This window comes from Nicotiana tabacum, chromosome 2 (genome assembly GCF_000715075.1).
Source record: "Nicotiana tabacum cultivar K326 chromosome 2, ASM71507v2, whole genome shotgun sequence".
Classification (NCBI taxonomy): Eukaryota; Viridiplantae; Streptophyta; class Magnoliopsida; order Solanales; family Solanaceae; genus Nicotiana; species Nicotiana tabacum.
The window spans coordinates 113777368-113921546 of NC_134081.1; the positions used below are offsets into that span (position 1 = coordinate 113777368).

The following is a 144179-nucleotide window of genomic DNA, read 5'->3' on the forward strand; positions in this document are numbered from 1 at the left end:
TGAACCTAGAGCTGAGATACCAACTTGTCACGACCCAAAAATCTCACCACAGGCATCGTGATGGCACCTAGTCTCTAAGACTAGGTAAGCCGATTTCAATTACATTTTTGGAGCCTTTTTTAAAATTAAATAAGTAACAAAACTAATAGCGGAACAAATATGAATGTACAACCTCCCAAGACTGGCAGTACTGAGTCACGAACTCTAACGGAATACATGGAATGATCACGAGGACCGAATATACAATATTGTTTGATTAAAATAAATAGTACAATGAAATAAAAAGACTCCAAGGGACTGCGACGACCAAGCAGCGCTACCTTGAATCCTTACGATCCCGCTTTAACTTTTCTCAAGTCCAATAACTCCAATACCTGGCTCTGCACAAAAATGTACAGAAGTGTAGTATGAGTACACCACGGTCAGTAACCAGTAAGTATCAAGACTAACCACAGTGGAGTAGAGACGAGGTACAGTCAATACACTCACTAGTCTAATAGCCTATGCAATATAATATACAAAATAATAGGAAGCAGATAACAATAAGAGCAACATAAAACAACCAGTAATATGCACAACAGACAACAAGAATACGATTAATATCGCTCAACAATTAATAAATACAATTACACACAATAAATCAAATCCTTCAAATAAATGTCTTTCACACATCATTCTTTCAAATAACTCTCATTCAAATATAATTTTCTCAAATAATTACCTTTCAAATATAATTCTTTCATATGATACCTTCTACATAAAATTCCTTTCAAATAAATATTTTGTATATAATTCTTTCAATTAAAAAGTCACCATGTGACACCTCGTTTCATAATCATAAAAATACGGGTCTTAGCCCATTTTCATATTTTTCGTAAACACGGGTCTCAACCCATTTTTCATATTTCCACGACACCTCGTGCCCATAATTAAATCATCATATTTTCCCGGCACCTCGTGCCCTCATTTCATATCATAACTGCACGGACAATTCACGTGTCAAATATCATTATCATTTAATCACAGCACCTCGTGCCTATAATTCATATCACAACTGCACGGACAATTCACGTGCCAATATCCTCATTATTTATTCACGGCACCTCGTGCACACGTTTTATTTTATAATTCGCCTGGCAATAGCCACAGGCTCTCAATTTCAACATAAATCAGATTGTCATCAATTTACCAACAACAAGAAAAATTGCACAAGGTATAAAAATAAACACAAGAATATCGCAACATCACATGAAAATCATCAACCCCACAACCCCACATTATCACATATCGTCCCTGACAATAGCCACCCTTATCGCTCCTATTGCCACCCTTATCACTCCTATAGCCACCATTATCGCTCTGCCCAGACAATGTCAATAGCCACCCTTATCGCTCCTATTGCCACCCTTATCGCTCCGCCCAAACAATATTCCAACAAACACAACCACAGTGAAATTCCACCCTTATACCCATATAATATCAACGGTGAAATGCCACCCTTATATCTTCAAAATAATAATTAACACAACACAATAATTTACACGGAAAATTATCACGGTAACATAACAAAATCAATTCATATCACAATTTGACCAATGGCTACAACCAAAATTTCAAAGATACAACCAAGTCAATTAATTTCTGTCACGACCCAAAATCCCACTAGTCGTGATGGCATCTAACCCAACCCGTTAGGTAAGCCAATTTCCATCTATCCCATTGTAATGAAATTAATTAAAAGAAAATATCTAAAACCAATACATCTCCTCCAGAAGCTGGTAGTACAAATCATGAGTTTCTAAGAATAGAGTGTACGAAGCGAAAATGAAATAAATATATAGTCTGTTTGAATAATACATAAACAGAGCTTTTATAAATCTAAGGCTACCCCGAACAAGAGGCAGCTACAACAGGAACACAGGTACATCTTTAGATCCCGCAACCATCGAGCACAGCAACAACGTCAGCCAATATCTGCACGCAATATGCAGAAGTGTAGTATCAGTACAACCGACCCCATGTACTGAGTAAGTAACAAACCTAGCCGTAGGTTGAAAGCAGTGACGAGCTTCTACCAAGGTCGGGTCCAAAACCACTAGTCCACAACAGTCCATAATAACATAAAGAAAATAGTACCAGAAGAAACACAGAGATAAAAATGCTCAGCCGAAACATGATTTCAAAAATAATAGTTCTTCCTTTCAAATACATCAGTGAAAACCCAAATCGTTTGCCGAAGTTGCCAAAAATATGAATAATTTGAGAACAATAATTCTTTCAAAAATCATTTCAATAGTAAATAAAATATCTCATTTTCTTTCCCAGATAACCAGTGTAAAACAAATGCATCACTATGCCCATCTATCAATATGTGTGAGAAATCATGAATAATGTGATACCGTACAGCATGAGAAAAACACATCTCTATGCATATATGTCATGTGTGCATGTCAATGCAATGTATCTCAGAGATTGCACTCATGTACTCACACTCTCAGAGTACTCAATCTCATTGTCTCGCATTCTCTCTCACTGTGCTCAGCACACTCAATCGCTCAGTGCTATACAATACCTGCTGCGGCATGTAGCACGATCCCTATTTATAGTCGACTGCGCTCACTGGGGTGTGTACAGACTCATGAGGGGCTCCTACAGCCCAAGCGCTATAAGCACGGACAACTCACGTGCTATAATATCATATCTAGATCCGCACGGACAACTCACGTGCTATAATAATATCTGGATCCGCACGGCCAACTCACGTGCCATAATAATATCTGGATCCGTACGGCCAACTCACGCGCCATAATAATATCTGGATCCGCACTGCCAACTCATGCGCCATAATAATATCTGGATCCGCATGACCAACTCACGTGCCATAGTATAATATATAGATCCGCACGGCCAACTCACGTGCAATAGTATAATATATATAAAGCCAACATGGCCTGCTGCGGCGTGCAGCCCGATCCCAAAAATATCCTCACAAGCAGGCCCTCGGCCTCGCTTAGTCATCAATCTCTAGTCTTTCTTTCATGGGCTCACAATGTCATGAGAATAGCCAAAAAATGATAATATGATGTATCAATAAATAACAACAGAGACTGAGATATGATATGCAATGAAATGAATATGACTGAGTATAAATTTTCATTTTAAAATAAATATTTCACAACAATATGACCTCTGTGGGTCCCAATAATACTGGCACATAGCCTCAACATGATTTTTAATATGCTTTTCAGCTCAATTTCCTTAACTCATAAAATCGCATGGAAAATGCCAAGATCATTTAACTACAATTCACGAAATACATATATTCAGGGTTCATACACTCAACTCCAAGATTAGAAGAGTTACTTACCTCGAACAAGCCAAATCCAATGCCGAGCAAGCTAAACAATGCTCCAGAAATCCCATTATGCGCGTATCAACTTCCAAACGGCTCGAATCTAGTCAAAATAATTTGATTCAGCCCAAAAAAATTATAGAAATTAATTCCATATCAAAATACTAATATTTTTCAAAAATCCGAAATTGCACCCCAAAAATCACCCGTGGGGCCCACGACTCGGAATCTGGTAAAAATCACAAAATCCAAACTCCCATTCAACCACGAGTCCAACCATACCAAAATTACTCAAATCCGACCACAACTCGGCCTTCAAATCCTCAATTTAAACTAAGAGGGTTTTCAAACTTTTCCAACTTAATTCACCAATTAAATGATAAAAACAACCATGGATTCGGGTAATTTAACCAATATTGAGTTAAGAACACTTACCCCGTTGTTTCCTCTGAAAATCTCCCAACAAATGCCTCAATCCGAGCTCCAAATCATTAAAAATGGAAAATTCGAGCTCCCATTTTCTGAATTTAAACCTTTTGTCCGGGCCTCTCTTCTTCGCGAACGCAACAGGTCCCTCGCGTTCGCGAAGCACAACTCGACTGCCCAAAAATTTACCTCTTCGCGAACGCGACTGTGGCTTCGCGAACACGAAGCTTTGCAAATCTTACCCTTCGCGAACGCGACTACAGCTTCGCGAACGTGAAGCTTTACCAGCTCAAACCTTCGCGAACGCGAATGCCACCTCGCGAACGCGTAGAACAAGAACCCGGGGTCCCCAATCGCCTCACTCCTCTTCGCGAATGCGACACCTCTCACGCGTTCGCGATGCACACGCAGACCATACCTTCACGTTCGTGTCCTCCCCTTCGCGAACGCGAAGAACAAAACCTCACACTCAGAAAACACTCTTCGCGAACGCAAGGTCCCACTCGCGAACACGAAAGAGAAAATTAGAAAAATGCAGCAACAGATATCAGTAATCTCACCAAGGCCAAAAAATGATCTGTTAACCCCACGAAACTCACCCGAGCCCCTCTGGACCTCAACCAAATATATCGATAAGTCCTAAAACATCATACGGACTTAGTCGAACCCTCAAATCACCTCAAACAACGCTAAAACCATGAATTACGCCCCAATTCAAGTTTGATGAACTTTGAAATTTCTAGTTTCTACAAACGACTCCGGAACCTATCAATTCACGTCCGATTGACCTCAAATTTTACACACAAGTCATAAATGACATAACGGAGGTATTCAAATTTTCAGAATCAGATTTCGACCCCGATATCCAAAAGTCAATCCCCCGGTCAAACTTCCCAAAAATTTAACTATCGGCATTTCAAGCCTAATTCCACTATGGACCTCTAAATAATTTTTCGGACACGCTCCTAAGTCCAAAATCACCATACGGAGCTATTGGAATCATCAGAATTAAATTTTGAGGTCGTTTACACATAAGTCGACATCCTATCACTATTTTAACTTAAGTTTTAAACCTTAGAACTAAGTGTTCCAATTCATTCCAAAAACTTACCGGACCCGAACCAATTGCCCCGGCAAGTCACACAATAACTGTAAAGCCCAATTTGAGCAGTAAATGGGGAAACGGGGTTGTAGTACTCAAAAAGACCGGTCGGGTCGTTACATTCTCTCTCACTTAAACATACGTTCGTCCTTGAACGTGCCAATAGTTGTTTCCAAGCCATCAATTCACTGTTTTATCTTACCACACACATACTCGGGGGTGAACCTACGTCACCCTATTCCATATAGGCTTGACTACACAATACAACTGAAAATCATTAATTTAGCCTTAGCCCATAAACCTTAGAGTTTAATTTTCGACCTTTAGAATTTCTTTTAAGATACAAATCTTACATTTACATACTGTATAAATCCGAACAAGTTGCATCGAGCTATAACTATAACCCCGGATATAATCAACCAACATATTACACAACTCGCATGCTCGTAGCACCATTCCTGATCGCAGTGACTACTCTAAAATCACCCACATACTAGTATTAAACCCATATCGAACCAAACCTTATCCCAAAACCTTCGTACACTGTTGATAATAAAAGAAACACACAGAATCTCGTAACCCCTTATCAGACCAACAAGTCATAGAGATCTCTCGCCCTAACCGGAACCATAATCACTTTTTGAGCCGACTTTCAATATTATACTCCCGAATATACCGAAACTAAACATGATAGTACCCATTCCAGGTCCAATGACCTTATATTACTAAACACAATTGTTCCACAGACATACCGCACCAATATAACTCGGAGCCACAACTCGTGCCATTCGTGCACTAATACGCAATAATTCAAATGTACCCAGTCATGGAAAATAACTCAAATGAGAGAAATGCCCCGCTAGATTAACAAGTACCTCTGCCACGAAACGCTGAAAATTCATCATACACCGTAGAACCATCACCCGATTCTAACACGAGGTTCATATTATATACCCCGAGCCACCCTGCTCCAAATTAATAACGACGGAGAGGCAATTGACAAAAATGCCACACAAAACCTAAAAGGACATAACCATTACGCTATCGATCATGTAATACCCAAATACTCATCACACTCAAAATTCGCTATAAAGCTCAAATAAAACCGCACCATCTGTGCACATAACCAATGAATCACAACTCCTCGTAGAATAAAAGAGTAACTCACAGATTATTTGAGAACACGAATAAGTTCAACATCAACCGAATGACACATCCCTCAATAATAGCAGTATGAAACCAACCATTCCGGCTCAGTGTAGAATACACATCTTAATTGGGCCTATCAATGGACCCCCAAATCAACTATGGTCACCCACAGTAGATAAATAGCCCTCCGAAAATTCACCGCGACTAATTCATAATACATCCTATCATCTGACTAGCTTCGGCCACGACTTCACAGTCCGCAACCATGTACAATCTGCTCCTGAAACTCCCAAATTCCAAATTCATAGAACACGTAAATCACCATATTTGATTCTATCTCCACCGACCAAATGCCTAACACCTCTCTCATACACGATCATCCCATGAGAAATACTTTAAAAGTTCTTCCGTGCCACTTGACAAAATTTGAATATCACAGTCTATCATACTAATTTATACATCTGTAAGTCAAAATACAATGCGCCTTATGAAGTCCGCTCCTTTCTCATACAGCACTAATAATTTACATACCATTTTAGTTAGAAACCTTTCTCTTGCTTCTTTCCAGGAGAAAATCACAATACACAACACATTCTCCACACCGGTAGAAACCATCAAGAATACTTTGGAATCCATTTGCACATAATCAAGCCCTTAAAACTAAATTCCTCTAACTCGACCAAGCCACGCAGGTCGCCAAGTCCAGGTGTATTGCCACAAAGCACCTGTAGAAAACCTCCACATCATAAGCACCCAAAGAACCGATCATATCCATTACCACACTGATCCAACCTACTACCCAGTTGTCCTATTATTTCCGAGTCCCTTCCGAATTTGTCTTCAGATAGATACTTCTTCTTGCTAAAATACCATGATCTTTAACCACAACTTATCCTACAAACCTTAGCATAGAACCACAACGCCCTACGACCCATAAGCAATTGTACTCTTCTTAAGCACCTTCAAAACTACTACAACTATAACTATTACTCTGAGAATACCTTATGTGAATTTGAAATTGTTCTTATTACCTTCCTTATATAAAAGTGTAGAATCCATAGTCATATAGAATTCCCGCAAGTCCAGGCACCATCAAACAAAAATCTCAGATTTTAACCATATGCAAGTCCGAAAACTTTCTCAATTGCTATATATAATTCTCATACCAACTAGAATTTTCTCGGGAGTCACCCACTTTGCTCAAATTTAATTGCACCGCCCAAATGGGCCAAAAGACACATGCCCCATTAGCACAATAACACTCAAAGAAGTAACTCTAATTTAACACCACCTATCAAATTCATACTCCGTGCACACTACATCATTCACCCATAACAACTCACTCATCCCACGATTTTCATATACTCATAAAGTACAATATAACCCGTATCCAAGAATTCGTTTACTCAAGTCATTCTCGAACTCTATCTCTGCAGGTCATAACTAATCCACAAGTATGCCTCAGACCAAAACTAAAATTAAATATATAACCATGAATTTAAGCCGTCTGCAACAAGCTCCCCCACTTGGCTCAAAGCCATAAATTTAAACACTCCATAACTCACAATATTCATACTCTACTACTACCCTAATACTTCCATCAGTTCAACGAAAAATTCTTCTCAAGCTCATACAACGCCAACCATAAAAATATCCCAAATAATCTGTTAAGCTCACAATCATTCTCTTGACACTCAATTCAACTTTCTCAGCCAGATTCAAATTCAAATCTCCACACATACGCCCTGCTGGCGGAAAAGTAACTCTCCACTCACATATAAGGAACACACATACGTAGATTACTCTCCAGGAGATAACCCACCTCCCTAGCCTCAAATTGGCATCTTCTTATATCTTTTCGTAGTCACAATTACTATGCAATCACTTAGTCAATCTGAGTCCAAAATCATTACCCAAACATGAGAATTTAATATACCCCAAAATTTAACAATATGAAATATCCTTCAAAACATTCATACTCGAGAATGTACGTCACATTAAAACGAAAATCAAGCACCCAATGGCCATTTCTTTACATTTCAATGAAACACTTCTCATCATATTCAAATCGTCTTAACACATCCCGCGATCATATCATACCCATCATACTGCCATTCCACCGCTCATCGAGCCATAAATTCCACTGTAGGGTCATTACCGGACATATGAGTCCAATTATACAAGTTATAACTGAAGCTGCCGAGCTTAAACTGCGGTCTAACCATGGCCTCAAGTCCTCCAGACTAGCACATCACCAAAACATAGAATTCACATCTCGCACATCATCCCTGAAATCACAAACCGGCGATACACAACTGATACCAAGCGCTCATGTGCGCATACGAATACATGGAAGGAATTCAAAGAATTATGTCCCAAGCTAAATCAATCCCGCACGATAAAGAAAGAAAGATGGGAAGTATATATCCTAAATGCCCTGTAGCCTCTCGAAGATAAGTATGGACGTCATCATATTGATCCGCAAGACTCTACTAGACACTTGCTCATGACTTGTAGAACCTATGAACCTAGAGCTCTCATACCACCTTGTCACGAGCCAAAATCCCACTAGTCGTGATGACATCTAACCCAACCCGTTAGGTAAGCCAATTTTCATATATCCAATTCCAATGAAATTAATTAAAAGAAAATATCTAAAACCAATACATCTCCCCCAGGAACTGGTAGTACAAATCATGAGTTTCTAAGAATATAATGTACAAAGTAGAAATGAAATAAATACATAGTCTGTTTGAATAATACATAAATAGAGCTTTTATAAATCTAAGGCTACCCTGAACAAGAGGTAGCTACAACAGGAACGCAGGTACATCTTCAAATCCCGCAACCATCGAGCACAGCAACAACGACAGACAATATCTGCACGCAGTGTGCAGAAATATAGTTTCAGTACAACCGACCCCATGTACTGAGTAAGTAACAAACCTAACCGTAGGTTGAAAGCAGTGACGAGCTTCTACCAAGGTCGAGTCCAAAACCACTAGTCCACAACAGTCCATAACAACATAAAGTAAATAGTACCTGAAGAAACAGAGAGATAAAAATGCTCAGCCGAAACATGATTTCAAAAATAATAGTTCTTCCTTTCAAATTCATTAGTGAAAATCCAAATCGTTTGCCGAAGTTGCCAAAAATATGAATAATTTAAAAACAATAATTCTTCCAAAAATCATTTCAATAATAAATAAAATATCTTATTTTCTTTCCTAGATAACCAGTGTAAAACAAATGCATCACTATGCCTATCTGTCAACATGTGTGAAAAATCATGAATAATGTGATACCATACAGCATGAGAAAAACACATCTCTATGCATATATGTCATGTGTGCATGTCAATGCAATATATCTCAGAGATTGCACTCATGTACTCACAGTCTCAGAGTACTCAATCTCATTGTCTCGCATTCTCTCTCACTGTGCTCAGCACACTCAATCACTCAGCGCTATACAATACTTGCTGCGACGTGCAGCCCGATCCCTGTTTATAGTCGACTGCGTTCACTAAGGGTGTACAGACTCATGAGGGGCTCCTACAGCCCAAGCGCTATAAGCACGGACAACTCACGTGCTGCACGGACAACTCACGTGCTATAATATAATATCTGGATCCTCACGGACAACTCACGTGCTGCACGGACAACTCATGTGCTATAATAATATCTGGATCCGCACGGCCAACTCACGTGCAATAATAATATCTGGATCCGCACGGCCAACTCACGTGCTATGATAATATATGGATCCGCACGGCCAACTCACGTGCCATAGTATAATATATAGATCCGCACGGCCAACTCACGTGCAATAGTATAATATATATAAAGCCAACATGGCCTGTTGCGGCGTGCAGCCTGATCCCAAAAATATCTTCACAATCAGGCCCTCGGCCTCCTCAGTCATCAATATCTCCAGTCTCTCTTTCATAGGCTCACAATATCATGAGAATAGCCCAAAAATAATGATATGATGTATCAATAAATAACAACAGAGACTGAGATATGATATGCAATGAAATGAATATGACTGAGTATAAATTTTCATTTTAAAATAAATATTTCACAATAATATGACCTCTGTGGGTCCCAATAATACTGGCACATAGCCTCAAAATAATTTTTAATATGCTTTTCAGCTCAATTTCCTTAACTAATAAAATCGCATGGAAAATGCCAAGATTATTTAACTACAAACTTCCACAGAAATAATTATGTCATAATTTCTATAGTGCACGCCCACACGCCTGTCATCTAGCATGTCCGTCACCTCCCAACAATTTACGAAATACATATATTCAGGGTTCATACCCACAACTCCAAGATTAGAAGAGTTACTTACCTCGAACAAGCCAACTCCAATGCCGAGCAAGCTAAACAATGCTCCAGAAATCCCATTATGCGCGTATCAACTTCCAAACGGCTCAAATCTAGCCAAATAATTTGATTCAGCCCACAAAAATTATAGGAATTAATTCCATATCAAAATATTAATATTTTTCAAAAATCCGAAATTGTGCCCCAAAAATCACCGGTGGAGCCCACGTCTCGGAATCCGGTAAAAATCACAAAATCTGAACTCCCATTCAACCACGAGTCCAACCATACCAAAATTACTCAAATACGACTACAACTCGGCCTTCAAATCCTCAATTTAAACTAAGAGGGTTTTCAAACTTTTCCAACTTAATTCACGGTAAAAACAACCATGGATTCGGGTAATTTAACCAATATTGAGTTAAGAACACTTACCTCGTTGTTTCCTCTGAAAATTGCCCAAAAATCGCCCCAATCCGAGCTCCAAATCGTTAAAAATTGAAAATGGGACAGAACTTAAACTTTCTGTCCAGGCCTCTCTTCTTCGCAAACGCGATAGGTCCCAGCGTTCGCGAAGCACAACTCGACTGCCCAAAAATTTAACTCTTCGCGAACGCGACCGTGGCTTCGCGAACGCGAAGCTTTGCAAATCTTACCCTTCACGAATGCGACCACGGCTTCGCGAACGCGAAGCTTTACCAGCTCAGACCTACGCGAATGCCACCTCGCGAACGCGTAGAACAAGAACCCGGGGTCCCCAATCGCCTCACTCCTCTTCGCGAACGCGACACCTCTCACGCGTTCGCGATGCACACGCAGACCATACCTTCGCGTTCGCGTCCTCCCCTTCGCGAACGCGAAGAACAAAACCTTGCACTCAAAATACACTCTTCGCGAATGCGAGGGCCCACTCGCGAACGCGAAAGAGAAAATTAGAAAAATGGAGCGACAGCTATGAGCAGTCTCACCAAGGCCAAAAAATGATCCGTTAACCCCCCGGAACTCACCCGAGCCCCTCGGGACCTCAATCAAATATATTGACAAGTCCTAAAACATCATACGGACTTAGTCAAACCCTCAAATCCCCTCAAACAATGCTAAAATCATGAATTACTCCCCAATTCAAGTCTAATAAACTTTGAAATTTTTAGTTTCTACAAACGACTCCGGAACCTATCAATTCACATCTGATTGACCTCAAATTTTGCACACAAGTCATAAATGACATAACGGAGGTATTTAAATTTTTAGAATCGGATTCCGACCCCGATATCCAAAAGTCAACCCCCGGTCAAACTTCCTAAAAATTCAACTTTCGACCTTTTAAGCTTAATTCCACTACGGACCTCCAAATAATTTTTCGGACACGCTCCTAAGTCCAAAATTACCATACGGAGCTATTGGAATCATAGGAATTAAATTCCGAGGTCGTTTACACATAAGTTGATATCCGGTCACTAAGTCGACAATGCCGAAATTACGAATCGCACATCGAATCGAACTATAAGTTTTCAAATCTTTCAGCTTCCATATTTTGCGTCGAACGTATCAAATCAATCCGGAATGACTTCAAATTTTGCACACAAGTCATAATTGATGTAAGGGAGCTATTCCCATTTTCGAAAACGAAATCCGATTTCGTTATCAAAAATTCACCCTTCGGTCGAACTTTTCCAAAATCTTATATTTTTTCAACTTTCGCCAAAATGTGTCGAATTGTCCTACGGACTTCCAAATCCAAATCCGAACATAGTCCTAAGTCCGAAATTATTATACGAAGCTATTGACATCATCAAAATTCCATTTCCGGGGTCGTTTGCTCAAAAATCAACTCTCCGGTCAACTCTTTCCATTTAAACTTCTAAATAAGAATTGTTCTGTTAATTAAATTCCGAATCTTCCAAAAATCAAACTCAACCACACTCGCGGGTCATAATACATATTGCAAAGCTACTTGAGACCTTAAGTCACTGAACGGGGTATAAATTCTTAAAATGACAAGTCGGGTTGTTACAGACGTATGTCCGTATTCGTATTTGGAAGTCCGTAGGATAATTCGACGCATTTTGGCGAAAGTTGAAAAAATAAAAAAAATTGGAAAATCCTACCGAATGATGAATTTTTGATAACAAGGTCGGATTTCGATTCCGGAAATGAGAATAGCTCCATTACGTCAATTATGACTTGTGTGCAAAATTTGAAGTCATTCCGGATTGATTTGACACGTTTCGGCGCAAAATATAAAAGTTGGAAGATTTAAAAACTTATAATTCGATTCAATGCGCGATTCGTAATTTTGGTATTGTGTGATATAATTTGAAACCCCGAGTAGGTCCGTGTTGTGTTATGAGACTTATTGGTAAATTCGGATGAGGTCCCGAGTAGCTCAGATGAGTTTCGGATGAGGTTCGGATCGAATTTGGACTTGTTGAAAATGCTAGGATTTCTGCTGTTTCTGGGCAGACCTGTTGGGATCGCACGTGCGGAAATTTGGGATCAAATGCGACCTCGCAGAAGCTAGGATTCCGTTGCAGAAGCGAGCTGGGCAGATCTGGAGGAAGGTCACAGATGCGGACAGCCTTCCGCACCTGCACCATCGCAGGCGCGATGTTTGCTACGCAAAAGCGACGAGGCAGCGCAGAAGCGGAAATATTGCGCACATGCGATCATCGCAGAAGCAGAAATGGCTCCGCTGGTGCGAGCTTTGTGGCTAGGCAGTGACCTCGTAGAAGCGTGCATTCGCTCGCAAAAGCGAGCACGCAGGTGCGAAAAATCAGTCCGCAGGTGCGAAACTTGGCAGAATCATAAGGACCAAAAGTGGTCATTGTTGGCATTTCGTTTTGGAACTTTTGGAGCTCAGATTTCGGCGATTCTAGAGGGATTCTTCACAAGCTTGGTTGGGGTAAGTGTTCTATATCCTAAAGTAATTATATTTCATGAATCTATGATTATATTCATCGTTTAATTCGGATTTAAATGGAGGAAATCAAGATTTTAGTAAAATCTTCCAAAAATCAAAATTTAAGATTTGGAGGTCGAGTTGTTATTGGAATTCGATAAAATTGGTATGGTTGAACTCGTATCAGAATGGGTGTTCGTATTTCATGAAAATTATGTCGGATTCCGAGGGGCGAGCCCCGCGTTGACTTTTGTTGACTTTTTGGAATAAATTTTTAAGTCGACGTATTATTATCCGGAATTATTTCTGATGAATTTGAATGAAGTTATCCAATTAATTTGGATAGATTTGAGCTGTCCGGAGGTCAATTCAAGCATGAAGGCTATTTTGGAATATCGGCCTAACTTCAAAAAGGTAAGTGTCTTGCTTAACCTCGAGTGGGGGAATTGCCCCTTAGGCATCAAGTCTTATGTGCCATTTGTGAAATGTAAAAATCTGAGTACGTGAGTTGACGAGTATGTACTCGGGTTTATATGTACAAATTTATTGAGTTAAAGTCTTGGGAATATTGTGTAGTAAATTGGATAATTGTTGGCATATATTTAGTTATCTATTTGCCATGCCTCAAATCACATTTATTGAATTTATTTTTATATGACAATTTGATGTAATTATTACTTTTATATTTATGTGAATTCCGTGAGTTTGATGGTTGATATTCTTGGAATTTAATTTTCATTATGAATTTTCTCTATGCAAATAATTAATTAAGCAAGCTTAAGAAGATGTGCTAATATAATTACCTAAATTTGGATTAATGAAGGCTTTACTTTATGCTGAATAATTTCTTTCTCTGTTAATTCTTTTTGTGGTGTTATACACATTGTTTGGAGTCTTCGGCTATTTGTTGTGAAATTAATTGGCTTGGTTATATCTTTGGAATTTTCGTTGTGACCATTGGGCAAATTGTGATATGAATTGATTTTGTTATGTTGTCGTGATAATTTTCCGTGTAAATTGTTGTGTTGTGTGAGTTATTATTTTGAGAAGATAAGGGTGGCATTTCATCGTTGATATTATATGGGTATAAGGGTGGCATTTCACTGTTGTTGTGTTTGTTAGAATATTATCTGGGCGGAGCGATAAGGGCGGCAATAGGAGCAATAAGGGTGGCAATATGAGCGATAAGGGTGGCTATTGGTACTGTCAGGGCGGAGGGATAAGGGTGGCTATAGAAGAGATAAGGGTGGCTATTGTCAGGGATGGTATATGATGATAAAAAGTGGTTGCATTGATAATTTTTATGTGATGTTGTGATTTTTCATGTGTTTGTTTTTATATCTTGCATAATTTGTCTTGTTGTTGGTAAATTAATAATAATATGATTTATGTTGAAATTTGGAGCATGTGGCTATTGCCAGGCGGATTATAAAATAAAATGTGAGCACGAAGTGCTGTGAGTAAATAATGAGGATATTGGCACGTGAATTGTCCGTGCAGTTGTGATATGAAATGTGAGCACGAGGTACTGTGATTAATTAATAATGATATTTGGCACGTGAATTGTCCGTGCAGTGGTGATATAAAATGAGGGCACGAGGTGCCGGGGAAATAATATGATTTAATGATGGGCACGAAATGCCGTAAAAATATGAAAAATGGCTTGAGACCCGTGTTTACGAAAAATATGAAATTGGGCTGAGACCCGTATATTTTATGATTATGAAATGAGGTGTCACATGGTGACTTTTTAATTTGAAAGAATTATATTCAAAATATTTATTTTGAAGAATTTTTATTTAGAAAGTATTATATGAAAGAATTGTACTTGAAAGATATTTATTTGAGAAAATTATATTTGAAGAGATTTATTGAAAAAATTATATTTGAAAGATAATTATTGGATAAAACTATATTTGAAAGAGAGTTATTTGGAAGAATTATATGTGAAAGATATTTATTTGAAAAACTTGAATTAATTGGGCGTACATGTATTTATTAATTGTTGAGTGACATTTATGGTATTCTTGTTGTCTTGCTGTGCATATCACTGGTTGTTTTATCATGCTCTTATTGTTATCTGTTTTCTATTATTTTGTATATTATATTGCACAGGTTATTAGACTAGAGAGTGTCTTGACTGTACCTTGTCTCTACTCCACTAAGTTTAGTCTTGATACTTACTGGGTACCGACCGTGGTGTACTCATACTACACTTTTGCACATTTTTGTGCAGAGTTAGGTATTGGAGATATCGGACTTGAGCAGAGTTAAAGCGGGATCATAAGGATTCAAGGTAGAGTTGTTTGGTCGTCACAGTCCCTTGGAATCTTTTTATTTCATTGTAATGTTATTTTGAAATCAAACAATATTGTATATTCGGTTCTTGTGATCATTCCATGTATTCAGTTGGAGTTCGTGACTTAGTATTACCAGTTTTGGGAGGTGATATATTCATATTTGTTCCGCTGTTAGTTTTGATTACTTATTTAATTAAAAAAATATGGCTTCAAAATGTAATTGAAATCTGCTTACCTAGTCTTAGAGACTATGTGCCATCACGACACCTGTGGTGGGATTTTGGGTCTTGACAATCTGGCCTTTTTCCCTTGAATTAATCAGCAGGTATTGAAAACAATACTAGGTTTGCTGGCAATAAACTTGGGTGATTGTCAGAAATCGCCCCATAAGAAGTTGTTATTATGCGAATGTCCTTAAAATTAGAGATATTTAAAAAATAACCATGGCATGTTCTTCATATTTCTACCCGACCGACATAGTTTATGCTATATTTACTCTATTGATATGTTAAGTTGTTCATCAAAGTCTACCAAAATAACATGCTTTTGCTCTTTAGGGATTTTTATCGGATTAGTGGAGTTTATGTTGTATTTACTCTAACTATCAATTAGGTTGTTCATCAAAGTCTACCGTATTAGCATAATTTTTTAGGATTATTTTACCAAAGCGTTATTCGAAGTTACAACTTCAATTTGATCAAACCATCCCAAAATTGCTCAAAATGATCTCAAATTTGAAACAAAGCTTCCAAATACCAACACAAATAATTCATAGTCACCAATTTATTCAAATAACACCAAATACAAAAGACCTACTTTGTCTTTTTCAATATTTTAAAGGTCCAACATATGGCTGGCATGTGGGCCCGGCCCGGGCCTAAGTGGGCTTCGTGGGCCGATCCTAAGTAGGCTCGGTCCCAACTTAAACGGGTTTTGCGGGCTTTTTATAGGAATCGGCCCAGGACCGAACCCACGAACAAATGATCCCGGTCTAAGTGGGCCGGTCCCGGGCCTAAGTGGGCCCAAGTGGGCCCAACAGATACTTTTTATTTTTTAATTTTTTTTATAGAAGGAAGAGAAAAAAATGGTAATAAAAATATCTAAGGCAATTCCTTGTAAATTATATTATAGAATTGTGACCTAAAATTTTTAATTCAAATTTAAAGATAAAAATATTGTAAAGAGATATTCAAAGCAATGTGTTGTAATTTTATTATAGCATTAAAAGAACATGGCAATATCTTTCTTAGTATTCCTTCCCCCCCATGGAATGAGCACAACAAGGTGCTAATACCACCATTGAGAAGAAAAAGAAACTAATCAAGATGTGCCAAAATACAAGTTACATATTAATTTTTGTTCATACAAGTTACATGGTATCTCTTACAAATTTCATAAATCCTTCAAGGTCCGGAGGAATTTCCATTGGTGGTGGAGGAAAAGAAGCTTGGTCATCACCTCTTCCGGGCGAAGCAGCATCCTCCGCAAGTTCGGCTAGCATTTCTTCATAAATTTTGTCTACCTCTGGTTGTGATTCAGCAAGTCCAAAATTTCTTCTTTCCGAACGGATCCAATCTCTGAAAAGTACTGATTTTTCCAAGCTCTCCCTCATAGACGCTCTATAATCACCGAGTTGAAGTCTTGCTTGACTGAAAGCGCTCTCCGGTGCCACTGTTGAAGCTTAAATAGTTAAAATATCTCGGGCCATCCTTGAAAGAATCGGAAAGTATTTTTCTTTATCCTTCCACCATTCCAAAATATTAAAGGATCTGTCGGGATTCACTTTCTCAATTCCCTGTGACAAATAAACTTCAAGCTCATTTAGTTGTAAAAAATCACTAGTACTAGAAACTTGAGAACCCCTGAAACCCGCCCAAGCACTAAGTGCTCTTACTCCCACAGTTCTTTTAGATGATTTAGAACTAGAAGAAGGAGTTGGAACATTTGGTCTAGCATGATCTAATGCAACTTGATAAGCATTATAAATAGTTTGAACATTTATTTTAATTGAGGCTATTGTGTCCGGAAGTTTAGACAACTCCTCATCTTCAAGTGTTAAACCATTATAAACAGTTTCATACCAAAATTGAGGTCCTCCTAATCTCATAGTAGGGTTTAACAAGGCAACAATACCATAAATAGGGGGAATAGGGAAAAAATATTTTTAAAACTTTTTTCTTATAGAATCAATAGCAAGTTGATAAATTTTCCACCCTCTGAAAAATGATCAAACAAATTTGCAAGTTTTGCAATATAAACTAAACAGTTAGAAATAGTAGGATAATATTGCCCAGAAAATTCATTTGTAGCAATATAAAATTTTTCTAAAAAATCTACAAGTATTTTAACATTATCCCAATCCGTATTTGTAAGGTGCTCATCATCATCACTTACATGAGCATTAAACGTTGAGTTTATTGGGGTTTCTATATTCATATGCAACAACTAAATTTTCATACATATAATTCCATCTAGTTGGACAAGGTTTAAGAACCTTTCTTTCTCTTAGGCCAAATTCATCGCATCTTTTAAAATATTCTCTAAGTCAACTTCTACGGTTTGAATAAAAAAGCCAGTTAAGAGCCATTTTAACCTTTTCAATTTCAACATTTAAAATTCTCATACCATCACCCATAATTAAATGATAAATATGACAAATACATCTAACATGAAAAATGTTACTAAATGCAGGACTTAATGTAGTGGTAAGCAAGGCTACAACATTTGTGTTACTAGTGGCATTTATCAATAGAAACTGTCATTATTTTATCACTAATACAAAAATATCTACAAATATCTGTAACTGTGCTAGAAATAAACTGTCATGTGTGACGTGAAATATTTATTCTATAAGCAATAATGTGCTTTTGCATTATCCAATCCCCACCAATCCAATGACTGGTAAGAGTAAGGTAATCACAGTTATTACCACTTCTACCAATATCAGTTATAATAGCAACACGACAATTTATATGAGTAAATAAATAGCGTAAAAATTGTTCATATTCATGTTTATATTTATAAATATCGTTATTTACGGTTGTGCGAGAAAAACCTTTATAAGTAGGATTAAAAACTTTTCTAATATAATGCACAAAGTGAGGGTTAGAAGGAAAACTATAGGGTAAGCACACATAACAATAACCATTTTTGCCAATTCTTCACGATCTTTTTTTGGATCATAATATAAAATACTACCGGTAACAGTGTTAATTCCCGGTTGAGATTGATTTGACCCGGTACTAAGATCAGCATGACTAGGTACACTTGTCCCCTAATTTTAGAAAGAAAAAACAAATAGGAAATTGACGCAATTTAATCTATATCTATACTCTATTAAAAGTACGAAGACCCTTAGCGAAATGTATTCACTTTTTTTATCCTTTTAAAATAGAAGTTACACTGGATAGTATCGTTATTTAATTATTCATCTAATATTTAACACTTTTAAGTCAACTAAAATTTTGCATATTAAAGTTTTTCTTATTTAAACTACAGTCAAACCTCTCTATAACAGCGTCGTTTGTTCCAAATATTTTTGGATGTTATAATAACAAAGTGCTGTTATAGAGAATATATATTATAACATAACATAAAAATTGGTTCCGAAAAAGTTTGGCTTGTATAGTTAAGTGTTGTTATATAATGATACTGTTATAAAGATGTCTGTACTACATAAGAAATCATAATATCTAGGACATCAAAATAAATCAAATTGAACAAATTGTTTATAGATTTTTCTTTCTCTTATACGTGCTTACAAACTAATTTGAAACGTACATATCAAATTTCATTAAGCATTTATGGTTCCATTAAATGCATATTTTTCTCCCAAATTAAATGATTAAACTATCGTATATACATCAAAATTTATATAATTATTTTCTTGAAAAATATACCTATGTCATTAAAGGGTAGTCTATTTTGACTAGCTATAATCTTTAACCCATTCTGACCATCTAAAATTATGAATACCATTAAAAACTTAAAACCAAATTTGAAATAATGTGGGCAAATTATATGAAAAAAGTAATAAGAAACTTAAATATATAGCTCACTATAGTATAGAAACAAGATAAACATAATCATTGGAAACAATTGCTGGAATTTTAAAATATGTAGAATTTTAAATCAGTTAAAATTTTGATTATTAAATTTTTTTATTTGAATTATGTAGAAAAATCTAATAACTAAAAGTTAAGATCAATAAAGATTTCACCTTAAATATATTCTTTCCTTATTTGGACTATGCAGCATAACTATAACACATTGCATGTTAATATTAATATTCAGAACTTCAAAATCAACTTAAATTTTATTCATTGAATTTTTTGTATAATATTTAAAAATTACGCCCAGTAATTATTTCAACTTGCAAAATTATAAAAAAATATATATTCTAAATGAGCAGAATTTACTCAATAATGGCAGAATATCATACACTCAATAATTATTTTTCTATTAATATTACATACTTGAAGCAATAAGAATGAAATGGTAAAAGATAAAAATATATTCTAAATGTGATGTCATTAATTATTTCTTTTTTGTTTCTCATAAATGTTCCAACAAATGACATCTCCATATATTATTATTATATATTATGTTATTGTTTTTATAAATTATTAATTAAATATTAGTCATCTTTAAAGTTTATAATGCCACTTATCAATTTGTATTATTTGAAAAATTATCGTAATAAAAGTATTTTTTACTCGTTTGTTTCTATATTAGGAAAACAACTAACAATAATTTTTATAAGTTATCCTTATTATTCTTTGAAGACTTCCATTTACATGATTTCATCCTTTATTTTGCTACTAAGTGGGATCAACATTTCTAATTTTAGAAAGTTATCTAATTTAATCATATTATTTAATAATATTTAATTTATGTAATTTTAAAAAAATATTTATTTTTTTGACATGAAAAACTAGTTATCGTAATAGAGTTATTAAATATTAATCCTTTCCCACCTTCTCTCTAAAAAAACAAATTATTCCTGGCCCACAGCCACTCCGTAACAACAAAAATAAAAAGTAAAAAAGAGGTAAAAAAGACGTACTAGCAATTAACTTCACGTTTCACTGAGTGCGTCGGCAGATCTGCGCGAGACCGTGGATTCCAAACGCGTCACGGCTGTTGAAAGAGCAGAAGAGAGAGAGAAATAGCTGATCTCCATTCCACACTCTCATTCATCTCTTGCTATTGGTCTCTACTACTACTAACAATCTATACACCCAAATTAAAAAAAAAAAACACTCATAAGGGAAAGACAGAGGAGGATCAATGGCGTTGAATCAAGCAGGATGTAATCCGAAGGTGTTGAAAGCAGTATTGGGTTTAATGGCAATAAGCTTAGCAGCCTATATTTTAGGTCCACCTTTGTATTGGCACTTAATGGAAGGCATAGCTGCTGCTTCTTCTTCAGTTACCACTTGCCCTCCTTGTAATTGTGATTGCAATTCTGAACCCTTCTTTTTCATTCCTGCAGGTACTCACATTTCCCCCTGATCTGCTCTTATATCTTTCCCTCAAGTAAAAAGATTTTTTACATTTTGTGAATATGGTTATTTAAAGACCTGTTTTGTGAATCTTATCACTTACTTAAAGACCCATTTTGTGAATCTGACCACTTTGTTAAAGACCCACTTGTGAATCTGGTCATTTGATTGAAAGATCTCAATAGTTTGTTTTGAGCTGCTTTCTAAATGAAAGAGAACTCAATTCATTGTCATTGTCTTGCTTTCTGTATTCTGAATAGCTGCAGATATGGAATCAAAATCCTGCTAAAATACCTCCACTGATTTAAAATTATAGTTCTGAACTTCTAATTTCAGGCCAAATTAGGGAATTTCATATTGTTTGAAGTTCATTAATTATCAAGCCTTTTATAGTCTTAGCAATATTTATATGCCTTGATTCATGAATGTGTTAACCTAATTTAAAATATTCCCCAAATCGTTGTGCTTGTTGTTATATGTAGTTTGGGATTTTCGGAGAAAGGGCATTTTGATATTAACATTGAAGAATGAATAAACATACTACAGTCAGACCTCACTATAGCAATATCTATATATAACAACTAATCACTGTAAAACCCAAATTCTTTCCGGAACTGATTTTTATTTTATGTTATCATATATATCCTCTATAACAACACTTCACTATAGCAACCATATAGTTAACTAGTCATGTACTGTGGAATTGTCATTTTCTATGATCTGGACACCATATCTTTTTGTGAGGCTTGTTAAGAGTATCTGGTTACATGAGGACATTTGTTTGTCAATAATTGCTTGAATTGACATCTTACTTTGTTTGTCTTGCAGGTTTGAGCAATGCTTCTTTGACAGGTTAGTATCATGAGATATGCAGTTATTTGATTTTCTGTGATTAAGATATCATTTATTCTGTAATCTGCTGCAAGATTAGTGTTTTCATCAGAGTCATTATTTTCTTCTTCTAGCTTTTCTCTGATGGGACTTACCTTTCTTTAACATTGAGATCATCAATACTTGTTCATGATTTTACCATTCTAGGAATTAAGGTGTAGTATTTCAGCTTTGAACCTAAAGGTAATCAAACCGTTCTAGGTTGGTGTAATCAAATGCTTTCTCCCTCTAAAGTTGGTACACTCCATAAGTACCTTGATGTAATGGGACGATATATTAGAGATGTTTTCTAATCAGGTTTTTGCTGTATGTCGTTAGTAGCCAGTGTTCGACTAATTAAGTAAACCCTTATGTTCTCTTTGCCTGCATCTGTTGAGATGTTAAACGATTCCTTGATTGGAATGTTTTATGTCACACATGCAGATGTTAGCTTTGACCTTAAAAACCTATGTGCTGATATAACCCTTGGTTTTTTCTTGAGTGACCTGACACTGTTTTCGACCGTTAAAGGATCCGTTGACTGGCACAACTACATTTAACATGAAATGGCAGTAGACTGATATAAAATTACAAGAACTCAACAAATCCAAAAATTGAATACAAATTTTCCTCCTAGAAATTCCATGACCATTCCCATCACTAGCCTGATAACAACTTCAAAGAGTTTTTCGGACATGCCTTCTTCACTCTCTATCTTTTCTCCTCATTTTCTCTGTTCTTTCCCTCAATCTGAAATTTACTTTGGCTACTAAGACAAGAGCACACATAATTTGGGACAGTAAATGAGCCATCTCTTTTTTGTTGAAGTCTAAATGAATAAAACATGAATTGCGATTAATTTAAATTGTGAAACCATTTGAGTAGATTTATTGCGGTTATCTTCTTTCTAAATGTGAGATTTTTGTTTAATTTTCTTTAAATGGACAAGAAAGAGAAAGAGTTTATATGAGTTTATATTCAGATTCATCTCATCTGTGTAACATTATTTTTGCCTTTTCAAATAGATGACAACTTGTACATTTGAAGCATAGTATCTTAGTCTTAGTTTGCTTTTGGTGCACACATGAAGTTCATGTCTGAAAGAAGCTTGAGTGACATTTGTATAGAACTATTTATTTAATATGGTGGTGTCTGAGCCATGGCTTGACTATTCCACCGGGTACCTGCTCCTTCCCTTCAATATAGATAGCGAGTAACTCATCCACAAGGCTTAGGCCGATGGAAAGAAATTACCAGTGCCTTTTGTCTCTGTTGGGACTTGAATTTGGGTCTACAAAGTTTGCACCTATTTCATTGACCACTAGGGCACACTCTTGGGTGCCATTTTTGTAGAGAACCATATTATTGCGTAGGTTATATGGTATGCAGCTTGTATATCGGACTTTTGCTCACATTAATAAAATTATTTACCTTGTAAAGAAAAACTTGGAAGATATCTTATGACTGGGGACATGAGACTTTCTAGTACTTGGTAGGCGAAAATTTGCCATTAAAAAGGACATTTTGAGCATCGTTGTTGTAAACACATTTATTTTGTTGCATGTGATAAACAAACATCTCAAATGTGATGGTTGAGTTTAAGGACTTATGCCATGATTTATCCGATTCTGTAATGCATTGAGATTATGCAAATCTCTTGCTGATCTGCAAGACTGAAACTCTGCAAGTGATTAACATCTTAATAAGCTGAATATGTTCAAAATATCCTAGATTAAAAAAATGTGAATTTTCTTTCCAACCTATCTACACGATATGTGAATTTTCTTCGCTTTAACAGCAAACCTCCTTATATTTGCTCTTTCATTGTAGTAACCATTAACTCTTCTTTTGAGGATTGAAATCTATATGTTGTGACTTGAAATCTAAAATCTTGGATTTCCGTTCTCATTTAAATGTTTTGCAGATTGTGCCAAGCGTGATCCAGATGTTGGTGAAGACACAGAAAAGAACTTTGCTGACTTGTTGTCTGAAGAACTTAAATTGCGAGAAGCTGAGGCCTTGGAAAATCAGCGGAAGGCTGACATGGCACTTCTTGAAGCAAAAAAGTTGACATCCCAATATATGAAAGAGGCAGACAAGTGCAATTCTGGAATGGAGACATGTGAAGAGGCAAGGGAAAAAGCTGAGGTAGCTTTACTGGCACAAAAGAAACTGACTGCTACATGGGAGATGAGAGCACGTCAAAAGGGATGGAAAGAAGGGGCAGCCAAGTCTCACACTCAGTCTCAGGGAAATGTACAGACAATGTAACATCGCCATGGCCTCAAGTAGCATATCTCCACTTGATCTGGTGCCAGGTTCTGGCGGCAACAAAGTTGTCTATAGTTAAGTCTCAACTCAATGTATTTTCATACTAATGGATTCCATCTGTTTTGAATCATACACCCTTAGTTTAGAGGCCACTATTATTTCTATCTCTATTTCTATATATCTAGTCATCTGAAACAGATTGCCATTGCACTGCAAGGCAAAAGCCTTTCTATTTATCCTGCTGAGTTAAAACTCCACTAGTAAATTTTTGAGTGTAGATTGACATCAACTGCCATACAAAATTTTCATATGTAAGAGTGTCATTTATCATTCTTCTATATCCACGGAGATGAAGGTAAACCATGAAGTATCACAATTTATACATGTTTTTTAGGCTGGTGAAGCAATTCTGACATGCTAGCTGATTTCCCTGCTGAAAGAGACAAAGTCGAGATGATTCTCAGTTTCTCTCCCTCGGTCACTTGAACCTTGTCCGTATATTCTGGCAACAAGTTTGGAAACAGATTACGAATAAAGCAATAGCAATGTAGCACAGGGAGTGGGAACATAACTCTCAATTCTCAAGTTAGACGAGTTACTAATATTTTATAATCATCCAAATTATATATCGTCGCAGAGGCTTTAATGATAGTCCTTGAATTTGTGTTTCACAAATCATAACACATATGCATCATGCATTACAAGGACCGGAAATCAGTGTATACAACCATGTCTATGAATTTGCAACAAGTTCTTATTTCTTGATAGCTATTATGAATAGAACTTCAATTCCAATTTCAAACTTTCCATTCCGATATTCGTGGATCAGAAACAAAAAAGCAGAAAGATTGGTGAGTTCTAGATCCACCTGATGGATTATTATAAGCAGCGGAAGCAATCCCAGTATCAAAATCACATGTAATCTAGACAACTAGTATAAACGAGATTTCACGGGTTACCTCTTGAAGCGTGAACGAAGTTCCTCTATCACGTGAGCCTCCAATTCCACAGCAACTCAATGAAATCTCCATCATCAGCATGATAAAGATTCGCGAACGTTCCACGGTCTTCTACTGTGTTACCCAAATAATATCCGAAAAATAGTAATTTCGTGTCGGCGAAATTTTCTAGGAAAAAGGCTAAAAATTTCGGCCACCTTCTTCTTGTCCCTCTAGGTGAAAAATCTTATGTATTTATAATACAAGTTTTAAGGGTTAAAACCCTTTTCCAAAACCTGTTAGGTTTTCCTTTCCATTAGAAAAAAGATTCATTTATTTCCTATCATTTAGGCACACCAGGGACCACATAATTTAACTAACAAGGCTTCCAATTGTGGAATTAATTTTTAATTTTTAAAATTAATATCCACCATAATTAATTATGAATTATTCCACTAAAAACTCGTAATTGCACTCCTTATTCAATTTCGAAATTCATCCATTAAATCTTATTTAACTCCCCATGTTAAGATTCATATACTAATCAATTAAACTAAATTACTGACGATTTAATTTATTGATTATTTCCTTTAGACTTTCGCTTAACTTATTTCATGTTTCGGATACAAAATCTACCAGTCGGGTTTACACATGAAAATTTATAAGCTTTCATAAAGGTGTATCATCAATCTCTAAACCGAGACATGGATTTCATCAACTAACTATTACTTCGCCAATGTACATTATTATTATCCAATTTACCAGGCATATTGACCTACGAAAGAATCTCGCTTTTTAATAAATCAAAACAATAATAATATACACATCTAATAATAATTATATCAAGATTAAGAGTATAAGTACATTTAATGGCTAGAGAGTTTATTTTATTAAGTCAGTATAAAATACTTATCTCTACTTGGTCCGTTCAATACATACAAAATGTACTAGCACAAGAAGTTGGAATTAAACCATTCCTATAATCAAGATAAATTATATTTAATTTTGTGCTACAATCATCCATGATGATTTGTTCAATTCCATCATTAGATTGTGAATTCAAACTTTATACTTATAAGAACCGATGATTTAATCTTCCGCGTATAAGCTAAACTCTATATCCTAAATCATCTACTATATAAGCAAATGACACAGACTAATATATGATCTATTTAAAATTTTATTAAAACTGAATATACAATTATTTCATAATAAATACTATATCTAAACCAAACTCATGGTTAATAGTATATATCCCAACAATCTCCCACTTAGACTTTTAACCATGATAATTATTAGAATATACTATATCCAAATGCATGATTAATAGTATATGCCCCAACAATCTCCCACTTAGACTCATAACCATGCATCTACAACTTTCTCGGGCATTCTTTTACATGACTATTAAAAGTCTTCACCAAATAAGGTTTTGTTAAAGAATCTTGCCAAGTTATATCTGATGCAATATTTGTCCAGTAGTACTTTGTCGTAATTATCTAGTTTGGTATTAAACTCTTCAGAGATCCTGTTACCGAAACTATCCCAAGAATGAACACCGAACTATAATTTTCTTTAGCTTTCTCCCACTAAGACGAAGTACCACTAATATTACCTTCGTTACCTCACGACATTGAAATATTAGTGACTTCTTACTATAGTGTTCAATGTTCAAACATCACTCCCACTCGATAAAGGCATATTATGTCTATTAACGTTCTCCCACTACTTAAATGCAATGGAACGTCAATTCTGACGTGTGGGTTTTGATGTTCTTGAACATATAGTTATTTCTTTGCCTAGTTCTTGTAAACATAGTTTACTTCTAGGAACATGGTTTATTGAACAGTCCTTATCTAAAAAAATGCATTCGTTTTAACAATTGCCTTATTTTCTTTAGGACAATAAAATAAATCTCTATTCATTTTCTTGGATATTCAATAAACATGCACCTATCCATTCTTAGTTCCAAATTACATATTCGCTTTCCCTTTCAGCACATATGCGGGACAATTCTATATCTGAACATGCCACAAACTGAACTTACATTCAGTCCACAGTTTTATAGATGTCACGGGTACTAACTTAGAAGGAACTAAATTCAAAATGTAATTTGCAGTTTCTAGGAAATATTCCAAAAACGAATAAGGCACATCTGAATAACACTTTATTAATCTATCCGTGTCCAAAAAAGACTTATTTCTTCTTTCTATCACACCACTCTATTATGGAGTTTACAGTGTAGACAATTGAGATGTAATCCCTTATTCTGATAAGTAACAAAAGAACTCTTTAGAGAGGTGCTTGCCACTACAATCAAATTGCAGTAACTTAATATATTTCCTTGGTGCTTCTCCGTTTCAAGTCTTAAAAATCTTGTATTGCTTAAATCATTAAGACTTACGGTGCATCAAATTAATATATTAATATTTTGAGTAATCATTTATGAACGTCACAAAATACTCAAAACTATCTCTTACGAGTATGTTCATTTAACCAATCAAATCATAAGGGATTAATTCTAGCTTATCACTAGCTTTATTTTCTTTTGAAGGGAAATATCTTTTAGTCAAATTTCCTTCCAAACAAGATCCACAAGTTGGTAGTGCCTCTACTTTCAATGAACATTAAGGTTCATCTTTGACCAACTTGAAATCCTATTCAGATTAATATGACTTAGATAAAAGTGCACAGAAAGTTTTACTCAATTTTGAAGAACATATTCTCTTATGAGGTAGACTAATATTGTTCTGTTAAGGAGAGACATTAATATACAATAACAAGGTCATGCATTCATGTACCAGAAAAGATAAAATATTTATCAAGCTCAATAACTCAAGAGTTATTCGAAAAATAAGACAAATATCCATCTCTTATTTTACCTAGAAACCGGAATTAAATTCCTTCTAACAAAAGGTACATATATTGCATCCTTTAAATTAATGTCTTATCACTAAAAAAAAAAATTAACAAGTAATACGACAAATTGCATAAAGTCATTGTGGAGTTGAGATAAAAATATTAAATAGATCATAATAAGTCAAAACACTGAATAATAAAATTCAGATTGCATTCAATATTTATATACATACATGCATCTCGAATAATAAAATTCCGATGGGAAAAGAATCATTCATGCAAAGTATATTATATAATGCAAGCAATCCAAGAATAAATATAACCAGCTCGGATAGAGAGTATACTATTATTTCCAGTCAATTGTATATAACCTTTTAATACGAAAATTTTAAATACACTATACATATATGTATTCATCAGTGGCGGATCTTGGATTTTGTGCAAGCGGGTTCAGTCAAAGACGAACATGTCTAGTCAGTGGTGTTGGGTATGACAAGTAGGGTTTGATTATTTTATTATCCTTTTTTGTTCTTAATACAGTCTCAAAATAAAGTTATTTTAAAGTTGGCACTCTATAATTTTAACAAACCTAAAAATATTTTATGAAGGTTAAAAAGGATTATCTATCTCTATTTTAAGAAATTTGTCTATTTAGTTTAACAAATTTTACATCAAAAATTATTCTTTAACAAATATCTACTAACTAAGATATTTAAAAAATTTTAGAGTTTTCCTTGTTATTTGTCTATAAAAGAGAACAGTCAAAGATTGAAGGGCAAGATGGTGTTTAATTTGAGACAAAGATTGTTTTAGCCTTACGTTGCACACACACCAGTCCAAGTACGGATTAAGAAAATTAATTGGAAAACGCCCCCAAATGGGATTCGATCTCAGCATCCTTCACAAACGTTGAACCCGCTCGACCACCTACACAATGAGCAGTTAGTGTTAAAGCGGGTTCAAACTATATTTTATAATGTAATTTTTCTCTTTTAAATATATTATTTATCAATATATACTGTAACGACCCAACCGGTCGTTTTAACTTTTAGAATCTCGTTCCCCTAAATAAAACTTCTCGTATGTGCTTTAAATGATTTATGACTTGTGGGGATGGTTGGTTCAGGATTTGGAAGTGTTTGGGTTGAAATCGGAATACTTGGTTTCTTAAGTTGGCTTTAAAAGGCCAAGTTTGACTTTGGTCAATATTTTGAGCAAACAGACTCGGATCAGTATTTTGACAGACAATAAAGATCAGTACTAAGTTAGAAGGAAACTAAGCATCGAATGGAATCTTAGCCCGCCTCACTTGCTTTCTTTACTGCATAAATAAGGGCATAAGCGAAGTCAAGGGATTCCAAGGCGTCAAGGCAGTTCGACAAAGGCAGAAAGAGTCTCCGTCCTGAACACAGAAGGTTCCTATTTTTTTTTTTTTGTAAAAACGAAGAATTTAATTCGATTTTCTCTCCTATGACTGCGGGAGATTAGAAAAAAGCCACTGCCTCGAGAGCTGCCTACGAAAGAGTTCCGGCTATGCCTGGCCATCATAACATTCATAAACGAGATTGATAGATGAATAGAGGAGTCCAGCCACAATCATTATTGATTCGCCTTTCGGTAAGTCCGTATTGTGATTTGGGACTTGGACATATGCCCGAAATTAAATTATGAGGTCCCTAGCCCGAGATATGGAATTTTGATTTAAAAAATAAATTAAGTTCAAATAGTGACCGGATGTCGAATTATGTGCAAACGACCCTCGGAATATAATTTTGATGACTCCAACAGCTCTGTATAGTGATTTTGGACTTAGAAGCGTGATCGAAATTTTATTTGGAAGTTCGAAGTGAAATTAGGCTTGAAATGGCTAAAACAAGAATTTAAGTTTAGAAGTTTGACCGGGGAGTTGACTTTTTGATACCGGAGTCGTAATACAGTTACGAAAATTTTTATAGCTCCGTTATGTCATTTATGACTTGTGTGCAAAATTTGAGGTCAATCGGAGTTGATTTGATAGGTTTCGACATCGAATGTAAAAGTTAAAAATTCTTAGTTTCATTAAGCTTGAATTGGGGTATGATTCGTGGTTTTAGTGTTGTTTAATGTGATTTAGAGATTCGACTAAGTTCATATGATATTTTAGGACTTCTTGGTATATTTGGTTGAGGTCCCGAGGGCCTCGGGTGAGTTTCGGATGGTTAACGGATTAAAAAATTGAACTTAAACAGCTGGTGCAATTTTTCTTTTCTGCTGGAAATTCTGGGCTGTGATCGAGGCCAAGATCGAGGCCCAAAATTGAGGCCCAAAATCGAGCTCCCGAGATCGAACTGGGCAGATCTGTAATTTATAAAAACAGAGGCATTCGACCCATTTGCCATTTTTGACAAACTTGAGCTTGAGCAGATGCGACGTTTGGCAGATTTTCATGGAAAGACATTTGGGGTAAGTGATTCCAACTCGGATTTGGTCTATATACACAAATATATTATTATTTTCACCATTTAATTAGTGTTTTGAGATTGAAATTTGAATTTTTTTAGAAATCTCATAGAAACGAATTTTTGAGATTTCGGTATCGGTTTGAAGTCGGATTTGAGTGAAACTTGTATGGTTGGACTCATAATTGAATGGGTTGTCGGATTTCATAACTTTCGCCGAATTCCGAGATGTGGACCCCACATACGAAATTTTAATTAATTTCGGGATTTTTATTAAAAATGTAGTATTTTCTTATAGAATTGATTCTTATAAATTTTAGTGATTGTATCGAATTATTTTTGGTTAGATTCGAGCCAATCGAAATTGGATAATCGAAGAAAAAGCCTACTAGTGGATTAAATTGGATCAAAATGAGGTAAATCTCTTGTCTAATCTTGTGAGGGGGAAATTACCTCATAGGTGATTAAAATTAAATAATTATTGTAAATTGTGGGGACTACGTACGCACGAGGTGACGAGAGTCCGTGTGTAGTTACTATTAATGCTAAAGTCCGGGTAGTTTAGGACTCAAAGTATGAATTAATTATGTAAATTATATTCTTTCTTTAATTAATATTATTTGACATATATGTACATATATATTGTGAATTGTAAGATAAAAATATTAGGGAATAAAAATCCCATATACTTGTTTTTTTTGTTCTGTTTAAATTTATTTAATTGTTAAGGGAAATTGTTCTTCCTCCTGAATTTACCTTATAACAAATAGAAGAATTAACTCAAATAGTCACTCACCCTACCACTTAAACTAAAATTAGCCGGTGAGTGTACAATATATGCATAATTTATGTATTACATGTGTATAATCTATGTATATGGTTAGAAAAAGTATACAATTAATATGACCGATTATTTGTGTAAAGATCCCGAACAAATATACTCTAATTCCGGAGGTACATAAGAAAATGTCCTCATTTCTTGTGGAGCGGCCCGAATGCCTCGGCAGGATAGATGCATTTATGGATCGTGTCGCACGTCCCTCGGCAATGTACACGAAACTCTGGATCGGGCCGTACTACCTCGGCAGAAATCGTGCTTAATAATAATAATAATTACACGATACTTGGACAGTTTATTATAGCTTGTAAAGCTATTTGATAAATTAGAAATTTATTGAAATTGAATTGCACCTTGTAAAACTATTTGATAAATTGGAATTTTTATTGAATTTGAAATATTTAATTAATTGATTAGAAGTTATTTGAATTGAAGGAATTTAATTAATATATTGAGAATTATTGGAATTTAATTAATTATGCTAGTTCAATAAAATTATTGTTAACTCTGTGAATCACGTTGATATAAATATTTCTATTTTCATGATTTTTTTAATATTATTGACCCATAGTGAGTCTCAAAGTCAGCCATCTCGTCTCTACCACTTCGAGATTAGGCTTGATACTTATTGGGTACACGTTGTTTACGTACTCATACTACACTTGCTGCACTTTTGTGCAGGATCTGAGACAGGTACTAGTGGAGGACCTATCATCACATATCCACGCCATCCCGAGGCATAGTGGAGGACCTATCATCACATATCCACTTTTAAATTATTTTTATACAAATTAGAGGGAAAAAATGGCAATAAAAATATCTAAGGCAATTCCTAGTAAATTATATTATAGAATTGTCGCACTTATGACACCGGGTCTTGGCACACGCATTGGTATAATTTGGTATTTTATTATTTTCTTGGATTAAAATTTTAATCAATGTACGTTTGATTTATCAATTGGCTTGCCTAGCTGTAGTGTTGGGTGTCATCACGACTTATATGAGAAATTGGGTCATGACATATATAGTATAATTTTTTGATGAAGCGGGTTCAACTGACCCCCCTTGACACCAGGTGAGTCCGCCCCTGGTATTCATGCATATCGAATAGCAATTTCGATGGGGAAAGAACTACTCATGCAACATACATATATAATGCCAGATTATTCACTCCAATAATTAAAACAGATCCAACTTAGATGGAGAGTATACTGTTAATTCAAGTCAAGTGAACATCATAATTAATATCTCTAGTTCCATTGATCCTACATGTATAATAAGATGGAGAGTAAGCACACGATATCAATTACTAGTATTTCACCTAGTGAGCTTGCAATAAATTTATCCGATATGGAGAAAGACCTAAAGTCAACGCGTAATTTTATTACTCACTTGAAATTAATAGTGGAAGACCATAGAAATATATTTATATCACCACTTCATCATGATTGTATTTTAGTTACAAAATTGATTCAACCCTTAATCTAAGATAGAGAGTTAATACAGGTTATTAATAACTAGTAACTATACCCAGTGAGTTCATAATAAATTTATCCGATATAGAAGAAGACCTAATGTCAACGAGTAAATTTATTATCTCACTATAAATAAATAATGGAGATTTTAGTGGGTAATTCCTATCACCACTTTATCACAACAATGACCTTTTCTCTAAGGATTAAGTTTCAGAATTAAAATAAAAAAAAATCCTCAAAACCCCAATTAACAGTCTTAAAATGCTAAAATTAATTTTTTTGGTCACTGGGTTATTTCTGATAAACCTACCAAATTTCAGATCAATCGGAGATCGTTAAAATCATAATCTCCAAAAATTGCGACCAAATTTGGAAAATTACCATTTTAAGTATTTTTTAAGAATTTAAAATATGACCTACATTCTTATCATATACCAATTTATATAAAATCAACATGTGTTATCATGTTCCAGATTAGACATAAATAAAATGATAGAAAGAATGACTTTTCGTATGTAAATCACATTTTAATCCGCCAAACCTCCAAAAAAACTCATCTAAATGATCCCGAATCGTCAAAATACGATGTGATTCACTGTATAATAGTGAGTTATTCTTAACTGATCGTTTCCGATGATCCTACCGAATTTCAGGTCATTTGGAGATCGTGAAATTCACGATCGCCAAAAACTAGACCAAATTCGAATAAATTATTTTTGGCGTATTTAGGATTAAATCAATACGATTTGCATTCTTGTTGTGTATCATATCAAGTTAAATCATTATGTCTCATATTTAACACAAATATAGCCGATATATAAAGAATAATTGTTCATATTTATAATAAATTCATTTTAATAAACTGCTTGAAAACTCATCTAAACGATCTCAAAATGCCGAAAAATAGCATGATTCACTGCATAGCAATGAGTTTTTCTCACTAGATCGTTTTCGATAAACCTATCAAGTTTCAGGTCAATTGGAGTTCGTCAAATTCATGACCACCACACTGTAACCAAACTCGGAGAATAACCGTTTTAAGCAGTTTAATGAATTAAAATAAATATGATATTGATTTCCATTATCCTTATAATTATACTATGAGCTCAAGGCATATATTACGTTCTTCCTATATGTATGATACATAATATCTTCTTTTGCAATAAATTATCCTTTTATTAAATACACAAGAACTTAAGATATTATATTTTCTCCCGTTCGGCAAAACCCCCAATATCTCTTCTTATGGATGGAGTTGGTCTCACTAGTATCCAAAGATAAAACTCTTTTTTTAGTTAAGAACCTCCACCACTAATGTAGATTTATCAAGGATATTTTTCACATGGTACATCAAGCAGATTTTAATGACTCAAATAAATAGATAATTTTGTGGATCCTACTTATTAATCATAATGCTCAATCCATGAATAGACATAATTTTACATGTACAAATTTATTAAGAATTTTTCATGAGTTCAAATAAACAAACCACTTTAGTGGTAACTATTTATTACTTACAAAATTCTCAATTTACGAGTGAAGATACATGTAGCTCATAAAATTATTTTATCGCAGATTATGGAACACAGCTTAAAAAGCATGCCAATAATATAAAACTCATACAAAATACCGTCATATTTTACTTATTACAACCTCCAACCATAGAACAAAATTTTCATCGAAAATCCAAGACTAATAATCACGCAGGGCATAAAAACATAAACTAAAATTTGAGAAATTTTTTATGCACAAATATGCCAAACACACCAATCATTAGTCATCCAGGATATCAAACAGAGGATTTTACTTTCTTACAAAATAATTATATCATCACACAATATCAAGTATACCTTGTAAGACCTAGTCAATCAAATTCTACACTTCTATTATTGAATTTAATACAACAACACGTTTATTTACTAATAGCCAATGTGTAAACCCATTATATCACCAGTATTTAATCATAAAGACCATGGGGAGTCACCCCCACCACCATAAATTAAAAACGAATTAAAATTATTAAGAAATAATTTCCAGAAAATAGAAAAACGTCCAAAATACAGTCCAAATGACCTCAAAACGCCGAAAATACCATGATTAACTGCTAAAGTAGTGAGTTTTTGTCACCATGTCATTTCCGATGGACCCACCAAATTTCGGCTCAATCATAGTCCGTCAAGTTCGTTGACCTCCAAAAATACCGGCAATTCGGTCAAAATCGGGTTTTGCGTTTTTCTAGGGTTTACCCCAAAAAATCAGATACTCCCAATCATATATCAATAAAAAAAAGATATATCATGATTACAAGAATAATCCAAATTTTTTTTGCACGGTTAATTCACAAACAACAGTGCAATTTTTCAGAAAACAACATATACATGTAATTCAAAAACGCACATAAACACGATATTCTTGTTTCATGAAAAACCTAGTTATCTAATTAGATGTGAGTGGGCTCTGATACCAATTGATGAATTATTATAAGCAGCGGAAGCAATACCAGTATCAAACTCACATGTAATCTAGACAACTAGTATAAACGGGATTTCACGGGTTATTTTTTGAATCGTGAACGAAATTCCTCTATCACGTGAGCCTCCAATTCCACAACAACTCAATGAAATCTCCATCATCAGCATGATAAAGATTCGCGAACGTTCCACGGTCTTCTACTTTGTTACCCAAATAATATCCGAAAAATAGTAAGTGGGCAAAATTTTCTAGGAAAAAGGATGAAAATTTCGGCCACCTTCTTCTTCTCCCTTTATATGGAAAACCTTATGTATTTATAACACAAGTTTTAAGGGTTAAAACCCTTTTCCAAAACCTGTTAGGTTTTCCTTTCCACTAGAAAAAAGATTCCTTTATTTCCTATTATTTAGGCACAACAGAGACCACAAAATATAATTAACAGGGCTTCCATATGGAATTAATTTCTAATTTTTGAAATTAATATCCTCCATAATTAATTACGAATTATTCAATTAAAAATTCGTAATTGCACTTCTTATTCAATGTCGAAATTCATCCATTAAATCTTATTTAACTCCCCATGTTAAGATTCATATACTAATCAATTAAATTAAATTACTGACGATTTAATTTATTGATTGTTTTCTTTAGACTTTCGCTTAACTTATTTCATGTGTCGGATACAAAATCCACCGGCCGAGTTTACACATGAAAACTTATAAGCTTTCATAAAGGTGTATCATCAATCTCTAAACCGAGATATGAATTCCATCAACTAACTATTACTTCGCCAATGTACATTATTATTATCCAATTTATCAGGCATATTGACCTACGAAAGAATCTCGCCTTTTAATAAACCAAAACAATAATAATTATATCAAGATTAAGAGTATAAGTACATTTAATGGCTATAGAGTTTATTTTATTAAGTCAATATAAAATACTTATCTCTACTTGGTTTGTTCAATACATACAAAATGTACTAGCACAAGAAGTTGGAATCAAATCATTCCCATAATGAAGATAAATTATATTTAATCTTGTGCTACAATCATCCATGGTGGTTTGTCCAATTCCATCATTAGATTGTGAACTCAAACTTTATACTTATAAGAACCGATGATTTAATCTTACGCGTATAAGCTAAACTCTATATACTAAATCATCTACTATATAAGCAAATGACAAAGATTAATATATGATCTATTTAAAACTTCATTAAAACTGAATATACAATTATTTCATAATAAATACTATATCTAAACCAAACCCAAGGTTAATAGTATATATCCCAACAATCTCCCACTTAGACTTTTAACCATAACAATTGTTAGAATATACTATATCTAAACGCATGGTTAATAGTATATGCCTCATCACCACCAACATTGGCTCACTTACCAAGCTATACTACTTTGAAAGACCGAGTTCCTTAGTCGAGCACAAACTTCAGAGTAGGGATATGGCATACCATACATAAAGCAAGTTAGAGATGAAAACAAAATCCAAAAATCATAACATATGAAAAATATAAGCAAATATCACCATAATACACGTTGTGTACAACCTTTGCTCCACACTCACAAGCACATACACTCTCGTATATGCAAGAAAAGGGAATCCCCCTTTCATTCGAGGGGATATTCAAGTAGAATTATCGGCTCATACTTATATTTATTTTTACTTTGCATGATACATTCAACAAGGTGGGTTGCTCTGATGGTAAGTACACTGAGTTTCATTTGGAAACACCCTCTCTACCCCAGGGTAGGGGTAAGGTCTGCATACATACTACCCTCCTCAAACCCCACTAGTGGGATTATATTGGGTTGTTGTTGTTGTTGTTGTTGTACTTTGCATGATACATTCAAGTGAGTGTTACAAACTTTTGCAAAAGTAAAAGCACTCATACTAATAGGCATCTTAGCTCAATGAGCAACTCAAAACCAATTCAGTGGCAACGTATTGTCATGCCATGCAATATTTTCGTCGAGATTGGGTTGCTGTTCAGTGTACCGCTTGTCTAGCCTATGCTTTGCAATCCTTCATAAGGTAGAAGATCGAAAAGAATGCATGGGATGGATGCCCGAGCATTGTGGAGAGCAATGCTCTACTTGTACATAAGATTGAAAAAGAAACTCTACTTTCATCCGGAACATTCTAGGTACGATTGTTAGCGCCTCACAACTATTTTAGGCGACTAACATACCCATCTAAGTTGAATGAAAACTAGTTATCGCATGAAAAGAAAAGTTTTTCGGTTTTGCAGAAATTGAAAAACATTTTGAAAACTTAAAAGATAATACTTTCTTCGTTTTTTGGTCGAAAATTTGTTTTGCAAAAATTAAAATTTGCAAAAAAATATTTTTGTGAATAAACAAAAAATGATGGGCCATTTAAACGAAAGGAGTGAGACCCACATGACTCCAAAGCCCAATATCATTCTAGGTTAGACAAGCCCAAATCCAACCTAGCCGTTTGGTGGACGTGCAATGGAGAATGGCGGTCGAATTTCGGACCCAAAATTCCGATTGGCCTGCTAAGATGAATTGAAATTGAGTCGTCGATTTCTTCGGCCAAATTCCATTGAATGACCACCACTCTTCCTCTTCCTCACCTCCATCTCCTCCTTTGTCCTCCTCGCGATCTCTTTCTCCGGCTAAATTCGTCTCTGTACGTTACAACTCCCCTTTCTCTCTCCTCCTATATGTCTTAAATTTTTTATCTTTAGTGAAACAAAAACCCTAATCCCCTTTTTCCTTATAATTGATGTTAAAATGAGAAATAAGAGTTGTGAATTGGTTGTAATGATTTATCGTTTAGCTCCTCACTGCTTAATGAAAGCTAAAGTTCCGATTTGTAATATACCTCTTTTATATTCTTCACTAGTTAATTTATAAAACTTAATTTATTTACCCTATGGTACTGCTTCTTGAGCTGCGATGGTTGCCCGAATATGGCTCTGAGTATTGCTTATCAGTTGCTGTTACATTTTCATTGGATAAAGGAGATTTTTTTTTTCTAAATGAAAGCTACAAAAGATAAAATGTATGGGTATTTGTATTTTTCGAGCTGACAGTTACCAGGATGCTACTTGCTAAGATGCATACATTATGGGTTCTACTAATGTTTAATTTGCTTCTGGAAGGTTAAAAACACTAGGTGATTTCTTCATCCGCCTTGATGGGCAAAGTTACCCTGTAATTGTGGTGTTAGGAGGTAACAGTTACCCAGTAGAATAACCGAGGTGCATGCAAGCTGGCCTGGACATCACAATCATAAAAAATATTTGCTTCTAGATCTGGGGGTTTATAGTATGTGTTGGAGTAGAAGGAAGCAGACTGAAAATTTGGTTTATGTTCCACATGAAACATTTTCATTTTGCTTGCTGCGTGAATTTTATGTTTGAATCAGTATAATATTGAACGAAGAGGGGAACAGACCCCCCTCCGTTTTTTCTGTTTGTGTGATAGCCTGATAGGGAGAGACAGACCCTTTAGAGACAAAATAAGAGCAGTGAGTCTTTGTGGATAAGTACCAAGATATTGAGAAATAGACTTACTCTTTCGAAAGAGACAACATAGAAAAACTAAATTTACAAGAATAGACTGGAATTGCATTGCATTGTCAAAAAAGATCATAATATTCCTTTAGTACAACTGTTCTAAACTGTGAGGGATAGAAACTAGATATATGTTTTTTGCACCCAATGGTGTGGCCTAGTAGTAGACTAGTTGTCAATGAAGTAGACAGAGAATTATGGGGTGTTAGGTTCAAATCCCGTCAGAGACAAAAAAACACAAGGTGATCTCTTCCCATTTGCAGTTACCTTGTATCTGTGCTAGTGAGACATTAAAGGTGCTGGTGGAATAGTCAGGTGCCCGCAAGCAGGCTAGGACTCTGCCATCATCCAAAAAAGAACTAGATTTATGTTTTCTTGCCATGTTTTTTCCCTTTTGGCTTTATGAATCAACTTTGTTTTGCTGATGTACCTCAATATTTGTTCTCTGGAAGTCCTTTGCTCTTCTTCTTTTTATTGCATTTAAACCTATTTTTCCTTGTAATCATGAAAACTCGTTTACAGATAAGGAGAACGTTATATGACAGTATAGCATAGAGTACGATCATGGCTGTTGAGGCTTTTTCCAAGACAAAGTTGATGGCTGAAGTTGATGATGATGATGATGATATGCCCTTAGTTTTCAAACGAAGTAGTACCACATCAAAGCAGAATCAGTCAAATTCATCATCTCAGAAGCAGGATGGACGATCGGGGCGGCAAGCTTCTGATGTACGTTCTCCTAATGGCCAGAGCTCTAGTGCTCAGAAAGTTAAGGCAGGCACCTCTTCTAAGGCTTCTCGGGCAGTTTCACCTTTCACTAGTCCAAAAGCATCACCTTCATCAGGCAGGACATCTCCTGCACCAAACTCAAGGCCATCTGCCTCTGCGGGTAATCAGGCAAAAGATGTTAATCAACAATCCAAGATTGTTCCTAATGAGCCAAAACAAGCTGTTGAACCAAAATCTGAACCTAATGATGAAGCTGAGGATTCTGAAGATGATAAACCATTGAGTGCTAGGCTTTCTTCTGGGTTATCTAAGAGCAATTCTAGTCATGCCAACAAAGTGCTTGGTACTTCAGCATCAGTTCAAAAGTCTAGACCTCCCAAAAAAGAGGATTCAGATGATGAAATTCCCTTAGCGTCAAGGTTTCAATTGAAGTCCAATGCAGGGGCTTCCACAAGCAAGTCTTCTAATTCTGAAGAAGTTAAGCCTAAAATTCGGCAAAATGGTTTGCCATCTACAACAGTTTTAAGTAAGAGACCCCCTGGTGATGTAAAGTCTGCTGCTCAGGCTTCAGTTAAAAAGCCTAGGCTTTCTGATGCATCTACACCTGTTTCGAGTAAGCAAGCGTCTGTTAAACCTGAAAAAAAGACAGAGGACGACGACGATGACGATGACGTTCCTATATCTCAGAGAATTAAAAAGTCAGTAGCTTCAGCTAGTAAATTGTCGTCTGCAAAGAAAGCAACCAAAGTTGTTTCGTCGTCGATGAAAACAAAGAAGAAATTGAAGAAATCCAAGTACTCTAAGTCGTCGAAACTGCAGCCAAGCTCTGGTGAAGGGCAAAAATGGACTACATTGGTTCACAACGGTGTGATTTTTCCGCCTCCATACAAGCCTCATGGGGTTAAGATGCTCTACAAGGGAAAGCCCGTAGATCTGACTCCAGAGCAGGAGGAGGTCTCAATCTGTCTCTGGCTGTTTGTGTCTCATTCATGTCTTTGTGAATTTATTCTCAGTACAGCAATTTCTTTCTGCCTGCAGGTTGCAACAATGTATGCCGTGATGTTAGACACTGATTACATGAGTAAGCTGCAGTTCAAAGAGAATTTCATGAATGACTGGAGAAAAATACTAGGAAAAAACCATGTCATTCAAAATTTAGATGACTGTGATTTTACCCCAATATATGAGTGGCATCAAAGTGAGAAGGAGAAGAAGAAGCAAATGAGTACCGAAGTAAGTAAATGAATAAAACTATAAAGTTATGAAATATGAGAAGTTGTAGTTATTTTGTGACCTATACCGTGGTTTGTTCATTTTTCTTATACTTTTCTACCTTCTAATTGCTGGTTAGCTTTCTGTATGAGTGCCGGATAACTATTTTTTAAAACATTTCTCGTCTTGTTAATTGTCACAAAGTGCTGAATTTGTTTAGCAGTTGTATGTTCTCATCCGATATAGCACAACTTATCCCAGCCAACTTTGGTCTGAAAAGACATGGCTGCTTCATAGTGTCCAAATGCATAGATTACTTTGTGTGGTGGATGTGTTACTTGCTAATCTCTTATGGTAGTATGTTATTTGTGTGGTAGGCATTTGATGCCTACATTTGTCTGACCAGCATGAACATGGTGTTTCTGTCAACCTTCTAAAATAATTTTAGCTGCATTTGCTTAACCGAGAAGATTCGCGGCAGCTGTGCTTCATAGTTTATATTCTAAGCCATCCTTGCAAATGCAAGAGATCCGATCACATTATTCTTTTATCTTACCAACCTCTACCCATATGCGCCATTGAGACTCTAAGTTCCAAATTGAGCATTATTTTGTTTTACTACATAAAATGTATAACTTCTATTAACATTTTTTAATAGCTAATTGAAGATGACACTTACCTCTCTTCCTCTTTATTGACGTTAAAGCTGGATGATTTTGGAATTTCATTTTCTATAGCAAGTGGAAGTCACTTAAGCACTACCCTTATTAGAGATCTAGGCAGAAATTCTATGATGGACCAAGTTCTTTGGGTTTGATGAAGTGGTGGTAACTTTGATTGTGGTTAACCTAGTAGCCAAGTACATAAAGCTTGTAGATGTTTTAAATATTTTTCGTCCAAAAATTGCCTATTTTGCAGGAGAAAAAGGCATTGAGAGAAGAGAAACTCAAGCAAGAAGAGAAGTACATGTGGGCTATTGTTGATGGTGTTAAGGAGAAGGTTGGTTCTGTTTATCGTTAGCTTTTAGCATTATCTTGCTTTTATACATGATACTTTAAGCAAAATGACATGTGTTATCTTTTGTAAATTATGCAATGGGATTATAAGATGGTCTTATGTCTTATTTTCTGAAAAAGAAAAGGTCTCATGTCTTCCTTTTTTTTGGGGATGTTTCTTCTCTTATGTCTTTCTTTTCTGGTGATGTTTCTTCTTTCTTTTTCAACATCATCTGCTTCTGTTCTGAGAATTTTAGCTTACGTTAGCAATGCGTTTATCCAGCTTACAAAGTTTCTTGCTTGGAAGTCTGAAGCAGCCAATTATCTCTTATATGTTTTCATTTTTCTGTTCTGATGCTATTCCATGACATCCCCTTGACTGATCTTCAACAACTTTGAAGAGCTTTATTTCCTTTATGTTTTGTGTATAGTTAGAAGAACATCTTGTCTAGTTGATTCTTTGGTTCCATTCTTATGCTATAACCTGTGCCATGAGTACACGCTTTTTTGACGTTATTTTTGTTTTCTAGCCATATGATATTGAGCCTCTTAGTTATTCCCAAATCTCAATCTTGAGCTTCCTTTCCTTTCAGTATGATATTCCAATATGGTGTTCTCTTTTCGTTCTTCACCATGGTAGGTGTCCACCCCTAAAATCAGAAAAGCCCATGGTATAGTGAGCATAGATAACTTCCAAACCAACTGCGAATGGTCTGACCGTTTAGTTATGCGCAGGTTGGAAACTTTCGGGTTGAACCACCTGGACTGTTTCGTGGCCGTGGAGAACATCCAAAGGTAATTTTGACCTTATAACTGGCAAAAACAATCTACTATGTGCAGAGTGGTGTGCAGTGTAATGTTTTAGATACTTCAAGTTTCACTGTGGTATTGATGGATGCTGCTTAATGGTACAGATGGGAAAGCTAAAGAGACGGATCCGGCCAAATGATATTACAATAAATATTGGAAAGGGTGCTCCGATACCGGAGTGCCCCATCCCTGGCGAAAGGTTTATTCATTCTCTCTCCTGTTATCCTTTTGAAAATAGCCTATCTTTTGGAGGAGGTAAAGCTAGAATTTCACTTTCATTTATTTAACTTCCCCTCGTTGGCTTGGCAGATGGAAGGAAGTAAGGCACGACAACACTGTAACATGGTTAGCATTCTGGAATGACCCTATCAATCCAAGAGAATTCAAATACGTTTTCCTGGCAGCCAGTAGTTCCTTGAAAGGGCAAAGCGATAAAGAAAAGTATGAGAAAGCAAGGCGTTTAAAGGTACAATGAAAGCAATTGGCAAACTTCTGATCGATGAGTGTTTCTTTTTTAAATTGTATGAGTGTTTCTTTTTTAAATTGTGACTGGTTGCGCATGGATGATTGGTAGCTGTAACCGTCTCTTGGTTGCAGGATTACATTGAAGGCATTAGATCTGCATATACAAAGGATTTTACAAGTAAAGATCCTGTGAAGCGTCAGATCGCAGTTGCAACTTATCTTATTGATAAATTAGCTTTGAGGGCAGGGAATGAGAAGGTAACAGGAAGAAGGCAGGAGCACTAGCTTTTTATTTTTTCCCAGATATTTAACTAGGAGCAGCATAGATTTCAAAAAGAGTCTAAAAATTCCAAAGTAGTTGCTGATGCTGGTCATGTCTCTTTTAGAAGCATTTCAAGCTGCATCGAAGCAGGAAATTTTAGCAAAATATGTTACTTTTCTCTTTCCAATTGAATTAAGTTTACCAAGGGATACTAGCAAACCACATCACTAATAAAGAAAACACAAAGCAAATGTTTTTTATCAAAGATCAATTTATCCAAAAGAACAGAACACGAGAGATCAGTATTCCAGTTTTTAATATTATTTCTATGAAGCACCCATGCTTTGCCTGCAGAGGCATGGGACAGTGCAAAGGCTTTTTAGTATTCTTAGTCATACTTCGATGTGGTGCAGGATGACGACGAAGCTGATACAGTTGGTTGTTGTACTTTAAAAGTAGAGAATGTAGAGCCAGTACCTCCAAATATTTTGAAGGTATTGTGGTTTTATCCAACAAAAGCTAAATTTGAAGAGCTCTAGGAAACTCGTTTACAGGTTCTTAGTCTCGTGCAATTAATTATTATGCATAGAATTGACTTTGCTTCGTTCAGTTCGATTTTCTTGGTAAAGATTCTATCAGGTATCAAAATGAGGTGGCTGTGTATGAGCCTGTTTTCAAAGCTATTCAACTGTTCCGAAGTGGTTAGTAAATGCTGCTTCTGCGCTAGATTTTTATTTTATTTTATTCCTTCATGAAATACATGGATACACTTAATTGTTGATTTCAGGAAAAAAGGGCGGTGATGATCTTTTTGACAAGCTTGACACGAGTAAGCTTAATGCCCATCTAAAGGAACTCATGCCAGGCCTGACAGCAAAAGTATTTCGTACTTATAATGCATCTGTTACACTGGAGCAGCAAGTAAGTTGCTTTCTTGTACTAGAAGTTCTGTTTGACTACTGAGTTACCTGTGACTAGATGGTGGTTTTCAGATAATCTGACCTGTATATATAAAATTTTAAAAAAAACCCCCCCCCCCCCCCCCCCAAAAAAAAAAAAAAAAACCAAAAAAAAGGGTTACTGTTTGTCAGCCGGAGTTAGTTGACTGTCAACTTACTGCAACTCTTCTCCCTAATTCGGGTGTGAACCAGCAATCAGAGGCAGAGTTACCCCTCTTCCCTAAAAAGAGGGAAGGTTGCAGTACTGTCTTGGTACTGCCTTACAGCGTTTTAGATAAGAACTTACCTTTTACTGATGAAAAGAAGGTGGAAGGCTGCTTTTTTATCCAGCTTGTTCAGGTTGCGCAAAAATTGTAATAGGAGGAGGAATATGCTTGGGTTGACTAATAAGTTCGGCCAGAGTTGGATAACTCAAAGAAGGGATCCACTTATCCATTTATGTTTCCGTATGAGTTTGTTTGCTTCGGGTTAAAGTTGGATAACGCGCTGAGCTAAAGTTGTTTGTGCTTGGATTATTACTAACGACCAGTGTTATTAAAGGTGCAAGTAGCACGCATAAATGATAAAATGGATGATAGATGAACATGTTACTTAAAGAATTAAAATAGGATGGTTGAAAGGTGCAAGTAGCGCACATACATGATAAGTTAGGAAACTTGATGAGCTATACTATGTGATACTCTTTCTCTGTCTGCTTTCGATATCTAGGCTCAATTTTTCCAGGAGAATGGATGATAGATGAACATGTGACTTAAGGAATTAAAATAGGATGGTCGAAATAGACCTACAATCTCTTGGAATCCATGTAAACCTGGTGAATAATAAGGCATAATGGAAGGAAAATACCCGTATAGACGATACCAGTTGGTTGCTAAATTTTAGTCATCTTGGTAAGTATCTTGGTAAGTTTTTTAGGTCTAATGTTTGCTAAGAATCTTCTAGTCTTGTTAGAAATGTATATGCCATTAGAAAATGTAGAGAATTTCTAGTGCTAGAGAACTACATGTTTTAATTTTGGATTGAGACTTATTGCATGCAGTGACATGAATAGTGAGGATTCACATAGCCAACCCCAACTAGCTTGGGATTTAGGTGTTGTTTTCTTGATGTGGCATACTATTGAATAGTATAGCAGAAATGGATGTTAAGATAGATGTGCGGTTATACAAAGATTAGATAAGTTAGAAATGATCCATTCAACAACAGTATAATTAGCTTATATAGAGTAATAGAGGATAAAATGAGAAAAGGTTGTCATAACAAGATGTGTATTACTTGAGATCAGCAACACAAACATATTGGAGCATGTCCTGATCTGCTGCAAAACATCGGTCTATGCTAATGGCTAACAAGACAATGTGCGAAGTCTTCGATGAATACAGGGAATTGGCCAACAATATCGTCATCACCATACATTGAACCATCTAAATTCCAAAGGCAGCCTGCATGGTGATGAGTACTAGTGTATTTCTTTCAAAAAGGAAGCAAGGAGAAGAAGTGAACGAGACTCAGAGTTTGTTATTTTTTCTTAGAAATGAGGGTGGCTCCATATAATTGATTCAAACGTGTTTGGATCGAGTCTTAGTTGTTGTATGCTTTTGAATAGTTTTTATCTTGATAAATGGATGCTTACTTTGTCTAAATCTAATGATAGATAATTTCAACTAGAAGTTGAAGTTTTCTGGAGTCGTCATTTTATTGTCAATGCAAGGTCCTGCTAAATTCACAAATGGGCCCACTTTTGTTTCGTATGCATATGCAGTTTCTTTTTAACACTGTCAGAGCCCTGAAGATCGGGAAATTTGTTGATATTCTCGTCTTTTTATAAAATGTACAAATACTGTTCTTGGTTGTCACAAATTAATGGATGTTACTATTGGTTTTATGCAAAATTACTGATTACGTTCAAGTCCATTTACGAATGGAGCAGTCGTTCACTCTCAACTTGTGAGTTTAATTGGGGAAAAAATGCTTGTCTTCTGATTGTAGTTGAAGTATGCGGTTATCCATGCTTGTGTAACTGGTAATGGAGATCCATTAAAGCCTTTCTCATTACCAGTGCAGAATTTTTTGTTTTTCTGGTGCTGATTTGCATTGCTACTGATGGCAGTTGACCAAGCTGACACAAGGTGGAGAGCTCGCTGAGAAAGTTGCGGTATATAATTTGGCAAATAAAGAGGTGAGACTTCCATGAAAAATAGTGCTAGTTCTGATTTGGACACTGGTGATAAATATTTCAGTTACTATATCTATGTTTCTTGTTGCAGGTTGCAATAATTTGTAATCACCAGCGTAGTGTTTCAAAGTCGCATAGTGTACAAATTTCAAAGTTGAATGAGAAGATAGATGAATTGAAGGTGATTACTTTTTGTTATCAGTGTTCATTGTCTGTAGTCCATTTCTCTCTGATAAGTTACCTAATATAATGTGAGTGGCTATTTTCCCCTCTCCCAATAGAAGAGGATTGAATGTTAATTGATGATATTTTACCTGCAGTTCACCTGTAGCCAAGTAAAATTTGCATTTACTTTAGATTGTAATTGTCTTTTAGGCTCTTTTGGAAGAATTCAAAGTAGATTTGGCTCGGGCCAAAAAAGGGAAGCCTCCATTGAAGGGCGCTGATGGCAAGGCAAAGAGGAACTTGGCCCCTGAAGCGTACTATCCCTATCCTAAACTGTAGATTTTCTTCCATTCTTTGTTTTAGTTGCTGACTGTAATGTTTGCAGATTACAGAAAAAGATAGATCAAACGAATGTGAAGATTGAGAACATAGAGAGGCAAATAGAAACGAAAGAAGAGTTGAAAACTGTGGCTTTGGGCACATCAAAAATCAACTATCTGGATCCTAGGATCACAGTTGCATGGTGTAAGCGCCATGAGGTTCCCATAGAAAAGGTAATGCCTCTTTTACAATGTCTTATGGATTTCGTGTACTTCCATGAATTTCATCTCTTACTGATAATTGACCCCGCCCGCACATTGTGATTTTCTTTTGATCCTTGTTTCTCCTGCAGATGTTCAACAAGTCTCTTCTAGCAAAGTTTGCCTGGGCGATGGATGTTGAACCAAGCTTCACATTCTAAAGTTTTGGCGGCTGTTGTAGTAAAACCAGTCTCCCTCCTCCTAATACCAATTGTTCTATCCCCCTCCCTCCCTTCTGAAAAGAGAATAGGAAAAAATTCTATTATTTTTAAACTTAAAAAGAAGAAAAAAAAAAGAAAAGAAGAGAAGAGATCTTATCGTTGTCTGACAATTTTTTAATTTGTTGACCCCCTGACAAATTCCTGTTGTATTTAAGCAACTTCTGAATTAATGGGGTGAGTTTTCCCTTATTGCCTCTCTTTCCGATTTAGTTCCCATTTGTGAACTCTTACAAGACTCAGCTTTTGATGTTCTAACTTGTTTCAAAATGATCAAAGTGCCATGTTATTCTTCATTAAGGAATACTTCAAGTTTCTGGGTAAGGTGGTTCATACATTATACATAATTAATGTCAGCTGCTAAACATCAACGAATAATTTCGCCATATAAATTTGATTGAACCAATTCTACGAGCTGAATGCATTAATTTTATTAGCATTCCGAATAATTCCCTTAGCTTAAGCTCTTCCGACGTACTCTTCACTTGAGTAATTGAGTTCAACTCTTAAAGATTCTGAAATTGTTTTTTTAGTAACCAAGTGTAAGCATGAAAGCTTGCAATGATATTTGCAGTCGCTTGAAATGTTATTTTTTTTCCCTTCTTATTATTGTATCTGCTGTCAAGTTAGGTATAAAGGCATGCAGTATGATAGCAATAATTTTGTGTATCAAAGATTGGGAATAACGCTCGCATTTATGTAGGAGTGGTGATATATTTAAGGAAAATCTTAAAGTTTCAAGCAAAAAATAAAAAAGAAAGAACGCTTACATTCATAGAAGAAATTTTTTGTTTCTGTTATTTTAGGTTATTGAGTTTTAAATTAATTTCTTAAAAAATATATAAGGTCTTGACCAAGTTACTGCGTTAGACTGAATGCTTAACATGTATACACCCCAACACACACGTTAACTTTTCAAACAACATTTGGTGGGTGCAAAATAGGACTTCTTGATAGTAGTCATGCACAAATAATAATAAATATAAAAGAAAAAAGGTCAAAATATATACGGAACCATGTTCAATGATCTAAATACCTTTTTCGTTAATAATTTAGGTTGATGTTCTTCACCGTAACAAAATTGACCAAACTACTAACGATTGATCATAGTTTAGACCATTTCACTTTCTGGCATAGTTAATGGATAAATATAGGACAATGTAAAAAACTCATAATCCTTTATCAACATAAAATGAGAACAAAATACACATCCACTTCTTTAAGGGAGTATTTAGGATTTCTGAAAATAAATAGGGTCTTTCTACACTACTTAGGAACTTTCCGGAGTCAAGTGAAATTTCTCTTTTATATCCCAACCGAAATGACTGGTTTACCCCGCTGAAAAACTAAAATTTGTGAATACTACCCCAATAATTTGGTCACAGATTCATCCACCACAATTCTACTTGGGATCCAGCTTCTTCAACTTCTCTCTGTTTCTCTCATTAACTGTACGTATTTTCTGTATATTTTCCCTATTTCTCAATCAATTTCTGCAGTATACATCAAATTCATATTATGTGCCTGTTTCCAAATTGATTCTTAATTTTGAATTTTTGAATTATGTGAATATTGATTAGTGTGCATTGTGCCCTTTGATATACAAATAAATAACTTCCAATTTACCAATAAAAATGGGTTCTTTTTTTTGTGGGTTTGCTTATTTAACTATAAAAATCCGATCTTTTTGTTGTTGTTGTGATAATGCAGAGAATAAGAGGCATCTGAGAGATTGTTTGGTTTAGATCCAAAGCAAAAATGGGATTTCTGGTAACAACTCTAATATTTGTCGCTATTGGGGTTATTGCATCTCTGTGCACCAGAATTTGCTGCAATAGAGGCCCTTCTACTAATCTGTATGTTCTTTTTGTTTCATTTATGTCTTTCCAGTTAGATTTCTGCATTACTTTACTGTTGATTGATTGTATTTTGTGATGCAGGTTGCACCTAACATTGATTATCACGGCGACTGTCTGCTGTTGGATGATGTAAGTGTGGTTTATAGTTGGAAATTTCTGTTTCAGCTGTAAAACGATATAAGGAGTAGATTACTATTGTTCCATGAAATTTTTATACTTGAAGATATTTGGAAGCCTTTAGGTAGTGTATGAAAATTTGAACATAACACCAAAAAAGTAGAGTATTGAATTCTTGCATTTCGTCCTTCAAGACTTTGGGTGGACAAAATAGACTGTTTAGTCGAGCCACAACACGGGCAGAAAGAAAGGGTCTATCTGAACCATTGATTTTTCATTACTGCTAAAATCTTCCCAAATTTAGCAATCATATCAAAGATGCTGTGGAAAGGTTAAAAAATTGAAGACTAGAAAGTAAGACTGCATGAAGCAGCGAAAAAGGAGCAATAAAACCTTTTTCAAGTTAAAAACATGATTTCCTTAATCACAAGAATTTCCGTATAAAAAAAAGTTAAAAAAATGATTTCTCTTAGCAATTTGCTGTAATATTTTAAGGAGTAGAGTTGGTAGACTAGCGGAGATCATCTGCTTGTTACCTAATAGACCACAAGGTTTTGAAGTACAAGCCTGCACCAATCTGAATTAACAATTTAAATTTATGAAATAACCCATTTCTCAACTTCTATGGCATGAAAGATTCCACATAATTTGGTAGACTCACAAAGAAAATTACTTGAAATTCTTACATTCAAATAGGAAAAGACTGAATCAGGTCAAACTGCAAAACATAAAAAAAATCCCTCTGCCCTTATTTATTTGACGTAATATGACTTTTATGGTCAAATTTCTGATATGATCAGGATGTTTTAACACATTGTGAAATATGATAATGACTTAAGATAGAGTTTTTGATGTACTTTCTAAATATTCACAAACTCAAATTTTAAATTCGTTATCTCTAACTTATTAATAATTTTGACATAATCATATCCGAAGCAAGTGACATAAGTTTTGATTGGCAGTAAGTCTATCTTTCTTAGCCTTGGTGACAGGGTTACCCAACATCTGAGCTTGTAGTCTGTAGTATGCTGCTCGATGAATTAGTTGTGCGCAAATTGGCCGGACCATTGTCATAAAGAAAAGAAGTTTGATTAGAAACGTAAAGAAATGAAAATAAAGTAAAAGTTTTTATGTGATCCTAAAACTTTAAAACACAATTTGAAGCTTCAGATGATAGGCTGAAGAATTTTATGTGATTAGACACTTGAGTTTTAATGTGATGGAATATCAGGAGCTGAAAACATTGAGTTTGCAATCTTATTTTAAACTTTATTTGCATCGAATCTCAGAACACTTTCCCCTTGATAGTTGCCTCAGGAAGGAAGAACGGAATGCAAATTCTGTGTTTAGAATAGCAAATTCATCTAATGAGAGGCTTTTGAACCAGATATATTAGTTGATTGCTAAATATGTGGTTTTGACTTTTGTCTCACTTTTCCCACCTCTACTTTTAAGTTGTTCAATCTCTTTTAGGTTTGAATCTTCTGAATACCTTCAATCAAACTTCTTTTTTGTCTTGCTTTTCTAATTGCTTCATCGATCATTAAGTTTGTGCGGTAGTAATTTCTTTTCACGAATCCCGTAGCTTCATCTTGTGAATGCTTGCCAAAATTATCTGAAGGTTGTTGGCAAATATTAAGCTCTTCACTCTGATTGATTCATCTGTGTTGGAAAAGAAAACTGTCCATCTATCAATATACTCTGTTAATTCTTCCAAAGGAAACCCTCTTGAATGGTTTGGTAATCTTCTAATTTAGGGCTTTCAATGTTAGCAGCCGTGTACATAATATGACGGTTCATGAATCCTGAAGATAACTAGGAGTCGTTAATCTTTAGGAACCACTTTTTCGTGTCATTCCACGTAGTCATTGGTGGATCTTGAACTGCTTTGGTGTTGCTCTTTGAGTGAGTTGTATCTTGGTACTCATAGCCTGAGGGGATCATACAACTCATGTTGACAAGAAAAAAAAGTCCAGGAGATTTGATATCCAATTTAGAATCTATCAGCCCCTCATTTTTTTCCCTCAAAAATAATGATTGTGTTATGAAACTTCTAGACAAGGTTAGACTTACGAAAAATGGATAAATAACTGAGATTCCGATTCTATTCAGGCGCTGTGATTACTGTCTGAACAGTTTGAAAAGAGTGAAAGGTGAAGTAGTCTAGAAATCCAAATTATAACTTTTCAAATTCCTACTGCAGCATCCAGTCGGGGCTTTACCAGTGCTAAATTGTCTTACCTCCAAATTTGGCCAACTCCTCAATGTGGAACTATAATGATATATGATATCTCTTTGTTGTATCTTGACGGCCAACTCTCCCATGCTAAGCTCTGACAATTCCTGAAGTCTTTTCTTTTATTTGTGTGCTTCTTTTAACTGCATAGTCCTGATCTTTTGCAATTATTTAGGTTTATCTACACAAGCACATATTAGTGCTTTAAGTGACATTCATATTTTGTTTTATCAAAGCTTATGAACATTTATTTTCCTTTCTTCTTTCTTGAATAGGTGGGCGATTGTATATCTTGCACAGCTGAATCCGCTCATTGTTCCAGTTTTGAGCGAAGGAGAGTAAATACAGCGTGTATGGAATTGTGGAGGGTGTTGATAGTTACTTGAGATTGCTGCACCCCTAAGTATTCTTCTCTCAGGCTCTCTGTAAACTTTTCATTTGGTGCAAACAATTTATAAGATTTATTTTTGTATATTATTCACCTCTTATAAAGTGGTTCTTTAAGAACCATTATTATATCCTCAGCCAATTCTGGTCTGAGGTTGAGGAATATGTATTTTTGGATTGGACTGAGTGTTGGATCGAGGGTTATAAATAAACAAATGGTTGTATGCTTCTGCATTACCTTTTATTATGAGGTCTGGGTTTGTTGACATAATGCAATTACTCAAGGAAATTAGTTCTACTAATTGTATAAACGAAGGTTTTAAATTGCGCTTCGTTTAATTGCGGATGATTTGGTGTGTAATGATTTTTAGATATGTAAATAAAAACATTTAGTATCAAGTAGCAAATGGAACATTCTGTGTAGAAAACAGATGGAATCAGCCATTGATACTTGTATTAGGGTAAGCTGTCTACACCATACCCTCTTAGGGTGCGTCCCTTCCTCGGACCTTACGTGAATGCGGGGTGTTTCGTACATCGGGTTACCCTTTCATTACCGGATTATTTGAACAAAAGATGAAAAGCTCCAAGTGCTTGACGTGCACCTATAATCAACAATGTGGCAATCTCAGATATATTAATTCGAATATGGAATTGCTTTTCTTCCTATCATTTTTCTCTTCCCTTTTTTTTTTTTTCCCGCAAATATTGTTACAGCAAACTTACATAATGAGCAATAACTTTTCTCCTAGGACTAATCTCCATATTGAATGTTTAATTCTTTTCATTTTAAAATTTTCCTAAGTTAACCAACCTGGCTGTGGGTGGACAAATCTGTTGAGCTAATTGGGAAAAGAATACTGATTTAATTTCCAAAAATTAGAAAGAAAAATAGTCATTGGAAGTACATGCATGCCTCCATCATCAGTATCAATGTATTTTTCCAATTATTAATCCCACTTATAATTGAAGATTACAAAAGTTCTCTTTTGAGTGACTTTGTCATGCATATAGTTTTTTAAACTGTAACTCTGAGAATATGTAGAAGTAGACTCATATAAATCTAAGGCAATATTCAAAAAAAATAAATAAGCACTCCTTGAAATTTCATTGTTGAATTTATATTACACATAAGGAGTATCACACAAGGGGGAGGGGGAAAAAGAGATGTCTGAATTCTGAAGACATTATTTTGACATGTCTAGCAAAGCTTAATTAGCTGCCACAACTCAAAACTCAACTGGCTTTTTTCACAGATGTGATTGAACCAGAAGAGAAACTCACTGAATCATACCTTTGAAAAACATAAGCCACAATCAAAGAAGCAGTAAGAGTAACAATATCCTTAGCAGCACATTGTTTGTTTGATTCAGTTGGTCTCCCAGTCTGTGGTCCATTTGACCAAAACAAATAATTCAGCAATTCTTTCCCTTTTTCCTTTGTAAACCTTTCCAACACAAACTTTTCAGGATTATCAAACACCTTTGGATCTCTCATAACCAATGGCTGATATCCACAAAGAAGTTCACCTTTCTTGATTTCATAAACTGAATCATGTGAACTTAGCTTAAAATCTTTTCTTGCTCTTGCATATTGAGTTGGCACAGGTGGACTAAGTCTAAGTGTTTCATATACAAAAGACTGAACAAGTTCCATTTCTTTAACACTCTCAAAACTCAAATTTTCTGGCTTTAATCCAACTTTCTCTCTAACTTCATTTCTCAATTTCTCTTGTAACTCTGCATTTTTCTCATCTCCAAGATTTCCCAAAAGGGTTGGCAAAAAAATAGAGAAACCACCAAAAGCATTGAACCCAAGAATGAACAAAAGGTTATGTATAGCTTCTTGTTCAGTAAGTCCAAACTCTGATTTACCTCTATTTAAAACTTCCTTAGCTTCATTTTTGACAAATTGTATGAGTTTTTCATAACCACCTTTGACAAGGAAAAAAGGGTAACTAAAAGAGTGGACAAATATTTCTTCAAGGGGTTGAAGTACGCCAATACTAACAGTAGGTGCAAGTTGAATAGCTAGCCACGTGTCAAGCATTACGTAGCCAGAATTGGCTATTTCTGGTGAAGCTGATGGATTGGCTCCTAAGAGAGTGAGGGAAAAAAAGTTGAAGAGGAATTTTTGCATAGTAGGGAGAAGAGAAGCTGAGTTTGATTTTGAGATATCTGATTCGAAAGTTTCAAACATGGTGTTGAGTTCATTGACAAGTGTTGGCACCCATGTTTTTGAGCTTCTTTTTAGAATGTCCAATGAAAAGTTCTTAATCTGCAATTAAACAGTATAAAAAAAATTGTTTAACTACCAATGCATAATGATAAATGTATCTCGTAACTTTTGTTCTAAATCACCAAATCTTTTGTTATAGAAAATATAATCTTATTATAAGTAAGAAATAAAAGGTTAGTCAAGTGCACAAAGCATCCTGCAGTACCTCCACTCAGGGCACAAGAAATATGGGGATTTGGGTGGAAGGGAGTTGAGGAGAGTAGCTTAGAAAATTATTTTTCGAAAAAATATTTTCGACTCTCTAACCAAACACTAAAAAATATTTTTCGGAAATTTTTTTTCACTCACCAATTAAATATGAAAAAATAAGTGATAAAATCACTCATTTTTAGAAAAATATTTTCCAAGAAAAAATAGTTTCTTTCATATCAAACACACCCTTACAAGCTTTAAAGGACAATTAGTATTCATGTGTCATTTTGGGATGAAATCATGGGCTTATTTGGGCTACTTAAAATAAATGAGTTTAATTGGGTTGTGTCCAAACTTTAACCCATCATTAAAGCAGCTCATGCTCAACCCATTAAAGTATTGGCGGGTTGAGCGGGTCAAATGGGGTTGAGCCACTTTTGTCACTCCTAAGTGTAATATAGACAGTCTACCCTAATGTAAGAATTAATGCTTTTTCTACGATTCGAACTTGTAATCTATAGGTCATGCGAAAATAACTTTATATTTGCTCTAAGGCTCCCCTTTATTATATGTAAGAAATACTTAAATTAAACAAAATATTCTTAAACATATTGGGCAAACAATTCAAAGGGTAGTGCACAAGGATAGAAATTTTGAGACATTTGGAGTGAATGTTCAATATATAAAAGAACAAATGCCCTTCTACCAAGGCATTAGCCACATGAGACTTTAGTTATCCTTATAGTGTGATTGCAAGTGTCAATAGATATATAAAATCCGACTAACCCGATTGAATTGTACTGTATTGAACCGATTTTTAGTTCTTTTTAATAAAATTATAGGGTTTTATATAAATCTATAACCGTAACGATAATTAGGGTAGATTTTTTATTTTATGAAAATAAACTGAAAAAATATCGAACTGTACCGAATAAATTTACATGTGAAAAATACATTTATATATTAAGTTTGAAAATAATAAAGCATTAAATTTTTTTCCGGGCCTTGGAATTATGAAAACTATTATAAGCCAACAAGTAATTAAACTCAAAATCCTAATTCTCAAACTTATTATGCTACTCTTATTGAAACGAAATTACTTCCACCATATTCACTAGTAAGACACGAGGTATTGTAGGGATTATGAATAGCAAACTGCAATGTATTGAATATATTTTTTTCCGTATGATTTAGATTTATCTTTTTGAATATTTAATCTTTCATAAACTTTATTCTTGAGTCACAACTATTTATATTTTCTTTGTATTTGCTTACTGTAAATAGTTGATGGATCTATACTCTCGCCAGCTTTCAAATTTTCTTAATTCATAACCTTTTAAAATTTAAAATTGTCTAAAAAGTTTTGCTAAATCCTATAAAAGTACGTATGTCGTTCCATTCTACTCCTACTAGTGATTTTTACATGACATTTAAAAAAAATACTGAAAATTAACCAAGCGTACCGATACCGAAGAGAAACCAACATGATTGAAAATGTTTCAAAAAATCTAATTTTGATTATAAATAATAGAATGACCGAAAAATTAATATAGTATAAATTTTATAAAATAACCGGCCGAATCGAAACACTAAAAACCCTTAGTGATTGCTATGACTATTTAGAAGTTAAACCACTGAAGACGAATCATCAATAAGTAGTATTTTTGTCTTTTTAAAACATTAGTCATAATTCTAGAAAAACATGGAAAAAAGATCTACTAGAGATTTAAGGAGATATTTTGAAACTAATATCTGTCATGTGTAAAATGTGGACGCCTAGACTTGTTGTTTCACTGAAATGCCAACTCTATTGTCATCTATTCCCATTTATGACTGGACTTCCTTAACATATATAGATATAATAGTACACAAGACAAATTAGTGTCAAAATTTCAAGTTGTGCAGCACATGCTCCTGTGGCAATTTCAAGTTGATGCAGAGTTGGATTGAAAAATTTACTTTATGTCTACTTAGAAATATGTTTTATTGCTTTTTTTCTAATACTTTTTAAGTGTAACATTGTACAATTTATACTAGTGTATGTAGTGGAGTAGAACTTATCATTCCTTTGTTTGAGCTTAAGAATTCGACATCTTTTGTCGCCCTCAAGCTTAAAAACTAGCCAAGATATGTGTTAATTACTATTACTATGTGTGGGGTCTATTTCCATAATAAAACAAAGAAAAAAGGGGATTGTGGGGTGGATTCCGTAATGAAGAAAGAAGAAAAAGATTGTGGAGTCATCCCACAATGAAGAAGAAAAATATGTAAGATGACAAAATTAGTAGTTGGCACCGAAACACGTTTTTTGATCAAAATTGGTTTTGGTTACGACACTTCTTCCTATAAATAAAAGCCTTCAACTTCTCATTTTACACACCAATCTCAGAGGAAAAATATATCTGAGAGTTAGAAAGAAAGAGTAAGGTTTCACAGACAGGGTATAAGAAAATAATCTGTGAGAAAAATAGAGAGTGAGCGATATTTTAGTGAGATGAGAATATCAAAAGAAAGTTATTTCTTTTGAGTGTTGTAGTGGTTTTTGGAGTATTTTTTTCGGACCTACAAAGTGTAAAATTTCTTGCTATAGTGATATCAGTTGCTGGTCTCGGGGCCGTAATTTTTTTTCCTTATTCAAAAGGGTTTTCCACGTAAAAATCTTGGTGTCGTAGTCACTCTTTTATTCTTGTTAATTACCGTATCTTGATGCTACGTTATTATTCCGCTTTTATTACTGTGAATATTATTTCTGTAGGGGATTTATTCCCAACAACTGGTATCAGAGCACAGGTTTTGCTCGTTCACAAAAATACTATTCACTGTCTGTAGTACTATACTCGGTAAAAACTAAAAATGTCCGGAGTAAAGTATGAGGTAGTAAAATTTAATGGAGATAGCGGTTTCTCAACATGGCAAAGAAGGATGAGAGATCTGCTCATCCAACAAGAATTATACAAGGTACTAGATGCTGATGCCAAAATGCCTGATACCATAAAAGCTGAGGATTGGACTGACTTGGATAAAAGGGCTGCTAGTGCAATCAGGTTGAACTTATCAAATGATGTGGTAAATAACATCATTGATGAAGATACCGCACGTGGCATTTGGACAAGGTTGGAAAGCCTATACATGTCCAAAATGCTAACAAATAAATTATACATGAAGAAACAGCTATACGCCCTACACATGGGTGAATGTACAAAATTTTTGTCACATTTAATGTGTTTAACAGACTAATGACACAGCTCGCCAATCTCGGAGTGAAAATCGAGGAAGAAGATAAAGCCATCTTGCTGTTAAACTTGTTGCCATCTTCGTACGATAATATGGCAACAACCATCCTGCATGGTAAGACTACCATTGGGTTGAAAGATGTCACATCAGCTCTTCTACTCAATGAGAAGATGAGAAAGAAGCCTGAAAATCAAGGACATGCTCTCATCACATAAGGTAGAGGCAGGAGTTATTAAAGGAGTTCGAGCAACTATGGTAGATCCGGAGCTCGTGGGAAGTCTAAGAACCGATCCAAATCAAGAGCTAGAAATTATCACAATTGTGATCAACCAGGTCACTTCAAAAGAGATTGCCCAAATCTAAGGAAGGGCAAAGGTGAAACTAGTGGCCAGAAGAATGACGACAACATAGCCGCCATGGTATAAAACAATGATAATGTTGTCCTCTATATAAACGAGGAAGAGGAATACATGCACTTATCAGGTCTAGAGTCAGAATGGGTGGTTGATACAACAGCATCTTACCATGCCACACCGGTAAGAGATCTTTTTTGTAGATATGTAGCAGGTGATTTCGGCCTTGTGAGAATGGGTAACACAAGTTACTCAAAGATTGCGGGGATTGGTGACATTTGTATCAAGATAAATGTCGGATACACATTGGTTCTGAAGGACGTGCGACATGTACCTGATTTGCGGATGAACTTGATCTCGGGAATTGCTTTAGACCGAGATGGATATGAGAACTATTTTGCAAATCAAAGGTGGAGACTCACCAAGGGATCATTAGTGATTGCAAAGGGAGTTGCTCACGGCACGTTGTACATGACAAATGCAGAAATATGCCAAGGTGAATTGAACGCGACACAAGATGAGATTTCTGCAGATTTGTGGCACAAAAGAATGGGTCATATGAGTGAGAATAGATTGCAGATTCTTGCCAAGAAATCACTCATTTCTTATGCCAAAGATACAACGGTAAAACCCCGTGACTACTGTTTATTTGGTAAGCAACATAGAGTCTCATTTCAGACATCATATGAAAGAAAATTGAATATACTTGATTTGGTATATTTTGATATTTGTGGTCCAATAAAAATTGAATCGATGGGCGGTAACAAATATTTTGTTACTTTTATTGATGATGCTTCACGAAAATTATGGGTTTATATTTTGAAAACCAAAGATTAGGTGTTTCAAGTTTTCCAGAAGTTTCATGCTATAGTGAAAAGGGAGATATGCCAAAAGCTAAAGCGTCTCCGAAGTGACAATGGAGGTGAATACACTTCAAGAGAATTTGATTAGTACTATTCGAGCCATGGGATCAGAGATGAAAAGACAGTTCCTGGAACCCCAAAACACAATGGCGTAGCCGAAAGGATGAACCGAACCATTGTGGAGAAAGTGAGAAGCATACTTAGAATGGCTAAACTGCCTAAGTCATTCTTGGGTGAAGCGATTCAGACAACCTGTTACCTGATTAATAGGAGTCCATCCGTTTCGTTGGCGTTTGACATCCTTGAGAGAGTTTGGACCAACAAGGAGGTGCCCTACTCACATGTGAAGGTGTTCAGTTGCAGAGCTTTTGCACATGTACCAAAGGAGCAGAGGACAAAGCTGGATGATAAATCTATTCCTTGCATATACATCGGATATGTAGATGAAGGATTCAGATACAGATTGTGGGATCCTGTAAAGAAGAAGGTCATAAGAAGCAAAGATGTAATCTTCCGAGAAAGTGAAGTTGGAACTGCTGATGATATAATTCCTAACCTTGTTACTATTCCTTATACTTCTAACAATCCCACAAGTGCAGAAAGTACGACCGATGAGGTTGCCGAGCAGAGGAGAAACCTAGAGAGGTTATTGAGCAGGGGGAGCAATTTGATGATGATGTCGAGCAAGTAGATCAACCCACTCAGGGAGAAGAACAACCACAACTTTTGAGGAGATCAAAAAGGCCAAGGGTAGAATCATGCAGGTACCCTTTCACAGAGTATGTCCTCGTCAGTGATAAGGGAGAGCCGTAAAGTCTTAAGGAGGTGATGTTCCATCCAGAAAAGAACCAGTGGATGAAAGCCATGCGAGAAGAGATGAAATCTCTACAGAAAAATGGCACGTACAAGCTGGTTGAACTTTCAAAGGGTAAAAGACCACTCAAATGTAAGTGGGTCTTTACGCTCAAGAAAGATGAAAATGGCAAGCAGGTTAGATATAAATCCCGATTGGTGGTTAAAGGATTCTAACAGAAGAAAGATATTGATTTTGACGACATTTTCTCACCTGTTGTTAAAATAACTTCTATTCGAACAATTTTGAGCTTATCAGCTAGCCTAGATCTTGAAGTGGAGCAGTTTGATGTGAAACTATATTTCTTCATGGAGATTTGGAAGAGGATATTTATATGGAGCAGCCAGAAGGATTTGAAATAGCTGGAAAGAAACACATGGTGTGCAAATTAAATAAGAGTTTTTATGGATTGAAGCAGGCACCAAGGCAGTGGTACATGAAGTTTGACTCATTCATGAAAAGTCAAACATACATAAAGATCTATTCTGATCCATGTGTTTACTTCAAAAGATTTTATGAGAATAACTTTATTATATTATTGTTGTATGTAGATGACATGTTAATTGTAAGAAAAGACAAGGGGCTGATCGCAAAGTTGAAAGGAGATTTGTCCAAGTCATTTGATATAAAGGACTTGGGCCCATCACAATAAATTCTGGGTATGAAGATAGTTCGAGAGCGAACAAGCAGAAAGTTGTGGCTGTCTCAGGAGAAGTACATTGAACGTGTACTGGAACGCTTCAACAAGAAGAATGCTAAACCAATCAGCACACCTCTTACTAGTCATCTAAAGTTGAGCAAGAAGATGTGTCCTACAACAGTGAAGGAGAAAGGGAACATGGCTAGAGTTTCTTATTCTTCAGCAGTCGAAAGCTTGATATATGCAATGTATGCACCAGACCTTATATTGCTCATGCAGTTGGTGTTGTCAGCAGATTTTTTGAAAATCCAGGAAAAGAACATTGGGAAGCAGTCAAGTGGATATTGAGGTACCTGAGAGGTACCACAGGATATTGCTTGTGTTTTGGAGGATCTGATCCAATCTTGAAGGGTTACACAGATGCTGATATGGCAGGTGATCTTGATAATCGTAAATCTACGACATGATACCTGTTCACATTTTTAGGGGGAGCTATATCATGGCAGTCAAAGTTGCAGAAGTGTGTCACACTCTCTACAACTGAAGCAGAGTATATTGTCGCTACTTAAGTTGGCAAGGAAATGGTTTGGCTGAAACGGTTCCTTCGAGAGCTTGGATTGCATCAAAACAAGTATGTCATCTATTGTGACAGTCAAAGTGCAATAAACCTGAGCAAAAACACCATGTATCACGCAAGGACGAAGCATATCAACGTGAGATATCATTGGATTCGAGAAAGAATAGAGGATGGATCTATACAAGTGAGAATACTTCGGATATGCTGACTAAGGTGGTACCAAGAGACAAGTTCGAGTTATGCAAAGAACTTGTCGGCATGCACTCAAGCTAGAAGTCCGGTGTTACCTCCTTCAGGTGAATGAGTCTGGAGGGGGAGATTTGTGGGGTCCAGTCCCATAATGAAACAAAGAAAAAAGGGGATTGTGGGGTGGATCCCCATAATAAAAAAAGAAGAAAAAGATTGTGGGGTCCATCCCCATAATGAAGAAGAAAAATCTGCAAGATGCCAAAATTAGTAGCTGGCACCGAAACGCACTTTTTGACCAAAATTGGTTTTGATTACAACACTTTTTCCTATAAATAGAAGCTTTCAACTTCTCATTTTACACACCAATCTCAAAGGAAAAATATATTTGAGGGTTAGAAAGAAAGAGTGAGGTTTCACAGACAGGGTATAAGAAAATAGTCTATGAAAAAAATAGAGAGTGAGCGATATTGTAGTGAGGTGGGAATATCAAAATAGGGTTATTTCTTTTGAGTGTTGTAGTGATCTTTGGAGTATTTTTCTCGGACCTACAAAGTGTAAAATTCCTTACTATAGTGATATCAGTTGCTCGTCTCGGGGCCGTGATTTTTTTTCCTTATTCAAAAGGGTTTTTCACGTAAAAATCTTAGTGTCGTAGTCACTCTTTTATTCTTGTTAATTACGGTATCTCGATGCTACATTATTATTTCACTTTTATTACTGTAAATATTATTTATGTAAGGAATTTATTCCCAACACTATGTGTGTCATTTCAATTATCAGTTGTGATCAGATTGGAAGATTGAATTCTTCCTATCCAACAAATAAAAATTAAAAGGGAAAGGGGAAAACAATACACACAAATGAAGGAACAAGCTAAAAGAGACGCTTGGCATGTAAATGTTAAGCCAATTAAAACAATAACAAACTTAGTATTTTTTTATAAGTAAATCTGGAAAAGATAGTGTGTACGGAAATTTTAACGCTAAATGTCAAGATAATTAATACCAATAAAGAAAAAAAAGAAAAGAAAAGGAGATCTACTGATGCATCTGTCGCTGTACCTAATATGGACCAAATACCAATAGGTTATGGACCATCTCAAAAGGAATCTACACTTCCTCCATCCCGAGCCATAAGAGCAGTTCGTTTTAAACTCCTTGTTTTTTTAAAAAACATTGTTATAATGGATCGCAAAAGGTCAGAAATCTAAGTTGTTTCTTTATGCTAAAAAGGCTCTTATCTTATGTGAATTGTGCTCAATTTTATATGTGACAATTCCGCTAAAATATCTTTGTTAGTTTTAGGAAGGAACCGTTAGTGCGGGAAAATTTACGTTGACGTGTTTTTATTTATGAAAATCTAGCTAGTAAAATCATATATATTGATAGTATTAAAAAAAGTCATATATCTTTAATGAAATTTATTCAATTATAGTATGTTACCCTATTTACTGAAATATTATTATTTTAAAATAATAATTGTGTTTGAGTCGATTTGTGTGCACTCTGACTATTTCAGTGGATATTTAGTTATTTACTGCCTACACTGGCACAAATACCACTTGCCAAGTAACTTTGTCTATCAAAAGTTAGGCAAACTAGAAGAAGTCATTTTAACGTCTTTTGTCTCTACCGAAAGTTTGAAACTAAAACCCTAATCTCCCATGAATTTTCGGTGATCATTTGGAATATCAATTTATGTCACGTGATAAACATGAGAAAAAGTTTATAGCTCCTAAATATACTTCGTAGGTTTTATTTTTAAAAAAAATAATATCTAGATTTATACCTGAAAATCTTGTACAAGAGGATATTTTCAAAGTGATGACTAATAAAATGTGGACTAGAGGGTTCATTGAAATCTAATTCAATTGTCATATCGTTCCTTTTATCTTTGATCTTTTCTATATAGTCATGAGATATGTTTTGTATATATGTATATTCACTTTATCGAACTGCTGGTCCTTTCATAGTTTAGGACAAAATGCACATGTTCCAGTGGTCCTTTATCAACACATTATAGTTCAAGAGTAAAAAAAAAGAAAAAAAAAAGAAAAAAGAAAAAAGAAAAAAGTCATGATGTATGAAATATTTAGCGTTCACGTAGGGCATGAGAAATGATCTTATCTCAAAAGGGTGTAATGCAGATACTTTATTCTGATACAAAAATCAGTGGTTGATTCTATTGCTCGAACCTATGACGTGATACAAATAGTCTACCGTAAAATTAATTGACCATATGTGCGGTTGATTCTACTAAAAGTTTTAAATATTTTATTTGTTATAAGAAATTGCAAGGCCAAGATATAATTACATTTTATCTTTTCTGCGCTCTTCTAACTATCATTTGTGACCAAGTCAATGAAAATTAATAACGTCCTTCCACTAATGTAAATAATATGGTGTTTGGGTAAGCTTATAAGTTGAATAATTAGCTTATGAGCAGTTTTTATTTATCTACATATTTGACAAATATCAAAAGTGTTTATAAATTGAAATTAGCCAAAGCCATAAGGTATTAGTTCGACAATATTTATTTTATTATATACCTAACATTTTTGTGATTCCCTAAATACACTTGTCTATCTGTAGCTTCTTTCTCATTCGTCCTTTTCGTATTATTTTCAAATTTAATTTATGTGTTTTGCAAACAACTTTAATACTAGCATTTTTATCATTTTATAGAAAATTGGTTTTCATTATCTTTTATTACTCTTAATTTATTAAATTACTTTTAATACTTAAAAGTGTTTTTCTAACACTTGAAGCTTAATACCCAAGGGCTCGTTTGATATGAGAGATAATAGATAATTAATTTTGAGATGAGTTTATTCTATATTTGATTGGGATAAAATCGTGGCATAATTAATTAATCCCCTGATTATAGTATTTTTTTTTCCTATGAAAGAAAGGGGAGAAATGGAATAACTAATCCCGAGATAGTTAATTATGAAATAACTTGTTTCTCAACCAAACGACTCCTAAGGTCTCTAACTAACCACATCAAATCCTTTGGTGTACTTCATAAACAAGGCCAATTAATACACATCAAATCACACATTTTCCTTGTAAAAATACTCTTTATTCACCGTATCCTCCACAATAAGTGATAATTTTACCTTTTTATTTTGGTCCAAAATAAGTGTCCATTTACATAATCAAGAAAAAATTAATTTTATTTTTTTAAAATTTGCCCTTATTTACATATTTTAATGTGTCAAGATAATAATTAATTAAGGTTAATTTAGTAAATAATTTTTTTTTTCTAGAAATTTGTATTTCTTTAATGAGTGTGCAAAAAGTAATGATAATTTATTATGGACAGGAGGGAGTGTTTATTAATGTTTCGGTGACGACTGACCGAACTGTGGCTGCGCCGACATGGATCAACTAGCCTAAGGTTTAGGAAATAAATATTTGTCACAGAAACTTTAGTCCCACATATCTTAATCCTTAAACTTCATACTCCTATACCAAGATATAACAATTCTCACCAATCATCTCCCTTTATCTACTCACTCCAATCCTATAACAATCTTTTGCGAACATTTATTAGTCCCAAGACTCTCAACCACCAAAAAGAAAGCAACCAATTTTGGCTTTTCAAACATGACAAAGGTTACATGTGTTAAAAGTGTGCTATCTTAAGGTTTTGAATGAAGAAAAACTCACATTTTTGCTTCTTGGTGGGATTTAAACCCGAGCCCTCAGAGTTCTAACTCACGTTTTTTACCACTAGGTTAATGACGTTGGGTGCCGGCGACCTTAATGTAACTATATTGCAAAAGTTCAGCAACGAACATCCTCTTTCATATCTCAGTTTCCAAACGTAGGAAAAGAGATACTCCCTCTATCCCATTTCATGTGAATGGATTCAGAGTATGAGGTCACAACACATACGGACACCAATTCTTTAATATATTTAAAAGCTATGGGAAAATGGAACAACAAAATGTGTTTAAAATAAACTAGGAGAGGAGAAGTACCTGAGTATGTTTAGGTTCAGAAGTATCAAGATAAGCACAAACACGCATATCTCCAGTATACTGAACACTAGGCATGAAATCCCCAACAAGGACATTAGCTTTCTCTACAATCTCCATATCAAACAGATGCGAAAACGACTTGACATCAAGAACCGCCACCACATTCGGATTAACACCAAGAAAAAACGGAAAACAAGGAGGCACATTAGTTCTAAAAACTGTGCTCTTGTGCTTTTCTATTCTCTTGGTAAAAAAAGTGTTAGGTCCCTGGAACCAATTATAATCCAATCTATCAGATATTGGTCCTAACAACGGCCAACCGTAGCCGCCGGGAATTGTACGGACGGGAAGAGAAGCTGGCGGCGGAGTTAGCGACGGTGAGGATGTACGGCCAGTACTACCAGGATTAATAGGAGTAGATCCGCTCATCATTTTCGCCATTATTGTGGACATGCCTTTTTGTTTAATGTACAGAAATTCAATGAAGAATGCTGAATTATTAAGTTGTTTACTATATATGTCTTTGCCTTGGCTTGGCTAGTTAACGTCAACTTAGAAATATCATGCCACTGTATTTATCATGTGCCACTTGTTTTAATGTACCCTTCATTATTACTACTCCTTCCTTTGATTTTATGTGTCAAAGTTTGAGAGTACAAGGGTTACAGTACTAATTAGTATTCGGTATAAATTTAGATATTGATTTTTAAAATTTTTAAAATAAATTTATATATTTTATAATTATTAAAAATATATTATAAGTCGTGATAATTAATAATTCAAAAAGAAGAATTTTATCAATTCAGTTGATTGGCTACCTAAAATTTTCACGTTGTTGATGAGGATTTAATTCTCCACCTTGTAATATCCTTCCCTCATTTCCCCAACCCCTCTCCTTTCCAAAACAAAAATTAATAATTCAAAAATTAAAAAATATTTAAGAAGAGCATGATAAAATAAAATCTCTTTGACTCGCCAAATAGTAATGTTATTATATAAATTGATACAGATGGAATATTACTTTCTTACCTTACTCACAGACAATACTATGAGTAAAAATATGTTTATTGATTAAAATCTTTTATTTGAAGACATGTTTGGATAGTCGTAATCTTTATGAGTATTGTTTGTTAAAACAAATAATCTTCCTGAGTAATAGAATGTCATACGTAAAATCATAAGTTTTAGGGTAGTTTTGATATATACAAAAATCTTTGGTTTTCTTAAACTCCATATAAACTCAAAAATTGAGTATAAAAAAAAGAAATTTTATCTCCTATGACAAAGGTATATACCTTATTTATTATAAACTAAAATTATTTTAAAATATTATTTTCTATAGGTACATTTTATATTTTATAGAAAAATAAATATTTATGGTATATACTACAATTAAGACATGAAATATGCTATTTATGATTTTTCTCTTTTTCTTTCAATTAATACATAATTCTCTCTCAGAATTTTTCTTCTTTCTCTCTCTTCTTTCTCTCTTTCTTTTGAGATAATACATTGCGTTTCACTCTTCAAATCTCATACATGGAAGACATTCTACTACATATTGGAGTTTCTCCCTTTTCCCTACCTTCTCTAGCTATTTTATGCCTTGAAATTTCCTCCAGATGAGATAATTTGTAACAAAGAGTTTCTTTTGTTGTTTGATTATTGCAAATGGCCTCTTACATATCTCTTTCTAATCAATGTGGTCTCTCTCTTTGTCACGACCCAATTTCACCTATAGGTCGTGATGTCGCCCAACATCACCGCTAGGCAAGCCAACTAGTGAATTAAACATATATTCCCTCTTTTAATAAATTTCTGAGTAATTAAACTTTCCTTACTTGCAAGATTTAAGAAAAATAGAAGGTCTAAATAAATAAAAATCAAAATAATAATTTCAAGACCAGAATTCTACTAGTGTATGTGCCAAAACATGGTGTAACAAGTGTATGAGCATCTAGTAAATTATACAAACTTCGGACCACTGTTTGAATATGAAATTGATAGAATACAAAAATGCAAAGGAGAGAGAGAGAGACTCTAGGGATGCAGAACGTGACACGACCCAAATTCACCTATAGGTCGTGATGGCGCGCAACATCCAACTAGGCAAGCCAACTAATAATTTAAACATATATTCATTTCTTTAAAAATTATCCTAGTAATAAAACTCGGAGTACTTGCAAAAATATTAAGACAATGTGAGAAATAAGATAAGTTAAAACCAAGTAAAATAATTAAATCCAAAAAAATTCTACTAGTGTGTGCCAAAACCTGGTGTCACAAGTGTATGAGCATCTAATAGATTATACAAAATTCTAAATACTGTCTGAAATAAAATAGACAGAATACAAATACAAGAAGAGGCACTAGTTGCTGCAATACGGCTCAGAAAGGGGCGGCTCACCACTAAGCCTCTGGATAACGTGGGTGCGCGCCGATGGGTCCTCCGATAGTACCTGTCTCAGCAAGCATAGTATGAGTACGTAAACAACGTCTACCCAGTAAGTATCAAGCCTAATCTCAAAGAAGAAGTGACGAGAAGTCGACTTTGACACTCACTATGGATCAATAATTTTACAATAGAAATATTTAAATTAATATGATTTATAGAATTTACAATAATTTTTCTTAACTAGCAGAAATAATTAAACTCCTTCAAATGCGATAATTTTCAATTTATTTAGCTTCACAAGCTGCAATTAAAATATCAAGATATCGTGTAATTATTATTATTAGGCACGATTTCTGCCGAGGTCGTACGACCCGATCCAGAGTGTCGTGTACACTGCCGAGGGACGAGCGACGCGATCCATAGATGCATCTATACTGCCGAGGCATTCGGCCCGCTCCACAAGAAAAGAGGACATTTTTTTATGTACCTCCGGAATGAGGATATATATATATATTATGAGACTAATGCAAGAGGGTGTACAATTTCTTTTAACAATTAATTAATTTATACAAAAATTCAAGTATATGTGATTTTAATCTTTTACTATTTTTTCTAACAATTCACAGTATAGTTCAAATACTTTAATTAAATAAAGGATACAATTAACACACGTAATTCATGATTTGAGTCCTAAATTACCCGGACTTTAGCATAAATAGTAGCTATGCACGGACTCTCGTCACTTCGTGTGTACGTAGCCCCCACAATTAGCAATAGTTATTAATTTAAATCACCTATGAGATACTTTCCCCCTTACAAGGTTAGGCAAGAGACTTATCTCGACTTGCTATAATTTAATCTACTAGTAGGCCTTTCCTCGATAATCCAACTCCGAATGGCTCGTATCTAGCCAAAATAATTCAATACAGTCACCAAAATTATAGGAATCAATTTCATAAGAAAATACTATATTTTTCAATAAAAATCCGAAATTAACTCAAAAATCCTCCGTGGGGATGATGTGGGGCTATAATTCTATAATTTCGTACATTATAGTGAGGAGGGATGAGTTTTTGCGACCGGAGGCAAGAACATCACATGGAATAACTTTTGGAGGAGAAAATCATAGAGTTCTTCATCCCTTTATCTTTTCTTTGTAATTTGTTTATGCAAAATACTTGAAAAATTGTTACTACGAACATGAGTGGCTAAGCACTCTAAGTTCTAGGGTTGTGGTTGACATGATTATTAACGTTTATTAATTACATCTTCGTTAATTCGGATTATCATCTTGTGGTTATTTCTTTAATTATAGTTTTCACTTGTAAATTGTTGTAGCTACCAATTCACCCTACTATCTATGTTATGCTTGGGAAATCCATGTATAGATTAGAGTAGAATTAGAGAGAGCTTGTTTCTGAACCCATGGCTCGGGGGAAGATTTCACGGTTAGGATAGGAATATACCTAACAGTATTGCTTAATTAAATACTGTTTATATTCGTTCATGATAGATTCAATACCATAGGAATATAGGATCGATATATTATGGGTATGCGAGTAGTATTGTGGGAACATGCTATTCATATAAACGATCCGGTTAATTAGCAACCATAGATAATCTGTATTAACGAGTGTGATTACTGAACTTAATAGGATTGATAAACCAACCACAACCCTGGAATTTTCATCTCCCCTGAAGTAAAATCTCGTCATACAAAATCGCATTCTTGATAAATTAGTTGTTAGTTGTTTAATTTTCGCAATAGTAGATTAATAAAAAAATATCACTCTTAAATAGCTTGGATAATTAATTGATTTTAGTTTGCTTAGTTAACGATCAATCTAAGTCTCTATGGGTTCGACATCTGACTTTCGACTCAATTTTTTACTTGACGACCACGTATACTTGCGTGTGTGTTTGGTCCCAACAGGTTTTTGGCGCCGTTGCCGGGGAACTTAGTTATTGATTGTTTAGTTAAGTTAAGCTTTTATTCATTATTTGTTCAAGTTTTAATTTTTTTAGTTTGCTTTATTTGTGATAACGCAGGCTCTTCTCTTGAATGCGGAGGAGTAGAAGCGCAAACAATCTCCTTCCTCTTGATCCTGAAATCGAACGAACACTTCATAGAGTGAGGAGGGAAGTTGAAGCTAGAACTAGAATTGAAAGAGAGTTGGACATCGTAGTTCAACCACAGCCAATAGAGATGGCAGGTAATGAAGAGCGTCCGGTGATAGAAGCTGCAAGTCCCAATCTGGCTCTCATGACTCAGGCGATTGTGAAGCCTGATATCACGTGTCACTTTGAACTCAAACAGTATATGGTACAACTGATTCAGTCCACAGAGAAATATGTGGGTCTATCTCATGAAGACCCCCAGAGGCACATTCAGAACTTCCTAGAAATTACAGATACTTAAAATTATCCGAACGTTTCCAAGGACTATGTCAGGCTGACACTCTTTCCCTTTTCACTGCTGGGGGAAGCTAAGGAATGGCTACAAAAAGAGCCCGCGAACTCAATCCACAATTGGGATGATCTAGCAAGGAAATTCTTAATCAAGTTTTTCCCCACAAAGAAGACAAAGTCACTAAGGAGCCAGATTCTTGGGTTTCAACAACGAGATGGTGAGACTCTTCGACAAGCTTGGGAAAGATACAAGAAGTTACTCAGAGACTGCCCACACCATTGTCAGACAGATGAGGTGTTGGGTCACACTTTCGTTGATGGGTTGGACGAGGCATCAAAGATGAATCTTGACTCAGCATGTGGGGGTAGTTGCATGGCAAGACCATATAGTGAGATCCAGATCCTGCTAAACAATTTTACTGCTAATGATAATAATTGGCAAGGAGATGGGGAACCACAAAGAGTACTTAAACAAAAGGCAGTAGGTTTGATCGAGCTTGATGAATTCTCAGTAATGAGGGCAGATATAGCGAGCTTAGCGAATCAGATGAATAAAATGACAATGCACCAAGCACAACAGATGCAACATGTGCAACAGATGTCTACTTGCTGCGAGTTATGTAGTGAAGGTCACACAAGTGACATATGTCCCATGAATCCTGAATCCATCTACTACGTGGGGCAACAAGCTAGAGGGCCGATGAATCAAAATGCTCAATATGGTAACACATACAATCCGAACTGGAGGAATCATCCTAACTTCTCTTGGGTGGAAATCAGAATATCAGGCCTCAGGCGAATTACAATGGTCCACCTCATCCCCCACAACAAGCAGATGAGAGTTTAACTGACATGATGAAAAAGCTCTTGATAGAGAATCAACAATTGCGCACAGAGTTCAGAAATCTAGAGAGGCAGTTTGGGCAAATGGCTAACAATCATAATACTAGACCTGTTGGAGCTCTCCCGAGTGATATTGAGCCTAATCCTAAGGCTCAAGTCAATGCGGTTACCTTGATAAATGGAAGAGAATTAGAAGAAGTTCCACAGAAACAGAAGTATACATCTAGTCCTGAAGGAGAATTAGTTCCTAAGCCAGTTGAGGATAATAAGAAAGAAAACAAAGGATCAGATCCAGAAATTGTGACGAGGCCACTGCCTTTGTTTCCACAATCATAATTTGCCTTTGGTGGAAATTTTGCAGGAAGTGCACAAGTATGCAAGGTATCTCAGAGATATTGTGGCAAACAAGCGAAGACATACAAAGTTTGAAACAATTGCACTTACTGAAGAGTGCAGTGCTAGAGTTCAGAGTAAACTTCCTCCTAAGTTGAAGGACCCTGGGTGTTTCACAATTCTTCTGTCTCTTGGAAAACAAGAAGTTGGTAGAGTCCTGTGTGATTTAGGGGCTAGTATAAATTTGATGCCATCTTCTTTGTTCAAGCAACTCGGATTCGGGGTGCTTAGACCTACTACAATCACTTTACAGTTAGCAGATAGGTCACTAGTTATGCCAGAAGGAATTATTGAGGATGTGTTAGTTCGAGTGGGAAAGTTTATTCTTCCTGCTGATTTTATTATTCTTGATTACGAGGCAGATGAGGAAGTACCCATTATTTTGGGGAGACCATTCTTAGCTACTGGTGGAGCGCTTATTGATGTTAGGGAAGGAAAGTTGAAGATGAGAGTTGGTGATGAGGAAATTACTTTTAATGTGTACAAGACACTTAAGCTCCATAAGCATTATGAGGACTTGTGCATGATTACTGCGGTAGAACTGAAGGGGATAGAGCAAAGTCCTTATGCAAATTATAGTGATTCGGATGAGACAAGTGAGTTGGAGGAGGTGGTGTTGCAAGCTGAGTGTGTAAGGATGATTGAGAAAATAGCCAGAGATGAAAGAGGAGATCTTCTGAGAGCATGTAAAAAGGCTAGACTTAATGGGAGAAAGAAGAAGAGAAAGCACCCAGCCTGAACAGAGTAGCAGTGTCGTGCCACGATGTTAAATTAGGCGCTTGTTGGGAGGCAACCCATCTGTACTGCTTTCTTTTATTTTTATTTTTATTTTTATTTTTTTATCTTATAATTGTTGTAAGGTTGTTTTTGTTTTGTAGGATTATAAGAATATGAAGAATAGCCATTGGAAGAACTAAGTGTGGGGGTGCCCACATAAAGGGTCATGCTTGGGGGAAGTCTGAGTACCCCGTGAGCCGCTATTGCTTCGGCCTTTAACCTTTCAGGGAATTTCTTGTCCACGCTTGTTATTGTTTTGCTTTATTTGTGCATTGAGGACACTGCACTCTTTTAAGTGTGGGGTGGGATAAGTCTCTAGATAATTAGTAGTAGGATGTAGAAAAATATTAACTTCTTATTTTTGTTTTCATAGTTGTGTAGTATTTTAGTAGCTAAAAAAAAAAGACTCTTCCCGACGATGGATTTCCTAGACAGTTTTCTTGAGGGATTTAAGTCTAAAGGAAAAGGAAAAAAGATTTTCTTCGTAGGTAGTGTAGTAATTTCCCTTTGATTTTTCTTTGTGCCGCGGTTCTTTTCCAAGGGTTTTGTTTGAACCGGGTGTAGGTAGTTTTATTTTTTTAGGAGAGGAGCCATGGTGATGTGAATTGAATTGAAACAATATCTCTTGACTTTGTTATGCCTTGAGAATAGTGAGTATTTTGATTGTGACGCTTAGACTCAGTTTTTACTCTTGTATAAGTACCTTAAATTGTATAATCTTAAATTTGCTTAATAGCTTTGACTAGAGTGTCTTGATGAGTCCAATATTGAGTGAGTTATGTTCCATGTGTGTGTGAGGTTTGTATGTTATTATGTGCACTACATTTGGTGTCTAGAACTTTCTCTGTGTGTTTACAAAGCGAAATAGTAGTTTTGTTCAGTCTTGGAAATGCTATAGGCGTTTCTTTGTTGAGCCAAATATATATATTTTACCCGCCTAATTGTTATGTATCGTAGTTAACCCCGTTGAGCCTGTAAACCTGTTTCTTTGGCAACCACATGATAAGCCTTTTTACCTGTCATGAGCACTTGAATTGTTATGAACTTTGTAAAAGTTAAAGTGTGGGGTGGTTGGTTTAGCTTTTGAGTGGAACTAATGAAATAAGGAGACAGGTGCACTGTTTTAAAAAAAACAAAGTAAGAGCCCCTTGAATTGAAAAAGAAAAAAAAATATAGTTGTATTGTTGTGAAAATATTTTGTGATAGTGGTGGCTCTTGATGCAACTGTGCTTAAAGAAGTATGGAGTTAATATAAATTAATGTGTAGGTGGGGTAATGGTTTGACATAAGTATGGGTTTAAATATTAAAGTATATGTATTAAAGTGCTTAGGAAGGTGTATTCACTCATATCCAAATGTATCCTACCCGACCCGCAGCCTACATTACAACCAATGAAAGTCCTACTTGATCCTTGATTGAATGAGCTCGATTAGTCGAGTATTACACTACGGGCAAGCCGATGGTGCATCTTTTGTAGCATATGAATGTTATTTCTGAGAGTGAGTGAATTCTTTCTAACTTGAGTTCCTAATTGTTCTTAAAACTTTATTGTGTGTGGAACTACTCTCTTTTGTTGTGTGAGGGTACTTGATTCATGAAGGAAAGGTAATGTCATTGTCCTCTATGTTAGAGTAAGTGAGTGAGTTGTGAAATAATGAATGGTACTTGTGAGTCAAATCTTGAGGTGAATATGTTACACCCTTGTGCTTAGTCTATTTTAAAGATTCTTGGTAAAATGAGTTAAGAAAATTGTTTAATATGTTGTGTCTATAAGTGTAGTTTGATTGCTCGAGGACGAACAATATTTAAATGTGGGATATTGATGTGGGGCTATAATTCCATAGTTTCGTACATTATAGTGAGAAGGGAGGAGTTTTTGTGACTGGAGGCAAGAACATCACGGGGAATCACTTTTGGAGGAGAAAATCATAGAGTTCTTCATCCCTTTATCTTTTCTTTATAATTTGTTTATGCAAAATACTTGGAAAATTGTTACTACGAACATGAGTGGCTAAGCACTCTACGTTCTAGGGTTGTGGTTGACATGATTATTAACGTTTATTAACTACATCTTCGTTAATTCAGATTATCATCTTGTGGTTATTTTTTTAATTCTAGTTTTCACTTGTGAATTGTTATAGCTACCAATTCACCCTACTATCTATGCTATGCTTGGGAAAGCCGTGTATAGATTAGAATAGAATTAGAGAGAGCTTGTTTCTGAACCCGTGGCTCGGGGGAGGATTTCATGGTTAGGATAGGAATATACCTAACAATCTTGCTTAATTAAATACCGTATTATATTCGTTCATGATAGATTCAATACCATAGGAATATAGGATTGATATATTGTGGGCAGGCGAGTAGTATTGTGGGAACATTCTATTCATATAAACGATCTGGTTAATTAGCAACCATAGATAATCTGGATTAACGAGTGTAATTACTGAACTTAATAGGATTGATAAACCAACCACAACCCTGGAATTTCCATCTCCTCTGAAGTAAAATCTCATCATACAAAATCGCATTCTTGATAAATTAGTTGTTAGTTGTTTAATTTCCGCAATAGTAGATTAATAGAAAAACTTCACTCTTAAATAGCTTGGACAAATAATTAATTTTAGTTTGCTTAGTTAACGATCAATCTAAGTCTCTGTGGGTTCGACATCCGACTTTCGAGTCACTTTATTACTTGACGACCACGTATACTTGCGTGTGTGTTTGGTCCCAATAGGGGCCCACATCTCGAAATCCGGTGAAAATTATGAAATATGAACGCCCATTCAACCACGAGTCTACCCATACCAAAATTATTAAATTCCGATAACAATTCGGCCCATAAATCCTCAAATTTATCCAAGAGGGTTTTCAAAATTTTCCAATTTAATTCACCAATAAAATGATAAAAACAGTGATGAATTCGGGTAATTTAACCAATATTGAGTTAAGAACACTTACCCCGTTATGTTCTCTGAAAATCTCCCAAAAATCGCCTCAATCCGACCTCCAAATCGATAAAAATGAAAAATGGGACGAAGTCCCATTTTCAGGACTTAAACTCTCTGCCCAGTGATTTCTTCTACGCGATCGCGAACATTCTCACGCGATCGCATAACACAAACTTTTGTTGTCCAAAAATAACCCTACGCGATCGTGAAAAATCCTACACGATCGCGAAGCACTGACTTTGCAAACCTACGCGATCGCGAAGAATTAAGCGCATGGCCGAGCTCCTCCCTCCGTTCCTCTTCGCGAACGCGGCCTTAGCCACGCGTTCGCATAGCACAACTCGCCCAACCTACGCGATCGTGAACGCTCCCACACGATCGCATAGAACAAATTTCCAGCTGCCCAATTCAGCCTACACGATCGTGAACCTTCTCACGCGATCGCGTAGATGGAAACGAGACACCAGATTTCAGCAAACTCCAAATCCAAAAATTGATCCGATAGCCGTCCGAAACTCACCCGAGTCCCTCGGGACCTCAACTAAAAATACCAACAAGTCCTAAAACATCATAAGAACTTAGTCTAAACCTCAAATCACATCAAACAACGCTAAAACCACGAATCATACTCCAATTCAAGCTTAATGAAACTTAAAATTTCCAACTTCTACATTCGATGCCGAAACCTATCAAATCAAGTCCGATTGACCTCAAATTTTGCACACAAGTCATAAATGACATAACAGAGCTATGAAAATTTTCGGAACTGGATTCCGACTTCGATATCAAAAAGTCAACTCCCTGGTCAAACTTCGAAACTTAAATTTCTATTTTAGCCATTTCAAACCTAATTTAACTACGGAGTTTCAAATAAAATTTCGAACACGCTCCAAAGTTCAAAATCACCATATAGAGCTGTTGGAATCATCAAAATTCTATTCCAGGGTTGTTTTCTAAAAAAGTTGATCGAAGTCAAACTTAGCATTTTAAGGCCAACTTAAGGAACCAAGTGTTCCGATTTCAACTCGGACACTTCCAAATCCCTAACCAACCATCCCCACGAGTCATAAATTAATAAAAGCACATAGAAGGAATTTTATTTAGGGGAAAAGGGTTCTAAAAGTCAAAATAACTGGTTGGGTCATTACATTCTTCACCTCTTAAACAAACGTTCGTCCTCGAATGGATTTAAAATTATACCTGGAGTGTTGAATAAGTGTGGATATCTGCTCTGCATGTCTTCCTCGACCTCCCAAGTTGCTTCCTCGACTGGTTGGCCCCTCCATTGGTCTTTTACTGCAGAAATCTTCTTGGACCTCAACTGGCGAACCTGTCTATCAACAATGGCAACTGGCTCCTCTTCATAACCCAAGCTTCTATCTAGCTGAACTGTACTTAAGTTTAATACATATGACAGGTCGGCATGATACTTCCGGAGCATAGATACATGAAAAATCGGATGGACTCCTGATAGATTGGGAGGCAAAGCATGCTCGTATGCAACCTCCCTAACTCATCTCAACACCTCAAATGGACCTATAAACCTTGGGCTCAACTTGCCCTTTTCCCAAATCTCATGATTGCCTTCACCGGCAAAACTTTCAAGAGAACAACTGAGGAAGCAGCTCACCACTAGGCCTCGGGATATCGAGGGTACGCGCCGGAAGGACCACCTGAAGTACCTATCTTAGATCCTGCAAAAAAAGTACAGCAAGTGCAGCATAAGTACGTAAATAACGTGTACCTAGTAAGTATCAAATCTAATCTCGAAGAAGTAGTGACGAGAGGTCGACTTGGACACTTACTATAGGTCAATAATATAAAGACAAAGATATTTAAATAAACATGGTTTATATGAATAACAATAATTTCTTTAACAAGCAGAAATAAATAATTCTTTCATAATTTAATAATTTCCAATAAATCGCTTATCTTCACATGTTGCAATAAAAATGTCAAAGCATCGTGTACTTGTTATTACTAAGCATGATTTATGCCGAGGTCGTACGACCCGATCCAGAGTTACGTGTACACTGTCGAGGGACGTGCGACATGATCCATAGATGCATCTATCTACTGTCGAGGCGTTTGGCCCGCTCCACAAGAAGAGGAAGATGTTTTTATAAGCATTTAACTTAAATATTATCGAGGTTTTATACATAAATAATAAAAATTTCATTAACGATTTTCCACAATTTTTCCAACAAATACTAATATAATTTAGGCATTTAAAATAACAAGTATGATGCAAAAATTCCAAATAGTTCATAAATTGGGTCCTAAAACTACCCGAATATTAGCATAATAGTAGCTGCGCACGGACTCTCGTCACCTTGTATGTACGTAGCCCCCACAATTAGAGGCAAATATTTATTTACAATACCTATGGGGTAAATTTCCTCTTACAAGGTTAGACAAGAGACTTACCTCGTCTCAAAGCTCACTTCCCGGTCACAATTTCGCGTTAAAACCTCAATTTGGTGCCAAAAAATCCAAAACTAGTCAAATATTATATAATTTAATCAATACATGCTCAATAATTCGAAATTAAATCATTAGATTAATTAACCAACCCAAATTGGTAAAATTCTTAAAATTCACCCCGGGCCCACGTGCTCGAATTTAAAAAAAATTCAGAGGAAATCGTCACCCATAACCTCAAGAACTCAAATGTACAATTTTATCCCATTCTATAACCATTTTCGTGGTTAAAATCTCATTTTTATCAAAACTTAGGTCTTTCATCTAAACCCTTAATTTTCACAATTTACATGTTATAATCTACCCATAATCTATGTATTTAACTCACAATAGGTAGAATTAACTTACCTCCAAGTTGCTAAGTGAACACCCCTCTCAAAAAGCTCCAAAATCGCCCAAGAGTGGAGAAAAAGGGCTAAAAAATGGCTTAGCCCCATTTTTAAGACATTCTGTCCAGCACAGGGGTCTCGCGAACGCAAAGGCTTACTTTGCCTACCCTTCGCGAATGCGTGAGCTCCTTCTCGAATGCGAAGGGTAAAATATATTGACCCCTCCCAGGCCCCGTCCTTCTATGCGAACACGAGAAGGCCTTCGCGAACGCGTAGGCCTGAGATATCCAAGATTCGCGAACGCGACCCCTTTCCCGCGAACGTGAAGGGTAACTGCTCAGCTCCCCAAATCCTTCATCGCGAACGTGAGAGTCCTTCCGCATTCGCGAAGAAGGAAACCAGAACTGAAAATTTTGGTTTTTCCAACATTTCTCCGGGCGGTCCGAAACTCACCTAAGCCACTCGAGACCCTGTCTAAATGCACCAACAAGTCTATAAACATAATACAGACCTATTTGAAATCTCGAAATGCGTAAATCCACAACGAAACCAAGAATCGAACCCAAAACTGAATTGAATCAAAATATGAACTTCAAGTTTCCAATTTGCTCCGATCTCGTCGAATAATACATAGACTACTCAGAATGACACCAAATTTTGCGTGCAAGTTTTAAATCACCATACGGAACTATTCCTAGGCTCCGAATTCCAAACGGACCTCAATTACTCCAAAACCTACTCCAAACCAAATTTAAAAAACTTTAAAACCTTCAAAGAGCCAACTTTCACTATTAGGTACCGAAACGCTCCCGGGTCATCCAAAATCCGGTCCGAACATACGCCCAAGTCCAAAATCATCATACGAACCTATTGGAATCGTCAAATCCTGATTCTGAGGTCGTTTACTCAAAATGTTGACCGAAGTCAAACTTACCCATTTTCAAAGCCAACTAAGGAACCAAGTGTTCCGATTTTAACTCGAATCCTTCTAATTCCTGAACTAACTATCCCCGCAAGTCATAAAATAGTAAAAGCACATAAAAATAGTCTTATTTAGGGGAACAAGGTTCTAGATGGCAAAACGACCGATTAGGTCGTTACACTCTTCTCTCTCATCGCTCTGAGGCTATGGCCACTGCGCAGGGAGCAAAAACGATGTCGGAATAATCCTAGTAGAGCATGGGTAGTAACATGAACGACAGATACTCCCATATTTTCTACATCAGAGAAGATTTGAGGGTTGTAATTTTTGTTCGTCTCCATTTTTAGTTTTAATATAATGTATACAGTATTTTGCTTGGCCGAAAAACGCCATCTCCGACAAACTCTCTTCTCTTATTTGCAATTTAGCCACATGCAATGATACAAATACATTGTATTCTTTACAAATTCACTCAAACACATTGTATTTTTGTATAAACACATTTTATTTGCCTGTATTTATGTTTTGAAAGTTTGTATTTTCTAATACAGCTTAATACACTTGTATTCATGCATATTGTAGATACAGTATGCATGAATACATGATATAATTAACATTGAAATATATTGAATACAAACATTAAAATAGAACAGAATATAAACAGTGAATATATTCAATTTTCAAAATATAGTGAAATACATTAAAATATACTGAATACAAATAGAAATATAGTGAATACAACCAATAAAATATACTGAAAACATAAGTAATAACATGTATTAAGATTAACTAAAATATTGTTAATACAAATGCATTTGAATACACTGAATATAAAATAGCGAATACAGTAAATACAAATATTGAATATAATGAATGCAACATTAAAAAAATATTGAAACACACTAAATACAAAAGTTAAATATAACAGTTATATACAACTGAAAAATTATTCTAATTAATTGGGTTGATAATGAGGCATGTTAGAATTGATTTTATTGAGTTATATTAGGAGTGTATCACGCTAATTGATAATATTTCTGTTATTAGATAGCTAGACAGACCTATTTTTAAGGTGATTGTCGTTACTGTATTCATGAATACATGGCACGAATACATGTGAATACATGCGCGTACAACTAGACTGCCCTGATTTTTAGGCAGTTTTTACTGCTGTATTCATGAATACAGCAACGCGAATTCATCGAATACACTACCTTAACAACTGAATAGTATCTATAGGAAGTAATTATCTATATGATAGCTACAGGAAGTTAATAGCCACTAAACAATAGTGGTTTCTGAAAATTCCTCCAAAAAAACAAATGAAGTATAATAAAATGATTCAAATTCAGAAAATAAAACGTCCAAGGATGATGACGAAGAGAGGGAAGTGGGTGTGGATGTCACGACCCCAATTTCCCTCTGTAGGATGTCGTGATGGCACCTAGTCTCTAACACTAGGTAAGCCTATAAACTATGTGAAATAAAAAAACTGAAACTCAAATCTCAACATATAAAATAAATCAAACCGCGATTCAAATAGTTATAACTCCCAAAACCCGGTAGAAATAACTCAAAAGCTTCTAAGAGAAATACTAAATGTCTCTAAACAACAGATTCTAGTGAAGATAAGGAAAACAACATAATAAAGATAGAGGGGGACTCTGAGGTATGCGGACGCTGGCAGATGTACCTTGAAGTCTCCGCGTGCAGACTAACTCACTGATACCTGGTCTGGTAGGAAGTACCTGGATCTGCAAAAAAAGATGTACAGAAGCATAGTATGAGTACAACACAGCGGTACCCAATAAGTGTCAAGCCTAACCTCAGTAGAGTAGTGACGAGGTCAGGTCAGGACCCTATTGGAAATAATAAAAGACAGGGTAAAAAGTTTAACAATATTATAATAATAATGACAATAGGAATGAATTAAGTAAAGAGTATGTCACAATTTAGCTACACAAAATAAGGGCAAATAATACCTCACGGAAGGAAAACAAGAATTTACATATTTAAGGAAAACACAAAATGACCAAAGGCAAATACACAAATGAGAAAATATCAACAAGGGCACTTCCGAGGTACCGCCTCGTAGTCCCAAATCATAAATAAATTCACAATAATTCTTTTCCTTATATCACCGCGGGAGCCTTCACATTTAATTCTAAAGAAATTATTTTTTTCCGAAATAACATCCCGCGTTTTAGCCACCCTTATCAAACCGCATGACCTCTAGTAGTTCCCTTACTAGCCACGCGTATCACTCAACGCATGCGTTTCAACACCCACACCTAATATCACCGCATATGTATCAATATAATAATTTATCACAATTTGCATCTCAAGTGATCAAATATTTCGACTTGCCAAAATTAAGCAACAACACATTATTTTCAACAATAAGGAGCCCACAGCTCAATCACAATGAATACAAAATCTCAACACAATATTCGGGAGTAAATAACTCAATAAAATAATATTTTACAAATTTAACACTTTGTCTCAATACCAACTTTTAAATGTCAAATACTTCATTTTAATAATAAATCAATTAAGAAATTCAACCCTCAAATAACGAACACAGAATAAAAGAAACAAAGCTTCTTAGCAGGAAAAGGTAAGGCAAATTTAAAATGTAAAAAAATGATGATGAATATAACCAGATAAAATAATTTAATTAATATGTAACAGAGATCCACAATTTAAAACCAGAGTTTTTACATTTAGCCTGTGTACACACTCGTCACCTCGCGTACACGACTTTTAACACATTACAATTTTTATGACATTACCAATCCTAAGGGGAATTTCCCCCACATAAGGTTAGACAAGTCACTTACCTCGAATCTCGCTCAATCAATCGATAAGATGTATTACCCTCGATTTTCTGACTTCGAATGGCCAAAATCTTTCACTGTAGCAAATTTCTTTGAGAATTGAATAATGGAGCACCCCAAAGCAAACAACGGTACAACAAATGATCTGCTCTAAAAGAAGTGCAACAGTAAGCTCCGATCAAAATATTTCTGAACTTGAACCGTGACCGGAGTTCGAATAGGAGACTCTTCGGCGACGACCTCGAGCACAGAGCTTCACGAGATTAATGAAAGATTTTGGAGTTGTTTTCTCGGCGAAAAATGGCAGCGATTTGATCTGTTGTTTTTGAACATTTTTTGGACTATTTTGTCGGTGTTTTGGGAAGCTATTTTCAGCGTTTTTGGGGCTGTTTTGGGGGTAGATTTTTCTGCTGATTTTGCAGGAGATTTTCGTTGGAAAAACGAGCTGTTTTTTAGGTCATTTTTTGGACTGTTTTATGGGAGATTTCGGGATGAAATTTGCAGATTTTAGATATGGTTTTGCTGGGTTTTGGTGATGGAAAACAGGGGCTGTTTTGGGGTTGTTTTCAGGTTGGAGTTTGGTGCATTTATGGGTGTTCTTTGTAGAGCTTTACATGGTATTTTGAGGGAATTTTGGACTGATTTTTCATGGAGGAAGAAGTGTGCCTTTTGTTAAATAAAGAGGAGCAGACTAGCCTTTTTTTTCGTTTTTCTCACTTTCTCTCTAATATGCAAAGAATGTCCAAATTTGATCCCTTAACCATCCGAAACTTACCGAGATCCCCGGAACCTCAACCAAATATACCAATAAGTTTCAAAACATCATACGAACTTAGTTGAAGTCTCAAATCATATCAAACAATGCTAAAAACATGAATCTTACCCCAGTTCAAGTTTAATGAAACTAAGAAATTCTAACTTCTACATTCGATGCTGAAACCTACCAAATCAAGTCCGATTGACCTTAAATTTTGCACACAAGTCATAAATGACATAACGGGCTTATAAAAATTTTAATAATTGGATTCCGACCCCGATATCAAAAAGTCAACTCCCCGGTCAAACTTCCAAACTTAAAATTTTATTTTAGCCATTTCAAGCCTAATTTAACTATGAACTTCCAAGAAATTTTACGGACATGCTCCTAAGTACAAAATTACCAAACGGAGCTATTGAAATAATCAAATCTCTATTCCGGGGTCGTTTACATATATGTGAAAATCCGACCAACTATTTCAACTTAAGCTTTCAATCTTGAGACTAAGTGTCTCAATTCATTCTAAAATCTTTCCGGACTCGAACTGACTATCCTCGCAAATCATATAACAACTATAAGTTACAAAATGAGCAATAAATGGGGGAACGAGGCTACAACTCTCAAAATGACTAGCTGGGTCGTTACATGTGGTTGAATACTATAGTACCTCCAGATAAGTTAACTCTCTCTCTCCACTATTTACTTCTGACTGATGCTGGAGAACCAGAGCATTTTGTTGAAGCAATGCAGGTGATAAGCTCTGATAAGTGGAAGCTAGCCATGAAAGAAGAGATGAATTCTCTTCAAAAGAATAAAACATAGATACTTACAGAGTTACCAAAAGGAAAGAAGGCATTGCAAAACAAGTGGGTCTACTGGGTCAAGGAAGTGCATGATGGTAAGAAGAGATACAAAGCACAATTAGTAGTAAAAGGCTTTCAGCAGAAGGAATGGATTGACTACACCGAGATCTTCTCTCATGTAGTCAAATTAACTACTATCAGGTTGGTGCTAAGTATCGTAGCTGCAAAAAAATTGCATTTGGAGTAGCTAGATGTTAAAACTTCTTTCTTGCATGGTGACCTTGAAGAAGACATCTACATGAAGCAACCTAAAGGTTTTCAAGTTTCTGGTAAAGAAAACCTTGTGTGTAAGTTACAGAAGAGTTTGTATGGTTTGAAACAAGAACCCCAACAATTGTACAAGAAATTTGATGGATTCATGCATAATAACGGTTTCACACGATGTGAGATGGACCATTATTATTATATCAAAAATCTTTATAAATCCTATATCATTTTACTATTGTACGTTAATGATATGTTAACTGCATGATCTAGCATAAATGAGATCAACATGGTTTAGCAACAACTGGTGGGGAGTTTGAAATGAAAGACTTAGGACTATCTAAGCAAATGCTTGGGATGAGAATTAGTAGAAACGGGTCTGAAAGAACCTTAAAATTGTCTCAAGAAAAGTACATATAGAAGGTGCTAAGCAGGTTCAGTCTTCATGATGCAAAGACCAGAAGCACTCTACTCGGAAGCCATCTTAATCCGTCGAAGGACCAATCACCTAATACAGATGAAGAAAAGAAGTACATGTCCAACGTTCCATATGCTTCAGCAGTAGGAAGTTTGATGTATGTTATGGTTTGCACTAGACCTGACATAGCCCATGCAGTTGGAGTTGTCGGTAGATACATGTCAAATCCAGGAAAGGAGCATTGGGAAGGTGTAAAATAGATATTGCGATATCTCAAAGGCGCCTTAGGTATGGCACTTTATTTTAAAAGGAGCAATATTATCTTACAAGGTTTTGCTGATGCAAATTTAGGCGGCGATCTGGATAGTCAAAAAAGTACCACAGGCTACGTGTTCACCTTGGGTGGTACTGCTGTTAGCTTGATGTCCAGACTTCAGAAAAGTATTGCTCTATCTACCACTGAAGCAGAATACATGGCAATCTTAGAAGCTGGAAAAGAGATGATTTGGGTTAAGAATTTTCTTTAAAAGCTAGGTAAAGAGCGAGACAATTGTGAGCTTTTAAGCAATAGCCAGAGTGCAATTCATCTTTCCAAGAATCCAGTGTTTCATTCAAGATCGAAGCATATCTAGTTGAGGTATCCGAGAGTTGATAAGTGAATAAAGTATTTCCCTGTAGAAGATACTAGGATCAAAGAACTTGTTAGACATGTTGACTAAAGTTGTCGGTGTTGACAAATTGAGGCTATGCACTGCCTCAGTTATCCTTCAAGACGAAAGCATTAAGGCGCCACTAAAGAATAGCAAATCTTTTTTTTAATTTCTTTCTTGATGTAACATAGGTTTGAAGAGGAGATTGATAGTAGCAAATCTGTTATTGTTTATGAAAGAAAGAAAAGTAGACAAAACAAAAAGAAAAAAAAATCAAAAAGAAATGAACTTATAATGTAAGCGCTTACATCGGCATTCTTATGATGTATGCGCTTACATCGGCATTCCTATGATGTAAGCGCTTACCTCGGTAGGGCATTCAAATGCCTATAAAATGGGTATGCATTTTCATTTGTTAATTATCTCTTAGCTTCTTCTTTCTCTCTTCAATTAATAAAGAGTTATTCTTTGTGTGGCCGTGGAGTAGGCAAAATTTCCGAACCACGTAAATCTTGTCTTGTCTTGTCTTGTGCAATTTATTGCTTCTCTTTCAAATATTTTTCCCTTCTATTAGCCTGACACGTTTCCCAACAACTAGTATCAGAGCACAAAAAATGTAATTCTGGTAGAAAAGTACGGTACTGGTGCAGGTACTATTCACAAGAATAGTGCGACACTATTGATCATCATTACTATTCACAGGCGCTATTTACATAAATTTTGTTTTGTGAAAATGGCATCGAAAGAAGGGAAGGTTAAGATTGACAAGTTCAATGGCAAAGATTTTGGATTCCTAAAAATGCAAATAGAGGATTATTTGTACTAGAAAAAATTACACTTACCTCTGACCGAGGTAAAACCAGAGACTATGGCCAAAGCGGATTGGGGTTTATTAGATCGCCAAGCTCTTAGTATGATTCGTTTGATGCTAACACGAAATGTGGCATTTAACATCATTAATAAGAAGACCAATGCAGGCCTGATGAAGGCGTTATCAAATATGTACGAGAAGTCATCTGCTTCAAATAAAATCTATTTGATGCGTCGATTATTCAACTTAAAGATGACAGAAGGTGGATCTGTCACGGAACATATCAATGCGTTTAGTGTAATATTAACTCACTTGAGTTCTGTCACCTTAACATTCGATGACGAAGTCAAAGCATTGATTCTACTATCATCTCTATCGGAGAGTTGGTTTGCAACAGTAACTGTAGTTAGCAGTTCATCGGGAAGTACCAAACTCAAATTGGATGATATTAGAGACTTGGTTCTAAGTGAAGATATTCACTGGAGAGAATCAAGTGATTCCCCAGGATCTGTTTTGAATACCGAAAGCAGGGGGAGAAACAACCAAAGAGGACAAAGTCATGGTCGTGGTAGATCAAAGTCAAGGAGAAGAGGGCAATTCAAAAATCGCAAAGACATTATGTTTTGGAATTGCGATAAAAGGGGTCACTACAGTAGTCAGTGTAGAGGGCCAAAGAAGAAGAAGAATGATCAATACAAGGATGATAATTCAGCAAATGCAATTGCTGAACAAGTCGGTGATGCACTAATTTGTTGTGAGACAGTCCAGTCGAATCTTGGATTCTCGACCCAGGTGCATCCTTTCACTCTACATCATGCAAAGAATTATTGCATAATTATATTGTTGGAAATTTTGGGAAAATTTATCTAGCAGACGTCGAACCTCTGGACATTGTCGGGAAAGGTGAAGTTCATATAAAGACTTCACAAGGCACGCTATGAAAATTGTAAAATGTCCAATATGTTCCTGGCCTCAAGAAAAATCTGATATATATGGGTCAGATTGACAGTGAAGGATATACAACAACATTCGGTAACGGATTGTGGAAGATAACCAAAGAAAATTTGGTTGTGGCACGAGGCTTCAAGAATGGAACACTATATGCAACTGCAATACAGAGATATACTATAGCAACAGTTGATCATGGTCGTGATAAAACATTGTGGCACTGGAGGCTCGGGCATATGAGTGAGAAAGGAATGAAGTTATTGGCATCCAAAGAAAATTTGCCAAACCTAAAGCATGTTGAATTAGGTTTGTGCGAAGATTGCATTTATGGGAAACAAAAGAGAGTTAGTTTCTCAAAGGTGGGAAGGACGCCAAAGAAAGAGATGCTGGAACTAGTGCATATATATGTGTGGGGACCAACACATGTAACTTCTCTGGGAGGCTCACGCTATTATGTCACCTTCAATGATGATTCCACTAGAAAGGTATGGGTTTATTTTCTGAAAAATAAATCTGATACGTTTGTTACCTTTAAAAGATGGAAAGTTGAAGTTGAAAATCAGACAAGTCTAAAGTTAAAATGTCTGAAGTGTGACAATGGAGGAGAGTATGATAGTCAAGAGTTTAAAGCATTTTGCTCTGAGAATGGATCAGAATGATCAAGACAGTTCCTGGAACACTGAAACAAAATGGTGTTACTGAGAGAATGAATAGAACCCTAAATGAACGAGCCAGAAGTATGAGAATACATTCTGGATTGCCGAAGTATTTTTGGGCTGAGGCTGTTAACATGACAGCTTACCTCATAAACAGGGGACCCTTTATACCGCTGGATTTTGAAATTCCCGAGGACATATGGACAGGAAAGGAGGTAACTCTCTCACATCTGAAATTTTTTGATTATGTTGCTTATGTGCATGTAAACTCTAATGATAGAGATAAGCTTGATCCTAAGGCCAAGAAATGTTTCTTTATTGTCCATGGTGATGATAATTTTGGTTATCGATTTTGGGATGATCAGAATAGAAAGATCTTAAGACACAAGAATGTCACATTTAATGAAAATATGATGTACAAAGACAAGCTTGAAGTAGAACCAACCAGCACTAGTAGACAGACATCTGAAATAGTTGAGTTAGAAGAAATCTCAGAAAATGAAGTGGCTAGAGAGACTACAACTGGATCTGAAATTGAAGATACCGAACCAGAAGCCGAATCTGGATCAGAATCAAAACCAAAACCAGAGATAGAATCAGATGGAGAACCAAATCTGTAGTCAGGATTTGAATCAAATTCGGGATCAGTTAATCCTGTACCTACATTAGGGAGATCTAAAAGAGTTACGAATGCTCCAGATAGGCTAACTCTCTCTCTCTCCACTATTTACTTCTCACTGATGTTGGAGAACAAGAGCATTTTGTTGAAGTAATGCAGGTGATAAGCTCTGATAAGTGGAAGCTAGCCATGAAAGAAGAGATGAATTCTCTTCAAAAGAATAAAATATGGATACTTACAGAGTTACCAAAAGTAAATAAGGCATTGCAAAACAAGTGGATGTACAGGATCAAGGAAGAGCATGATGGTAAGAAGAGATACAAAGCACGATTAGTAGTAAAAGGCTTTCAGCAGAAGGAAGGGATTGACTACACCGAGATCTTCTCTCATGTAGTCAAATTAACTACTATCATGTTGGTGCTAAGTATCGTAGCTGCAGAAAATTTGCATTTGGAGCAGCTACATGTTAAAACTGCTTTCTTGCATTGTGACCTTGAAGAAGACATCTACATGAAGCAACCTGAAGGTTTTCAAGTTTCTGGTAAAGAAAACCTTATGTGTAAGTTATAGAAGAGTTTGTATGGTTTGAAACAAGCACCCCGACAATTGTACAAGAAATTTGATGGATTCATGCATAATAACGGTTTCACACGATGTGAGATGGACCATTATTATTATATCAAAAATCTTTATAAAGCCTATATCATTTTACTATTGTACGTTGATGATATGTTAACTGCATGATCTAGCATAAATGAGATCAACATGGTTAAGCAACAACTGGTGGGGAGTTTGAAATGAAAGACTTAGGACCATCTAAGCAAATGCTTGGTATGAGGATTAGCAGAAACAGGTCTGAAAGAACCTTAAAATTGTCTCAAGAAAAGTACATACAGAAGGTGCTAAGCAGGTTCAGTCTTCATGATGCAAAGACCAGAAGCACTCTACTCGGAAGCCATCTTAATCCGTTGAAGGACCAATCACCTAATACAGATGAAGAAAAGAAGTACATGTCCAACGTTCCATATGCTTCAGCAGTAGGAAGTTTGATGTATGTTATGGTTTGCACTAGACCTGACATAGCCCATGCAGTTGGAGTTGTCGGTAGATACATGTCAAATCCAGGAAAGGAGCATTGGGAAGGTGTAAAATGGATATTGCGATATCTCAAAAGCGCCTCAGGTATGGCACTTTGTTTTAAAAGGAGCAATATTATCTTATAAGGTTTTGCTGATGCAAATTTAGGCGGCGATCTGGATAGTCAAAAAAGTACCACAGGCTACGTGTTCACCTTGGGTGGTACTGTTGTTAGCTTGATGTCCAGACTTCAGAAAAGTGTTGCTCTATCTACCACTGAAGCAGAATACATGGCAATCTTACAAGCTCGAAAAGAGATGATTTGGGTCAAGAATTTTCTTAAAAAGCTAGGTAAAGAGCGAGACAATTGTGAGCTTTTAAGCAATAGCCAGAGTGCAATTCATCTTTCCAAGAATCCATTGTTTCATGCAAGATCGAAGCATATCGAGCTGAGGTATCATCATATCCGAGAGTTGATAAGTGAATAAAGTCTTTCCTTGCAGAAGATACGAGGATCAATGAACCCGTTAGACATGTTGACCAAAGTTGTCGGCGTTGACAAACTGAGGCTATGCACTGCCTTAGTTAGCCTTCAAGATTGATAGCGTGAAGGCGCCACCAAAAAATAGCAAATCTTTTTTTCAATTTCTTTCTTGATGTAACATAGGTTTGAGGGGGAGATTGATAGTAGCAAATATGTTGTTGTTTGTGAAAGAAAGAAAAATAGACAAAACAAAACAAAAAAATCAAAAAGAGATGAACTTATGATGTAAGCGCTTACATCGGCATTCCTATGATATAAGCGCTTACCTCGGCAGGGCATTCAAATGCCTATAAAACGAATATGCATTTTTCATTTGCAAATCATCGCTCAACTTCTTCGTTCTCTCTTCAATTAATAAAGAGTTATTCTTTGTGTGGCCGTGGAGTAGGTAAAATTGCCGAACAACGTAAATCTTGTCTTGTCTTGTACAATTCATTGCTTCTCTTTCAAATATTTTTCCTTTCTATTAGCATGACTAGTTTCCCAACACTATACACTTGAGATCAGCCAGATTTCCAAAATTGTTTTTATTCTGATTTTTAGCACGATCATGCTTGGATGGTTTTACATGAGAAACCCAAAAGTTTACTAAGTAGTACATGTTATTTATCTATATCGTTGTTTGTTCATAGTAATAATGTTTTTAGCTCTATCGGCATAATCTTTTACCTTTGTTATATTAGCACTATGAATTGAGTTGTTGTAGTAAAGATGGGGAAATTGATAAAACAACTCTTATGACATTCGGATTGTCCAGTGGCCCAACTCATGCCACGGGTGAACCGTGACTGAGATCATTTATTGGTAAATTTAACCCATGAGATAGCCACAAAAAACCCAAGAGAATAACAAGATCACAGACTACATAAATAAACACCGCACCCCGAGACTGCATCTACACAGATTACTGGTAGTCAACTCGAGGACAAGAATGACCACAAGGATAGTGGTTACATTCATAACTGTTTGTTGGTATCTAATTAACCTAGAACTTGGAAATGCAATAAAACATTCACTCCAGGATCCTATACTGCTCCATCCCAGAAAGGAAAGCAGCATGTGCAATAAATGAAAGGCCAATCTACATCTGATATACATTACAGTAGTAAAAGCAAAAACTGAAAAAGATTGTTTAGGCCACAGCATTAGGGAGACTATTATTGTGAGCTTCCAGCTGTATACTGAGGTCATCCAAGTTGACACAACCTTGTATCCGTAATCCATGTTCATTTGCAAGATGCAACAAGCAAATAAAGCATAAATGTGGAGATAGAGCCTCAATCGATGCTGACGCTCTGCATTCATTTGGTAAAGCAGCCAAGATGTGCTTGAAAGATACACTTTCTTCCTGCATATTATGATGTGAATGAATATAGATGTCTGATAAACAAGCTAAAAAGTAAACAAATAAAGCCCCGTCGATTAGAATGTCATGCTGATCAATGATGAGAGCACAAGCCTTGAAAACCGCTTAACAAAATGAGTCTTTAATAGACCTTTAACCATATCTATTAGAAAAGATTGGTAAAAGAAAAAGTTATAATGTCAGACTATTTAGTAGTTCTATAATCACATTAATGACTATGTAGTTATAATCATTTGCTTTACACCTTCCCATCCTATTGAGGGATTCAAGTTGGATCCTCGGTCAATCAGCAAGCTTATTTACAGAAAACAAAAGGATCTTGTGTCTACAGACTTGATTTCCAGGTCAGATATCAAGAAAATTTACATACTTGATTTGTTATCTACAAATTTCCTTCTCATCTAATTAGTTACTGTTATACTGGAGTATGAGATGTAGAGCAAAAGCAGAGTACTATACTCAATTTAGGAGTTAGGAATAAAGGAGAATTAGGTGGTGTTCATGCAAAATCCAGAACAAAGTCCTTCCATCCCAAATGAACCTACACGTTGACATGGTGTGAATTTCTAGCTATGAGTTGAAAATGTACCCCTAAACTTTAAAAGAGAGTCAGGTAAACTACTTTATAATAACAAGTGAAAGAAACTATGGGCAAAAAGATAATTCAGCCCCATTTATTGCCTCAACATTAATTTATATCAAAATCTTTTTGTTTGTGACATCACTAACTGTTTGGCAGAATTTATTGTTCATTTTAAATACAACTTTCATAAGTTCCAAGAATTCAAATTCATTTAACCAATCAACTGTGTACTCTTTGTTTACAGAGAAACGAAACTGTCACAAAACCAATCAACAAAAGATATATATAAGAAGTAATCCTTTAGTTTTAAATAACATATCCACTTTCCAAATGTATGTTACCACAGAAAAAAAATGAATCATTTACTCATCTCTTTACAACCTTTTCACTGGCTATTATATAAGAAGAGCAAAAAAGTAAAATGTTTGGTAAACACTAAATAATAATCTCTCCTTTTCGTTTCATGTGACAGCATCACTAGGCATGGTCTTAAGAAGTCAATTCTATATTATGTTTGTATATTAGTAGAATTCTACATGGGGAAAATGCATAAATCCACTCCAATCCAGGCCAAAATCGGAATCATTTCTGTGTTACCAAGAACACACTGCCAGTGAAGTAAAATGTTTGAACTTACCTTAACTGATGTTTGATTTAATTGGTCCCAAAGTGTTTCCTTAAGCACTTGAACATCTACTTGTTTGGATGTTTTATCATACTGGACTTCAATCTTGTTTACCTGTTAATTCAGACAAGGTAAACTAAGTTTGCTTCAAAAAACGTTCTTCATCTAGCAGATTCTACACCGAGGAACAAAATTATTTTCTCATAGCAACTGCGCAAAGAAAGTTGAAGTTTTTCTGTGGGAATTAAATTTCCATTAAGCAAGCAAAGTGAAAATTTAACATTTTTCTTCCCACAGATTAATTGACAAATAGCATGACTGAGGTTTCTTTTCTTCCTCCTATTTTCAGCCTAAAGAAATAAAGGAACTAATACTCATCAGTTCCTTAAAGGTTCTCACTTTAGCATTGCTATTTCTTTTCAACATAAACAATGACATATTACCAATAGTACCAAACAGCCAAAAAGAAAAAGGAAAAAAAAAATGGGTATAGCAGAGAATTAAAAGATTAGCCAATGGCGTGGAGTTCATAAAAATAAAAAACAGTGAACAGGGTTATTGAAGCAATAGGGCCAGGTAATTGCATAAGATAATATTGGTCATAACCAGTCCAGAACAAGTTGCTTAAATGTTTAGATCACAGTTCTGCAGGAGATCTCAATCTGTATAAATCATACCTTACCTAATGTTGGCCTAAGTGTTAAGTCGATACCAAATTAGGACAACATCTTCAACTCTTTTGCTTCGATTCTATTTGAGCTAAACTAGAGTATGCTTTTAACAACTCTTTTAAACGCTGGTCTTGTGCACACCTCGCCTATTCCCCCAGGTACTTACCACCTCCCACCAGCACATGAACCGGGTAACTTTACGCATCAAGGCTTACGCAAATGGGAAGAAATAACCAAACCTTTTTTTCCTGTGGTTGAATTTTAACCCTAGTCTCCCACGGTTCTCATTCACTTCAGTTAACAACTTTAGTCATCCAAGAAATTGACTTCTGTCATTAAAATAAAATATAATGATCTCTTACCTAATTCTAGGTCAAACCTAATCTAATCAAGATTCAATCCCCACTAGCCTATAGCAATTAAGTTACTATTAGAGGAATCTAGATTACTACAAGTAAATATAGTCAACATTTGAGAGCAGGAACAAACCTGGCGAGGTTGAGAGACAAGTGTACTTGACTCCTCAACATCACTAAATGCATTGCCATCATCAAAAGTATCATCAAAAGCCCCAGGAAATCCACCATCATCATCCCAAGATGGCATAGCTCCAAAATCTTCACTTTGTTGACCGGCTTCATCTAACCAAAGAACCAGGCTAGTCAAGTCACATAATAACAAAAGTTTCATCTGTCACAATATGTTACATTCCTATTTCTGAAGAAAACTAATAAATATGCAGTAACTGGAGTAAGTTATTTCTATAAGCATAGAAGACAACAACAACAATCCAGTAGAATCCCACTAGTGGGGTCTTGCCGTCTGGGGAGGGTAAAGTGTACGCAAACCTTACTCCTACTCCGGAGGGATAGAGAGGTTGTTTACGGGAGACCCTCGGCTCAGAGACAATCTAGGAAATAGTCGAGTAGCCAATAGAGGGCGTTTGTATATACGGAAGAAGGGTTTAGGAAAGATAGCATGGTAAGCACTCTCATAAATCCAACTCAAAAGCAATAGCATAAAATTATTTAAAGCACTTAAAGAATTGTCATCTTTGCTAAGCCACATCTACATTACTGCCCTGGTAGACAAGAGTACCAAGCAAAAATGTATCACTAACGACCCGGCCGGTCGTTTTGAGTGTTGTAGCCCCGTGCTCCCATTTACTGCTTATTTTATGCTCATTTGTTGTTATGTGACTTGACGGGGTAATTGGTTCAGTTCCGGGATGTTTCGGAATGAGTTGAGACACTTAGTCTCAAGGTTGGAAGTTTAAGTTGAAAAGGTTGACCGGATGTTGACTTATGTGTAAATGGCTCCGGAATGGAGTTTTGAGGGTTCTGATAACTCCGTTGGGTGATTTTGGACTGAGGAGTGTGTCCGGATAGTGATTTGGAGATCCGTAGTAGATTTAGGCTTGAAATGACGAAAGTTGGAAAATTAGAAGTTTTGGAAATTGAGAAGTCTGACCGAGAGTTGCCTTTGTGGTTACCGGGATCAGATTTTGGTTCCGGAAGTTGGAATAGGTCTGTTGCGTCATTTATGACTTGTGTGCAAAATTTGAGGTCAATCAGACTTGATTTGATAGGTTTCGGCATATAATGTAGAAGTTAGGAGTTCTTAAGTTCATTAGGCTTGGATTGGGGTGTGATTCGTGTTTTTGATGTTGTTTGATGTAATTTGAGGCTTCGACTAAGTTCGTATGATGTTTTAGGACTTGTTGGTATGTTTGGTTGGGGTTTCGGGGGCCTAAGGTGGATTTCGGATGGTTAACGGAGTGAAATGGAACTTGGAAGACTGCTGAAGTTTGTTGGCGTTCAGGTCGCGATCGCGAAGGCTTGTTTGGGCAGCTAGGATTTTTACTCTACTCGTTTGCGAGTTGAGGGTTGCGATCGCGTAGGTTAGTGAAGAAGTGAATCGCGAACGCGTGGGCTAAGCCGCGTTCGCGAAGAGGAAATGAGGCAGGAGCTGAGTTCGCGCGTTTTGTTTCTTGGCGATCGCGTGAAGAGGGACGCGATCGCATAGGTCTGAGGTGACAGTGCTTTGCGTTAGCGTGGAGATTGTCGCGTTCGCGTAAGTTTAATTTTTGGGCAGCTTAGTTTGTGCTTCGCGATCGCGAAGCATTTTCCGCAATCGCAATTAAGGACTTCTGGACAGAATATTAAATCTCAAAAAATGAGGGTTTGAGTTTATTTCACAATTTGATTTTGGGAGCACGGTTTGAGGCGATTCTTGGAGAGATTTTCAAGAGAGTGATTGGGGTAAGTGATTCTTACTTTGTTTTGGTTAAATTACATGAATATATCTTTGATTTCATCATTTAATTAGTGATTTGGGTTGAACAATTGAGGGAAAATGGAGAAAACTTCTTAGGCCGAATTTTGGGGATTTGAGCGAGATTTGGTGTCAGATTTGAGTAATTTTGGTATGATTGGACTCGTGGTTGAATGGGTGTTCGGATTTTGTAACTATCATCGAATTCTGATACATGGGCCCGAGGGTTGACTTTTGATGAAGAACTTGGCATTTTCATATGGAATTGATTCCTATAACTTGAATTGATTGTATCGAATTGTTTGTGGCTAGATTCGAGGCATTCAGAGGCTGATTCGCGATAAAAGGGCTTGTTGGAGTAGAGATTTGCACGGTTTGAGGTAAGTAGCACTTCTAAACTTTGTTCTGAGGGTATGAATCCCTAAAATTACGTGGTATGTGGTTGGTGTTGAGGTGACACGCATGCTAGGTGACGGGCGTGTGGGTGTGCACCGTAGTAATTGTGATTTAGTCGATTCCATGGAACTGTGTAGTTATCTTATCTGAATATTATTACTGTACTCTATGTGTTAGGACACTTGAGTTGTGACTTATGCTAGAAATCATGTTTAGGCTATGTGCTGGTACTATTGGAACTCACAATGGTCGTTCTTTGCTGTTGAGTTATTTGTTTAATTCAGGGTTGTAAAAAGTGAGCGCCTCCTTGCTTAAAGCGAGAAGCGAAGCGAGCCGAGGTATCTGGCGCTTCTGTTAGCTGAAGCGTAACAGATTTGCAAAAGCGCTCGCTACTCTTGAAAAAGCGAGAAGCGATGCGAAGCATAAGAAGCGAGCGCTTCTCTTTATAACTGGGCTGCCAACTTATTTATTTAAAAAAGCTAGATTTTTTTAGAACACCATCGAGTAGCAACAACAGAGAAAGAAATAGGCGACTTAGGTTCAAGTTTTCTACACTTTTCAACTTAAGATAATCAAGTTTGGTCCCACGTATGTGATTTCTTCTTACTCCTCCTCCTTTTTCTTTCACTGTTTCAGCGTCCAAACAGCAGTGAAATGCTGGCAATTTTTTTTTCCCTTCAGTTCTTCTTTCTCATTCTTCTCCTCTTCTTCTTCATTTTCTTGCATTGTTTCAGTGATAAAAAGATTGAATTCGTTTCAGTTATACTGCCATTCTCGTATACTTACTGCATTTTTTTCCTATCCTTTATTCTTAGTTCTTATTGCCTTTCTTATATGTTATGTAGTTGTTCTTTTAATGGCACCAAAAGAAAATAGGAAAGACCCGGCTTGGGCTTATTTTGCAAGAGTTAGCGAGACCAACAAGATGGCAATTGGATGTCTTTTTTGTAACAAGATTTCAAATGGGGGAATCTATCGTCAAAAAGCGCGTCTAATCGATGGTGATCCAAACGTCGCATCTTATCCTAAAGTTTCGGCGCATATGAAGGAAGAATTGAAAGCATTCCTTAAAAAAAAGAGTTAAATACTCAAATGCTTCATGAACAAGAACTGCATAATTTTGATGATGACGATGATGAAATAGAAGAAGGTGACGATGGTTCGTCGCTTCCATCAAAATCACAAAAACGGGGAAGGATACAAACAATGTCTTCTAGTTGTGGATCTACTGGTAAGACTAAAGGTCCTATGGATTGTTATTTCCCGCAAAAACCAAGAGATAAGGGAGGGAAAAGTGGTAATCCTAAAAATTGATGCCAAAGCGATTTTGAGGGATCGTACAGTTGCAAATGTATGATGCAGGTCTTCCTTTTAATTGTGTTAATTATACTGACATTTTTTCTGCTTTTATAGAGGTCGTAGGCCAATATGGTCCAGGAATGAAGCCTCCAACTTATCATGAAGTTAGAGGTCCATATCTAAAAAAAGAGGTGGAAGAGACTAACAAAATCGTGGAGGAGCATAAAGTAGAATGGAAGTTTGGTTGTTCTATTATGATGGATAAGTGGACGGCAAGAAATGGAAAAATGATCATCAATATCTTGGTGAATTCTCCTAAGGGAAGCTTGTTTCTTGAGTCCGTTAATGCAAACGACTCTTCTACTGATTCAACCAAAGTGTACTCCTCGTTCAAGAGTACAATACTCTATTGGAGAAGAAAATGTTGTTCAAGTTGTCACGGAAAACGCCAGTGAAAATGTTAAAGCTGGTGATTTGATGTTTGTAGGGTACCCGCATATTTATTGGACTCTGTGTGCAGCACATTGCATTAATTTGATCTTCGGTGACATTTTCAAGGAAAGACCCTTCAGTTCAGTCTTTAATCAGGCAATTAGAGTGCATTTGTATATTGTTCAAAGGCCTTTGTTATTGAATATGATGAAGAGATTCACTAAACAAAGAAGCTTGGAGAGTGCATTCCTATATTGTTCAAGATTTGCTACCGCTTTCTTGACTTTGCATAGGATATATGAGCAAAAAAGCAATTTGAAGAAGTTGTTTGTTTCAGATGAGTACACTAACAGTGCCTATGGAAGGGAACATCGAGGGAGAGAATTTGCAGATATTATGCTTTCTACTTCATTCCGGGGATAAATGGACGGCAAGAAATGGAAAAATGATCATCAATATCTTGGTGAATTCTCCTAAGGGAAGCTTGTTTCTTGAGTCCGTTAATGCAAACGACTCTTCTACTGATTCAACCAAAGTGTACTCCTCGTTCAAGAGTACAATACTCTATTGGAGAAGAAAATGTTGTTCAAGTTGTCACGGAAAACGCCAGTGAAAATGTTAAAGCTGGTGATTTGATGTTTGTAGGGTACCCGCATATTTATTGGACTCTGTGTGCAGCACATTGCATTAATTTGATCTTCGGTGACATTTTCAAGGAAAGACCATTCAGTTCAGTCTTTAATCAGGCAATTAGAGTGCATTTGTATATTGTTCAAAGGCCTTTGTTATTGAATATGATGAAGAGATTCACTAAACAAAGAAGCTTGGAGAGTGCATTCCTATATTGTTCAAGATTTGCTACCGCTTTCTTGACTTTGCATAGGATATATGAGCAAAAAAGCAATTTGAAGAAGTTGTTTGTTTCAGATGAGTACACTAACAGTGCCTATGGAAGGGAACATCGAGGGAGAGAATTTGCAGATATTATGCTTTCTACTTCATTCCGGAACAATGTGGTTCATGCATTGAAGATTGGTGGTACTTTAGTTAAAGTGCTTCGCTTGGTGGATGGGGAGCAAAGACCACGAATAGGCTACCTTTACGAAGCAATGGATAGGGCAAAAGAGGCTATTCGAGACTCTTTTAGCGATAAAAAAAAATATAAAAGAGTCTTTGAGATGATAGATAAAAGGTGGAGCAGTCAGATTCATCGCCCTTTGCATGCAGCTGGACTTGTTTTGAACCCGGAACTGTTTTATGACAATGAAGAGATGATTATAGGAGATGAAGAATTGTGGAGTGGAAACATTGAATGTATTGAGAAGTTGATACCTGAAGAATCCGTGCAAGATAAAATAACAGAGCAATTTAGTATTTATAGGAATGTTGAGCAACTTTTTGGAAAATACATAGCTATTAGACAAAGAAAGATGAAGTCACCAGGTGAGCGAGTGTTTATATGTTGCTTTATAGTTAATAAGTTATTTCTTTATAAATATTATGTTTTGAATGTTTGTTCTACTTCTACAGTTGAATGGTGGAAGCAATGTGGCCATTCCACTCCAGAATTACAAAAGTTTGCCATCAAGGTTCTAAGTCTAACGTGTAGCTCATTCGGGTGTGAAAGGAATTGGAGCGTGTTTGAACATGTAAGAACTAAGAAGAAAGATTTAATATATTGAGATAATTAAATTATATCTCAATTGTCCTAATCTTACTAATTACTTATTATTTGCAGACTTATACCAAAAAGAGGAACAAACTAACCTTGAAGTGTGTCAATGATCTAGTCTTCATAAAGTACAATAGAACATTGAGGCATCGTTACAACACTCGCAATGTAATTGATCCAATTAGTTTGGACAACATCGATGATGCTAATGAATGGATAACTAGAGTCCCGAAAAATCATGCAGATGAAGAAGTATTTGAGGAAACTTCTGATTTCACTTAGGGTGATGTTGCCGAGGCGCAGAATTGGGGAGAAGATTTATGGTTTGAGGGAGAGTACCTCAACTTCAAGCTCACAGAGAAAGGGAAAAGAAGCAGCTACTTTGTCCCTAGTTGATGAAGAAGAAGAAGAAGAAGTTGAAGAAGATGACGAGCAATATAATAATGATAGTGGAATACAAGAATTTGACAATCTTGTAGAAGAATAGGATACTCATTTTGTGCTTTAATTGATGTTACTCTTTATTTTTTACATTGAAGTATTGAACATTTGCTTACAGTTACATGTGTTGTCTATGCAGTATTTATTTTAATATTTTTTTTAAATTCCGCTTCACTTCAAAAAAGCGAACACTTCGCTTCTCGCTTCTTACTTTAAATGGTTTGTCGTTTTTACTCGCTTCACGCTCTTCACAACACTGGCTTAATTGCAGTTATGTACTTAGTCGCATTCATCATTGCATGTCATATCTCAGTCTCTATTATCATACATCGTCACATCATGTATCATTGATTTGGGTTGCTTAGCATGAGTGCTATGAGCCCGAGAGACTGAAGAGATTGATTACTGAGTGAAGCCGAGGGCCTGTGTGTGAGTGATAGTTATGGGATCGTTTTGCACGCCGCAACAGGCTTTATTGATTCATGCCATGATTGGCTTATTATTACGGTTGGGCTGGATCTGCCCCTCCGGAGTCTGCACACCCACAGTGAGCGCAGTTGCTATTGATTCACGATATTTGATTCGGGCTGGATCTGCTCTGTACAGTGCTGAGTGATTAAGAGTGATGAGTGAGAATTGAGACAATCAGGTTGAGTACTCCGAGAGTGTGAGTACGTGAGGCTTTCATTGTGTTGCATCACATATGATATGCATATTGGCTTGTAGATATAGAGATGTCATATTCCTCATATCTGTTCTGAGTTTAATTGCTAAACCTGGAAGCATGTCTACATTCCTGTACTAGAACCTAGATATTACTGTCATATGTTCTGTAAATTTCCAAACTGTTTAATTATGTTTTTGGACTGTATTGTTCGGACTCGTCACTGCTTTCAGTCCAAAGGTTAGACTTGTTACTTATTGAGTTGGTTGTACTCACGCTACACCCTGCACTTCGTGTGCAGATCCATGTGTTTCCGGACACGGTGATCGTTGATCTCAGAGTTTTCATCCGTTCGGAGACTATCGAGGCAGCTACCTTAGCGTCCACAGATCTTGACTCTCCTCCCCTATCCCTCAGTTTTACTTATTAAGTTCTATTTTCTTAGACAGTGTATCAGACTATGTGTTTGTATAGATGCTCATGTACTCAGTGACACCCGATTTTTGGGAAATTCTGTATTGAGCTGTGACGTTTTCATTTAGTTTTATGAGACTTTTACTTAAGCTTATTTCCATATATTTTAAATTTCAAGATGTTGGTATGTGTGAGTTGTCGGCTTGCCTAGTATCATGATAGGTGTCATCACGGCACTTGGGATTTTGGGTCGTGACAGTATCTGAATCAAGATTCAACATTTGCAATATGAAATCAATTCGCTGCAACAAAATCTATTACCATAAATGTTATACATGTCCTCAATTATAACAAAGTACAAAAGTTTAACAACAGCAGATGGGCATAAAAGTTATCTCACCTGGTACTTTCTTTCCTTTCCTTCCGAGGCACTAAGGCAAGAGAATATAGGCAATCAGAATATTTTTAAGGTAATCAGCAGATAATAAACTCATCAAAGTAACTAGAGTTTACCGTGACATTGGGTCGGAGAAACAGCTTCACAAGATTCTCAGGTTGATAATGACAATCTTCTGGAAGTAACCTGTTACACGGTGTTCTATTTGCTGGAAGGAGTAGTAACTTGGGATTCTTTGGAGGAGCAAAGACATGCGATAGATCAGTGTCCAATGCTTTTGTGAAAGAAATTTCAGGTTCTGTTTTTCTGCTCTTTGTTTTCTTAGTCCTTACTGGTGATCCATCTTCCTTGCAAGGCTCCTCTGAGACTGAATGTGATGAGTTATTAAACACCAAAGAAACTTAAATTGCTAGAGATTTCTACCATGATAAGAGAGATGAAAAAGTTAAAATTCCTTTTGGAAGTCCTAAAAAAGCTTACCTTTCACCTTCCGATACTTCCAATGATCAGGACCAGCCCAGGAATTGTGCTTCGAAGAAAATCCTAAACTTAAAAACAAGTAATCATCAACTCTCTCAGATCTGTCATCATCCTCAGCATCGGGAAAAGTAAATGGTTCACTGCCCTGCAAGACAAAGCCCAAAGAAATACCAGATTTCAATTGTTCTCTTTTCAAAGGCCTCAACTACAAATTAGTGTTGAAGGCAGCAACAAATAAGTGTGCTTGCCACCTCCTGTTGGCTTGATGAAATTTGATCAACATCCTGAGAGCCTTGCTCTGCCACATCTATTCCATCATCATGATCCATTGGCCAGGCTCCACAATTGTCAAATGCACCATCATCAACAACATCTAGGCCAAACGATTCAGAAGTTTGTTCTGGTGAAAGCTGGCCAGAAAAATCTGTTTCAGCTGGAACCTGCATCTCTCCACTGAATTGACAAATCATATGCCTCAGACTCGGTGATATCTCGTCCTTCTTGGGCATATTCAATACCATTTCTTCAACACAATCTATACTAACAGAAAAAATTTATAACAATCAATTGATAGTGGCCCACACAATGGAACTTCCACCATCTAAATACAAAAAGAACCCAAAACCACGTATAATTCCAAAGCCACAAACCTTTAGCAAAACATATATCAATGGAATCTGTTCTATCATTCTGAATTGCTTCTGGTATTGACTTCCCAGGTATCTCGCATGAATCGAAAAGGACACTGCAAGTACCATAGATTCCTAGGTTATTCAACAAAAGACCCTTTGCACCACCTTCATCAAACTGAGCTGATGTCTGATGATAAAGAGGGTCAACAGCAAAAGCGGCTGCAAAATAGACAAATTAACCGTTTATAAAGTGAAAAAGGATAAATTCAGCCAAAGAATAAAAATATCAAAGATAAGAAGCATGTATACCATCAAATTTCTTCACATTGATAGAATCGAATGATGACTCTAGTGTTGATAAAGGTGATAACTGCAATTGTCACTCAAATTAGTTTAGGAACAAGAAATCATTTTGCGTTTGTCATAAATAGAGGAAGAATGTTAAGTATTAACCTTTTTTTCTTGCTCTTCTCTGGGATGACCTTCCTCCTGGTCATTTTCAGCATTGGCATCCTCTACAACAGGATCTGGCATACAAGCAAAATATTAAGAGATAGAAGAATAAATGCACCAAGCGTCTACGTGACTCCGCAAACATTCAGTACACACCTAAGAAGAAGAGAGAGAGAGAGAGAGAGAGAGAGAGAACAATGTCGAGAAAGGTTTGGAAGCATAAAATAATTAGATCAAAAAGATAAAGAGTCATTCCAATATTTTGAATGCCTTAGCATGATAAGGCACAAGATTTAAAAAGAGAAAATAAAAGAGGAAATAAATTTTGATTCACGAAGTATTCTTCAGGGAAGATTCAAACTAGAAAGAGAACGTAATTTGGAAAAATAACAAACATTAAAAAAAATTAAGCTTAAAGAAAGCTACCAATGACGTAGAATTATTCTTACAAGGCAGTACCCTGCTAGAAACCTGATAAAGAGTTCATTGTATGCACAAAAACAAAACATACCTTGATCATTTCCTTTACCAACACGATTGATTCCTCCAAGAACTTTATATGCCTCTGAATGTACTGAGTCCACCCTCATTGAGTAAATCTTAACTCCAGCCTCAAGGGTACAACTAGCCTAAAATCATAAAATCACAAATAGCAAACAAACATGTCAGCATAGTATGTTTGTGCCTGCAACATGAGAAAGTTATGATTTTAAGGTTAGAACGTCGTGGTTTGCATTTTATATGTTACAAAGTGCAATAGGATGGCATCATATCCATCGGCCATTGCCATTGCTCGTGCACGAAATTCAGTGGAACATCCAACTAAGTGTACATTCATACTTAAGTTTGAACCTTTAAACACCCCCACCACCATCACCACCCCCCAAAAAAAAAACGGAATAACCAGAACTAAAAAAATTGTATCTGCGTGATAAGATCAAAAAGCTACCTTCTGAAAGTTGGTCTCAGAATCATTCTCTTGTTCAACTTTAACGATTTCGCATAGATGATCAATCAAACCTAGCTCCCAAGTATTCTTCTGATTAATTTTCTGTTTCCAAGTAGAAATAAAAGTCAAAAATGAATATTCATCTACAAGGAAATGTGAACAAAACTTAGAAGAAATGAGACATTTTCACTGGCGAGTTTGATGCAATTCTGGAAGAGTTCGAGAATCTGCTGCTCGTCAAGACAAGTAGATGGCGGAGGCGGGACAGGGAGAGGTTTGCGACGGATGACGGCAGCACGGGCGGCGCGTGCTCGAGCACGTTCAAGCTTGTCATCATTGGAGCCCAAGACAAATTTTGTCGGAGAAAATGGGCCTTTCTGTTTGGTATTAGGGCTTAGGGTTTCGGCCATTGCTGTTGTCAGTTTACAGATTTAGTGGACTTTACGGTCGCCGGAAGTGAACCGGAAAAGTGGTGTGTGGTGTAATTTTGAAAGTGTGCGCCGGTGGATGTTTCCTGTGGGGGGGAGGGGGTGTGGAGAATGGAGCTTCTGATTATCGGCCGGATCTGGGAAAGTGATTTGAGTTTTCCCACCTTCTGAAATTTTGAATTTGGGACGCTATGGGAAAGCAATTTATAACCTGTTTTTATTTATTTTTTTCCTTAGAATCATTTTTTTATCTAACTTGATATGTTTGACCAAGCTTTTTTTGGGGGAAAAAATGCTTTTGGGAAGAAGCAAAAGCAGTTTTTCAGAAACAGAAAAAAATAGTTTATTCCCAAAAGCAGAAACAGAAGCAGTTTTAACTTTTTTTCTTAACAAAATATGAGTAGTATTTACCAAAATAACCGTTAAACATAATACTTAACATATTAATGTATAAATATTTCTTATTATTTTTAGGATAACTTACTATTATATAGTTACTTTAGGGGTGAATGCTTTTATATTTGTTGAATTATTTTTAATATATTTAATTTATATTAAAAGAATTAAGTACTTTTAAATTTTATTTTCATATTTTATTTAAATAAAATGAAAAGATTTAATTATTGCCTGTAATAATAAATTTTTAAGATTATTTATTTACTTATAATATGAATTATTAAATACATTTATTCATATCCTTATTCGTAATTTGATACTTAAAAGCACTTTCTGAAAAGTTTGGCCAAACACAAATTATTGCTCAAAAGTGATTTTCAGAATGATTAGCCAAACACAAACTGCTTCTTTTCAAAAATACTTTTTTCAAAAGCAATTTTAAAAATAAATATTTCTCAAATTAACCCAATTTCTCCAACTTGGCCAAGCATACTATTACTCTTTTTCTTTTTCAGTTTTACTTTGGTTGGAGCATAGATATAGTACTGTCACAAAATTAATCACAACATAACATGTACTACGTTATTTTATGTAGAGTTGACTATGGAATAAGAATTTGAGTGTTACTAATACATGAAAAGAATAGAAAATAATACAAAATTATCTTAAACTCCTCATCGGATTTATTTCCTCATTTTCTTTGAAAGTACCTAACAAGATATAATCTCAACATTACAGCTTTAATATTACTAATTTTGTCACGAACCAAATTTTTCTACGAGCCGTGATGGCGTCCAACATCGCCACTAGGCAAGCCAATTGTGCACTAACCATGTGTTTATTCTTTTAACCTTTTAAAAATAGTTAATTTTTAATTATTAAATAAGTAAGAGGTGAGAAATTTAGTAAAATGAAGCGTAAACAATTATAGGAACAAATGTGGTGAAGTAAATACTCAAAATTATCAAGTGTCTACTAGCGAAATTCCAAGACCTGGTATCACAAGGGTATGAACTACTAGTAGAATATACAAAACACTAAGCTACTGTCTGAAATAAAGTAGACAGAAAACAAAACACAAAAGAAAGACTTCGGGTGCTGCAAAACGGACTCGGGAAGCAGCTCACCGCTAAGTCTCGGAGTACCAGGAGTGCGCGCCGGGATAACCACCAGATGCACCTGCCTCAGAACATGCACGGTTAGTGCAGAAGTGTAGCGTGTGTACATAAACAACATGTGCCCAGTAAGTGTCACGGCCCAATTCCATTATAGGTTGTGATGGTGCCCAACACCGTTGTTAGGCAAGCCAACACTGATCAACTAGTGACTTCCCGCTTAGATAGATTTGTAAACGATAGCTTTTTCCTTATTTAAAAAAAAAAAATTAAGAGTTTGCAATTTTAACATAAATAAATGGAAGTAATTAGTATTAATCGTAATTATGTGAGCAAACCAAAACCATAAGTCTACAAGTGTGTTTGACAAGACCTGGTGTCACACGTATGTGGACAATCTAGTAGAATATACAAAACAATGCTAGCCTATTGTCTGAAAGAAAATAGACAGAAAATAAAAGAACATAAGAGAGACTCGAGCTGTTGCAGAACGGCTCAAAAGACAGCTCACCGGGAAGTCTCGAGCTGGGAAGTCAGTCTACGCGCCAGATTGGTGGCCAGATGCACCTGCCTCAAATCCTGTACAATCAAGTACATAAGTGTAGCGTAAGTACATCAAAATATGTACCCAGTAAGTATCCAGTCTAACCTCGAAGAAGTAGTGACGAGGGGTCGACTTCGACACTCACCAGGGCCAACAATATAATATTATGTGATTCTAAATAAGCATGATACACATAACTAACAATAAACTCAGAACAAGAAATAATTGTACAGTTCTTCCATCATATCTAAGAAACCAAAATACTTCCTTCATTTTTAAACAAATGACCTCTAAAACAGTAAATTTATACCAATTATAAAAAGGGCTTCCACTTCTATTATCACACACAAATTCCACCGAGGACGTTTGGCCCGATCCAACATGAAAATGTAAATTGTGCACTACCGAGGGTCGAACGGCGCGAACCATAGATGCATCTATTAACCTGCCGAGGTGAACGGCCCGCTCCCATGAGAGTAGTGGAAATAGTCACCCCGCTCGCGAAATATACTTGCGACGCGGTTAAATATAAATATAACATATTTTTTCTCAATTCTTTTCAAAATATTAATTTACTTGAAACCTTTGAAATCTTAAAATCCTCAACTTAGTTCCATTCAATGCAAATAAACAATTATGTTCGGATAACGGTGCCCACAAAGCATGGAGTAAACCTAGAACTACCCGGACATAACAAGAATAGTAGATATGTACGGACTCTCATCACTTCGTGCGTACGTAGCCCCCACAAATAATCATACATTAATTAAGTTCACCTATGGGGAAAATTCTATCTTACAAGGTTAGAAAAGAGACTTACTTCGCTTTAAGGCCTACTTTCCGGTCCAAGCTTATGCCCAAACCCTCAATTTAGTGCCGAACAATCCAAAACTCAACTAGTTGATGGAAATCCCCTCTCTAACCAATTCCAAAATCACCCCCAAGAAGAGTAAGAAGTGAGCAAAAGTGCTCAAACCCCGATTTAAAACATCACTGCCCTTCAGCGACTTCCGCACCTGCGGTTAAATTGGCGCACCTGCGCTTCCGCTTTTGCGGACAACTCACGCAGGTGCCGACCAAAGCCATGCTGCCTCATCTCACTTCTGTGCCCAGGTGATCGCACATGCGGCCACGCATCAGCGACAAACGACGTGCACCTACGACACTGCCCGCTCCTGCGATGCCTACCTTTGTACCTGCGCTTTTGCAGGTGCGGTCGTTCTTTCGTTTCGGCGATGGCTGGGCAGCCTATGCTGGGACGGATCTGCGATCATGGGGCTCACACCTACGAGCTCGCACTTACGTCTGACCAAGCATATGTGCGATTATGATAGCAGTTGGAGCTTCAACTTTGCTTCCAAATTCCAACTTGGTCCGAGCCTTGTCTGATTGACACTCGAGGCCCTCGGGGCCCCGTCCGAATGTACTAACAAGTTTGAAATCAGAAAACGGGCTCGCTCAAACTCTCAAGACGCCCGAAACAACATTAAAACTAAGAATCACACATAAAATCAATTGAATGAAACTTAAGAACTTCAAGTTCTTTGATTTACTTCCAATGCGCTGAAACGTACTTATACTACTCGGAATAACACCAAATTTTGCGTGCAAGTCTTAAATGACACTACAAAACTATTACCGATCTCAAAATTCCATTTGTACCTCGATATTACCAAAACCCGCTCCAAACCAAATTTTAAAGAACTTCTAAAACCTTCAAGAATCAACTTTCACTATTGGGCGCCAAAACACTCCCGAGTCATCCAAAATCCGATCCGAACATACGCCCAAGTCCGAAATAATCATACGAACCTATTGGAACCGTCGAATCCCGATTATGAGGTCATTTACTCAAAATGTTGATCGAAGTCAAACTTGGCCTTTCAAGCCAACCTTAAGGAACCAAGTGTTCTGATTTCAACCCAAACTCTTCCAAAATCCGAACCAACCATTCCCGCAAGTCATAAATCAGTAAAAGCATGTATGGGGAAGTCTTATTTAGGAGAACGGGGTTCTAGAAAGCAAAACGACCAGTTTGGTCGGTATATTCAACACCTTTTAAACAAACATTCGTCCTCAAACGAGTTTAGATTCATACTTGAAATGCTGAATAAGTGTGGGTATCTGTTCCGCATGTCCACCTCGGACTCCCAGGTCGCCTCCTCGACTGGTTGGCCCCTGCACTGAACCTTTACCGCAAAAATCCTTTTGGACCTCAACTCGCGATCCTGTCTAGCAACTGGCTCTTCCTCATAGACCAAGCTCTCATCTAGCTGAATAGTGCTGAAGTCTAACACACGTGATAGGTCAGCATGGTACCTCCAGAGCATAGACACGTGAAAAACTGGATGAACCCCAGATAGGCTGGGAGGTAAAACAAGCTCATAAGCAACCTCCCCAACTCGACTCAACACCTCAAAATGGGCCTATAAACCTTGGGCTCAACTTGCCTTGCTTTTCGAATCTCATAATACCCTTCATCGGCGAGACTTTCAAGAGAACCTTCTCGCCTACCATAAATGATACATCACGCGCCTTCTGATCCGCGTAACTCTTCTGTCTGGATTATGCTGTGCGAAGTCACTCCAGAATCAACTGTACCTTTTCCAAGGCATCCTTCACCAAATCGGTACCATATAACTTAGTCTTGTTAGGCTCAAACCACCCGATAGGAGAACGACATCGCCGACCATATAAAGCCTCAAATGGGGCTATCTTGATGTTGGACTGATAACTGTTGTTGTAAGCAAACTAGGCCAGAGGCAAGAATCGATCCCACTGTCCTCCGAAGTCAATCACACATGCTCTCAGCATATCCCCCAATATCTGAATTGTCTGCTCTGATTGCTCGTTGGTCTGCAGATAAAACACTGTGCTGAGATCTACACGGGTCCCCAACTCACTCTGTACGGCTCTCCAAAAATGTGAATTAAACTGAGAGCCTCTATCTGATATGATGGAAACAGGCACACCGTGCAACCAAACTATCTCCCTAATATAAATCTGGGCCAATTTCTGTGAAGTATAGGTAGTCACAACTGGAATGAAGTGTGCCGACTTAGTCAACATGTCGACAATGACCCAAACTGCATCAAATTTCTGCAAGGTTCGCGGAAATCCAACTACAAAGTCCATAGTAATGTGCTCTCATTTCCACCCAGGTATAGTCATCTGCTGAAGTAGGCCACCTGGCCTCAGGTGCTCATACTTAACCTGTTGGCAATTTAAGCACCTAGCCACATACTCAACTATGTCTTTCTTCATCCGTCGCTACCAATAATGTTGTCTCAGGTCACGATACATCTTCGTAGCACCTGGATGAATGGAATATCGAGAACTGTGTTCCTCCTCTAGAATCCTCTCCCTCAAGCCATCGACATTATGAACACACATGCGACCCTGGAGTCGCAGAAGACCATCCTCGCCAATAGAAACCTCCTTGGCACCACCCTGTAGTATCGTCCCTCTGAGAACTGCCAAGTGCGGATCATCGAATTGCAGAGCCTTGATCTGCCTCAATAATGAAGACTGGGCAACAACACATGCAACAACTCGGTTGGGCTCTGAAATGTCCAACCTCACAAGTTTATTAACCAAGGACTGAATGTCCAAAGCTAGCGCCCTCTCCTCTGCTGAAATGAATGCAAAGCTACCCATACTTTATGCCTTCCTGCTTAAGGCATCCGCGACTACATTTGCCTTGCCTGGATGATAAAAAATGGTGATGTCATAATCCTTCAGTAGCTCAAGTCATCTACACTGTCTCAAATTGAGATCCCTTTACTTGAAAAAATATTGTAAGCTCCGATGATCAGTATAAACATCACATGATACCCCATACATATAATGCCTCCATATCTTAAGAGCATGGACAATCGTGGCCAACTCCAAGTCGTACACAGGGTAATTCTTCTCATGGATCTTCAGCTGACGTGAAGTATATGTAATAACTCGCCCCTCCTACATCAAGACACAACCCAAGCCAACGTGTGAAGCGTCGCAATAAATCGTATATATCCTCGAACCGGAAAGCAACACTAGAACTAGTGTTGTGGTCAAAGTTGTCTTGAGCTTCTGAAAGCTCGCCTCACAATCATCGGACCAATGGAGCACCCTTCTGGGTCAATCTAGTCAAAGGTGTCGCAATGGATGAAAAGCCCTACACAAACCGGCGATAATAACCTGCTAACCCCAGGAAACTCCTGATCTTAGTCACCGAAGTGGGACGAGGCCAACTCTGAACTGCCTCAATCTTCTTGAGGCATATGGTCCTGCCTCAGAACCTGCACGGTTAGTGCAGAAGTGTAGCGTGAGTACATAAACAACATGTGCCCAGTAAGTATCTAGTCTAACCTCAAAAAAGTAGTGACGGGGGTCGACATCGACACTTACTATGGGCTAACAATAAAATGCAGGAATTATATATAAGCATGGATTATGTAAATAATTAATACAACTCAGTAACAAGCAGTGACTAATAATTCATTCACTAATAATAAATTCCAAGTCAATTCCTGTCATTTAAATAATTATAACCGCTCAAGCCAATATTTAATATCAAGTATAATTAGGCTCCGAGTATTATCACACACCATTTATGCCGAGGTCGTACGACCCGATCCAGAAATATAATTAGTGTGCACCGCCGAAGGTCGAACGACACGAACCATAAATGCATCTATTAACCTGCCGAGGCGAACGTCCCGCTCACATGAGAGTAGAGGATTTACCTCGCTCGCGAAAATACTTGCGATGCGAGTGAACATAGATTTCTCAAAGTTATTATAAAATTGTTCAATTCTTCCCAAACATAAGAAATCCATACTGGGGATTTGAAATCTAAAAATCCTTAATCTCGGTTCTATGTAAGAAAATTAACAAGCGTAACCAACATAACAGTGCAAACAAGGCATAATATAAACGTAAGCCTACCCGGACATCACATGGAATATAGCTATGCACGGACTCTCGTCACCTAGCGCGTACGTAGCTCCCACACAAATAATTTACAACAAAAATACACGTAAGGGGATGAGTTCCCTCTTACAAGGTTAGGCAAGAGACTTACCTCGTTATCAAGCTCACTTTCGATCCTCAAATTCGTTTTAAAGCCTCAACTCTGTGCCAAACGACTCACACCTAGTCAAATGTTATATAATTTAGTCAATACATGTTCAAAAGTTCATAATTTAACTATTTGAGTAATTACCCAACCCAAATTGAAAGATTCCTAAAATTCACCCTTGGGCCCACGTACCCGGATTCTGAATATTTTTGAAAAAAATCGTTACCCATAACCTTACAAACTCAAATATATAATTTTCATCCCATTCCATAATCATTTTCGTGGTTAAATTCCATTTTATCAAAACCTAGGTTTTTCATCTAAAATCATGATTTTTATAATTTTATATGTTAAAATCTACCCATAATCTATGTTTTAAACCCATATTGTATAGAAATCACTTATCTCAAAGTGCTAGATAAAAAATCCTCTCCAAAAGCTCCAAAATCGCCTAGTGAATAAAAGAAATGAGTCAAAAATGGTTTAACTCCCGACTTAAACAAACCTCACTGACTAGCAATTTTCGCAACTACGACGACATTACCGCACTTGCGGTTTTGCTTTTGCGGACAAAACCCCGTAGGTGCGGACCAAGCCCAGGTCGACCTTCTCCTCTTATGTGATTGCATGCTTCGCACTTGTGCCACCGCAGGTGCTGTCCCTGCCTCGCTTCTGCGATCAGATTGCACTAGAAGCTGGGTGCTTCGACTATCCAACTAAGGCCAAATGATTTTGGCGCATCGTCCGAATGGCATCCGAGGCCTCCGAGGCCCCGCCCAAACATACCAACAAGTTTGAAATCATAAAACGGACTCCCTCGCACCCTCGAAACACAGATAATAACATTAAAACTAAGAATCATACGCCAAAACCAATAGAATCATCTTATGAACTTCAAGTTTTTCCAACTTACTCCGAACGCGTCGAATCATACTTAAACTACTCGAAATGACTCCAAATTTTGCGTGCAAGTCTTAAATCACCATACGGAACTATTCCCAGTCTCGGAATCCCAGTTGGACCTTGATAATACCAATCCTACTTCAAATCAAATTTAAAGAACTTTAAAACCTTCAATGTGCCAACTTCCAATATTTAGCGTTGAAACGCTCCCAGGTCATCCAAAACCCGATCCAAATATACGCCCAAGTTCAAAATCATCATACGAACCTATTAGAAGCGTCAAATCCTGGTTCCGAGGTTGTTTACTCAAAACATTGACTCAAGTCAAACTTATCCCTTTTTAGCCAACCTTAAATAACCAAGTGCTCCGATTTCAACCCGAACCCTTCCAAATCCAGAACTAACCATCCTCACAAGTCATAAAACAGTAAAAGCACATACGATGAGTCTTATTTAGGGAAACGTAGATCTAGAAAGCAAAAGGACTGGTCGGGTCGTTACATTCTCCACCTCCTAAATAAACGTTTGTCCTCAAACTGGTCTAGAATCATACCTGGAGTGCTGAATAAATGTGGATATCTTCTCCACATGTCCTCCTAGGCCTCCCAAGTCACCTCCTTGACTGGTTGGCCCCTCCACATAACTTTTACTGCATAAATCTTCTTGGACCTCAACTGGCAAACCTGCCTGTCAATAATGGTAATTGCCTCATCCTCATAACCCAGACTCTCATCTAGTTGAACCGTGCTGGAGTCTAACACATACGACCTATCGGCATGATACCTCTGGAGCATAGACACGTGGAAAACCGGATGAACTCCCGATAGACTAGGAGGCAAACCAAGCTTATAAGCAACAGCAACCTCCCCAACTAGTCTCAACACCTTAAATGGACCTATAAACCTTGGGCTCAACTTGCCCTTCTTCCCGAACCTCATGATTCCCTTCATCGGCGAGACCTTCAAGAGAACTTTCTCGCCCACCATAAATGATAAATCACGCACCTTCTGACCCGCGTAACTCTTCTGTCTAGACCGTGATGTGCGAAGTCTCTTGAATCAACTTTACCTTTTCCAAGACATCCTTCACCAAATTAGTACCATATAGCTTAGCCTCACCGGGCTCAAACCATCTGATGGGCGAACGATATCGCCGACCATACAAAGCTTAAAATGGAGCCATCTCGACGTTAAACGGATAACTATTGTTGTATGAAAACTCGGCCAGAGGCAAGAATCAATCACACTGCCCTTCGAAGTTGATCACACATGTTCTGAGCATATCCTCCAAGATCTGAACTGTCCGCTCCGACTGCCCGTCAGTCTGTAGATGAAAGACTGTGCTGAGCTCTACCCAGGTCCCCAACTCACTTTGTACTGCCCTCCAGAAGTGTGAAATAAACTGAGGGCCTCTATCTGATATGATGAAAATAAGCACACCATGCAGCCGAACAATCTCCCGAATGTAAATCTAGGCTAACCTCTCTGAAGAATACGTGGTCACAACCGGAATGAAGTGTGCTAATGACCCAAACTGCATCAAACTTACGCAAGGTTCGCGGAAATCCAACTACGAAATTCATAGTAATGCGCTCCCATTTTCACTCAAGTATAACCATCTGCTGGAGTAGGCCACCTGACCTTTGGTGCTCGTACTTAACCTGCTGGCAATTAAGGCACCTCGCTACATACTCAACTATGTCCTTCTTCATCTGCCACCACCAATAATGCTTCTTCAGGTCACGATACATCTTCGTAGCACCTAAATGAATAGAATACCGAGAATTGTGTGCCTCATCTAGGATCTTCTCCCTCAAGCCATCAACATTAGGAACACATAGGCGACCCTGGAGTCGCAGAACACCATCCTCGCCGATAGTAACTTCCTTGGCACCACCCTGTAGTACCGTCTCTTTGAGAATTAACAAGTGCAGATCATCAAACTGACGAGTCTTGATCTAGTTGAATAGTGAAGACTGAGCGACTGTTGATACCCAATTTAGCCCTCATATTTTTTAAATAATATATATACTTTCAAAAATTTGCATCATTACTTTATTTACAAGGGTTATATAAGAACTCTATGTCATTTTTTAGGTTTTGAAATTGATTTTCTTGCATTTAAATTGTTCAAATATTTATTAATTACCCCTTTAAGTTATTTTGTGATGACTTAATCATTCAAATTTATTATTTGTATCTGCATATATCTTTCATAATATTTTACTTATTTTTATATAATTATATTTGTATTTTAAAGCGATTTTACATAATTTTGTAATAATAGCCTATATTTTATACATAATTGTATTTATTATATTATTTTATACTAAAATAGCATTTATTATATTGTTATAAAGTTGAGTTGTTATTTTCAAGCATTTTACTACGTGAATAATATTTTACTATTTATTAGTCATTTTTATAAATTTTTTTTCTTAGTTCCTTGTATTTAAAATCCAGCCCAATCCCAAGTCAATTTTCGGACCAAATTAATGGCCCAAACACCTCAAACCTTAGCCCAATCTGCCCTGGCCCAAACCAAACGACATCTTTATTCCAATCTGGTCGGGACTCATTTATTCAACTCGCCCCACCTTTCTTTTTAATCTTGGTCGTTAATCTAAATAAAACCCTCTATCTCCTTATATCCCCACCCAAACCCTAAAGACTTTTATTTTCCCAACTGCCCTCACGCGCTCTCATCTTCTACGAACCCTAGCTGTCTTACCGCCCAAAAATCTCTCTGAATCTGGTTATACTATGGAGTCATATGATCTGCTTACCTTATTTACACTACCTTGCTACTACTCACACGCTCTTGATGTTACTTAGTACTCGCCCTAATTTTGGCAAGTATCACCATTCCAACTTTGATCTTCTATACTATGGAGTCATATGATCTGCTTACCTTATTTTCATGTTTGGGACTTGGCTTATTGGGCCGTGTGTGTTATTGGATCTGAGCATTGGTCAAATAAGCTTGCGAGCCTGGGTATTGGGCTTGTTTGATATGCAAGAGTATGGTTGGCGAAGGCCCAGAAGGGAACTCCTGGGTTACTTTGTACTTGTGATGGACCTGTAATTGTTGTATTTGGGCCTGTAATAGCCCTATTAAGTTTGTATTTATTTTATTCTAAACTGGGCATGTAATAATTTGTAAAAAAACAATTGGGGGCATTAACGAATAGGGGGTTGGGGTATTCTAATACTTGCATGAATGGGTAGAAAATATGCTTATAGGGTCTATGTGTTCTATTTGCTATTATGTCCAACATGCCTTATTTGTTTTTATAGCTTGCGTTGCACACTAATAGGAATCACACACACACTTAACTTGTCAAAATATGCTACACTCGTTTCCATGTCTGCTATTCAACGTTCCTAGATAATATGCCTATAAGATACAATAATGCAATACCTTTACCAACCTAGATACCATGGCTATAAGGTTTAATAATTAATGAACTGCTTCATGCTGATTTTGTACTGCCTCACTTAGATAGCATGCATATAGGGATAAAGTATTATAAAATCAAGTCTAATTGTCAATTGTTAGAAATCCTGCATATAGGATGTTTATTAATGCTATTAATCATGTGTTTTCGAATGATCCCACTACCTAATTATGCGACTATTAGAGATCATGTCTATAGGGCACTATCACTTGCCTAAGACACATACCTATAAAATTAGTGTTGTCAATTTAGAGTTTTGGGATTGTTTTGCATTACCTTACCACGCAAACGATTAGAAATCATGTTTATAGGACTTGTAACGCACTTATTTGCCTATACATTAGTCCAGAAATTACAGCACTGCCTGTATAATACTGGAATTATATAGAAATCATGCCTACAGGACTTAATGATTCCAATACGACTTAATTTTGTCTACTACCTAACCAAAAATCTGTTTGCGTGCTTTCGTGCGTATGTGTGGAGGTTAACTTGAGCCTTTTATTGCTATTGTATGCAATCCTATCTGTTTTGAATGTCGCCTAGTTTTATCATTTTTGAGCAACCTAAGTAAAGTCCAGAACTACCTGATAGTAGGTCCAAAGCCTCATGGACCAAGGCATAGGAGGGTAGTGCACATATAGGATACGACTTAGAATTGAATTAGAACGCCTTTAAGTAAACAACTTCAACATAGTAATCGGGTAGCAGGAGATGATAGTCTGTGCCTGCTGAATAATACGAGCAACCTCTACCTTAAGAGAGTTGCGAAGTATTATTTATATTGTACGGGGTGATCATTTAGTCTAAATACCTTAGGACCCCTCTCCTCGTTTTATATGTGCGTGTTATTCACACGTAGTCATTTAACACATATCAATATAGTTTGTACCTTTGTAGTTATTAGGATTTGTACCAATTCTCATATATTTTAATAAGACTCTACAACTTCTGAATTTACCTTCTATTTATTTGATCACCTAGCTTAATTACATAATCCACATAGTCTAAAGTTTGGTTGGGACCTATAGTTGTGAACCTCGAAGAGTGCCTAACACCTTCTCTTTGAGGTAATTTAAGCCCTTACCCGATCTTTGGTGGTGTTTACTAGTTAAATAAAGTTATTTGCAAATAGGTGCCCTAACTCACCTTAAAAATCGTTAGGTGGTGACTCTCTTCTTTCAATACCCATTTAAAAGAGTTGTCACATGTCAAAACTCACTTTCGCGAAAAAACGGGGCGCGACAGCGACGACGCATGCAAGAACTCGGCTGGGATATGAAATATCCAACCTCACAAGTCTATTAGCAAAGGACTGAATGTCCAAAGCTATTGGCCTCTCCTCTGCTAAAATGGAGGCCAAACTACCCATACTCTCCGCCTTTCTGCTCAAGGCATTCGCAACTACATTCACCTTTCCCGGATGATAAGGGATAGTGATATCATAGTCTTTTAGTAACTCAAGCCACTTACGCTGCCTCAAATTGAGATCCCTCTGCTTGAACAAATGCTGCAAGCTGCGATGATCGACGTAAACCCCGCAGGTCACCCCATAAAGATAATTCCTCTAGATCTTAAGAGCATGAACAATCGCGGCCAACTCCAAATCGTGTACATGGTAATTCTTCTCGTGTGGCTTTAGTTGACGTGAAGCATATGCAATAACTCGCCCCTCCTGCATCAATACACAACCCAAACCAACGCATGAAGCATCGCAATACACAGTAAATATCCCCAAACCGGAAGGCAACACTAACACCGGTGCTGAAGTCAAGGCGGTCTTGAACTTCTGAAAGCTTGCCTCACAATCATCAGACCATCGGAATGGAGCACCCTTCTGGGTGAATCTAGTCAAAGGTGCTACAATAGATGAGAAGCCCTCCACAAATCGGCGATAATAACCTGCTAACCTCAAGAAGCTCTTGGTCTTGGTTGTTGTGGTGGGACGAGGCCAACTCTGAACTACCTCGATCTTCGTGGGATCAACCTTAATACCCTCGCATGATACAACATGCCCCAAGAATGCCACAAAATCTAACCAGAACTCACACTTGGAGAACTTAGCATATAGCTTCTATTCCTGCAAGGTCTGAAGCACCACTCTCAAATGTTGCTCGTGCTCCTCCATGTTGCGCGAGTAGATCACAATGTCATTAATGAAGACAATGACAAACGAATCAATATATGTCCTGAACACCCGGTTCATCAAATCCATAAATGCCGTCAGGGCGTTATTCAAACCGAAAGACATCACTAGAAACTTATAATGGTCATATCCAGTTCGAAAAGCCGTCTTCAGAACACCCAAATCTCGAATCTTCAACTGATGGTACCCCAATCTCAAGTCGATCTTAGAGAACACCCTAGCACCATGCAACTGGTCAAATAAATCATCAATACGCGACAACAGGTACTTGTTCTTAATGGTAACTTGGTTCAGCTGGCGGTAATCAATACACATCCGTATAGTCCCATATTTCTTCTTCACAAATAACACTGGTGCACCCTAAGGTGATACACTCGGCCAGACGAACCCCTTTGCTAGCAACTCCTCAAGTTGTTCCTTCAATTCCTTTAACTCTCTCGGAGCCATGCCTGGAGCCAAATCAATACAGAAATCAATATCACGATATGGTGGTATTCCTGGAAGATCAAAAGGAAACACATAGGAGAACTCCCAGATCACGGGCACTGAATCAATCGCCACAACCTTTACAACAGTATCCCGAACATAAGCTAGATATGCCAAACACCCTTTCTCGACCATCTGTCGAGCCTTTAGAAAGGAGATAACCCGACTAGATGTACTGATAAACGAACCCTTCCACTCTAATCTAGGTAAATATGGTATCGCCAAGGTAACAATCTTGGCATGGCAATCAAGGATGGTGTGATATGGAGACAACCAATCCATGCCCAAGATGACCTCAAAGGCGGTCATATCGAGCGATAGAAGATCTGCTCAGGTCTCATAACCACATAAAGTAACAATACATGACCGAGAAATCTGATCCAAAACAACAGAATCGCCTACTGGTGTGGACACATAAACAAGAGTACCCAAGGACTCACGAGTAACACCTTGGAAATGAGCAAACATAGATGAAACATACGAATAGGTAGACCCTGGATCAAATAGTACCGAAGCATCCCTACTGCAGACAAAAATAATACGTGTGATCATGACATATGAGGCCACTGCATCTGGTCTGACCGAAAAATCATAGAATCTAACTGAGGTGCCACCAAACTGGCCTACACCTATCTGACCTCCACCTCTAGGATGACCCCTACACACCTGCCCTCCGCCTCTGGGCGGCCGGGCGACTGGTGCGATAGCTGGTGCTGTAATCATAGGCTGGTGATCCTGCTATATTGCCTTACCCCTAAGTCTGGGATAAAACCTCTTCATGTGGCCAGGATCCCCGCACTCATAACAACTCCTCAAAGCGGTGGACTGCTGCCCTGAAGTCTGACCCTGATGGTCCTGGATATATATAAGCATGGCCTACTATAAAATGTAGGAATTATGTATAAGCATGGATTATGTAAATAATTAATACAACTCAGTAACAAGTAGTGAATAATAATTCCTTTACTTATAATAAATTTTAAGTCAATTCCTGTCATTTAAATAATTATAACCGCTCAAGCCAATAATTAATATCTAGTATAATTAGGCTCTAAGTATTATCATGCACGATTTATGCCGAGGTCGTACGACCAAATCCAGAAATATAATATGTGCACTACTGAGGGTCGAACAACACGAACCATATATACATCTATTAACCTGCCGAGGCGAACGACTCGCTCCCATGAGAGTAGAGGGATTTACCTCGCTCGCGAAAATACTTGCGACGCGAGTGAACATAGATTTCTCAAAGTTATTATAAAATTGTTTAATTCTTCTCAAACATAAGAAATCCAAACTGGGGATTTTAAATCTAAAAATCCTTAATCTCGGTTCTATGTAAGAAAATTAACAAGCGTAACCAACATAACAGTTCAAACAAGGCATAATATAAACCTAAGACTACCCGGACATCACATGGAATATAGCTACGCACAGACTCTCGTCACTTAGCGCGTATGTAGCTCCCCACACAAATAAGTTACAACAAAAATACACGTAAGGGGATGAGTTTCCTCTTACAAGGTTGGGCAAGAGACTTACCTCATTCTCAAGCTCACTTCCGATCCTCAAATTCATTCTAAAGCCTCAACTCGGTGCCAAACGACTCACAACTAGTCAAATGTTATATAATTTAGTCAATACATGTTCAAAAGTTCATAATTTAAGTATTAGAGTAATCACCCAACCCAAATTGGAAGATTCCTAAAATACACCCCCGGACCCACGTGCCCGGATTCTGAAAATTTTCGAAGAAAATAATTACCCATAAACTTAAGAACTCAAATATATAATTTTAATCCCATTCCATAATCATTTTCGTGGTTAAATTCTATTTTTATCAAAACCTAGGTTTTTCATCTAAACCCATAATTTTCACAATTTTACATGTTAAAATCTACCCATAATCTATGTTTTAAACTCATATTGTATAGAAATCACTTACCTCAAAGTGCTAGGTGAAAACCCTTCTCCAAAAGCTCCAAAATCGCCTAATGAATGAAATAAATGAGTCAAAAATGGCTTAACTCCCGACTTAAATGAACCTCACTGCCGAGCGATTTTTCGCACATGCGACGACACTATCGCACCTGCGATTCTGCTTTTGCGGACAAAACCACGCAGGTGCAGACCAAGCCCAGGTCAACCTCCTCCGCTTCTGCGATTGCTTGCTTCACACCTGCGACTCTGCAGGTGCAGTCCCTGCCTCGCATCTGCGATCACTGGGCAACCTACGTTGGGCCGCTTCTGCGGCTGCTGGCTCGCTTCTGCGAGCTCACACCTGTGGCTGGCCCTCCGCAGGTGCAATTGCACAAGAAGGTGGGTGCTTCAGCTATCCAACTAAGGCCAAATGACTTCCGCGCATTGTCCGAATGGCATCTGGGTCCTCCGAGGCCCCGCCCAAACGTACCAACAAGTTTGAAATCATAAAACGGACTCGCTCGCAACCTCGGAACACATATAACAACATTAAAACTAAGAATCATACACGAAAACCAATAGAATCATCTTATGAACTTCAGATTTTTCCAACTTACTCCGAACGCGCCGAATCATACTTAAACTACTCGAGATGACTCCAAATATTTTGTGCACATCTTAAAGCATGATACAGAACTATTCCCAGGCTCGGAATCTTAATTGGACCTCAATAACACCAAATCCTACTTCAACCCAAATTTAAAGAACTTTAAAACCTTCAATTTGCCAACTTCCAATAGTAAGCGCTGAAACGCTCCCGGGTCATTCAAAACCCGATCCGAACATATGCCCAAGTCCAAAATCATCATACGAACCTATTAGAACTGCTAAATCCTGGTTCCAAGGTTGTTTACTGACAACTAGGGATTTTAGCCTATTATTTGCTTTCTTTTGCTTAGATTTTGGGTAAACACAATGCTAAAGGTAGTCCCGAAAACTAACATAATGTGCTTGCTTGCAGGGTTTGGTCAAAATGAGGCAAAAAAGCCAAAATAATCTCATTAAGGAGTCAAACTCGCACAAGCCAAAGGTTGAAACTGAACCGCGGACCGCGATGGAAAAGCACGGCCGCGTAGGGTTCACCTCTGAGGCGGATAATATTCCGCGGTCGGTGAGATAGAGGTTCAGAGAAGTTGCAATCCAGAAAAAACACCACCGCTGACCGCGCTACAAAAGCGCGGCCGCGAAACTGGTGGCGTGGCAACGAGGGAAATTACGCTGACAGCAAGGATCAAGGTTCAGAGGCCTTGAAATCTTGGCTCAAACAAAGAACGCGCCCATCGTCTACATTACGCGGTCACGAAGTTATCAGACGCGGTGGAAATTTCACTGGGAGCGTGATGGTTCAGATACTTGGCAAGTGAAACCTAACTGAAGAACGCGGTCCGCGGAATATTATCCGCCTCAGCGGTGAACCCTACGCGGCCGCGGATGTATTTACGCTTTCCGTGAAACCTAGTCCAGTATTGAAGAAACGCGGACCGCGCTTATTATTATGCGGCCGCGAAAGCTCAAGCGCGGACGCGATCAGAATTACGCGTCCGCGAATCCTCTGCATGGGCATTTTTGTCAGTAAATTTTAGATGTGTATAAATTGATCTTTTTGATATTTTTAGGTAAAGTTTTGTAGAGCAGAGCACGTGAACGGCTGGCTTTTCCCCTTTTGGGGCAATTTTATAATAGATTTACCTTCAAACTTTAGATTTTCATCTTGTACTTTAATATTATGGCATATATTTCATCTTTACCTTTGATTTCTGCTGTATTCATGAGTAGCTAGACCCCATAGCCAGTGTGGTGACCCAATCCTAGTGTGGGTATTTAATGAGTCTTGAATTTTAGGGCTTAATTGTTTATGGGTTAGTGATATTTAGCCTAATTCATGCTAAAATATTAGAGTTAGTGGTTGCAAACACTAATTCATGCCTTTATGACTTAGGCTCTTCTTGAGAAAGAGAGACTAAGTCTAGGAAAATTAGGCTAACAAGGAATTGAGGTGAACTCAAGAGATTTATAGCCCCGATTAAAGGGTTAAACCTAGAGATAGTAATACCCGACTTGAGCTAATTTCATTTGGATTGTACGAACACCCATTTGGGCTTGAGAAAGCCAAATCAGGCAAAGTCACTCAAACTACCGAGAGGTATAGAGTGAGCACTTATGTGTGAGGGTTATATCACGACCCCAATCGTAACAAGTTTGTCCTAAATTCTTGACATCTATTAGATACTCACCTAGGCGGAAGTCACTACCCTAGTGCCTTTTAACACTTGAAAACTTTCACCAAAAATATTGTAATTAGCTTACACTTGGCATACAATAGTATAAAAATTAGAATAGAATCAATCACAATAATGTTTGGAAGTGCAATTAGAAACAACAGGCACATCTAGATTAGTTAGATACCCGACTCCAAACCAAATTAACTCCCTATGGAAATCGATCCCGACCTCATCGGGTAAAACTACATCGACCACTCCTTGTTACTATATAGTGGTGTAGGTTTGGCCACGATCACTTTTTGGCGCCGTTGTCGAAGATTTAGACGGTACCAAATGGCTCATAATGATGCTCTCGGACATATTCTTCTGAGGGAGGAGGTGGATGTCAATGGTGAGGATGAGGTTAATCTAGAACCTCAAGTCCAAAGAAAGGGCCGCCAGGCTAATGACAATATTCCAAACCCTCCCCTACCTCCTCTACGGGCAGCACACCGGGTGCTACCCAACAAAGGTTACGCAAGTGCAATTATCCCGCCCCAGATTCGGGCGGGTAATTTTCAAATTACAAATGTCATGCTGATCCTATTGGAGCAAAGGGGCTTCTTCACTGGAGCTCCTCATCAGAATACATACAAGCATCTAAAGGGTTTTGTAGACACATGCTGGGGGAGCAAGCAGACGAATGTGTCGAAGGACACTTTAAGATTGAGACTTTTCCCATTTTCACTTAGAGGGAAAGCTTTAGACTGTCTCGAGAGGCTACCCAACCACTCTATACATACATGGGATGAGTTGGCAGAAAAGTTTATAGCCAAGTTTTTCTCACCGAGTCATATGGCAACATTGAGGGATGTGGTCTTAGCCTTTAAACAAGAACCTAATGAACCCTTACATGAAATCTGGGAGTGATACCGGACAATGGTCAAGGAATGCCCAAATAATGATATGAGTGAAGCAATGATTCAACAGACATTCTATAAGGGCATCAACACGACCAACCAGTGTGTAGTGAATCAGCTAGCTGGGGGAAATTTTATGAAGATGCCTTATGCCAATGCTTGTGACATACTTGATGAGATGGCTGACACATCTTCGGCTTGGCAGAGTCGGGCAAATGTTCCTCAGGGTGACCCTAATATCATCCATCTTCACAAGGAAATTCATGATCACAAACAAGCGAGCACTGTTTGTGCGTGCGGCGTTGTTGGCAACATGATGGTTTGTGCGCGCGGCATTGTCGGTGCGCGCGGCACTGATGGCATTCGCCAGCCGCTGGGCGCTGGCACTGATTATCGGTGGGGCGACAGAGGCGCATGCTCGCTTGTCACTTGGCGCTGTCGAGACCACGGGGCCGACCGTGGCGCTAGGCATTGGGAGGCTTGCCGGGACGCCACGGGGCGCGTCCAAGGGGTCATGGGTTGATGATGGAAAGTAGCCCATGACATTCTCCCCCACCTGAGTTGGCGACGTCCTCGGAGCCTTACCTGCCGGATGATGATGATTGGTCAGGCTTTTGTTGGCTGGGAGGTATGTTCCCCTCGGTGTTCTGAGATGTCTTTCTGAATGATCTTCCATGCATTTCTGAAATGGCCTGAGGCGGCTGACATGGAAGACTGGATGGATTTTCCACCAGGCTGGTGTGTTCAACTGGTATGTGGATTTCCCGATGCACCTTTCAATGGAAAAGGGTCCGATGTATTTTTGCAATAGGTGAGGATCTTGGGTCCTCTTTGCAAATAAGTTCCGTATCGGGGTTCTTACCATCACTTTGTCCCCTGCTTGATGTTGGGCAAAGCGAAGGTTTTGTTCGGCATACCTTGTTGCCCTCTCTTGGGCTTTGACAAGATAGCTCCGCACTATCTTCAAAGTTTGCTCCCATTCTGTCCAGAAACTGGCAGCTCGATGAGATGATGGTATGTTTGGTGTATTCACATTCTGTGGGAGTAAAGGTTGTTGTCCGGTAACAATTTCAAAAGCGCTTTTGTTTGTATGGGCGCACTTTTGTGAATTGAGACATAGGTGATCAGCATCCAGAAGCTTCACCCAATGTGTTTATGACCCGATTGCAAATTGACAAAGATATTCCTCCAGCATGTCATTGAACCGGTCTGTTTGATCATATGTTTGCTGATGATGATGGTTTGAGTTGTAACTCAATTTGGATCCGAGGCAACTGAAGAGTTGGGTCTAAAATTTGCTAGTGAAGCGTGGGTCGCAGTCACTAATGATGTTGCTGGAAATACCCTAATGTTTGGCAACATGAGAGAAGAAGAGTCGAGCTGTATCTTCTGCCAATATGTTCTGTGGGGCTGCGATAAAGGTAGCATACTTGGAAAATTGGTCTACTACCACCATGATGGTTGCATGATTTCCGACCTTGGGTAATCCTGTGATGAAATTCAGGGAAATGCTTTCCCAAGGTCTATTTGGGACAGGTAGCGGCTCCAAGAGTTCCGCTTGTGCTGAGTGATCCGACTTGTCCTTTTGGAATGCTTGACAAGTCTTCACACGATGAGGGGCGCCATGAGCTGTTGGCCGCCGATGATGTGATGATTGTTTGATGATGTTGAGGGCAGCCGGAACCGTGGGTTCAGGTTTATTGGTTCCCTCCTTTAACTGCATGGCCGTGATGTTTCCAACGACCATCTTCTTGGGTATGCACGGTATGGTGCGGGGTTTGATCAAACAATGCCAAGCACCAGCGCCCAGCCGCTGGCAGATCCAAATAGTACCGCGCGTGCCCACAACAATGCGCGCGCAAACCCTGATGCTCAAGACAAAGTTGCTGCCATCGGACTTGCTTCCATAGAAGACTAAGTCCTTTTCATTGTAATTATAGAGTAGTTTTACTTCATTCATTTTCAGTGTGCTTCTACAGCTTTATTAGGTCAACTCATGTAACTTTGGTTTATTTTTTTTAAGCATTATTAAGGGGGACCAAAGCATTCAAACAATTCTCTGTACTGGTGTCTCTCCCCCGATACCGCATTGCATCTTGTAATAGCTTTCATCATCATCAATACAATCATCAGCTTTCATCATCAATTGCTCATTTCCGCTGCTAAATTGCTCACGACATTGGTTTTCCCGTACGGCACTGACAATCTAGTCTAGCGTACGGCGAGGACCTCAGTTGGCGCATAGCAACCGCACTAACATCGATTGCTTAGCCTTACGTTGCCCTTCTAAGGAACTTCAGGAAGGCGCCGCATAACAATTGGTATCAAAGCCTAGGCTCGACATCGGACGAGGGAACTCATTGACATCATCATCACCATTTCTGACCATGGTGAATTATGGGGATCACATCGCGACCCTTCAAGAGACGGTTGACAAATTACGGCCCATCGTGGATACGTTGCCTGATCTAAAAACCAGCCTAGTGCAAAGGTTGGACAACCTGGACCGCAGAATGCGGCAGGCCGAAGTTGACATAGTAAACATCGATCAAGACTCTGAGGAAGACTGGCAAACGGCTGCCGTCAAGGCAACCAAAATTCATGGCAAATTTGAGGACCTCCAACAGGAGTGTGCCGAGGATTTAGCCCATCGGAAACTAGAGGTAGACAGACTGACCGCCATGCAGCAAACCATAAACAACTTGACAGGCCAACTCAATGTTTTAAAGCTGCCCTTCAAAGCCTGATCAAAGGAGGTGAAAACCAAATCAGGGGTGCCATGAACATTTCCCCCATGCCACAAAAGCTGAAAATTTCGGAACCCAAGCCATACAACGGAGCCCGGGATGCTAAAGAAGTGGAAAACTTCATCTTCGATATCGAAGGCCCAACTTCAGCAAGTTCAAGGGACAAAGCAAGTAAATGCCATGGAAGGGGTAAATGTCATGGTCAACAGAAGGAAACAGCGTGGTCAACAAGTGCAAAACAATCAAGATCAATATGAGCAAAGTGGTAGTGGTGACAATCAAGAAGATTCTTATGATGATCAAAGTGAGGAAGTGTTATATGCCAATAACTACCAAGGTCAACAGAGCAATGCTCCAAATTAACAATGGAGATCACAAGGGAACTATCAAAATTGGGGCAACCAAGGCCAAGGGAATTGGAACAATAATAATCAGAATTTGGAGAACAACAATAACAATTGCGGCGGAAATGGAAACCAAGGGGGTTGGAATAATAATAATCAAGGCAACCGGGGGTAGGGCGTCCAAAGGCCCCTGATGTATCAACAACCAAACAATATGCCTCCATATTCGTCTCAAGGGCAAAGTTCTTCAAACAATGAGATGGGGCGAATAGAGAATATGTTCAAATAAATGCTGGAAAGGAATGCTGACTCCGATGCCCAAATAGCCTCCCATACTACCTCTATTCGCAACTTGGAAGTACAACTAGGTCAAATTTCTCAAGCATTGAATACTCGCCCTAAGAGGGCACTACTAAGTGATATGGTAGTAAACCCAAAGGGTGGGAACAATACATGCCATGCTATGGCGGTGACCACAAGAAGCGGTAGAGGTGGAGATGCCAGTACTTCTGATCCAAAGAAGATTGTGAGTGAAGATGTTGTGTTGCAAGAAGATGATGAGGTTCAAGCCAATGATGAGAATGTGAATGATGAAGTGAGGGTCGATAGCAATGACAACATGGAGGAGACTCAAAATGATGTTAACCCATCTAGGGAACACGTGATAGACATACCGGAAAAGGTAGTGCCTAAAGCCAAGACCTCCTCCACCGTATCCTCAAAGGCTTGCAAAGCAAAATAATGAAAACCAATTCAAGAAGTTTATTGAGATGATGAAAAGTTTGTCAATCAATGTGCCCTTGGTGGAAGCTCTTGAACAAATACCGGGATATGCCAAGTTCATGAAGGACTTGGTAACTAAGAAGAGATCTATGAATTGTGAGACCATCAAAATTACTCATCAAGTGAGTGCCATTGTGCACTCGATGGCTCCAAAGCTTGAAGATCCCGGTGCCTTTACAATTCCATGCACCATTGGTAGAGCCAATTTTGCAAAAGCCTTGTGTGATCTAGGAGCAAGTATTAATTTGATGCCATATTACGTGTTCAAGACACTAGATATTGGGAAACCAAGAGCTACTTCCATGAGATTACAAATGGCGGATCGGACAACGAAAAGACCGCTTGGTATTATTGATGATGTTCTAGTCCGGGTCGACAAGTTTATTTTGCCTGCTGATTTTGTGATTCTCGACTGCAAAGTCGACTATGAGGTGCCTATAATATTAGGGAGACCTTTCCTAGCAATAGGGAAGGCATTAGTGGATGTGGAAGTAGGGGAGGTCACCTTCCGAGTGGGCGATGAAAAATTTGTATTCCACGTGTGCAAATCAATGAGGCAACCAAATAGCAATAAAGTTTGCTCTTTTGTGGATATTGTGACAGAGGTAATAGTTGATGACACGAGTGCCATGATCAATGTGGAAGACCCTTTGGAAGCTGTGTTGCTAAACCATGAGGATGATGAAAAGGAAGGCTTGGTTGAATGTGCAAATGCATTGCAAGGAATGAGATCCTACTCAAATGGGCCCCGTAAACTTTCATTGGACTTGGAAAACCGGAAGACTCCACCAACAAAGCCCTTAATTGAGGAGCCACCAATATTAGAGTTGAAACCTTTGCCTTCACACCTCAGGTATGAATTATTAGGCCCTTCTTCCATATTACCTATTATTCTTTCTGCTTGCCTAACTAACGTGCAGGTAGACTCCACCCTTGCGGTGCTTCAAAGAAGGAAAAAGGCAATTGGATGGACTTTGGCTGACATTCGGGGTATAAGCCCCATCTTTTGCATGCATAAAATTATACTAGAGAATGATGTCAAACCCTCCGTGGAACATCAAAGGAGGTTGAACGAGGCTATGCAAGAGGTTGTCAAGAAGGAAATTGTCAAGTGGCTTGATGCAGGGGTTGTGTACCCTATTTCGGATAGCTCATGGACTTCACCGGTACAATGTGTGCCAAAGAAGGGGGTATGACTGTGGTCACAAATGAGAAAAATGAGTTGATCCCCACTCGTACTGTCACCGAATGGAGGGTATGTATGGACTACAGAAAGCTAAACAAAGTGACCCGCAAAGACCACTTTCCATTTCCCTTTCTTGATCAAATGTTGGACAGACTCGCCGGGCGTGCCTACTATTGATTTTTGGATGGGTACTCAAGATACAACCAGATTCTCATTGCACCGGAGGACCAAGAGAAAACCACCTTCACATGTCCGTATGGCACATTTGCATTCTCACTGATGCCGTTTGGTTTGTGTAATGCACCGACTACCTTTCAGCGGTGTATGATGGCAATATTTATGGATATGGTGGAGGACGTCCTCGAAGTGTTCATGGATGATTTTAGTGTTGTGGGGGACTCATTTGAAGAATTCTTGGATAATCTTGACAAAGTGTTGGCCCGATGTGAAGAGACCAACCTAGTGATTAATTGGGAAAAATGCCATTTTATGGTTGAGGAGGGCATTGTCCTCGGCCATAAGATCTCAAAGGACGGTATTGAAGTGGACAAAGCAAAGATTGAAGTTATTTCAAAACTCCCTCCTCCTACTTCCGTCAAGGGAGTTAGGAGCTTTCTTGGGTACGCGGGGTTCTACCAAAGGTTCATTAAGGATTTCTCAAAAGTGGTGAACCCCTTGTGCAAGATGCTAGAAAATGATGCAAAGTTTGTGTTTAATGAAGATTGCATGAAAGCTTTTGAGCTTCTCAAGTATAAATTGACAACTACTCCCATCATCACCGCACCCAATTGGAACTTACCATTTGAGCTCTTGTGCGATGCTAGTGACATTGCGGTAGGAGCAGGTTTGGGGCAAAGGTCAACAAGATATTTCATCCGGTCTATTATGCAAGCAAAACGATGAATAACGCCCAAGTCAATTATACGGTGACCGAGAAAGAGTTATTAGCCATTGTCTTCGCCATAGAAAAGTTCATGGCATATCTCATGGGTGCCAAAGTGATTGTGCACACCGATCATGCGGCACTCCGTTACTTGATGACCAAGAAAGACTCGAAGGCTAGGTTGATAAGATGGGTTCTTCTGCTTCAAGAGTTTGACCTTGAAATCATTGATAGAAAAGGAAGTGATAATCAAGTGGCGGACCATTTGTCCCTCTGAAAAGAGGAGGGAAGGCCCCACAATGGCCTCGAAATCAATGATTCGTTCTCGGATGAAAAACTCCTCTCCGTGTCTTTGAATGGTATGCCTTGGTTCGCCGATGTGGCTAACTTTCTTGTGACCGGCATTGTCCCGAATGAGCTCTCTTCTAACCAAAGGAAGAAACTCAAACGAGACAACTTGGATTATTATTGGGACGAGCCCTATCTTTTCAAGATTTGCAATGATGGTGTGATCCGGAGACGTGTCCCGGAAGAGGAGCAAATGATTATTCTTGATGCTTGCCATTCCTAGGCTTACGATGGTCATCATAGTGGGGTGAAAACTGCTTCAAAGGTTCTTAGCTATGGATTTTATTAGCCTACCCTGTATAAAGATGCAAGTGAGCTTGTTAAAAGGTGTGATAAATGCCAAAGAGCTGGTGGAATTTCCAAGAAGGATGAAATACCTCTCACCACTATCCTTGAGATCGATATTTTTGACGTGTGAGGGATAGACTTCATGGGGCTATTTGTGAGTTCCTGTGGTAACACTTATATTCTGGTTGTTGCTGATTATGTTTCCAAGTGGGTTGAAGCTGTAGATTTACCCAACAATGAGGCACGGAGTGTGGTGGCGTTCCTAAAGAAAAATATCTTCACACGGTTTGGCACCCCTCAGGCAATCATCAGTGATGGGGATTCTCATTTCTGCAATAAGGCTTTTGACATTTTGCTTTCCAATTATGGTGTCAATCATAAGGTGTCATCCGCAGGCTAGTGGACAATTTGAGGTCTTCAACAGGGAGATAAAGAGCATATTATCAAAAATCGTCAATGCAAACCAGACGGATTAGTCAAAGAAACTTGACGATGCTTTGTGGGCTTATAGAACTGCGTACAAGACTCCAATTGGTATGTCTCCGTACCGGTTGGTATTTGGGAAAGCATGTCATATTCTGGTTGAGTTAGAGCACAAGGCCATGTGGGCGCTCAAAAAGTTAAACCTTGAATGGGATGTAGCAGCCAACCTCCGGATAGAGCAACTCAATGAACTTGATGAATTCCGGTTTCATGCTTATTCTGGCTCGTCCTTGTATAAGTACAAGATGAAGTACTTACATGACAAATATTCCCGGAACAAAAAATTCAAGGAGGGTGACTTGGTTCTTCTATTCAACTCCCGGTTACGACTGTTTCCTGGAAAGCTCTTGTCAAAATGGAGTGGCCCCTTTGAGGTGGTGCACGTGACTCTGTTTGGTGCTCTTGACTTGAAAAACAAAAATGGTGAAATCTTCAGAGTTAATGGGCACCGAGTGAAGCATTACCTCGGCAAGTTTGAGGACAGCCATGTGGTAGCCTTGATCAATTTCCAATGATGTTGGTAACATGCGTTGTGTCGCGACGTTAAATCAGGCACTTCTTGGGAGGCAACCAATGTGTTTTTCTTTCTTCTTTGATTTCCTTCTTAGATCAGGCTTTATTTTGAACTAACTAGTTGTGAGCTTTGTGTAGGAATTGTTTATGCAGTACAAGACTATTGCTAGAAAAATTTGCCTAAGAATGGGGAATTATGCGGACCGCGCTCAAAATTTCGCGGTCAGCGAGAGCTTTTCGCGAGGGCGTACATTATTAGCAGACGCGAATTTGAAAATTACAGAATATCAACTCTCTGAAGTTGTATTCACGTTTGCGTTCGTAATTTCGCGGTCCGCGTTGATATTACGTGGCCACACCGTTATTCTGCTCTCAGCAGACCTATTTCTGAAAAGCTTCTTCAAAAGGTAAAAAGCGCGGACGCGGTGGAATTACGCGGACTGCGCTCATATGACCTCTGGGTTGGTATAAATAGGAAGTCCTTAGGTCTTTTATACTTTTTCAAACCCACACTATCAGCGAAATAGGCCACTGTTCATTTTCCACTTCTTAAAATTTCAATTTCATATCTCATTAGTCAAGATGCTATTTCCTACTACAAATCCACATCTAGTGTGCTCAAATCTTTACATTAATTTAATCTTTTGATTTTCTTTTCTTCTACATTTAATTTTTCTTTTAGGTTAGGGTTTAATACATGCCACAATCTAAAAATCATGCTTAATTGATACTTATATATCCATGTGGGTAATTGTTTTCCATGCCTAATGGGGGATGTGGTTATTAACTATGCATGTTAATTGCATTAATTTTTGCACTTAGTGAAAGCCCTAGGTTTCAAATTTGCCAGAGCCAGTGTTGTTTGAACTTCGCGGACCGCGGTCCATTTTTAAGCGGTTCGCGTTCTATAATTTGTGAGAACCTGAGTATGGTTGCATGTTCACGGACGCGGTGATTTTTCCGTGGTCTGCGATTGAACATACGCGACCGCGTCCAAAAATTCGCGGTCCGCGCTCATGAGTTGCAGAGAGTTTGGAAATTATTTCCGCGACCGCGTCTAGTTTTATGCTGTCCGCATTTGATATTTCGCGGTCGCGTCCCAAATTACGCTGTCAGCGGAAACCAATATTCAGAGAGTTAGTATTATGATCCCAACTCATTCGCGACCGCGCTGACCTTTCCGCGGCCGCGCCTTTTTTTTCACTGTCAGCGGAATCCAATGTTCAGAGAGTTGGTAGTCTGATCCTAACTCTTTCGTGGACCGCACTCATTTTTACGCGGACCGTGCTGGCCCTTCCGCGGCCGTGCCTCTTTTACATTGTCAGCGGAACCCTGTTTTGAGAAACACTTTGATCATTTTATCTGCTGCCCTCTGCCAATTCATTGAACCATAATACTAATGATATTTCACTAAATGTGTGTGCAGATAATGGTACGATCTCGTGGTGGTCCCGACAAATCCAAAAGGATGGGAGAATCCTCCCGCGGCCGAGGCAAAGGGAAGCATATTGCATCCTTAGCACCTCAGAAGATTATTGGCAAAAAGGCACCACATGTGAGACCTCAGGCTGACTCCTCGGACATTAGTGAATACCTCCCTTCCCGGGAGATTTCTGAGGGAGAATCTGAACAACAACCCGAGGTGCAATCTTAACCTTTTTGTCTCATCGATCAACCCACCTCCACATCTGAGCCGGATGATAGCTAAGAAGGAGATAGTGAGACTTCAGCACCTCCTCCCCCACCTGCTGCAACTCCGGTCTCAACAACTGCTCCTATTGATATTGATGATGAAAAAGAGGTTCCGAATGACGGGAGAGGAAGTGATACACATGAGGGTGGGTTGAGTAGATCAAGGAAGCCGGCAGTGTGGCAAGATCGGTTAGTGAGTGAGAAAACCTACCACAAATTTTGGGAATGGTGGCCACAAAGGACGCTCACCCTTGAGCGTCATTTCATAGAAAGATACCTTCTCCCCCACAACCCGAATGTGAAGAGACAATTTGATGAAAGAGTGGGATGAAAATTCTTTACTAGCAAGTTGCCGGAAGCAAATGAGTACCTAGTCAAGGAGTTTTATGCCAATGTTGCTCACATCAAAAAGGGCACCCATGTTACTAAGGTACGAAACAAGAAGATCCGGTTCGATGGCAAAATTTTGAATACATATGCCGGGTTTGATGATGTAGACGCTGCTCTATACATATATAAGTTGGCATTAGATGAAGCAACTCATCCATGGTTAGCAGAGGTGATAGCCATACCAGGGACAACACCGCCATGGCTTACGCTGGGAGTCTCAATTGCCAGAAACACCCTTAGCTTTGAAGCAAAAGGGTGGTGCACCTTTGTCTGCAGCCGCCTTGATCCGTGCCAGCATGACAATGATATTCCACCTTCCCGAGCGATCCTCATAGCGTCCATCATTGCAGGGTACCCGATAAATGTGGGGAACCTCATGGCCCAGAACATATCCAAGGCAACCGGAAAGGAAGAATGGTCTTACCCTTACCCCAATTTCATCACTATGTACCTAGAGGACCAGCGGGTTGAGGGGAGACACTTTGACACGAAGGTGAAGCCGAAAAGGCCCTTCTCCTGGTACAACCTTCAGGGTCCAGACAACCCTAAGTCCAAGGGCAAAGCCACCACCTCCATTGGCCAGTCTGAAGAGCCAGGGTAGTGGCCACTGGGTCCGTGCCTTCCACAGCCGAGGGGTCATCTGCTGCCATGCCACATCCATCCTCCGGGCCATCCACTTCTATCCCACCATCAGTGCCTTCTTCATCAGCTTACCCTCAGACTGCACTGAGGGTAAATTAGACTTTGGCCAGTATCAACAACTGGATGCAGGTAGCTACATCAAAGCTATCTGCCTTATCCAGTGCAGTAGAAGCTCAAGCACTTCTAGCACAACTCCAGATGCCTCCATCAGTGGAGGAGTCATTGAAGAGTATTCTTGAAAACCAAAAGAAGATTCTGGAGTCTCTGGGTGTGCATGGAAAGGTAATAAATGAGCTGGGTAAACAAGTGAGGAAAATGAAGAAGGGTCATGAAGAAGGAGGTGGCGAAGCTCACTTCCGCCACGATATTCCTCTAGATCTCCTTATGGGAGAGACTGCCCTTGCAGCACAGACAGCTCAACCAACACATGTACCAGAGCAAGAGGTTAACAGAGAGCCGGTAAGGAGAGTGGTGATACCCCATATGGAGGACTTGGAGAGAGAGCTGGAGGACCCCGAGAGAGGTGATGAGTCTGGCCAGCCACAAGACCCCACCAGTGACCCCATGCAGATAGAGGCCTCATAGGGAGTTCTTTTTACTCTCTATCCCTCCCATATTCTATTTTTGCTTTTAGCATTGAGGATAATGCTAATTTTTATTTGGGGGGTGGACCTATTTTGATATGATAATTTTGATGATTGGTCTGTAATAACTTTGATACCATTTTTCTTTATTCTCTACTTATTGTACTTTCATTTTCGTACTTTTCACTTTTGGTGTGTATATAAAATTACCATTCCATATATATATTCATCCCCATTTTGTGTATATTCGTTTTAATCCCCTATTGTATATATTCAATTTACTTTCCGTATTTTACTTTATAACTTCTTTTGTAATTATCCTTAATATCTTTACTTCTTATTTCATTTAGTAGTTTCTTTTTGAATTTGTAGCTTCTTTTTATAATTTTTCGTGATCAACAAGCCTTTGATTTTTTTAATGCCACAGTTCTTTCAAAAGGTAGAATTTGTATAAACCGGGTGGCTCTTCCCAATGATGGATGGCGTGACAACCTTCTTAAGGGATTACGTCTGTTTTTCTTTCTGTTTTGATATATAGTAGTAATGAATAAAAGTATCTCAAATATGCTTCACTTGGTACCAACACATTTACCTTCGACCTCATGGTTAGAGACAAGTTGGTTGAAGAGATTAGCTCTAGTTGTGACCTTTAGACTCTTGAGTTGACTAAAACTATCATCAAGTGGTTTTTGTGAGCCATATGTGATCTTCAACCTTAGCTAAGGTTGTTGTGGGCCTTTGACTCTATTCTCCTTAACAATCCAGTAGCTTGAGAGGTGAGGTATTGCATTGCAAGTCCAAGTCCCGTATCAACAAGTCTAGAACTTGCCCCGAATATTTTTCTAGACGAAATTCTAAGTGTAGCTCGACTTGAGAAGTGATTATAGGCTCTCCTTGATTTCATGTGAATTTGAAAACTTCCATAGCCTACCACTATGATGCCCTTAGTTTACCTCTTTGAACCTAAGCCTTTTTCATTCAATAACCATATTACAAGCCTTCATCCGTTCTATAATGACCCTCTTTTGGAACCCAATCTTTCCTTAGTATTCATGATGAACAATAGTCAAAAACATAAGTTTGGGGGAGAGACGAGGAATTTCAAAGTGATGAATGATGCAAAGAACAAAAGGAATTGATGAAAAGGAAAGGCAAAGAAAAGGATATAAAAATAATGTTAAAAAAAAAGTATGTCAAAAGAAAAGCAAAGGTTGAAAGGATTCAAGAGAACAATGTTGAAAGGCTTGGAATGATGAGAAAAGGAGAAAAATGATCATCATAGAGAAGAAAGAGTGACAAAGTCTCTCTAGTTCCCCCAAGGAAAAAGAAAATGACTCAAAGAGTCAAGAAAGAATGAGCCGAATTGAGAAAATGGAGTGCTTAAGGAAAGATGATACCATCATAGTTCATTAGGTCCGACCTGGATCCAAAAAGACTTCATTACATCCCGCTAAAGCCCTATAGGATTTCAAGTTGAGTGAGCTTATATTAGTGGTGATTTACATGAGGGGCAAGCCTATGGTACTTAGAGTCGGACTTGTGGCATTCTTTTGAGAGTGATGAGCGCACTTCTTTACAATCCCGGTTTTGAGTGTCACTTTCTATAAGGTGAGATGAGCTCATGGAGAGTAGAGGAGAAGGAGTCTAGGATCCACAACTACCTACGTGAGAGTGAGGTTCCTTGATGAATTGAGTAAACTCTTGATGCTCTTGTGTCACATTAGACCTATGAAACTAAAAAAGTCGTAGCATAATGTTGTTGATAATGCATTTGTGTTAAGGGTAATTGTTAGTTCCAATTGATGTTTGATGAAGTCACCTTATGACAACTGAGATTTTCCTTTATGTTTCTTATGGAGGTGGGAATTACCTTGTTTGCTTGAGGACAAGCAAAAGCTTAAGTTTGGGGGAGTTGACAATTAGGGATTTTAGCCTTTTATTTACTCTCTTTTGCTTAGGTTTTGGGTAAAAACAATGCTAAAGGTAGTCCCAAAAACTAACATCATGTGCTTGCTAGCATGGTTTGGTCAAAATGAGGCAAAGAAGCCAAAATAAGCTCATGAAGGAGTCAAACTTGCACAAGCCAAAGGCTGAAACTGAACCGCAGACCGCGATGGAAAAGCGCGGCCGTGTAGGGTTCACCGCTAAGGCGGATAATATTCTGCGGTCGGCGAGATAGAGGTTCAGAGAAGCTGCAATCCAGAGAAAATACCACCGCTGACCGCGCTACAAAAGCGCGACCACGAAACCAGTGGCGCGTCAGCGAGGGAAATTACGCTGACAGCAAGGATCGAGGTTTAGAGGCCTTGAAATCTTGGCTCAAACAAAGAACGCGGCCCGTGTCTAGATTATGCGGCCGCGAAATTATCAGACGCGGACGCGGTGGAAATTTTGCTGGGAGCGTGATGGTTCAGAGACTTGGCAAGTGAAACCTAACTGAAAAACGCGGTCCATGAACATAATATGCGACCGCGATTGAAGCTAACGCGGATGTATTTACGTTGTTCGTGAAACATAGTCCAGTCCAAGCCCAGTATTGAAGAAACGCGGACCGCACTTATTATTATGCGGCAGCGAAAGCTCAAGCGTGGACGCGGTCATAATTACGCGTCCGCGAATCCTCCACATGGGCATTTTTGTCCGAAAATTTCAGCAATGTATAAATAGATCTTTTTGATATTTTTAGGTAATGTTTTGTAGAGCAGAGCACGTGAACAACTAGTTTTCCCCTTTTTGGGCAATGTTATAATAGATTTACCTTCAAACTTTAGATTTTCATCTTGTACTTTAATATTATGGCTTATATTTCATCTTTACCTTTGATTTATGCTGTATTCATAAGTAGCTAGACCCCATAGCCAGGGTAGTGACCCAATCCTAGTGTGGGTATTTAATGGATCTTGAATTTTAGGGCTTAATTGTTTATGGGTTAGTGATATTTAGCCTAATTCATGCTAAAATATTAGAGTTAGTGGTTGCAACCACTAATTCATGCTTTTATGACTTAGGCTCTTCTTGAGAAAGAGAGATTAAGTCTAGAAAAATTAGGCTAACAAGGAATTGGGGTGAACTCAAGAGATTGATAGCCCCGATTAAAGGGTTAAACCTAGAGATAGTAATACCCGACTTGAGCCAATTTTATTTGGATTGTATGAACACCCATTTGGGCTTGAGAAAGCCAAATCAGGCAAAGTCACTCAAACTACCGAGAGGTATAGAGTGAGCACTTATGTGTGATGGTTATATCACGACCCCAATCGTAACAAGCTTGTCCTAAATTCTTGACACCCATTAGATACTCACCTAGGCAGAAGTCACTACCCTAGTGCCTTTTAACACTTGAAAACTTTCACCAAAAATATTGTACTTAGCTTACACTTGGCATACAATAGTATAAAAATTAGAATAGAATCAATCACAACAATGTTTGGAAGTGCAATTAGAAACAACACTCACATCTAGATTAGTTAGATACCCGACTCCAAACCAAATTAACTCCCTGTGAAAATCGATCCCGACCTCATCGGGTAAAACTGCATCGACCACTCCTTACTATTATATAGTGGTGTAGGTTTGGCCACGATCATTTACTCAAAACGATGACTCAAGTCAAACTTAGTCTTTTTAGCCAACCTTAATGAACCAAGTGTTCCGATTTCAACCCGAACCCTTCCAAATCCCGAACTAACCATCCCTGCAAGTCATACGTAAAAGCACATACGAGAAGTCGTATTTAGGGGAACGGGGATCTAGAAAGCAAAACGACCGATCGGGTCGTTACAAATTTGCACATTATAAACCCTACATAACTTATTTGCAAACCAAATGACCTTTTATCTATCTATCTATCTATCTATCTATCTATATTATATTAAATGTGAAAAGCATTAAATTAAATATTTTAATTACATAAATACCCTTCTATATAACTTAAATATCCTATTTTTTTATTTTTAAAAACCCAGACCCAACGCTTCATACTCCCAATAGTTGCAACTTTTCCATAACCTTTTCACTCTCGTGTAAATATGAAAAGCCAATACATTGAGTCATAATGGTTGGCAAAATTTATAGAACTCACCAAACATATACGAAGGATTAGTTATCCGCATAACATCACATGATCACAATAACGTAAAATTTGCAGATTCTCAATTTAAATCAATAAGGCTATTTATGCAAGTGTGCCTGGAAAAGAAAACAAAAGGAGCATTATATATAAGGAGAACAACACGTTATTCATGATCATCCACCTCTATCACCATTATCTTCTATGATTGGTAAGCAAACTTGCAAAGAGCATTATGATGATAACATTATACATAGTAAATTTTATTTGAGTAAATGCAATAATCTTTTGGTTCGGGATAGATATCGGAGTTTCACTCTCCTCGGCTAAGAACAAGTGACTACTTTTTCTAGAAATTGAACACAAAAACTACGTTTTGCGAAGAATTAACCAAAAATATAGTGCATAATATGAATGAAGACGATGAAGGTCATTGGTAAGAAAAAATGAAAAGCCACGTTGAGTCACAATGGTTGCCAAAATCTACAACTGACAATTAGTTTGGCACAATATTTTACTTTGATTATTCATTTGGTAGAAAAAAACATTGATTATATTTTGATGCCATGAATTTTCAGAATAGATGAATTGCATTTTAACCATGACTAATCCATATAAAAGCACTTCTGATCAACTTTACAATGTAAAAGTACACATGCAAACTATGTGAATAATATCGGAAAGCAAACAAAGACGAATTTTAAGGTTCTTGTCGTTTGGTTCCAATCATAATGAAGCAAATAAGGATAAGAAATAATTTATTTAATTGGAATAGCCACAACCTTTTTTATTTGTTAATGATTTTCCTTTTTTGGTAGTAATTAATCTCAAAGAAATCGACATAGGATTGGCTTTTTGACTGTTACAAATTGCCTCCAAAGATGTTAATTGCATAGTATTGGGTTGAGTAACAACATCAGAGCAGTGAATCAAAGATAAAGCGACAATAAAATTCGGGTTTAATTTTCTACTTCGCTTTTTCTTTATTTATTTATCTATTTTGCCCTATGTAAGTTTTTATGAAGAGCTTTGTTCTCCAAATGGCCAAACCGCCAAAGTACCATATTTATGGAAATAACTTCTCCATGTAATATAACAAGAAACCTTACTAGGAAATCGAGAAGTATTGTACGAGCCAAATAAAAATAAAGAATTTTGAAATCAAAATTCCTATATTTGTTTTTGATGTTTATGAAAAATTATGAAAATCAACTGTGATGTTCATGAGATATAAAAGCTTGATTTCTTCTTCAACTCATGCTTAGCAAATATTTGATGCTATAGTTTTGGAAGAAAATAAAGTTAATCTCTAAAGTAATGAACCAATAGAGACATCGCTACGAGATCAGTTTTATTTTCTCTCTCTCGACTTGGCATTAATATTTTTTTGATGTCGAGATTCAAGCCTGGCGATGTGCATTTCTACCAATGATTAAAGTATGTCTTAACTCTTACTATATGATGTTCAATGCATGCACGTTAGCCATTATATATATGTTTAAAAGCTATATTTATAATTATTCCTTACCAAAATGAAGATGAGTTAGCTTACACTTTTGATTACATGCATGAATTCATAGAGAGGATAATTTTCAAGTTTGCAGGATGTGAATTAGAGACTTACCTTAATACTTGAAAATTATTTTAAGATCTTGAAATAAAATAAATCTAATTTATTTAAACATTACTCTAGGTTTTGTTGAAGGTTGAAGCCTTATATATATATATATATATATGAGTTATCAAGTTCTATTTTGGCGCTCGTGAAATGAGGTTAAGCTATATTGGATGCAAATAATTTAAGACCTCATTGAACTAGCTTGTAATATTGAAGTGAAAAATGTTGTATTACATGTCTCAGCATTTAAAAGGGTCCTAAGTACAAAATAACCAAAATAGATGAAAGGAACGAACACCAAGAAAATCGTCTATAAATAAGTATTAGGCGAGATATATTTAATGCATAATTGTACCTCATAAACTTTCATTTAACTAAAAAATTCACATGTATCTAATTAAACTTTTCATTATTTATGTTCATAGTTTATGTAACGACCCGACCGGTCGTTTTACTTTCTAGATTCCCGTTCCCCTAAATAAGACTCCTCGTATGTGCTTTTACTGTTTTATGACTTGCGGGGATGGATAGTTCCTGATTTGGAAGAGTTTGGGTTGAAGTCAGAACACTTGGTTCCTTAGTTTGACTTTAAAGGGCTAAGTTTGACTTTGGTCAACATTTTGAGTAAACGACCCAAGAACCGGGATTTAACGGTTCCAATAGGTTCGTATGACGATTTTGGACTTTGGCATATATTCAGATCGGGTTTTGGATGAACCGGAAGCGTTTCAGCGCTTAATGTGAAAGTTGGCTTATTGAAGGTTTAAAAGTTCTTTGAATTTGGTTTGGAGTAGGTTTTGGTGTTATCGAGGTCCATTTGTGATTCCAAGCCTAGGAACAATTTTGTGTGGTGATTTAAGACTTGCACGCAAAATTTGGTGCCCTTCCGAGTAGTTTAAGTATGAATCGGCGCGTTCAGAGTAAGTTGAAAATATTTGAAGTTCATAAGTTGATCATATTGGTTCTGGGTTGCGATTCTTAGTTTTAATATTGTTTTCGCATTCCGAGTGAGTCCATCTTATGTTTACCAACTTGTTGGTATGTTCAGACGAGGCCTCGTGGGCCTCGGGTGCAATCCGGACGATACACAGATCGACTTAGACCTCAAAAGGAGTGCTGGTGCACCAGTTCTGGTGTGCCCGCACCTGCGAGCTTTTGGCAACAGGTGCGAGCCCGCAGATGCGAGCTCTTGGTCGCAGAAGCGGCTTTGGGCAATTGGCCAGTGGTCCGCAGAAGCGTAGAAGCACGCGCAGAAGCGGCATCGCTTCTGCGATGCGTAGTCCGCAAGTGCAGGGAAGATGCATTTCACTATCCGCAGAAGTGGGATCCAGTCCGCAGAAGCGAAGCTAGCCAGCCTAGGCATTTGCGCAGAAGCGGACCTTGTTCCGCAGAAGCGTTGCCGTAGATGTGGCCCTGTGACCGCAGATGCGGAAGTCCTGGCGGCAGAAGGCTTCATTTATTACGGGGCTTAAGCCACTTCTAACCTATTTCTCTCACCTTTTGGGGGAATTTGGAGCTTCTTGAGGGGGGTTTTACATAGCAATTTGGAGGTAAGTATTTTTTATCCAGTGTGAGTTAAATACATAGATTATGGGTAGATTTTAACATGTAAACTTGTGAAAAATTATGGATTTAGATGTAAAACCTAGGTTTTGACAAAAATAGAATTTAACCACGAAAATGGTTATGGAATGGTATGAAAATTATATATTTGAGTTAGTAAGGTTATGGGTAACAATTTTTTCTTCAAAATTTTTCGGAATCCGGGCACGTGAGCCTCTGGGTGAATTTAATGAATCCTCCAATTTGGGTAGGGTAGTTACTCTAATAGCTAAATCATTAACCTTTGAGCGTATATTGATTAATTTATACAATATTTGACTAGTTTCGGATTGTTTGGCATCGAGTTGAGGCTTTAGGATGAATTTGAGGCCGAAAAGCGAGCTTTGAGACAATGTAAGTCTCTTGCCTAACCTTGTAAGAGGGAATTTACCCCATAAAAGATTTAAATTGCTATTTACTTCTAATTGTGGGGGCTACGTACGCACGAGGTGGCGAGAGTCCGTGTATAGCTACTAAATATGCTTATGTCCGGGCAGTTTAGGACCCGAATTATGAAATACTTGTAATGTTGCGCCCTACTTGTTAATTAAAGTGCCTAATTTATATTGAAACTTGATAGAGCAATTGTAAAAAACCGAATTTCACTTACTTGTATTTTGGCGGGTTACTTGACCCTTAATAAAAATTGTGTTTCGTTGTATATTAACCTTATATTAGCTCTTAAACCGGTTGTTTATAAAGTATCATCTCTTCTTGTGGAGCGGGCCGAACGCCTCGGCAGTAGTTAGATGCATCTATGGTTCATGTTGCTCGACCATCGGCAGTGTACACATTATTCTAGATTGGGTCGTACGACCTCGATATAATCGTGCGTGATAACCCTTGAAGTGTAATTATATATTTGATATCTTTTTTCAGCTTGAGAGGCTAAAATTATATAAGATAGAAATTTATTTGGGACTTACCATACTTGAAAGAATTATTTACGTTCTGCTTGTTATTGAGTTATTATAATTATTTACATAACCCATGCTCATTTAGAATTATGTATTTATTTGCTGTTAGCCCATAATAAGTGTCAATTTCGACCTCTCGTCACTATTTTTTCGAGGTTAGACTTGAACTTACTAGGTACATGTTGTTTATGTACCCACGCTGCACTTCTGCACTAACCGTACAGGATCTGAGACAGGTGCATCTGGTGGTCACATCGACACGCATCCCCGATACCCTGAGGCCTAGTGGTGAGCTGCTTCCTAAGCCGTTTTGCAGCATCTAGAGCCTTTTTTTGTACTTATTTTCCGTCTATGTTATTTCAGACAATAGTTAGAGTTTTGTATATTCTACTAGTGTTCACACACTTGTGACACCAGATCTTGGCACATATTCTACTAGACTTCATGTTTGTTTTTGAGTATTTATATATCTATGATTGCACTCAGTTGCTTTAGTTTTGTTCGTTAAACTTTCTACTTCTTGAATCTCTTAATAAATAGAATTTAATTACTTGAAAACCTATTTAAAAGAGAAATCACGTAGTTAGTTCATCGTTGGCTTGCCTAGCGGTGTCGTTGGGCGCCATCACGGCCTATAGGAGAAATTGGATCGTGACAACATGGTATCAGAGCACTAGGTTCATGTATGTCTCATAAGTTATGAGCAGGCCTAATAAAATATTGCGGATCGGTCCGGAGACGTCCGTACTTATCTTTGAGAGGCTATAGGGTGTTAGGAAACTACTTTTTTCTTCATCTCCTACCGTGCAGTTGATGTTATGCTAAGTGTCATTCTTTTATTCTCTCACAGATGGTGAGAACGCACGCGACAGATGTACCCGATCATGGAGGAGTTGCTCCCCCTGTTGCTAGAGGCCGAGGCAGAGGGAGGGCTCCAGCTCGTGGTAGAGGACGAGGGCATCCCAGAGTTGTTATAGTCTGTCACGACCCTAAATCCAACTAGCCGCGATGGCACCTAACCTCACCCGCTAGGTAAGCCAAATAACAACAATTCGATTTAATTAATATTTAACTGACTCTAATACACTCCCCAAAGATTGGTAGTACAACTCATGAGTTTTTAAGATTAGAATTTACAAATCTGGTGTGAATAAAAATACATCATTTGTTTGAAATATACCTGAACAGATTAAAATTTTTAAAGCTACCAAGAACAAGAGACATTTGTGACTGGATCGCAGGTACATCTTCAATGCTTGATCCCGCCATGTACAACACCAACATCCAAAATTTGCACGCAAGGTACATAAGTGTAGTATGAGTACAACCGACTACATGTACTCAATAAGTAACAAACCTAACCTTAGATTGAAAGTAGTGACGAGCTAAAACAAAAGTCAGCATACAACACCAATAACCAGCAACAATGCATAACAATATAATGAAAGTAACACCAGAAATAACTCAATAAATAAAATGCTCAGCTCGTATACAATTTCGGAAAAATAAACATTTTCTTTTCAAGTATAACAGCTATCACACCTCCTTTTTTCTGAGGGGGATATGAGAGTTTTTTCAATTAAAGTGACATTAATCGAAATAAAATTATTTATTAAATTCAGAATCGCTACTTGGAATAATTTATGGTGTCCCAAGTCACCGATTTATTTTAAATCCCAAATCGAGGAAATTGACTCTTATTTATGGTCTGCGAACACAGAAGACCGGGTAAGAAATTCTGTTAACCTGGGAGAAGGTGTGAGACACTCCCGAGTTCTGTGGTTTTAGCAAGGTCGCTCAAATGTTAATAATTGGCCTAATTATCTGATTCAATATGTATTTGAAACCTATTGTGCATTACCGCTTTCAGAGGAGAAGCCCAGATGCTCCGGTACGGAGGTGTGAGTAGCTGGTTACGAAGGGCACGAGAAGAGGTAGAGGGCGGCCTAAAAAGTATTAGGGAGAGGTGATCAGGCAGGATATGGCGAGGCTCCAGATTTCCGAGGACATGACACTTGATAGGATGATGTGGAGGTCGAGTATTAGGGTTGTAGGTTAGGAGGTAGTTGAGTCGTGTCTTACTTCGTAACATGGTGGGACTAGCCATGTAGGGTTTTTGTCTAAGATAACTAGTGGGAATATTGTGGCTTACTATTTCGCTTTTCAGTGCAGGTCCTGTTTACTAGCTATCGCTTTTGCTTTACATCTTTCTTCTAGATTTCATGGTGTTTCTATTTTTCTTATGACTGTTGTGGTGATACTAATATTTACTAATATTGTCTCCCTTTACTTTGCATCTTTCTTCTGGATTTCATGGTGTTCCCATTTATCCTATGATTGTTGTTGTGATACTAATATTGTCTCTCTTTTTGCCCTTTTGTCTTCTTTTTTTTTTTTTTTTTTAGAAGAGGGTCTTTCAGAAACAACCTCTCTACTCCTTCGGGGTAGGGGTAAGGTATGCGTACACACTACCCTCCCCAGACCCCATTAGTGGATTTTACTGGGTTGTTGTTGTTGTTGTATGGAAATTATTTGAACAAGTCACGATGTCGCACACTTGTTGTTTTTTTTACACATCGCAAATCACGCCACGTGAAACGTACCCGTGATTCACAACATGTTTATTTTAATTATTTGAAGTTGTGGTCAAGTCACGTAAACGCGCACTCGAATTGGGATTACGTATCATAGCTATGCCACGAAAACCGAACCCATAACCACGATAA

General features: G+C 37.4%; 4 protein-coding genes and 1 non-coding gene across 7 annotated transcripts; 2 read left to right on the forward strand and 3 right to left on the reverse strand.

The window, feature by feature from the left end:
- The first annotated feature begins 20645 nt into the window (after nucleotides 1–20645).
- Nucleotides 20646–24404, forward strand: LOC107801728 (uncharacterized). The gene is made up of 3 exons (XM_016625105.2): nucleotides 20646–21056; nucleotides 21895–21918; nucleotides 23861–24404. The coding sequence occupies exons 1-3, from the start codon at nucleotides 20852–20854 to the stop codon at nucleotides 24205–24207; spliced, it is 576 nt and encodes a 191-aa protein (XP_016480591.1). The 5' UTR covers nucleotides 20646–20851; the 3' UTR covers nucleotides 24208–24404.
- A 13255-nt stretch (nucleotides 24405–37659) lies between these two features.
- Nucleotides 37660–47556, forward strand: LOC107801727 (DNA topoisomerase 1-like). Of its 3 annotated transcripts, NM_001325703.1 has the most exon segments (21): nucleotides 37843–37903; nucleotides 39315–40071; nucleotides 40073–40138; nucleotides 40141–40475; nucleotides 40560–40750; nucleotides 40752–40754; nucleotides 41652–41660; nucleotides 41663–41732; nucleotides 42464–42523; nucleotides 42643–42737; nucleotides 42848–43004; nucleotides 43136–43261; nucleotides 43679–43759; nucleotides 43876–43966; nucleotides 44053–44186; nucleotides 46335–46403; nucleotides 46492–46581; nucleotides 46776–46879; nucleotides 46951–47101; nucleotides 47103–47119; nucleotides 47239–47441. In NM_001325703.1, coding segments are annotated over 19 exon segments (2559 nt in total). In that variant the 5' UTR covers nucleotides 37843–37903; nucleotides 39315–39356; the 3' UTR covers nucleotides 47115–47119; nucleotides 47239–47441.
- A 5484-nt stretch (nucleotides 47557–53040) lies between these two features.
- LOC107801729 (linolenate hydroperoxide lyase, chloroplastic-like) lies at nucleotides 53041–65552 on the reverse strand. The gene is given in 2 exon segments (NM_001325704.1): nucleotides 53041–54240; nucleotides 65088–65552. Coding segments are annotated over 2 exon segments (1494 nt in total). The 5' UTR covers nucleotides 65541–65552; the 3' UTR covers nucleotides 53041–53199.
- A 4517-nt stretch (nucleotides 65553–70069) lies between these two features.
- LOC142174330 (small nucleolar RNA R71) lies at nucleotides 70070–70176 on the reverse strand. Its single transcript, XR_012703591.1, has one exon. It is a non-coding gene; the product is annotated as a small nucleolar RNA R71 (small nucleolar RNA).
- Nucleotides 70177–89729: 19553 nt separating this feature from the next.
- LOC107790636 (condensin complex subunit 2-like) lies at nucleotides 89730–103325 on the reverse strand. Its single transcript, XM_075237786.1, has 13 exons — nucleotides 102903–103325; nucleotides 102721–102822; nucleotides 102283–102400; nucleotides 101772–101845; nucleotides 101628–101688; nucleotides 101337–101537; nucleotides 100938–101221; nucleotides 100687–100831; nucleotides 100323–100573; nucleotides 100210–100240; nucleotides 92707–92858; nucleotides 91559–91660; nucleotides 89730–90320 (listed from the first exon to the last, which is right to left on the reverse strand). The coding sequence occupies exons 1-13, from the start codon at nucleotides 103128–103130 to the stop codon at nucleotides 90105–90107; spliced, it is 1965 nt and encodes a 654-aa protein (XP_075093887.1). The 5' UTR covers nucleotides 103131–103325; the 3' UTR covers nucleotides 89730–90104.
- Between the last annotated feature and the right edge of the window lie 40854 nt (nucleotides 103326–144179).

Excerpts from the sequence above, each read along its gene's own strand:
- LOC107790636 (XM_075237786.1), bottom strand. The coding sequence starts at position 103,130 with ATGGCCGAAACCCTAAGCCCTAATACCAAACAGAAAGGCCCATTTTCT. Across the intron at positions 101,846-102,282 it reads TGGTAAAGGAAATGATCAAG|ATCCTGTTGTAGAGGATGCC; the intron begins GTATGTTTTGTT and ends CTTGTATGCCAG. Across the intron at positions 100,832-100,937 it reads TTTCATCAAGCCAACAGGAG|GGCAGTGAACCATTTACTTT; the intron begins GTGGCAAGCACA and ends TTTGTCTTGCAG.
- LOC107801728 (XM_016625105.2), top strand. The coding sequence starts at position 20,852 with ATGGCGTTGAATCAAGCAGGATGTAATCCGAAGGTGTTGAAAGCAGTA. Across the intron at positions 21,057-21,894 it reads CTTCTTTTTCATTCCTGCAG|GTTTGAGCAATGCTTCTTTG; the intron begins GTACTCACATTT and ends TTTGTCTTGCAG. Across the intron at positions 21,919-23,860 it reads GAGCAATGCTTCTTTGACAG|ATTGTGCCAAGCGTGATCCA; the intron begins GTTAGTATCATG and ends AATGTTTTGCAG.
- LOC107801727 (XM_016625103.2), top strand. The coding sequence starts at position 39,357 with ATGGCTGTTGAGGCTTTTTCCAAGACAAAGTTGATGGCTGAAGTTGAT. Across the intron at positions 40,755-41,651 it reads AGAAGCAAATGAGTACCGAA|GAGAAAAAGGCATTGAGAGA; the intron begins GTAAGTAAATGA and ends CCTATTTTGCAG. Across the intron at positions 42,524-42,642 it reads GCCGTGGAGAACATCCAAAG|ATGGGAAAGCTAAAGAGACG; the intron begins GTAATTTTGACC and ends TTAATGGTACAG.